Source organism: Cololabis saira, chromosome 8, assembly GCF_033807715.1.
Source record: "Cololabis saira isolate AMF1-May2022 chromosome 8, fColSai1.1, whole genome shotgun sequence".
Lineage (NCBI taxonomy): Eukaryota > Metazoa > Chordata > Actinopteri > Beloniformes > Belonidae > Cololabis > Cololabis saira.
Genome location: NC_084594.1, coordinates 13,546,288 through 13,690,466, shown reverse-complemented (window position 1 = coordinate 13,690,466; position 144,179 = coordinate 13,546,288). Strand labels below are relative to the sequence as shown.

The following is a 144,179-nucleotide window of genomic DNA, read 5'->3' as shown; positions in this document are numbered from 1 at the left end:
AACAAAGGTCACATTCTCGATTTAATCTGCTGCACAGACATAACTCCCGCCAACCTCACTATCATGGACTTCCCCATCTCGGACCACAAAGCCATACTTTATGACATCCATACCCAACTGCACAAAATCAAAGAACAACGGATCATCTCCTTCAGGAACATCAAACACATCATCCCCACAGATCTCTCTACCCTTATCAGCTCCTTCCCCAATCCCCCCTCATCCTCCTCCCCTGCTGACCTGGTAAACCACTACAACAACTGTCTCTCCTCCTCCCTCACTGCCCTGGCTCCACTGAAAACCCGCTCAGTTTCATTTACCCACTCCGCCCCCTGGTTCACCCCCGACCTCCACCAGCTCAAAACCACAGGCCGTCGACTGGAGCGACTCTACAAAAAGACCGGACTCACTGTGCACAACCAAATGTACTCCGACCACCTCCACCACTACAAAAATGCACTTAATACCGCCAAATCATCATACTACTCCAACCTCATTAACTCTGCCACAGGAAACAATAGAGTCCTTTTCTCAACTGTCAACCACTTACTTCAGCCTCCAAAAACCCTCCCTCCAGACATCTCCACTGACCAGTGCACCGCCTTCCTGGACTTCTTCACCTCCAAAATAAACATCATTCACCATCAACTGGCCTCAACACGCACTCCCACAAATGACCCACCCTGGATAACTACCACCAACCAACCTCTCTCCAGCTCTCTCACCAATTTCACTCCGGTATCAGAACACACCATCTCAGAACTCATTCGTAAAGCCAAAACCACCACCTGTCAGCTTGATCCCCTCCCCACCCTGCTTGTCAAAGCATGTCTGCCATCCATTTCCCCCATGATTACTGAAATAATTAACTCTTCCCTCACCACTGGAACTGTTCCCCCAATCCTCAAACTAGCTGCCATCACACCCACCCTAAAAAAACCCGGTGCAGACCCATCAGACCTCAATCATTACAGGCCCATCTCCAACCTTCCCTTCATCTCCAAAACTCTGGAAAGGGTGGTTGCAGCACAATTACAGTCCCACCTCAATTCAAATAACCTCCACGAACCCTTCCAATCCGGTTTCCGCCCCAATCACAGATCTGAAACAGCCCTGGTTAAAATCACCAACGACCTCCTCCGTGCAGCTGACTCCGGCCTACTGACCATCCTCATCCTCCTGGACCTCAGCGCAGCTTTCGACACCATTTCTCACCCAATACTCCTGGACCGCCTGGCTGGCATTGGAATCACTGGTGTTGCACTCTCCTGGCTTTCATCATACCTCACTGACCGTCAACAGTTTGTCCAACTACGGAACCATAAATCTGGGTGCACGGGTGTCACAATGGGTGTCCCCCAGGGGTCAGTATTGGGTCCACTTCTCTTCACCATCTACCTCCTACCCCTAGGTTCAATTCTCCGTCACCATAGGGTCCATTTTCACACTTACGCCGATGACACTCAGATATATATCTCCTCCAACCCCACCGCTGCCATTCCTCCCACTTCCCTCACCACCTGCCTACACGACATCAATACCTGGATGAGCAATAACTTTTTAAAACTCAACGGCAATAAAACTGAGGCTCTTCTCATCGGCTCCAAATCCACCCTCACCAAGTCACAACCTTCTCCCGCCCTTCCCATCATCATCGACGGCTTTCCGGTACCCTTTTCCCCCCACGTCAAGAGCCTCGGCGTCATTTTGGACAGCACACTTTCATTTGCACCTCACATTTACAACATCACCCGGACTATATTCTTTCACCTCCGCAACATCTCCAGACTCCGTCCAGCACTGTCCCAATCCAGCACAGAAATCCTGGTCCACTCATTCATCACATCCCGTATTGATTACTGCAACGCCCTCCTCACTGGCCTCCCAACCAAACTCACCGACAAACTGCAACTCATACAGAACTCGGCCGCCCGGATCATCACCCGCACCAAGTCATCTGATCACATCACCCCCGTCCTCATCCAACTCCACTGGCTCCCAGTCCAATACCGTATCATTTACAAAAACCTCCTCCTCACCCACAAAGCCCTTCACAACCTAGCCCCCACTTACCTCTGTGACCTCTTGCAAGATTACACCCCCTCCCGTACCCTCCGCTCAACCTCTGCTGGACTTCTTTTCACTCCCACCTCACACCTTAGCACCATGGGTGCCCGAGCTTTCAGCTGCTCGGCACCCAGACTCTGGAACTCCCTCCCCCCACACATAAAACAAATAGACTCCATCACCACATTCAAAACACAACTCAAAACCCACCTGTTCAAACTTGCCCATTCACTATAACCGGACATCACGCACTACTTCCCACCAGTTTGTTTGTCTACTGTTATACTATTTGTCTTGCTACTTGTATGGATGTTTATTGTATTTTTAATTGTATTTCCTGTGTTTTTATTCTGTAAGGTGACCTTGGGTGTCGTGAAAGGCGCCTCCAAATAAAATGAATTATTATTATTATGTTTTGATTTGAGCAATAGGCACTGGAAACTCCAACATGTGAGAGAAGGTACTCTGATCAGATGACACTAAAACAGGACTTGTTAACCATGACAATAAAAAACTAAAACTAAACAAATAAACACACAAACAAACCCCCATCCCTATGAATACCATCTCCACAATGAGGGATTCAAACCAACAACCTTCCAGGTGGGAGGCAGCAGAGCATACTGTACCACCGCGCTTCACAAGATTGATTTTCTCTCTGTCAATTTCTTTTACGTTGGCTCCAAACCTGTTTTGTGTTTTCTTAATTACCCCCTGTTCTGTTCCTGGCTTCCACAACTGGTTGTAATCAGTCATCACTCACTCTGTATATACATTTATTCCCGACTTTCTTTTGTTCACCATCAGATTGTCAATGTTCCTTGAGATGAGTTTTCCAGCCTTGATCCTTCATGCTATTTCTTGTAAGTGGATGACCTCAGACTGTTCCTGGTTTTTGCCATCTTTCTTTCATGTATCATTGATGTTGGCTCCTGGGTTTTGACGCCCTCTTTGTGTCTGGATCCTGCCTTTGCTGGGCCCTTATCTATTTGCCTTGCCCGAAGTTTTCCTGGTTCTGATCCCTGATTCAGTTAAGAAACCACATCTTCTTGTTTTGTCCAGCTCATTCCTAAGAAAGTTTAAAAAAGCCCTGCCTCAAGATAATTAGACTTTTTGTGTTGTGGCTGGACTATTTTGCCAGTTTTGAGAACTCTAATTAAGAAATTGTCCCTTTACCCCATTGGCAGATGTATTGCTGCTCAAAAGAAGATGATTTGACAATTTAGGATTATTACTAGAGGGAGTGTTTTTTCCATCCTAGGTTGTACTTTTGTACTATCATCTTAACTTTTAAAACAGCTTAAATGCAGAGGTGTCAAGTAACGAAGTACAAATACTTCGTTACCTTACTTAAGTAGAAGTTTTGGTTATCTATACTTCACTGGAATAATTATTTTTCAGACAACTTTTTACTTTTACTCCTTACATTTTCACGCAATTATCTGTACTTTTTACTCCTTACATTTTACAAACAGCCTCGTTACTCTATTTAATTTCGGCCTTTAAAAAAAAAACTATCCAGTTAAATTGCTTCATCTGGATAGAGTGAATTTGGTTGTGGTTGTTTCAGATGTTCTTGTCCAGTTTTGTTCTTACATCCGTTCCCTCAGATTCCTGCAACTAAACTTGGATGTACATTCCAATAAAGGTTAGGATAAATGATAACATGCCTCTGAAGTTTGACTTTTTGCACCATTACAATACTTATAGGCAACTAGTCATCATATCTCCTGCTCTCTGAAACACATGTTAATGCTCAATAGTATATAGTCAAAGGGGTTTCATCTGTCCTTTCTCTTCTTGTCATTTTAAACTCTCATGTCTTCTTTGAGCTTCTGTTTTCAATTTGTTTTGTTTTTAAAATCCTGGAGAGCAACTGAACTTTTCATTCTCCTGAAACTATTAACTGAACACAAATGACAGCAGTAAAATCAGGCCCCACAGAGGCTTAACATAAAGCTGAACAGAGGCAATCACAGTTTTACAGTGCTTCTTGTGGGAAAATGACTTCCGCCACGGTGAAATAATATTTACCACCCAATAAACTGTCACTGATGGATTATTAAGAGTAACTACACCTCACAACTTTTACAAGGGACTTGCAGCAGTTCAAAGTGCTCTAAATGGTCCCCTGATTTTGGAAAGCTATGCTAAAGGGATGTCAGACGACTAACAGTCTATTTTTCAACTCGGCTCCACAGCAAAAAATAAATAAAAATTGAACACAACAAGTTTGTGGTTACAAAGTACAGATCCTCTGGCGGGAGACCTTGAGGAGGTGGTTCAGGGAGAAATCGATAGTTAAATGAAATACAGTAGCAAAAACAGAGTTAGGAAACAGGCTGGGGGCTTCGTGCGCACACACACACTCACACACGGTGTGATAATGCAGCGAGGGGTTAACGATCAGATGTGTGATAACGTCTGTTGGGAGGTCAGTCACATCGGACCTGGACTGAAAGCCTGTTCACATGAGAATATCACACATGGTTCATACAAAAAAACAAGTTAAAGACGAAACTTAACCCTTTAAAGACTGACATATGAAATAATACAGAAAATGTAAATGTATTATAAACATATTAAAATTACCCACAAAAAACAACCCCAACTTCTCCTTGAACAGTTTCTAAATATTTCATTATGAGTACATGTAGTAAAAAGTATAGTATCGTATAAAAACAATGATCTATCTATCTAGGCAGTAAATGGTTGAAAATGCCAAATTTCTCTCCCTCTACAGGTCACCAGAACCTAGAACATTAACCAACAGTTAAGTCACAATGCCTAATTCAACTAAACTTTTTAATAACGCTTTGTCATCTTCTTCATGAAAGTATTTTCTCTCTTTTTTGACAAATTTTTGTTTTAGCCTGTTTTTCAACCCCTTGCCTGTTTTTAGATAGATAGATAGATAGATAGATAGATAGATAGAACTTTATTCATCCCCGAAGGGAAATTCAACTGTCCAGCAGCTCATCAAAACATAAAAATCAACCACACTTCCACTCAGACAATAAAAGCACATTAATATTAAAATAAACATGAAATATAAGGTTTAAAAATATCATGAAAAGTGCAAAATAAAATATAGTCTAGTTGTGGCAGAGGTGAGTGTCTGAGACTGAGACTGAAATTTGGTTCATTCTAAATATTTATCAGTTTGAAATGACTCTTTATTCCTTAGTTGGGTGTGCATCTAACACAAGATGCCTCTATCGATGTTTTTGGATCATGGGAACCATTTTGTAGCTCATCTAACTAATCGAGAAAGCAACTGGTTTTACTTTAAACCTTTATTGGTGTGGGGTCTTAAAAACTGTTTAAAACCAGAGAAGTGGGAGAGCCAGAGTCCATCAGAGAAAAGGGAACAGATGCTTTGCAGACTCCCAAAGACTTTTCCCAGTGCTGAGAAATGTTTCATGAATCCATTCAACATTTGCTCTAAAACAATATCAATACTGCCAATGTTATTGTTTAAGAATATGCAATCAAAGACATTCAGTTATAAATGAGCAAGAAAACAAGAAAATATTCCCTTTTTATAGTATTGTTTGGCGTCAATACTTCCTTTTTTATTACGTACACCATTTAGTTATCACAACTGTTTCCAAGTCTGTCTTTAAGATGCTCAGTGAATCTAATCTTAATACTTCTCCAAGATTGGGCTACATCGTGTATAAATCTGTTGCACTGGAGAAAAAGGCAAACAAATACATTTTGATGTAAACTGCTTCAATTGAATGATAACCTATGTAAAATTGAGTAGAAATCTAAGGTGAGACTAAGGCCCCGTTTACACATAGCCGGGTATTTACAAAAACTGATATTTCCCCCTCTACGTTTTGAAAAATTCCATCGTTTACACAAGATCGTTTTCAAAATCTCTCCGTTTACACGAATCCGCATAAATACGCTGTTAACGTCATGCCAGCCAATCAGAATCCTGGAAAAAACATCAACAAATGACACGTGTAACTTCCAGTTAAGGCTGATTTATGGTTCCGCGTTACACCAACACAGAGCCTACGGCGTAGGGTACGCGGCGACGCACACCGTACGGCGCACATCGCCGCGTACCCTACGCCGTACGCTCTGCGTCGATTTAACGCGGGACCATAATTCAGGCTTTACTTCCAAGACGGAACGAGAGTCTTTCGTTTGGAGTGACAGAGAAGTGGAGTTACTTTTAAGTGTGACTTTAGAATATAAAACAGGTAAAATACAAGAAAATATTGACGGTGGCCAAACTAATTGTAAACACAGGTCGCACACATGACGCTGGTGACGTTTCTGTTGCATAATGTGACGTTCTGAAGCCTAAATCTCCGTTTCCCTCTGTTTAGAAATGATCGTTTTTGGTGACTTTGAGCTCCGTTTTCGTGTAAACGAACGGCCAAAACGCATGAAAACGCCTCCGTTTTTGCTCCGTGTAAAAGGGGCCTAAGATTTAGGAAAACTAGACGCAAGTAGGTGAAAGATGATTTTTATTTGCACCCACAGCTAGTTTGAAGCCATCAACCAACCTAACATGCGTGTGAAGGATGTTTCTCCTTCAAAATCCTGTCTCTAGCGGCAGAACTGTGGGTGGAGATTAATTACTGGCTAGGAGAAGTGTGAGAGCCAGTCCATAACAGCCCCATGTTAAGTTTCTAATTCATAAAATACAGGTAAATGGTGAGGTCTTTAATAAGGAATAAATGAAACAGTTGGAAGCTGAAGAGTAGTATATGTCAAACAGACAGAACTGTTTCATAGTCATACTGTTACACCTTTAGAGTGAACTAAGCCTTTGTTGCGTGGCTCATTTGTTTCTTCGCAAACAATATTCTCCTCCACTTATGGTGTTTATCACAGCGGGGTGTCCTTGTGACGGGAATGTTGCCAGAAGAACAGGATTTCTATATAACATATTTAGGTGGTTTTTGAAGTCTATTGATCCCGCCAGCAGGTTGGAAAAACGATGCTGAAGGGAGACTGTTGGATGGTGTAATCGTCTGCATCTGTGGGCCTGTGCTACGAAAGAACGCCATAATCTGTTTTAAGTTCAAACATTAGTGCCTCCCAACGCAGGCAGGGCACGGTAAGTGTGCAGTGTCCGTGTGAAACCGCCTGCTTTTGTGATTTATATGGTACTAAAACAAATCCCAGTTTATAGACGTCCTTAAAGAGACTTCTTTAATCCACCAGTCCTTCTATGAACTTCCGCAGCACCAGAACCAGACGCAGACTTTGAAAAACCTTTGAGAGCTGGTTCCTGACCTTCATTACACCTCAAACCAGGGGCGAAAACCCCGGGGGGGACAGGAGGGACAAGTCCCCCCCATTAGTAAAGCTGTCCCCCCCTAGAATAATTTGAGACAGAATTAATAATTTTGGAACAATGCAGTAGTATTTAGTAGTGATGCACCAAAATGAAAATTTGTGGCCGAAACCGAAATCGAAAATAATAATAAACAGTAAAATCTCATTACACTTAAAACAAGTGTCATCACCAGAAAAATAACTTGTTATTTGACAATTTTCACCTGTTTCAAGTAAATTTTCACTTGAAATAAGTAGAAAAATCTGCCAGTGCGACAAGATTTATCTTATAAGCAAAACAATCCTGTTCCACTGGCAGATTTTTCTACTTATTTTAAGTGAAAATCTACTTGGAACAGGTGAAAATTGTTGTTTTTTTCCAGTGATGAGTCTTGTTTTAAGTGTAATGAGATTTTTTTTAACTAAAAATGAGACATTTTAACTAGAAATAAGACAAATATTCTTGTTAAGATTTGGGGTTTTTGCAGTGTGTTATGTCAGATGTGCTGTATTATTGCCACCTTCCGCCTAATACCATTGTTTTGTATTACTCTAAGAAAGGTCTTCTGCCTGTTTGTGAGATAGAGTTGAAAATGTCAAAATGCTGTATTAAAGGAAGGCTAAAACTTTTATTCCTTGTCCCCCCCTGGATTTATTCTCTAAAATTTTACTGTTTATTGTCCCCCCCAACTATGAAACGGGATTTTCGCCCCCGTCCTCAAACATTGAACGAGATGAACAGGACTTCACCGTATACTTGGAATAAATAACTTTCTAGACATTAAAATAAATGGCAGAACCAGACCCAGCTGAGCTGATGCACGTTGACTTGCTTTCAAGCAGATATGGCAGCTCCTTTATTAACATAATTACAACAGATCAGGCAAATATGCCCTTTCTAGCTGGGTTTACTGAGGGTAAAAGGTATTTCAAAATCAAGAGCTTGTGACACACACATGAACAGACATACTTTGCCCGTGCTTATCATGGGCAAAGCGTGCATTCGGGGGGTGGGAGCATCCCTTTTCACCCTGTTGGCACAGGCGAGGTCGATCGGTGCATGTTTTTTAGCCCATTCACTGATTTACCTACAACCACCACCCCTTTCACCCCTCACACACACACACACACACACGCACACACACACATGAACACACTTACCAAGGTTGCAAGAGTTCAGAGCAGGGTACACAAGGACCCCTCTGAACTCAACAAGTTGGCTTCTTTCCAACGAATATCTCACCTCACTTGCACAGCTCATAACAGCACAGAGCCTCCATGCCCTCCTTACCTCATACACACACAAGACACACATAAAGCACTCACACTTTTTTTTTTTTTTTTTTTTTACACCAAGTTAAAAAAAACAACAAAAAAAAAACACGGGTTAGTATAACTGCTGTACTTTCCAAAACAACCAATTTTGACCTGCCCAAGTGTACTAAACAGTGTTTTAAAACCCCCTTTTGATCAGGCTGCATGACCTCAGGGCTTTATTTCTCCACCACGCCGTCAACATACTATGTCGGCACGGCCTGTGCCCTGGCACCACAGCCAGACAGATGTTGTAACAACCAGCGTGAGTGATGAGTGGGTTGAAAAACCACATTAGACTTTGTAAACGTGTGTGAGGATGATAGAAAAACAGGCACGTGGAAAAAAAAGAAAGAAAGAAAGGGGAGGAAAAAGCCTGGGAATGGTGCTGGTTCGCATTCACAGGCACGCACAGAGGGAGCTGGCCACATGTTAAAGCATGTACTGTATGTGTGCCCTTGTGTGCAGCATGTGACACGGACGGCACCGCCATAGCCTTGCTGAACTTGATAAATAAAACCTTTGAACAGTTCCACCAGATCTGAGATGTAAAAACAACATGTCAGTCCACATTTATTGTCTCCAAACGATTTTTAAAGAGACATAACACTTAACAGACAATACATTGTACTCTACTCTGGTGGGTAAATTAGTGTGTGTGTGAGTGTGTGTGTGTATATATATATATATATATATATATATATATATATATATATATATATATATATATATATATATATATATATATATATATATATATATTAGGGATGGGTGGTATGGACAAAAAAATGTATCACGATAATTTCTGGCATTTATCCCAATAACAATAAAAAAAATACCAATACAAAAAGTGTCATCAACGGGAGTCTTTCTTTCTTTCTTTCTTTCTTTCTTTCTTTCTTTCTTTCTTTCTTTCTTTCTTTCGGCATTTATCCCAATAACGATAGTCGTTTTCTTTCTTTCTTTCTTTCTTTTTGGCATTTATCCCAATAACGATAGTCCTTTCTTTCTTTCTTTCTTTCTTTCTTTCTTTCTTTCTTTCTTTCTTTCTTTCTTTCTTTCTTTCTTTCTTTCTTTCTTTCTTTCTTTCTTTCTTTCTTTCTTTTTTTCTTTCTTTCTTTCTTTCTTTCTTTCTTTCTTTCTTTCTACCGTGAGATGGCAAATTCTTACCGTGGGGAATTTTATTGACGGTTTATCGTGAACGGTAAAATATCACCCATCCCTAATATATATATATATATATATATATATATATATATATATATATATATATATATATATATATATATATATATATATATATATATATATATATGTATATGTGTATATATATATATATAGATATATATATATATCTATATAATGATTAAATAAAGCAAACTATCATCAGACTGTTGATTCAAAATAATTAATGTAATGACACGAGTTGGATCCAAATATCTAAGACAAAGTCTTGTTTCTCTGAGTTAGCAACCAAGTTTGTTTAGATTTGTGGTATGGATCAAGTTAACTCCATATTAAACGTTGAAAACTTGAAAACTTTTCTTTAATTGGGTTCTCTTATAAACCTGAAAACTTTTCTTTACTTGGGTTCTCTTATAAACTGCCACTCAAATGAAACTTTTCAAAATGGCATTGCTCACCATTATCGCCTTCAGACTTAAATTCAGTTTATTCAGCAGTCTGCAACACAGCAGGTGAGAAAAAATGTGACCATTTAGACAGACCTTTTAAACATCATTAAAATAAATCACTATCCGCCTTTCAGACGGGGATACATAGAAGTTCGCCGTGTCTTCATACTCAGCTAGCCGCCTGCTCCTCTCACTTGTCTCTTGCTTTCCTTTTTCCACGTCCAAACTGCTTACAGGAGCTGCGGGACTTGTTGACCCATATTTCAATGATTTTTTCCCACAAATGGCTGCCACTAATCTACTGAGAAAATTCAGCCTCGGTCCAAGCAGCTAACAGTTTTTTCATTTTGTTGTCATTTCATTTTCTTCCCATCCCTTGCTAAATTTATGGCATTCTTGAATGGGTTGTGGCGCTATACTACATATATGTACATTGCACAATGACACTGCCATTGTTTACAATACCACATCATCCGCTCACAACACGGTAAGCTAGGGTTGCCACCTTTCAGAAATAGAAATAAGGGACGCCCTGATTTCAGCAGCGCAGGAGCCAAAAAAAACCCCCCAAAACTTCTAAACTGAATAAAAATGTGTTTATTTTATATGAAAAAACTAAATGCTTTGATTTAAAGTTTAAAGTGCTTTAATAGCATTGAACTTGCATGATTGTACAGACAGACAACCATACTAGCAACTGAAATATCCTCCTATGCTACGTATGTCCACATCAGCCCAGATGTAGAATATAGATACAGGTGAAGAATATGGTGTAAAAGTTAATTTATTTCAATAATTCAACTAGAATATGGTGTAAAAGTTAATTTATTTCAATAATTCAACTAGAATATGGTGTAAAGGTTAATTTATTTCAATAATTCAACTAGAATATGGTGTAAAAGTTCATTTATTTCAATAATTCAACTAGAATATGGTGTAAAAGTTAATTTATTTCAATAATTCAACTAGAATATGGTGTAAAGGTTCATTTATTTCAATAATTCAACTAGAATATGGTGTAAAAGTTAATGAAAATACGGTACAAATCGCGTCCCGTATTAGTTCAATACGGGACGCAACATTTTTTTCTCAAATAAAGGACAATTCCGTATTTTACGGGACGGGTGGCAACCCTACGGTAAGCTCTCCGCTTTGCTTCAGACTCAACTTTTGAATGATTCATTTTAATCATAGTAAGTGGGATACGAATCTGTATGCTACGCCCGCGTTACAGTTTTGCACATTTTTTGGGGCACTAAATTATGGATTATGGATTAAATTAAGTATGGAGATAAGCATTAAGGTGTAAGGAAATCCACTTTTAATTGTAATTAGTAGCTTGAGTATTCATTTTGTGAGCACACCGTCAGATCAAAGTTACACCAAGATGCAAGCACCTTCGTTACATGTCCATCCTTCCATTTATTCACTTGCTGTATCCCTCAGAATCTCTGTGCCGGGGTGGATCCTGACTGCTGTGGAGCCAAAGGCTACATAAACCCTGGAAATGATACCGTTCCATCACAGGACTTGTGGAGACAAAGACTGCTCTTGTTGGACGCTAAGACCCAGGGAAAAGCTCAAACACCACTCCAGCAAGGCAAGGCAAGGCAAGTTTATTTATATAGCACAATTCAACACAAGGGGATTCAAGGTGCTTTACATCGACATTAAAAGCAGCAAGACATAATTGTACAGTAAATAAAATTATGAGAAAAGGAGGTAAAATAATAAATAAAATGATAAGAAAAGAAGTAAAATAATAAAAAGCACAAACTGTTAAAATATAAGGGCAGTAGAATACAGCAGGTAAGTATTTAATTTAAGAGTACGCTTGAGTAAACAGTAATGTTTTTAGGCCTGATTTAAAGGATCTACAGTTGGAGCAGACCTCAGGTCTACAGGAAGTTTGTTCCACCGGTGAGGAGCAGAATAACTGAACGCTGCCTCACCTTGCTTGGTTCTGGTTCTTGGGACACACAACAAACCAGATCCAGATGAACCTCAGGGGTCTGGGAGCTTCATAGGAACTAACAGATCAAGCAGGTATTTTGGTCCAAGACCATTCAGGTCTTTGTAGACCAGCAGTAAGATTTTAAACTCTATCCTTTGACTCACTGGAAGCCAATGTAGCGATTTCATGACTGGTGTAATATGGTCCAGACTCCAGTTTCCTGGTGTTTGTAAGGACTCTGGCGGCAGCGTTCTGGATCAGCTGCAGCTGCCTGATTGATTTCTTGTTCAGGCCTGTAAAGAAGCCAACCTGATCTCATAAAAATCTGTGAAATGCCCACGACCTCTCACCACTATTTTCCGTGGCAGCAACACGGAAATGGTATAATTCCGTGTGAGCACCACGGATATTGTACCTATGCGAAGTCAATGGGATCCGTTGTCGTGATATATACACGGATTATTACATTATTATTATGTATATATTATTCTTTATTATAGTGGCTAAGTTATGAGTTTTTAACCTGAATTCCCTGTGTTTGACGGAATGGGAGAATGGTTAAAACAATGAATTTAAATATCGCCTGTCTCCACTTCCTGGTTCAAAAGCAATTAAAAAAGGATATTTTGTGGCTGGAAGACGCTCTGATTAAGTTCTGGTTAGGTTAATAAACCACTTATGATTGGTTAGAAGTAGGAAACGCTTGTGGTTTTTGCTAAAAATAATAAGCAAAATGTTTTTTTTTTGGTAGTAGGCAGCAGTAACTCAAACCCGGGGAATGCTAACTACGCTACCATGGCATTGCCCATCGTACACACAATTTGCAAAATAAAGAATACAGGACCCAAATGAGGAAGAGTTCTGCAAAAGATAACCGAAGTAAGAGCGGACCTAGATGATGGATTGCAATCAGTAACCCTCTTGTCAAACGAGGAAGCAGAGTTTAAGTGTATTTCACACTGGAAAGCAGAGAAATGTCTTATCGTCTGATGAATCCAAGTTTGAATCGTGTAGCAAATTCAGAAGAAAGAACAGAAGAAAGCAAAAGTTATTCAAAAGAAGAAATGTCATTCTTGACCATAAGGTGGATCAAAATGTAATCGTTTGCAGTTAAGTTTTATTTTTCTTGTAATAAAAAAAACAAAAAACAAAAGACAAACCCTATAACTATAGTTATCATGCTTGCTTAAAACTCGTGTTTAGTTCCAGTATATACATTTAAATAGCAAAAATGGAATATATTCCCACTGCAATTATGTTTTAAGAACGTTACCTATAAGAATGTATCATTGTGATGTAGCTACCTAGGAATGAAGTGACACCCCCCCCCCCCCCCCCCCCCAAAAAAGAGAAAAAACCCAACAAACTACAATTAAGATGATTGAAAACTTTTGAAAGAGAGAAAATAGTGGATAAAGTAATTTTTCAGCCACTAATAATACATGTGTCTTCAATACATCATCATTTAATTGCTGAACCTGTTTCATATTGTCATATTTACTTTTTTCTCAATACATTTTTTGGCACTTCTAGTCATTTTTTTTATGTGTATGCCAATTAAAAACATGCATAAAAACAGTTGGATGAGAAAGATTTGTACAACATGTAAAAAAACAGGGCAGAAGAGTGAAAAAGGTAAAAATAGTATATGTGGAATAACTTTTATCAGTATTTCCTTCTACACAGCCGGCCATCTTTCTGCAAAGCCACAAATTGATTGTTGTATTTTGAATTGTTGAGCTTTAGACAGGTGTAAGAAAACAGCATTTCAGCCTGCATGTCGTGCACCGTAGTATAGTTTAAAGGTGCATGCTTTAACGTTAGAAAAAAACATCTACAAGGAAAATAACCAGGATGAAAACTTGCTCTGTTTATGAAGGTTCACGTGTAAAAGTTGCCAGTAAAGTCAATTTATTGTAGATATCTCAGTGAAGTAACTGAAGCACTTTGTTTGGTGAGCATCAACCTTTAAAGGTGAAGGCTTGAAACTCTTTTCCTGGGTGGTCTGACACTTCCACTGAAGGTAAAAACGGGTCCGCAAGTATTGCTGCATTGTTATTTTTTTCTCTTCTGTCATTTTCCCTAATATTCACAATAAATCTGCAGGGGGAGTTATCAAAACATCGCCTTGCGTAACTCAATTCTGCAAAAGTAGGTTTTCCCACAACTTGCTTTCCCACATGCACATAAAGAAGAAAACAATCTTTTCTTCAAAGCGCCACTTCGGTTTGAGTTATGGCATTGTCTCAACATGCTTGTTTTGATGATTTAAAATCCCAATTTCCATGTCCTCGTACTTGTGTTTACTACATCACTGAGTCATGTAGTTCTTTTCCTGATGAAACCCGATGCTGTTACTGTACGCTCAGGAATGTTTTTCACCCAGTGAGTGCAGGGTGTGTTCTTTTGCCTGTACTCTGTGTACTCTATCTTTCTTTATGAATGAGAAAGTAACAAATGCCACATGCCATGCAAGAGGAGCTACAGCTTTTCCTGGAAACGTGTAATTGCTCTTTCCTGCTACCCAGTGGTCTGGTTAATATTGTAACAGATGTTAAACGAGTTCGGGACGATCCATCACATTGTGATCCAGTGAGGAGGTGTAAAGCTTTTATTCTTGCCCCGGTTTCCAGTCACTCATGAGGTACACTAAGCAAAGTGGTTATTTTAATTCTGGTCCGTGATGCTAAGCAGACTGTGGAGAAGAGTCACACATCAAATAGTCACATAAGGTCACCTGATATGGATTAAAATTGGGTATGAGTGCAAAAAAAAAAGATCTAAACTCTGCTTTTATCACTATCAGAAACAAACAGGGTTGCATCAGAAGTCAGTAAACAGTAAACTGCAAAATTCTCCCCTTAAGGCACATTAGACGCAGTGCTGGATCACTTTGATGCTTTGCCATAAATGAATGAAAACAGTTTAATTTTCCAGAAGGGAGAGTATGAAATAAAATAAAATAAACCCAAAGAAATTGCATATGTATTTAGTGTATTTAACATAATCAGACTTGTAGCGTTCATGACAATGCAAGGGCATTAACAGATACTGTCAATCAATCTGTATGTGTCCAAACTTTTAACTGCTAGAGTAAATAGTTTTCAAAATGAGGTGTCAAAACAATTATACAGTATATACATTACAAGAATACTAGACAAAATGCATCTTATTCACAGGAGGTATTTGATTATCAGAACACATATCAGGCTTCGAGTGTTTTGTGTCTGATCTCATGACTCATCGTCGCAGGCTTGGCCACCATTGAGTCCTAACGCATTGCATCATGTGTCAGTTGCATTTACCATGACGCTGTGATTGTGGCTGCGGTGAACTGATGACTTTTCCAGAGTGTGCACCTGGCTTCCACCCAAAGAGAGCTGGGATAGGCTCCAGCGGGTGATTGATGATAGATGGATGCAGAGGTGACTGGTTTGGCCGCAGAGAGGTGAAAATCAGCTGATTTGGATGAACTTCCAGCTTTATCCAGGACGTTACTAGCCAGCTGTTGGTCAACTGAAAGAGGGATTTGGGAAATGAGTCACAATAAAGCTTCTCATTTCCCACCACAGGCCTGTTAGTTTGTTATTAGCTGGATAAATTGTGGGTTTAAAGAGGGAGTGAGCTGGTCAGTTGTCTTAATTTTGTCCATTTGAGACAATTCCAGCTGCTCAACAATTTGGAGCCTCCTTTGTAACTGTGTTTTATAATGTCCATCTCTTATTTAGCCCTATAAAGATGGCAAACATAACTTCCAAAAACAATTACCATCTTTTTGTTGTCAGATCATGCATCAGGTCAAATGTCCATCTTTAATGAGTTTGGACCCAAAGACATTGAGTCAAGCCATGTCAAGATTTCCACAGCAGGATTTTGTAGTGTTGTCTTAAGGCCCTGACACACCAAGCCGACTGTCGGCTGTCGGGCCGTCGATGAAGGTCGGTGCGCTTCTGTCGGCCTAGTTTTCCCGGTGTGTCCCGCACGTCGCCACAGGTCGGCCGCCCGTCGGCAGCTTTTCAGCCGATTCGACATGTCGAATCGGCGTCGGCCGTCGGTCAAACAGCTCACTCTGTGATTGGCTGTTCAGATCTGCGTCGATTTAACGCGGAACCATAAATCAGCTCCCGAGCCGGCAGGCAGGCAGAAATCCCGAAATTTTCGGAGCAAATTTCTTAAAGGAGCTTGAGGCCGGATTGTGGCAGGATTTATGAAAAAAATCTGTATACATTTTAAGTTTTCTAGTAATAATGTCAGATGAAGCGTTCCAAACCCAAAAGAATGAGCCCTCTAGTGTATCTCTCCGTTGCCTTGAACAGGCTGTGTGCTGCAAAATGTGCTGCAATTCGGTCCCGAATTTCCCGCGCTGGGCTGCGGATGTGACGTCACATGACGCTGCATGCACGTTCTCCCCGTTCTCCCGTGCCGGCTTCACTGTTGGCTGCAGTGCCCCCAACGGCCGTCGTGGTGAAGGGTGGCGCTAGAGAGTCTCATTTCTTAAAAGGAGCCTCAAGCTCCTTTAACAGGCGTAGCTACAACTGTTAGATTTCATCTATTAAACCAACATTTATCTTCCTAAATGTTTTATTTCAGCCAGTGGTAATTCTCCACAGAGCTGCAGGTTTCTCCCCGGGACGACGCAGGTTGACCTGGCGATCACGCCTGTAGGTGAGCTGCTGCTGCACCCCCGGACCGGCGGCTCTTCTCCGTAAACATTGCAGCAAATTGAAACGCAGACTGCACAGAACGTACGTGCTAGTCGGCCGTCGGGTGTCGTCTTTGCGGTGTGTCCAGGTGCTTCTTTTTGAGCCCGACCCAGCCCGACACAGGCGACGCGAGGCGACACAGCAGTCGGCCGACAGCGGGCGACATCGGGTTGGTGTGTCCTCGGCTTTACAACCAATGATTTCCATCCTCATCACTAGATCTCATCACTAATATCTAAAATCTAGTCTGAATATTTCACTATTATGAACTACACATTTATGTACACTTTTAGTTTCTTTTAAATGTCAGTTTGTTGTTGAAAACTTTATGATAGTGTCATATTAAAAATGAGCATGCAATATAATATGTCTGTCAATATGTTTAAAAAATGTTTTATATATATATATACACACGTACAATAGGGCAAAATGTCTCAATGTATGTGTATTTTCATTTTACACCCCACATTTTGCATCCTGGCTTCGAACCATATGGGATTGTTAAAAAATAAAAAAAATCGGAGCACAGTCCTGTTCAGTTTTCCAAGAAACCAAAATGACAGTACATGAGAATATTGATGGGGATCGGCTGAATGCCAGGCACCTCTCAGTTTACCTCTTTAAAGCCAAAATCTCTGCCCTCTGGAGACTAATGTTCGCGGTAAACGTATAGAATGTCACCAGAATCAGCAGACATTAACCCAGATCCAGGGTTGTAAACTTTATCAAAGTCTTGTATATCTCTCCACATCTCATCATAACATGTTTTGCTTTCACATAATAGGAAACACATACTTGCTGCATACTTTCCTGGGAATCCCACAGTGGCTCTGGCCTCCCTCTGCTCTCAGGGAGCCTCAGTTATTTATGTAATCCGTTGCACAAAATGTACAAAGCATTCAGTGAAGATTCATGTCCGTGTTTACGTGACTGGAGCTCATCATTTCCGCTGACAGTTTGTTTGAGGTATGTTTTTGTTTGTTGTTTTTAACAAGTGACATGCTGTAAGGGGGTTGACTTTCTCTAAGCTTGTTTTGTCATTTCTAGACTAAAGTAGTGTAGATTGTTTGAAATTTGTGTTTTGTTCTTATTTTAAGACAATGAATGGTAAAACTTTTCTTTCCTTTTCTTTTTTTTCAGAGTTCTTATCAAGTACATTAATGTAAAGTTCACCTGGTGTTGTTGAATGCTTTATAAAAATACACTCTGACTTGACTTACCGTGAAGGTGGACAAATCTTTGTGTTTTAAGCTCAAACATGCTTAAATAAAGAAAATGCACCCTTAAATGTATTAAGTGTTGTCTTTGTTTTATAAAGTGGTGAATTATAACGAGTTATATAAGAAAATATTAAACTGGCATACGACCTGTGTGGTAAATAATGTGCAATGTGGGTGAGGGTTAGGTGATCGATCTAAAGCTCATTTTAAGACACTTCTGCATTGGTTTCAGATACAACTCTTTTTCCCAAAAATGTTTAATTGATGTAAATGAATAATTTGATTAATCTCAAACGAAGTAGTGGGACTCATGCCACATTCACACCACAGTTTTAGGTATCATTTGGTATCAACCCTCAGTCAGAGGCAAATCAGGGAAAGATCTGTACTCACCAGCCAGCCATCATGTGCAGTTATGCATATACAGTAGCCACAGTTATGTGCAGTTAAGGTAAGACTGATTATCCCCTGTTATAAAATCAAACTGAACTATTCCAGTGTTTATAGTTCATTTGGTTACAAAATAGGAAAGAAATATCCATTTGGTTTAATAAACATAATTTACTAATGTGTTCAAACAAAACAAGAAAAAAAAATCCTTTTGTCAATTAATAATACATAATGTTGCCTTTGTGGTAGATCCACGCCCGCCGATAGGGGGGGGACAAACGGGTCTGTTGTCCCGGGCCCAGGGTACCCCAACACAAAAATGGTTTGGCCGCTGATCAAAATTTGATGTTATCATTTAATTCAACCATTACAATGGTCAAAATGTCCGGTCAGCACAAGTCCGGTGCTCAGAAAAGAAGAGAAAAGAGAAGAATTTCTCTCATTTCTCAAAACTCATTACAGACAATAAAAACAATCCTCGATTTCTTTTCTCCACCTTCGATCTTTTAACAAATGTACATTTTAAGAATTCCTCACAACCACCAACAGACAATCTTTGTGAGGATTTTGCAGACCACTTTGGAAGTAAAATTGACAACATTAGGTCCAGTCTTTTACCACATCAAAATGTCATTTTTAACACATCTGGACAGTTGCTTTTATCCGAGGAAACACTGGAGAGTTTTGCCCTGGTTGATGCGAGGACCCTTGGTCGAGTTTTCTCCCAGGTAAACCCAACAACTTGCCTTTTAGATCCTATTCCCACATCACTTTTAAAGACATTTTATGAATTCTTTGAGGAACATATTTTAAATATAGTAAATTACTCTCTTCAGACGGGTGTCTTCCCTGCCGCCTTTAAAATGGCGGTGGTGAAGCCCCTTCTGAAGAAGAGTAATTTAGATCACAGCATTTTTAATAACTACAGACCTGTATCCAACTTACCCTTTTTAAGTAAGATTTTAGAAAAGCTGGTTTTTAACCAAGTAAATTATTTTTTAATAAGAAACAATATTTCAGAGAAATTTCAGTCTGGCTTTAGGATGAACCACAGCACCGAGACAGCCCTTTTAAAGATTTTAAATGACATCAGGTGCAATTTAGATAACTGCAAACTGACAGTCTTGGTTCTACTGGATCTTAGTGCCGCCTTCGATACAGTAGACCATCACATTTTATTAAACAGACTGAAGCACCTGGTGGGCCTCTCTGGTACTGTTTTTAACTGGTTCCGCTCCTATCTCACAGATCGATCTTTCTTTGTAAGTTTGGATACATGTTCCTCCAGAATGCATGAAATTAAGTGTGGGGTCCCCCAAGGGTCAATTTTAGGTCCGCTTCTTTTTAACCTTTACATGCTTCCCTTGGGGGACGTCATCAGGAGACACGGCATCAGCTTCCACAGCTACACTGACGACACACAGCTGTACATCGCCGTGTCTCCTGATGACACTGGGCCACTTGATGCCCTTTTTAACTGTATTTTAGATATTAAGTCATGGATGGCAGATAATTTCCTACAGCTCAACCAGGACAAAACAGAGGTTTTAGTTATTGGTCCTGAAGGCCAGAGAGAGAAACTTTTACCAAAACTACAAGATTTTAAACCTTCGAAATGTGTAAAGAACCTGGGTGTTATTTTTGACTCTGAGCTCACTTTTATTCCACACATAAAGAATATTACGAAGATAGGTTTTTACCATCTTAAGAATATAGCCAGAGTCCGCCCGTTTCTCTCTCAGGCCAGCACGGAGGTGCTGATGCATGCTTTTATCTCATGTCGTTTAGATTATTGTAATGCCCTGCTCTCTGGTCTTCCTAAAAAGAGTATTAAGAACCTACAACTATTACAGAATTCAGCCGCTCGCGTGCTGACGAGGACCAGAGGGCGGGAGCACATTACACCTGTTTTAAAATCGCTGCATTGGCTCCCCGTCCGCTTCAGGATTGATTTTAAGGTTCTTTTACTGGTTTTTAAATGTCTTAACGGTCTTGGGCCATCTTATTTATCTGATCTGCTTTTACCGTATCAACCCTCACGGACCCTGAGGTCCTCTGGCACCGGCCTTTTAACCATTCCCCGAACCGGGACAAAAACCCACAGTGAGGCTGCATTCAGCCATTATGGCCCTTATTTATGGAACAGCCTGCCAGAGAACCTCAGGACCGCAGAGAACGTTGATACTTTTAAAAGGAGGCTCAAGACACACCTTTTTAGCTTGGCTTTTATCTGATCTCATTTACCTAGTCTTTTCAGCTATTTATTGTATTTATTGTATTTACTTTTTTTTTTTATTATCTTTAAACCTTTAATCCATTTTAGTGACTTTGTATTTTATGTTATTTATTATTCATCTTAAGTTTTGTATAGATTTTTCTAAAATTTTACAGTTTAGTTTTTAGCTCCAGTGTTTCCTCAGGGGGGTCGTCCACACTGGGAGGTGTGCCTGCTCCGCCCATGGGGGTGTCGTCATGGGGGTCCCTCAGGCCTGGGTAGCTGGGGGTGGGACTCCACCTTCTGTGTGGGGTCTGTCCTGGTCTGTCCGGGTTGGGGGGGTCTCTGTGGCGACGCTCCTTGTGATCATGGCCGGTGGAGCCTCTCGGTGTGGACGGCCACCCATAGGTAGTGTTTTCCTCACCTGGATCGTTAGTGCTAAGCCATGTCACCAGTCCACTTATTGTGTGTGTGTGTGGGTGTGGGCGTGTGAGTGTATGCACATGTGTATGAGTGTGAGTGAGTGTGTGTGTACGCGTGGGGGGTGGGGGGTGGGGTCATATGGGATGTTTTAAATTGTACTTTTGATTGTTATTTTATCTCTGTATGTAAAGCACCATGAGTTGCATTTACACTGCATGAGTTGGTGCTATACAAATAAATAAAGTTTAAGTTTAAGAAGAGAAGAAGAAAATAAGGCCTCAGAGATTCTGTACACAAATATTTTAAAAAGGGTGGTAACGGTGAAGCTGGAATTAATAAAGTCATTGTAGAGCAAGGTAAGAAACAGCGCAGCCAACGTTTACCAACCTTGTAACTTAACCTAACTGGCTAGCTCTAATGTTAATGTCCATTAACTTGTATAAAAAAGATCAGAGGGAGAGGAGAGGAAGAGGGAGAAGGAGAGATCCGGGCGCAGGGGGGCCCATCTTAGATTATTTTGTCCGGGGCCCAGGCAAGACTGTTAGCTGGCCTGGGTAGATCCTATCTAAGGTGGCTTTTACACACTTTTCTCCCCTTCTTAAAGTGTGATTAATGCTTCTATGTAGTGACATAGTGTGTATACAGCCTACACACAAGGCCTAGGCAATAGTTGCCATTTATACTTATCGGTATTGCTTTGATTTTGCTCTGGAATTACACCACCAAATGGCAGATGGCATTGCGGCTCCTCTCTGCAAAGCTGCATCTTTCAGCGCTGAGCTCTTTTGCAAACGACGGGAGCAAACAGAGTACGTAGATCTTTTGAGAATCTGAGTTGATAATGTTAGACATTTACTTCTGCTGCCATGGCAATTGTCTGGAATGTTTGAAAATGATGAAGACAAGGTAGTAGTTGGAAATACATAGAAGGAAATACACAAGACAGTCGTCACCAAGTGGGACAATAACATCAGCATAGACTGAAAACACAGCTACATTTCTGAGGAGGTTTTGCATCTGACTACAACGTAGGTTATCCCACAGTCTCCATAGCTACGGTCCGAACAGCAATAATTTAACAAAGAAGAATTGATCCCTTATCACGTTTTTTCAGGTCATTAGCAAAGACTATCCACCTTGACTACGCTTTCCTCAGGGGAAAAGCAGTGGAAATAGGTATATACCATTTATAAAAAGTGTTTAACTTGATTCACCAAGATAATGGGATTTGGGCAGTAAATCAGTGTTAGTAGTGAAGTCCTGGAACATAAACTCAACAAGCTGATAATAGATGGGAGAAGTCTCTTGGAGCATGTAGTAGCATTGCTAGTATCAGTTATACACATACATTTTTAAGAAAGTGTATAATTTACATTTATGCATATGGATCATATGATTATCACTCAGCTGCTGTTTGTCTGGAAGGGAAAACTGCAATCCATCCATTTATTCTTTCCTTTTTTTCTCTTTCTCTTTCTTACCTTGATGGTGTTAAAATGTTTAGAGTTTAGAGTTTATTAATTTAGCACAAAAAGATGCATGAAGCACTGCGCAAGGAGGGAACGAAGTTCTATAGCGAACTTATACAAGGTTCCACCCCTGTCAAAAAAAAAAACAAAGGACAAGCAGAAAGCATGCATGAGCTAAACAACAACAAAAGACAAAGATCAATAGCAACAGGAATTCAAGTACTTGAAACAACTAATAGTAAAAAACACAGAGAAAGAACAAAAAATGTGACAAAAGCAGAACAATGAGAAAGAATATATAATTAAAGGTCGATAAAATTAAAGGTTGAGTAGAGAAAGTAAATTAGGTTCCTGTGGAAAGTAAAAATTCCTTTAGGTTTTTTTTGAAAATGCATTGGGAGGAGGTGGACCTCAGTGAAGAGTTTAAGTCAGACCAGAGCTTGGGGCCTCTATAAGTAATGTTGAAATGTGTTAAAATGTTCATGTTTACCCCCCTCCCCCAGGACTTATATCCTGTCACTTCTTTATTGAATGCCCATAAAATATAGCGCGACTGTAATAATCTTTTTTGTGTTACCAGCTTTACTGTTTCAATACATTCTCATCTTTGCTGTGACTTGTACTCAGTACTCGAGTTGTAAAAAAAAATCAGGGGGGATGGTGGATTTTATCATATGGGGACGGATAATTTGTGCTTATTACAAATAATATAATATATTACAAATAATAGCACTCACCAAAACACCTGCAGAAATACTGCAGGAATGACATAGCAGCAGTTGAATGCAGATTTTTCTACTTATTTCAAGTGAAAATTTACTTGAAACAGGTGAAAATTGTCAAATAAATTATTTTTCTGGTGATGACTCTAAATGTTGAAATAGCAGTAAAACCACATTCATTGATGAAATGACATAAGGGATGGAAAGGGGGGATGGCAGTTTTACAGGGGGGATGATTTTGACCGTTTTTATTTCAGGGGGGATGCCATCCCCCCCTCATCCCCCCTCAACTTGCTTGTACTTGATTTTTTTCCTCATGGCACTATTTAATTTACCTCATCAAACTATCATTCAGCTCATTCTCAAAAGATTCAAATATTTCATTCAGTATTGCATAATAATAATGAATTTCAATCTCATGCAGAAAGACTAATATAGTTTGACTAAATTCACAGTAGTACCAGAATAAATCATCTGTGGACTTCTACGTTCAGTTTCTTCCTAAACTAGAGCAAAATATAGCAGAAGGATTGTGTTCTTCAATCACTATGCAGCCTAATCATCTGATAAAATAGTTTCAGGCATGTATGTTCAAAATTACATGATTTTGATTGTGCAAAACCTGTCTTTGTTCTGCCTTGCACGGCATCCTTTGATTAGCCACCAGCAGGCAGGCTGACAGGACGGTGGTGCATGATGACCTCCACACAGACCATGTGTTTTTAATGATAAGATAACAGCAGCAGGGCGATGAGTTGGTGGGGCCGTTGGGGTATACTGTATCTGGAGGTCAAAACTTTGACAAATTTTCCTCAGGAGCTCAGGTCAAAGTGTACCGTACTGCGCCAACGACGCAATCAACAAGCTGATTTGGGCACGACGGTGATGGTTATTCATGTAACTACTTTAAATAAGATTATTCATATTGCCATTTATGATCACCTGGGTTTTATTATTTGCTATTGTAAATAGATAGATGGATAGATGGATGGATGGATGATGGATGGATGTACAGATTTTGTAGTGATTCAGTTTTAAATCATGATATCTGCATGATCGTCATGTTAAGGACTTTGTTCAAGGGTTGTATTGTACATCCACATGGCATCAACAGTTATAAACGTCACACAGTGTTTCATAGTAAATATTGACCCAGTCAAATACTACTGCACTTGTTGCTCTCCTCCACTGGCCTTGAAACGTTACGGGCAGGCATACCTGTTAACCTATTGGATAAGCAGAAAGTAGTTCAGAGCATACAGTAAGTCCGTCTTCTGGTGTCTCTCAGAGTTCACCGTTTCCTCAGTCAACACAGATGATTGAACAACAACTACGCAGGTTTCAGCACGTTTACGACCCACTCGCTCCTTTAAAATGATCCCCGGAAATAATATAGAATCAATGCATTTGGAGAATTTTGAGTCAGATGTTCATTTTAGGGGAGGGAAAAGTTATTATGCAAAGATTAAAAACAACTTTGATAATTTTTACTTTTTTCAATGTCAAGTTCATGAGGGAAAATATGGTGCTACTTTATCTTAAGGTAAAAAAAATATACAATCATAAAACTGAAAAAATCTCAGTTAGTTCCGGGATTCTCTGGTTTATAGAACAGTATGAATTGAGCAGAGGTGTCAAGTAACGAAGTACAAATACTTCGTTACCTTACTTAAGTAGAAATTTTGGTTATCTATACTTCACTGGAGTAATTATTTTTCAGACGACTTTTTACTTTTACTCCTTACATTTTCACGCAATTATCTGTACTTTTTACTCCTTACATTTTAAAATCAGCCTCGTTACTCTATTTCATTTTGGCCTTTAAATAAAAACTATCCAGTTAAATTGCTCCATCCGGATAGAGTGAATTTGGTTGTGGTTGTTTCAGATGTTCTTGTCCAGTTTTGTTCTTACATCCGTTCCCTCAGATTCCTGCAACTAAACTTGGATGTACATTCCAATAAAGGTTAGGATAAATGATAACATGCCTCTGAAGTTTGACGTTTTGCACCATTACAATACTTATAGGCAACTATGATCATATCTTGTGCTCTCTGAAACACATGTTAATGCTCAATAGTACACATATATGGTTCTTTAATATATTTGCATTATACTAAGATTCATTCATTTTCAATGGCTTTTGTCTTTAATGCCCCCCCCCCCCCCCCCCCTTACATTACTTTTACTTTTATACTTAGTAGTAGTTTTGAAACCAGTACTTTTATACTTTTACTTGAGTAAAAAACTTGAGTGTATACTTCAACTTCTACAGGAGTATTTTTAAACTCTAGTACAGGGGTGTCAGACTCCAGTCCTCGAGGGCCGGTGTCCCTGCAGGTTTTAGATGTTTCCCTGCTTCATTGCACCATGATACAAGTGACTGTGTCATCAACAGAAGTAACATGACTTTGATGACAAGCTGGTGACGATGATTAATTAGAATCAGGTGTGTTAAAGCAGTGAAACATCTAAAACATGCAGGACACCGGCCCTTCTGGGATTCAGTTTGACACCTGTGCTCTAGTATCTATACTTCTACCTGAGTAATGAATGTGAATACTTTTGACACCTCTGGAATTGAGATGTGTGGTCATATACAATATCGCTGTGTAATAACTTTATCATTTCTATACTCACTTCTCTTGAAATCACAGCCTTTTTTGTGGAGCCATGTTATCCTTATTGAGCTTCCCATGGAAGATGGTTCCTCAGTAAAAGGGAAATATACTCAGAAAGGGAAGAGGTTTCGGGGAATGTAGAGTGCCTCATCCTGGTGAGGGTCACTGTCTGGGGTCCCACCACTCCGTGCAGAAAGGACAACCTAAGTCAGCTGTTATGTGGGACGGGTAACGGTAGAGGTCATCCTTGGCATTCCAACGTTGGTTCCCATTTCTTGGGATTCCACCACCTCGCATCATTTGGGGAAGGAAACTGAGCCTCTGCGTGGGGTTAAGCTGTACTGATTAGATATAGTCAGGCTCACCTTAAACCACAGTACTGGTTCTGGGACTTTGTTTTATATATATATATATATATATATATATATATATATATATATATATATATATATATATATATATATATACATACTGTATATATATCTGAGAGCTGATCTAATATTCCATTCAAGGGCGTAGGTTTGCATAGGGACGGTAGGGACATAACACTACCAACTTTTCAGGAGGCTCAAATTGTCCCCACCAACTTTTAAGCAACCTTGTTTGCATTATATAATGAGTTCAGATATATACCGGTAGGTAATTTAGAATGTCTTCCCAAATGTTGTAAGGATAGAATTGACCCTACCATTATTAAGTTAATTAGTTTCATTATGTTCAGACTTATATTTACCCCTTTTCACTTGCTGAATTTGCCGGTCCATTTTTTTTCCCTCAAACGCACGTTTGATTGGCTGATGGTCTTAGACAAATATTGATTTTTTGCATTCTGGATAGTTAAGAGATTATTAATAAGTACAATTAATACATTTATTGTGTATGTTAATATAATTTAAGTTATGATCAAATATTGCAATTTAAATTGCTAATAAAATCCTGGAATATTCTGGACGTTTTCAAAATGTTTCTTTAGTAGTTTTTGAAAACAAAGGTTTGAATCGAACCGTGTATCAGGTGAACCAATACACATAAAAGTTAGTATAAGTCAATACAGATTTATTTTGCATTGATCATTTAGCCTATCAATTAATTAGGTTAATATTTGTGACAAATGTAGCCCTGACCCCCGTTCACCCAATCTGTTTGGTCTTATTAATGTCCCGTCCCCAGCAAAAAGTGAACATGCAGGTTATGCTGTTATATCGTCCCTACCAATGTTGAGACCAAACCTACGTCCTTGATTCCATTAAGTGCACCTCTAAATTTATCTCCTCTCATTTCTAAACCTTTGTTGTCTTCACTACATCCTCCATCCTCTAAAGATTTTCTTTACATCAAATGCAAAATGAGAATAGATTAAAAGATAATAATAAATCGTTTCTTACTTTCAAGATTTAATCATGAAATCTTTGTACTTAAAATGTATTTTTTTTCTCAGTATTTTTCTCCCCTAGTTTCCCGTGCATCATTTTGCTAGAACATTTTGTTCTCTTAGTTCACAGCTCTGTCAAGTGTACGCTGTCAGTGACCCCTACATATTTTGATCACAGGCAGCGGCTCGCCACAGCCACCTCGGCCTCAACCTCTCCTCATCAAAATTAATGATGCAGTACCAAAATAACACAAATAAGCTCCTTTCCTTTTCATTTTGGCGGCGGCCTGATTTTTTTTTTTTTTTTTACGGCCTGTTGCCCTGCGATATTTCCAAGCCTCATTTGTGACTTAACTTACCCTTCTATGTTTTCTCTTTTGTTCCTGTCGATGGGGAGGGAGGTGCTCGCCTCCATCCAGGGAATCCTGACCCAGATTCTGAGCTTGCCTTTCCTTGCACAGAGTTGACAACAGCAGCCTTCGTCTATAGGAGGAGGTCAGCAAGTTCATAGAGGTCTCCTTCCTTGCAGCTCCCTGACTTCCACAGGAACGACCTACTTTCTGGCCAAAACCAATAATTTACTCGTCTATTTTGATCAAAAATATAACAGCAACCAAAAGTCTGTCGGAGTCAAAAAAAAAATGTTTGAATGTCAAAAATGTGAAATTTGATAGCCAAGCAGATCACGTGGTGACTCTAGATGATGTACGAGTGTAAGGGAAAAGTTGTCACGACAAATGGTTGCTTAACTTAGAAAAGGACAATCTTCAGTTACATAATTCAAGGAAATCTGTGAGTTTTAAAGCTTCGCATTTAGTTGGTCTAATTTGAGGCAGAACACCCCACTGGAGGGGGGAGGAAGTGTGTGTGTGTGTGTGTCGGGGGGGGGGCTCCTCACATTAGGGTGAGCTTTGAGGAAGGGGCTGCCTCGCATTCTCGGTCAGTGGTGTTACGTGACCCTCATTCTGACGTGGCCGTACAAAATGTTTTCATCGACACAATACATCCCGGCTAATCTCCTCCTCCGTGGCCTCCGTATTATTTTTCAGAGCACACGGTGGTCTCGAATATGTGCTCGCACGTATGAATGTACATCATTGTGTGAATGCGTGACTGGGTTTTTCCTTGGCATGTGCCTGCACCCCCTGCAAACAACGTATCCTCCTCTTTGAACCCGATCACTGAACTCAGCGACCTTTCAGTCACTGTGGAATTGAGTGACTTTGAGTCATCAGGTTTGTCTGTCCTGTGCACTGGTGCCTGCTATCTCGGCTCATCACTTATCTTGCTGCCTGCTGATGTTCTGGATACAAAGCCCTGACTGATTTCGCTTAAGGAAATAGATACAATTGACTGACTGTAAACAGTGTGATATGTAAGAGACCGGCACTGATTGGTTAGCGGGTTTCAAATCAATAATGCAATACAGGATATTCAATCAATTTATGAGGCTGCCAGTATCAAAATGATGCAATATTGTTGGGGGTACACATGAGATACCAACTGACTGTTTTGGAGTCAGAAGACTTCATAAAGTCTTAGCATCATAAATCTGCATTTTAATTTGATCAACACTAAACAAAGGCCTTCTCTCAATACTAAGTATACAAAGTTTTGACTCTCACAGTATTTCATAGGTGTCAAGTTCGACAATTCAATAAAGTCACAGCTGAGCAAACAGGCCCAGACATATCTGAAAATGTCTTAGAAACATGTCAAATGGACTTTGTGCGAAGAATTATATTCTCACATGATACCGCCTTAAATTCACTTTCTGCACTTATGATGACCTATGACTTATGATTGCACTTATGATAAAACGTGTGGAGGAAGGACACTTTCACCAGCCTCAACTAGATGTGCATAGTAAATATATAAACAGTTAACGCAACTCTAAAACCGCAAATCAGAAAATAAAAAGGAATACCAAATAGGACAAAGAGTGGAAAGTGGAAATAGATAAATAACTAATAAGTTATACTGAATGAATCCAAGTTGTTTCACTTTTTTTCATGATTTAATATACATCCATGTATGTCAGACTTGCAACACATTTTAAAAGCTTTTACCACTTTGAAATTCAAAACAGTCCCGATACCAGCTGCCTTTTCTTCCGCAGCCGTGACTTTATAAATGGTAATCGGTAAAAAGCCCACACATATTTTATGCCTTTTTAATCTTTTTCAAAGTAAACAAAGCAGTTCATTATAGGCAATTGCATGCGGTAACATTTACAGTAAAGGGTGTCACCAATTTTCCCCCGCTAGCCTTTAAATACGGGCCCAAGCGAGACAGAAAAGTCCAGCTAAAGTGTGTCCTTACAGACACAAAACCAGCATTGTGGAAACAAGTGCAGCTCTTACACACAAGCACCAAGACCCGGAAAAGGGGGAAATTTGTTTTCACAAAAAACAAAAAAACGCCAGTTTGGTTAGGCTTAATATGTTTACTATTCACACACTGATACAGCTTTTATTATAGTTTAGCATGTTATACACTCAATGGTTCTTTATTAGCTACACTTTGTATATCTCTATATATTCATAAAGTTCAATGTACCATAGTTTTCTTTATTAATGCTGACATCACAGAAGTGTTAATTGTGAAGTGTAATGACTCTAGTGGCACAAACACAACTCTGTACAACCACAGAGCTAAGAAGTTGTTGTTTTCATCTTTGCTCCAAGGAACAAACAGAAGCATCCTTATCATTTCATAAAAATCTGGGGTCTTGACTCGTCATCTGTTTCCATTGCGATAACAAATAAATGACTCTAAAAACAGAGATGTTGTTGCCAACTCTGGACAAGGCTGATGTAAGATTGTTTTTCCCTTCCTACTGGAAAAACCTCTGTAATTTAGTGCTCAACAAAGGTTAGCCAAAGTACTCGCTTGTTCATGTCACTTACTGATTGATAAATTAAGGACTGGAAATCAGGAAAGTTGGGCTGACGTTTTACACACTTGCCCTCAAATTCCCTCAGATTACTTTAATTGTTTGATGCTATTAAATCCCTTCCAATCTTTCTTTGGAGAACATTTCAAGGATTTTATCACATATTTGTTGACAAACTTGAAATACTCATCTTTAGTCTTCAAAGACTCAGCCTTTGGTTTTTTAAAAAGGCATTATCCCAAAATGTTATTTTCATCTGAATTTTCCTGTGTTGATCACCGTCACTAAACCATAATCACTATAGATGACAAAAACTCTACCAGCAATGACTGACTGAGCAAATATCTGCGTGCCGTTCCAGGTCTGTCAACACATTCTTGGTCTGGCCACGATGGGGAGTAAACAATTCAACAAACATGTTCCCCTAAACCCTGATCTAGGGTCAGGTAGTTACCGAAATGTGAGCTATGAATTTAATTGGTACATGCGGTTCACTCATTATTGTCACGCATTTTATAAGGCATTCCATATACTTTGAAGTAGAATTGCTTAAAAACATGAACATCGGCCGTATAACCACTGATATGTGCAATTGCACATACTTCTCTCAAAATATCCAGAGGTGGGTAGTAACGAGTTACATTTACTTGAGTAAGTTTTGGGAAATGTTGTACTTTTAGAAGTAGTTTTGAATCACTATACTTTTTACTTTTACTTGAGTAGATTTGTGAAGAAGAGACTGTTACTCTTACTCCGCTACATTAGGCTACGTTGAGCTTGTTACTTTTCTTGTATCCCTTTTATCTGCATACGCGGGAATCCCATGACATCACTGAGTGATTCTTTGGGAAAAATGTTTGTTTTTGCATGTTTTGTCACATTTACACAGACTCAAACACACGCAGAGTTTCTATGAGTTCATGGGCTTGTTCTAGTTCTGCCTGATTAAAAAAGAAAAGTACAAAGGCTTGACATTTTGTGCTACTTGTGCTTAATTTATTTTTTTATTCTGTTATTATTTTCTTTATTTTATTATTTATTAAAGTACTTGAATTTACTTTAAGATTATTTTAATTTAAGCTATTTTTTATTCATTTTAATTAATTTTATTATTTTATTGATTTAATTTGCCTGAACATGATTATTTTGTACTTTTGTCTGTTTGAATGGTTGTGTTAAAAAAAATAAATCAGACATTACTCAACAGTTACTCAGTACTTGAGTAGTTTTTTCACCAAGTACTTTTTTACTTTTACTCAAGTAATTATTTGGATGACTACTTTTTACTTCTACTTGAGTCATATTACTCTGAAGTAACAGTACTTTTACTTGAGTACAGTTTTTGGCTACTCTACCCACCTTTGAAAATATTAAACCAATTGCCCGGATAACAAATTGCAATATTTGGTTTATATAAGCAAAAAATTATAGTAATGATGTACTGATACGATAGGTTATATCTTAATATATAATCAGTTGTTGTTGTTTTGTTTTTTTTAACACTCTGTACACATGCAATTAATAAATGAGAACATTTAAATAAGTCTAAAAGTTGATTGATTTAAATTGATCTATTGATTTATTTAATGTATTTTGTTAAATATCTATTTAAAAAAATAAGAAATCCCAAGAAATGTCTAAAATATATACATTTCAAATGTTTGTTGTTTTTGAAAAGGCAAAACTGCAATGAGGGGTAAGGTTTCACTTATTTAAGGTAGGAGTTGGCTCTGGCATTCAGCTGTGATAGCTCTAGCCGGGTTAAAGAGGTTAAGGGCGGTTGCAAGGTGTCATGGGAATGTCAGAAAGAAGATCTAGAGACTGTCTGACCACAAAAGTCTCTTTTGTTCCACCACTTCCAGTCAATTGTGTCAGTATGCAGCCAAATTATATTTTAACACCTATTCATTAAAAAGTGTCTAAACCTCTCAGTTCATCATTTCATTCAAATAATTTATGGATTTTGAACGCTGCTCTGTGGGAGACCCTAGAAAATATTTTGGATGCTATGACAGGTTTTTCTTACAAGAGTATTACAACATCTTTTGGTTCTAGTACATGTAAAGTCCGGCCCAACCAACTGGAAAATCTCAGGGCAGCAAATCAAAGCTGAAATTTGATGTTTCAAGTCAGTTTTTCTTACATTGCTATTAAACAAAACAGATGAAGGAAACGTTCCAAACCTTTTACTCTGATTCATATAAATCAGAAGTTTGCCCAGGGTGAAATTGATGTTATAAATGTCTAAAACAGTTGCACTTGCCTGGAGATGAAACAACAGGCAACTTGGTGGGGATGAGAGTGGCAGCTCAGAGCTGGTTCATCTCCAGACATAAAGACGGTTCCTCCTAAATGTAATTAAAGATTCTGGGAGCAGTTGGGTCTTTTGTCTCTTAACATGATTAATACCTTGATTGAAAGCAGCATTTTTTCAAGGGATGTTAAAACTGCTCACATTTATGAAAAAAAAGAAAGATAAGTGTTCCAATCTTAAAAACAAGAAGAAAAAATAGGGATCTGTCTGAATGTCCTTGCTATCACTGTCTCTTAAATTCATTTTTAAAGATGACCGCAAAACCTTTCACTCATCTTAAAGGAATAATTGTGTCAGTATCACAGACCCTTTCCTTCTCCAGCTGATTATTGAATCAAAACAACACATTTGCTGTGTTGAAATGTCCATTCTGCACAGGATGAGGGGAAAAAAGGACAAATGTGTCGACATGTTTGAGTTATGTTTTTGCAGCTACACAAAACCACATAGGAAAATTTAACTTGCGTGCTTCAGTGTGTGATTAAGTGTAGTTTATTCGAACAGAAATGTTTTTTCTTGAATCAAGAATCAGGATCACTTAAAATCGTGGGACTTTATGGTTTAATTTAATACAAAAAGACGCCTATAATGATGACGACCATCAATGACGCAAACACACATGGAACATAACAGATTGCAATTAAACCTTCAGTCTCTTATTGTACTCAGGGTCATAGCAGAGGGAGTTGCGTAGTTCTGTTTGCCTACAGAGGACATCAACAGAAAACATGTTTTCTCTATGAACTGCAAACTTCCCTTGTGCCAGTTATCTGTGACGCTGCCAGTGCTCAGTGAGTCAGTACACACCGGTACGCTGCGAGGCTGAAGTCCCCGGAGAAGGCCTCCTTTGTTTTTAGCAGGTGAAATAATGATGAGTAACGCAGAGAATTTTGCCTAATTCTATCAATTTTGTTTTCATATGAAATATAAAGTTATTTAATAATGTCACATTGTCTCCATTCCACTGATTACACTCAATTGTACTGCAATAAGGGTTAACATGAACCCTCGTGTGCACCTCATTTTTTATATATCACTCATTTTCCAAATGGTAAAATACCTAAAAAGGGGACATTTTCAAATCTTATTCATTTATGTATTTATCTTAACAGCCCAGTCGGATTATAGTACTTTTATTCAGCCTCAAACAAATATATTCAGTTTGCTGTAAATGATAAAGAAAAAAGCAATATCAACAGACATTCATGCAACAATCACTGGCACTAGCCACTTATTTCATATTGATCCTATTTTTGTTTGTCATTTTCAAATTAAACTATATTATACATTTTCTAAATGCCTTTTACTCATATTCAATAAAAATAAACCGATTAGGGCCATCAGCAGCCTCCCATATTCATGAGTTTGATACGTGAGTACTGATTTCTTCATGTTACTTTTTGTAATTTTGTGATTAACTTTTGAGAGTGAACATTTTGTGGAAGAAAAAAACAAAATGTATATAATGAAGAGAAAAATGATCGTAGCTTTTAAATGAAAATATAATTTGCTTCCATAATGATGCCAACTTCATTTTCCAAAGCAGAAGCATCAGTTGAATCATTGTAATAAGTGTAATAAATAAAATGTATTTTCCTCTCATGTTTTACATCTGTCAAACTGCTTCATGACAAAGAGTCAACAAAGTTTATGATCCACAAAAATGTTTGGAGGGACAATTTGTACAAATCTGTATATCTATTATGAAAATGCAACTTGGCTTTTAAATGCATTTAATGTTTGAAATAAATGTAGGAAGGTCTGTCTGTTGAAATTTTCAGGTATGCTTGCATTCAAGGATGCAACCGTTTGGCATTCTAACAAATAAAATATGTTATTGATGTGCATAATTAACAGAACTCTCACAAAAACCACAATTAAATAAATTACTTAAAAAATGCATTTGTGTTTATTATGAGACAAAAGTGATGATAAAAAATATGCCTATGCCTGTTCATTAAATGTGAAGTCGAAACATGATAGAGGAGCTGGATGCTGGTTTTCTTGGGGGTGAAAAAAGAGACCCCCTCATTTGAGTTTATCTCTTTTTTTTCCCCCATTTTTTCATTTTGTTATCTGGTGATTTATGTAAAAAACAGCGCGTACTTGTTGAGGAATTTAAAGGAAAAAGAATCTTATTTTAGCCTCAAAGTCAAAGCCAGCTGTTGCTGGTTGCACAAGTATGATCTGAATTTGTGGCTGAGTTTGCAAACCGTCACAGAAGTTACCAACAGAGGCCATAAGGTTTCATCGCCATCATGGCCGCATCAAAAAATGCATGAAAGTTAGGTTTCACCAAGATGTCAATGAGTAAACATTTTCAACTACTGTGGATTCATTAGATACAGTATTGACTGCTGATTGCACTCCTTTGTGTTGAGGACAATGCAGGTTGCTGTTAAGCTTCTTTCTTTTTCCTTTTTCCTTTTTTTTGTCTAATTGTGAAAGCGACTTGAGTGATCGTCAGAGGTCTGTGCAAGAATTTTAGTACGTGTCAACAAACCCATGCTGATTCCACTACTTTCCGTGTTGCCTTTTGTACCCCTTTGTGTTGCGGACAATGTAAGTTGCTGTTAGGTTTTTTTTCATTGTGAAAGGGACTTGAGTGATCGTCAGAGGTGTGTGCAAGAATTTTAGTACGTGTCAACAGACCACAGCTGATTCATACTGCTTTTCCATGTTGCCTGTTGGCTCTTTTAGAGTGATATTGATCTTCTCATCAAAGCGCATTTCCCAACGTTTTGAACAGCTTCTGTAATGATGAAGGAAGTCCAAATAGAGACTGTTGGTTCATGGTGCAAATACAAGATGCCGAAGCTGCTTAATATCTTGTAATGGAGAGTCGAGCAGCATACCTTGAATCTGAGTGGGAGGGAAGAGAACCCTATTTGCATTTGGAGGTGCCTGGATGATGTTTTTCTTTCCTTGTTTTATTGTTTGTTTGTTTTTTGGGGGGGAACTTTTGCTCAGTCGCCCAATATGCTGAAAAACATCAGAGTTCAAGGTTTTTCTGATGCCACCTGTGGCTGAGTAGAACTTGTAACAACGGCCCCCTGCACATGTTCCTTAAGTCATGGTGGCTCTAAGAGGGGGCGCTGTGTGTAATTGTGTGTGTTGGTGCACTTGTAGGTCCATCTATGTGAGTTATGATTTGAGTTTTTGACTATTTCAAAGTCAGGACAAAAGGCCACAAAGGATCTGTTTGAGGGATAAAACCAGTATTTGGAGTAAAATGTCACACCAGGGAATCCATAAGTTAAAAGGACCATTTTTGCAGCGACAGACTGAACTTTTCCATGGATGGATCCATGTTTACAAGGATTTTTAATTGCTTTCAATAATTTCCCGCCATCTGTATGTCTAATGAACACATTTACAATTACTTTGCTTTATTAATTCATACAGGTTAGTCTAACTAAGACAATGGGGTTCACGCAATAAAAAAAAATCATGATCAATGAGAGATAAAACAAGTATAAAATAAGTTCCTCAATATGACGTCATCAATATTGTAGTAAATTCAAGCAAAAATTAATTTAGAAAAGGGGAAAGTGCTTATAGATATGTGTTCCAGTTATTTTAGTACACTGATACAAATATTGTGCTTGATCTACTTAAAAAAAATAAGTCAACTTTTTGCATGAGATATTATGTAGATCAAGAAACACTAGTCTTTGTATAAACTACTTAATTTTTTGTATGTAAATAATACATTTTGCAAATACAGTCAACTTAATTGTGTTAAGTTTACTTTATTTATCAAAATTAAGTTGACTGTAAAAAGAAAACAAAAGAAAAAAAAAGATGAAAAAAAGAGAAAAAAAGGAAAAAAGAAAAAAATAATAAAAAGAAAAAAAGGAAAAAAGAGAAAAAAGGAAGAAAAAAAAATTAAGTTGACTTTACTTGCAAATTAATTTTGTACATACTAAAAATTAAGTAGTTACAAATACTAGTCTTGATCTACATAAAAATCTCATGCGAAAAAGTCGCCTTAATTTTTTTAAAGTAAGCAAGTATTTTTTTACTGTGGTGTTCTACTTAAACAAATAAAGCATGTTTCATCTAAACGTTGGTCAATCTGCCCAATAGATTAAAACTGTTAAAGGAAAAGTAAATACAACAAGATCATTGCTGCTTGAAAAAATGAAAAAATTGAAAAAATGTCTTGTTTTTTGAACAAATGCAGATTAAGTTCAAAACTACACGTATTCATATAAAGCAACAAACTTCATTTTTAATTCTTAATATCACAGATTTAAATATGTTATATTCACATTCGCTTAGATTTATTTTTTGTGATCATAAATGTGATTTATAATCATCCATGTCCCATATGCAGCACTCATCTGCCACAAAGAAAAACACCAACAAAGCAAACACACAATCTGCAGTCGGTCAAATATTTGCCCGGTGCAGAAGTGTGGCAGTTGTGTTTGACTTGCCAGAGTTTCGGTTCTTCCAATCGCGAGTCGCTGTGGAACACGGTTCAAGCGAACCGCGTCACCTCCTCTGCGGCCCTTGTGTTTATTTATACAGCGGGGGTGGAGGGTGTGTGGGGGGGTGACGGCAGTTCCACGATCTATCAGGGGTCATACGATCCTCTCAACGTGAATCCATAAATGAATGGTGGGCTCGACGGCCACACCATTCAGGACTGGCCCCTGATTGGTCCGGCGCGCGGCAGGAATAAACAGTTAGGGTATATATATATGTATATATACATAAGTGTCACTTCCAAGAAACAAGGACCCGCACTTAGTCTAATAGAGAAAAAAAAACGCTTTTTTGAACATTATTATTATAGAGTGCTGCTACAGCAGGGGAAAAGTTGAGGATGAGAGCGCAGATCCAGAAAGTTCCTCAGATCGTGGAGCTGCTGAGGAAGAAGTCTGTGGGGCTGCAGCATTTCAAGCCAACATCCTCAGTGTGCGTGTTGGAGGCGAAGGATGCTGTGGCGGCCGCGCCGTGCCCTCACGCCGCCTCCAGGGCCGGGCTGGACGACATCCCGGGACCCACCAACTGGCCCGTGGTCGGCAGTCTGCTGGAACTGCTGCGCAAAGGAGGCTTGACCAGACAACACGAGGCGCTGGTACGGTATTAAGCCTGAATTATGGTTCCGCGTTAAATCGACGCAGAGCCCTACGCCGTAGGGTTACGGCGTAGCCTACGGCGTAGGGTACGCGGCGACGCGCAACGTTAAGCCTGAATTATGGTTCCGCGTTAAATCGACGCAGAGCCTACAGGACTGTCTCAGAAAATTAGAATATTGTGATTTTTTGTACTGCAATTACAAAAACAAAAATGTCATACATTCTGGATTCATTACAAATCAACTGAAATATTGCAAGCCTTTTATTATTTTTATATTGCTGATCATGGCTTACAGCTTAAGAAAACTCAAATATCCTATCTCAAAAAATTATAATATTCTGGGAATCTTAATCTTAAACTGTAAACCATAATCAGATCAGATCAGAATACTTTATTGTCAGTGTACCTGGGTACAGTGAGATTTGAAGCAGCATCACCTCTCCAGTGCAAGACAAATCATCAGCAATCAGCAATAATCAGCAATATTAAAATAATAAAAGGCTTGCAATATTTCAGTTGATTTGTAATGACTCCAGAATGTATGACATTTTAGTTTTTTTTAATTGCATTACAGAAAATAAAGAACTTTATCACAATATTCTAATTTTCTGAGACCTGAGTCCTGTACTATACGTTGCGCGTCGCCGCGTACCCTACGCCGTAGGCTCTGCGTCGGTGTAACGCGGGACCATAAATTAATTATTATTTTTTTTAGATATTTCAAAAAACATCACGAAAAAAAATTGATAAATTAAAAAACTCTGTTCGTTTTAGGTTGATTATCACAAGAAATTTGGAAAGATTTTCCGGATGAGGCTGGGCTCCTTTGAGTCGGTGCACATCGGCGCACCTTGCTTGCTGGAAGCGCTCTACAGGAAAGAGGGCAATTACCCTCAGAGGCTGGAGATCAAACCCTGGAAAGCATACAGAGACCTGAGGGACGAGGCGTACGGACTCCTCATTCTGTGAGTAGCATATATGTTTATCGATAGAGATATTCACTTCAACTCTGGTGCGTAAGCGCAACCATATACGAGCGCTTACACTAAAACGCGCTGTTGATTTTCAGGGAGGGGAAAGACTGGCAGAGAGTAAGGAGCGCGTTTCAGCAGAAGCTCATGAAGCCGACAGAAGTGGTGAAACTTGACAGCAAAATAAATCAGGTGGGAAATAAATGTATAGCTACCAGAATCGGAAGGATTTAAATCGGTTTCGAAGTTTCTGAGGTTACTGACCGACACTGTCTTTTTGTGAAAACAGGTGATGGTGGACTTGATCGCCAGAATTGGAAAAATAAACCACGATGGGAAGATTGAGGACTTGTACTTTGAATTGAATAAGTGGTCTTTTGAAAGTAAGTTCAGCTATTATTAATTTCTGTTTGTGTTTAATGTTAGAAAATGGAGATATTGTTATGAATTCTATAACCTCTATCAACTGCTTGGTCATAATGTAAGATGGAAATGATAACATTTTAACAGAGTTTTAGCCCAAAACCGACTTTCTTTTTTGAATATAGGTATATATATATATATATATATATATATATATATATATATATATATATATATATATATATATATATATATATATATATATAAATGTCATGTCAATCTTCACAAATGAAGCTGAAGCTACTGTGGATACTTGGCATATTTTGCTGAATTAAATTATCTTCTGCTAACCAAACTATTTATAGACAAATTAATGTATCTGCATTATCCTATACTCTTTAATGAGACATTTTTTTCCTTTGTAACCTTTGTCATAACATCATTATTTTTCTCTCTCAGCTATCTGTCTGGTCCTGTATGACAAAAGATTCGGTCTTTTACAAGAGAAAGTCAACGAGGAAGCCATGAACTTCATCACAGCTGTGAAAACAGTGAGTACATTTCCTCCCACTCTGGCCAGCATGAAATGTAAAAGAGTACATGTGTGAGAGCGTGTGGCTGACTTTCTCATGGAGAGAGTAGAAACATCACAGTTCGTCAAGTTCACAGTCTCAGTTAGCTGAAGTGCAGCCAAGGATGGAGCAGTTTGACTGACACCGTATAATGTATTTATTGAGATTTACTGGGGGAAACCAATATCCTATCATTCACGGTCAAGAAGTGCTAAGCAAAGGCTCTCAAAGGTCTAGAACAAGCAGACTGAAAACTATTCAAAACAGACTTTTCAGTGTGCCTGACAGAGTTTAAATCTATTTTTTCTCCCTTTTTAAATCAATGTGTAGATGATGAGCACGTTTGGTATGATGATGGTTACACCAGTGGAGCTTCACAAGAGCTTCAACACCAAAACCTGGCAGGATCACACCGCAGCATGGGACCGCATTTTCAGCACAGGTATGACGCACAAGGCACTTAGTTACACCAGCTCAACCCCTGCCTGCATCAAGTGTTCTCATTTCACAAAGCTCCGGAACAGTCTGTCTCGGCTCCTCTGTGACGAGAGAAAACAGCTCACTTCCAGTCAGATGATAGATAGGAAAATAGTGAGCGGTTAGATGTGTCGCAGCCTCTGTGTTTTGTATACTTGGCACTGAGGGTAAATGATGGTTCAGAGTTGTAGTAAACTGAATGACCCAAGGTGGGGAAACATTTCAAATATTTGCAGCAGCAGCAGGGGTTGCACCCTCAAGCATGCATAAACATATGCTCCCCTGTCATTTGGTGACACAAATCACAAGACAGAAGCAATTCAAGTAAGGATTCGAGCCAAACTGAGCTTTTATTTAATGTTTTATTTTTTTTTTACCACTCATGTGTCCTTTTTTTTTAAGATCATGTGATTTAAAAGCTCCTCCCAGAATAGTCAGGGGATCAGACGAGTGCATTGCCACACTAGGGAGGCATCAGGAGTGTCTAACAGTTTTTCAAACAAGATCATATGAATAGCATGCCATGTAAAGACAAATCACAAGACTTACATATTTAAGATGAGAAATTTGACGTCCCATATCATTAATTATTGAAAGAGAGGGGTTTGCAAAGGCTGCAGCTATGCAACATAAAAAAAACAAGTATGACGTGAAATAAACCTTAAACCTGAAATAAATGCTATGGACTTGTTCATGCTTTTATCTTTTACAATGATGTAAAGCCAAGGAGGGCAGCATATCTGCTAACAAGAACCAAGCAAGCATTTGTCACATTTAAGCAGACTCAATGCATCAATTAATTCCCTAATTTTTTCACTTCAAGTTGCCAGCCTTAAAAGATATCTGACAGATAATGGTTCTTGTTGGAGATTTCAAAGCAGCAATGTCATCTACAGTAACAGCGCTCCAATCATTTTTATAATGTAAAAATCTACTCCTGCTGAACTATTATCGTTTAATCTTTACAATAGTGCCACATCAAAGTTGAACTGTGGTTATTAGTCACCGATTTATTGAAAAGAAGTGTTTACTACGTGCAAACAGAGCTGTGTGACTCAGAATGCTCACATGTTGACTGCTTTGCATTCCCTCAGCCAAAGTCTACATTGACAAGAAGATGAAGAAGAATGCTGTCAGCGCACCTGACGATCTGATCGGTGACATCTTGCAACAAAGCTGCCTGACGAAAAAGGAGCTATACGCAGCCATCACCGAGCTGCAGATCGGAGGAGTTGAGACGGTGAGCGACGGTTTCTAATGATGCGTATTTTCCCTTTTTACCATTTTAGACAAGCCAGCTCTGCAAACAACCAGCACCCAATCATTCCTGTTGTCTCATCGGAAATCAATCAATGACGACCTGAAAAACATATTTCTCACTATTTATTTAGTGGGAAATGGTTTTCAGTTTCCCAACCTTAAGGAAGGTTCATTCTGTTAATGAGCTTAACTGGTTAATATATATGAAGCATCTCAAGAAAGTGTCAAGTTTTGACAAAATTCAGTAGAAATGCTGCATTAATGTGTATGTGAACGTCCCATCATATGATAAGGCCCCATTCTGTCCCATAGACTCAGATTTGCCGATACTTGAATTTTTTCCTTTCTAACTTCATACTTCAATGAGTCTGATGTGATGAGAGTCTAAATACTAATACAGAAAAGAGTGGAACTCTACTTTTACCGGTATATTAGTTTATATCAGTTAATGTTCATGTTTCACCCCCTTCCATTCAAATAAAAATAGGAAGTGATTATGGTATCGATGTTACAGGGGAGCCTTTGAGGAACCCCAAACATTCCTTAGTTCCTTTTAGGACCCCCCCCCTCCCTTCTCTGAGGAATGCACTTTGACTAGCTGCCTCATTAAGTGACGTCTCCTCTCTGCTTCCCTTCTTGTTTTGTTCCCTCACTGTGTTTACAGACCGCCAACAGCATGCTGTGGTTTATTTTTAACCTGTCACGTAACCCCGGCGCTCAGAAGAAGCTGCTGCAGGAAATCAGAGCGGTCGTTCCTCCGGGCCAGGACCCTTGTGGAGAGCACATTAAGAGCATGCCCTACCTCAAGGCCTGCCTCAAGGAGTCTATGAGGTACAGTACTTTACCCTTTTAAATTGCTTTTGAGATGCAGGCTGAGGCTATGCATGCAGCCCGTGATCAATATGAAAGGAGTCACAGCTTTATCTGCCACACAGTTTTATCTAATCAGTCATCACAGTCAAATCAGGCCTCCCTGGCAGGATTGAGACTCCCACCAGTGTCAGGGAGATTAAGAGGGAACACTCACACACATGACTGCCTCAAAAACAAGTTTCATGCGATGGTTGCATGACTGCTGACAGTAGACCCAGCTTAAACTCATACATGCAGTCACCTTCAGATTGTTTCGGTACCCTGTAGGCTCCACTTTCTCTCGTCTTCTTGTGCAAGTTCTGAGAACTGTTGAGCATCTCACTTCAATTATCATTATGCATGTCTGGCTCTTGATAATCAGCTTTGAAATATGTGAAATGCTCGGCTGATGCTTTATTGTTTTTGTCTTGTGCAGGTTGTCTCCATCAGTCCCGTTCACCAGCAGGACCCTGGACAAAGACACTGTGTTGGGAGATTATGCCATTCCCAAAGGAGTAAGTGGCTTATTTCTCAGTACACCTGACATTTAGAGATTACATTCTTGCGGAAATGTACGTTTTACTGGCTCCTGAAACGTGCCTTGAAAAATCCTGCTCACATACTGTACACAATCTGAATAAAACATGAGCCACTCAGCAGCAAAGTCTTCACTGGGCTTCACGGCAATAAACTGTTATATGTTTCCTTTATCTTTTACAGTCGTGAAAATAATTTTTGTAATATTGTTATAAAATATTTTTTGTAATATTGTTATAGTAAAATGAATCTTTTCTCCACTTGCAGACAGTGTTAATGATTAACAGCCATGCTCTGGGCTCCAATGAAGAGTACTTTGACAATGGGAAGCATTTCAAACCCGAGCGCTGGCTGCGGGAGAACAGCACCATCAATCCCTTCGCCCACGTTCCCTTCGGTATCGGGAAGCGGATGTGCATCGGGCGGCGGCTGGCGGAGCTGCAACTGCAGCTGGCCATGTGCTGGGTACGGCTGCTTATAAAGCATCGCATGACTTCAAAACAAGACTCCAGACTTTGCAGCATCTGATGTTTTCTTTTTTCTTGTAGCTGGTTCGAGACTACGAGATCGTGGCAACAGACGATGAGCCGCTTGACGTGATTCACTCAGGACTTCTGGTTCCCAGCAGAGAACTGCCGGTGGCTTTCATCAAGAGATGAGGTAAAAAGAACATTTTTAACTCCCCTCGTACTTGCAGAAAAACAGTGATGCTAGGTTCAGCATTTGTAGTAAAAGAGTCTACAATACGGCACTTGGTTTAGCTTTGGATAAACTGGAAATTGGAAAGGATTACAAGTCTGGCTTGTATGAGGTTTGACTCCAGAAATAGACTGAATATCAAAGAAAGATGAAGCCACCAGCTCCAAAAGTGGTTCCAAAGACAAAGTGTAATATTTTCTTACGTGATATTCTCATAGTGTATGCAGACAAATTGTAGTATACAGAATAAGTATGGGAACAATTGCACAATCTGCTGGATGTGAAAAGTACCTGGATGGTTTGGTACCAAGATGCATAATGATACTAGGTCTTGGAGAATGATATCTGTTTTTTCATCTCTAATTCTTGCAAGAGTATTGCAAAAATATTAATTTTTCTTTATTTTAGAAGAACATCAAAACTTGATTTTACCTCTGTTCATTATGTATTTTCTCTCTTCATCTCTCAGGGTTCCTCACGTTCAAGTCTTCGAGTTGTGGTGAAAGATGATACCTCTGTGGCTTCGTCCCTGATGGGCCAGTGACTCCCTGCATTGCTGCTCTGTACATAAAGATAATAACATGAATAATAACTGTGCCATAAATACCTCAAACTTATTTAAAACTAACGTGTATTACTGTCAAAGATGGACCAAAACACCAGTTGTTATGTACAAATGAAATGTTGTACCGAGGCAGCTGTCTTTAAAACGTTGATCTCAGACGTGTAGAATGTAGACACTGAACTATTACTTTACATTATACTATTCTTTCTTTATTATCCTGTATATGTATATGTGTATATATATGTATATATGCGTGTGTGTGTGTCATGCATACTTTGTGTGCGCATTTTCCAATGTGTATATAATGTGCAATTACTTTGTATTGTATTGATGTACATTGTTTGTTATTTTATTAACCTAAATAAATGCAATAATACATGTATCTAAACCAGAAAGAAACCTGTGTTTGTATTCAGAGGAATGACTGTCTCACTTCAAGTGCTCACCCCGTCATCAGGATGTTGTACTGACTGTCAGTTGATTATGACGATTTTCTCTTCATTAATGAGCACAAACTAGCTGATGAGAAAGTGATTAAAAGATCTTACAGATGACATAATTAAAATAAGACAAACATGAACACATGTCTTGAGGTCTATCCGCAGCATCTCTAAGGGGTTTAAGGTCCCTTGAAGCCCTTTCGTGGTGGATTTCTTTTGATACTTTGGGTCATTTTCATGGTGGATCGGTGGGTCGGATCGTCACTTTTAAGGCCCTGACACACCAACCCGACTTCTCCCGCTCTCGGCCGACTGCTGTGTCGGCTCGCGTCGCCTGTGTCGGGCTCTTTGAACACACTGCAAAGACGACACCCGGCGGCCAGACGGCACAACCACCTGCAGCTCTGTGGAGAATTCAAATAAATGGCTGGCTGAAATAAATAACTTAGGAAGATAAATGTTGGTTTAATAGATGAAATCTAACAGTTGTAGCTACGCCTGTTAAGAAATTTGCTCCGAAAATTTCGGGATTTCTACCTGCCGGCTCTGAAGCTGGTTTATGGTTCCGCGTTAAATCGACGCAGAGCCTACGGCGTAGGGTACGGCGTAGGGTGCGCGTCGCCATGTAACCTACGCCGTAATCTTTGCGTTGGTGTAACGCAGAACCATAAATCAGCCTTTATTCTGGCATGGTTTGAAAAAGACAAGCGAGTGATTATGTACATTCACTGAGTGAATATTATGAAAGTAAAATATTTATTTCTCGCTAGAAATGTAATCAAAACGCATTTTTATGCAGAAACTAACTCAAAATATTGATTTTATTCATAAGAAATGTCCGCCATGTTTTTTTTTTATTCAGTCCGCAAATGACAACGAAAAGCATTCTGGGAAATTCTGGGAACAGCCAATCACAGAGTGAGCTGGTGATCGACGGCCCGACGCCGATTCGACATCGAATCGAATCGGCTGAAAAGCTCCTGACGGGCGGCCGACCTGTGGCGACGTGCGGGACACACCGGGGAAACTAGCCCGACAGACGAGCACCGACGCTCACCGGTGGCCGATTTTCGGCTTGGTGTGTCAGGGCCTTTAGGACGACCAGCCACAGTACTACACTGTTGTCATAAACACTTTGGTTATACCTTACCAGCCTTATGTAGATCAACTATTTCTACACCGTATGTCCTCAAAGATCTCCTTCACATCGGCTTAAACTAATGTCTTTTATCAAAGTAGCTCTAAACGACACCATCAAACCCATTTCATTAACTGGACTCCGCAGGTGGGCTACTAATCCCAGATAGCTGTTACAATGTAATTAGTTGATGGGTTCACTTACTTTTTCATCTGCACTTTAAATGGTGGTTGTAATTGGTGAAGACCAGATCACATTTTATGGCAAATTAATCCAGATGAACCAGTTAATTCCAGATGTTTATACACTTGTCTCTATAGCAGCACAACTGTTATATAAACTGCAGTTTAGCCTCTAGCAGCACCCACATATCATTTACTGCTTATCCACATGCAGTTGATTCAAGTTCACAGGAGTGTTTTTTTCAGGTACTTGTACACTTCAATTTCTCAATCACATTGTTCTTTTCAGCTTTTTAATTTTTTTTTTACATTCAGGTTTTACACTGCACGTCAAACAGATTATATGAAACAGGAGAAGAGACGAGAAGCCTGTGGGTTTTGAGCCCACCACCCCAGGTTCACACGACCAGTGCGCGAACCACTAAGCTACGTGAAAACTGACACTTACAGGTACATGTAAACTCTTACGAGTCAGAAATGTTGATATGAATCTTCTTAATATGAATCGCACCTATCTAATCTTTCATTTCATAGCTAGTGTCACGGTACACAAATAATCCAACAATCTCAAGTTGTGTCTCCTGAAGTAAACAGAGGGCTTTGTGTTGAGAACATGGAAACAGGAGCTTGAACGTCTAGTTGGTATAAAGTGAAAAAAAAACTTAAGAGCGATCCGGAAAGAAGAGGCTTATCCTCACAAATAACTTAAAGAAGATAGGAAAACGACCCTGAATCAAACTGACCCCCGTCACATTTGAGAGCGGCTCAAACAAGGATACACAAAGCATTAACTATGAAAAAACGTAGAAAAGTAGCTTTGACTTAAGCAGTAACTGCACCAACATACTATATCTTGTACATTTTGACTTTGTTGTACTTATAAAGAAGCTGTTTTGATGTGTTGAAATCTCTCAACTTAATTAGTATAACTGCTCCTTTGACCAACGTGTGACTTACAGTAAACAATCAAGTGTGTCCTTAGATGACTGCGGCATGTTAAACAGAAAAGAATAAAAGCCTTTGCACAACTAGCAAAGGTACTTAAAATGCCTCAGGGTTCAAGAGACTGAATGAAAATGGTTAAATGTTTTTAACCTTTTCTATTTGACGTATTATTTATTCTGTTTAATCAAAAGTTCAGATGCTTTCTAAGTGTTGGTGGTGCAAGAGGATATGGGTCAGTGACGAATAAGGATTTTCAACAGGTCAATTTTAAAATAATAAAATAAGAATATCTATTTGCAGTAGTTCAAACATTAAGAATGTTGTGTACACATAAATTCATATTCAATTTTTAAATTAAGTGATTTCAGAGTTTTTTGCCAAGATGAATTGGCACTAGCCTTAAAAAAAGTAATGTGGTGCAACCATGATTCATATTAAAATTAATTTCCTTAACATCTTGACATCTTTTTTTTTACAAGTTTTCAGTATTAAACAAAAGTTTTTGTTTTTTTAATGGTTGTGCCACATGATATTTCATAAAATGGACATCATTAGTCAAACTTTGTTTGTATATTATGATGGAAATATAAATACAAATGTGTTGCAATCTTATACAGGACTACAAAATACTTCAGAAATCATGCCGGATAGGGCAGAAGATTGATTTAAATACATTCAGAGTGATTTCAAAAAAAGTTTTCAAAACAAGAGTCATGGTCGGACGGTCGCACCACATGACATTTTGATGCTTAAAACAAAAACAAAATCCCTAATAACTAGTATTTTTTGTAAAATTCAAGTGGGTCCATATGTGGGACAGGTAGTTCATATTTTTTAATCAATTTAAACCGTTTTGAATTGGAAAAAAAAATCTGTTTTTCAGAAAATATAGGCGTCACTTCATTGACCCATATACTCGAATGGACTTAGATACGGCCGTTTTTACAAATCATGTTATATTTAATCACACTGTTCACTGCTGCAGCACCCACAGGCAGCATGTGTGTTTGGGGCCTTTCTGGGATGTAAAGAGGCAGAAAAATGGGGCTCCATGTAGGATTTCCTTTGGGGTTCCATTCAGGTCCCAGGTGAAATGCTCACAATGATTGTTTTCAGGTTCATGAGTGATGAATGGGCTGGGGTGTAAAAGATGTTTTTATATGGATCCTACTTGGGGAAACCACAAGTGACTCCCAGGGGGAAGTTTGAATGGGAACAACTTGGAACTGTATGGAAATATGGTCCCATATTTCAGCCCGCTAATATCTCACATGAGTCCTACGTACAAGTGTTTGTGGGTCTCTTTTCAACCTGACTCCTTAAGATTCCCTTCTGAAAAGTTTAGTCTGCACTGATTTATCTGCAACATCTTAAAAAGTCGATACAATGAAAGAGATGATCATTTTTTTTGTGACAAACAAGCTACAAACCAGGGGACTGTACACATCTTGTCTCATGGTGGGATGGGGACTTTTCAAGTCCAGAAGGAAAACAGAGGACCACAAACTGCTTCAGATGACTTTAAGAACAGTGTCTTCTTTGAGAGAGAAAAGGATCTTTTGGTCCAAAATTTAGACTATGTTACTTTGACATTTTAATTAGTTCAAACATTCTAAAACACTGTCAAATGTACCTTCACTGTGTGCAGAAAATATTTCGTCATTTCAGTTTAGCTGGATCTATCCAAAGAAGGGATACAAGGGTTATAAAAAAACTGATGGATTATGAAGTTCTTTTCTGAGAGACACCTCTCAACAAAACCCAACAACAAAGCTGAAGCTGGTGACACGGAAATGTGTGGGATGCAGAAACAAATTTACTGGGAAAAATTGTGCTTTTCTAAAGAGTCCAAACTGAATTCTTCAAGGCTCTGATAAGGACCGGACTGTTTACAAGGCTGATGCTGTATAATATGATGTGAAATGCTACAGATTTTATTTAGTTAATTTAGGTGAACTGCCGCTTTAAATGCTCAGGGGCAGAAACGGCGTCCGTCTGTACAATACTGCCCCTCCGTGGTCAGAGTGTGTAGACACATGACCATAGATTACGTAGACGCCCCATGGAGCTGCTTAGGTACGTCAACGTCGCCGCCATATTGGATGTGGCAAGACTGCGCTGTAAACTAAAACAAGTAAATTGACTTATTTTAATAAAGTGCCTTTCTACAAAGACATTTACGTTTTACGTCTCATTTATTCATTCACACACGCACTGATATACTTGGGAAACAGTTAGGCACCAAATATAATATATAAAATTTGCTCAGATGGCAAAAATAAGAACTTTTTTGATCCCACATAGGAGTAATTCCTGTTATATCAGCTATAAAGAACAAGGTAGTGCCGAAAAACAATATATATCCCCCCTCACAAAAATAAGAAAAATAGAGAAACATATTTTGTCAACAACAAAACATATTTTAAAATTTTCAAGTAACAAAATAACATAAAAAAGAAAGTCCAGAGTGCTCAGAAGGTTCAGCTAAATCATGTGACGAAGGTGCTCTTTGGTGGGAAAAAGGATGTCAAAAAATAAGAAAAATCCAAGGCACTCTTCTTCAAATATAAAAAGCCTTTATTTGAAATGGCTATTTCATGTAGAAGATTTTAAAAAGTCATCTTCTACATGAAATACCTATTTCAATTAAAGGCCTTTTATATTTGAAGAAGAGTGCCTTGGATTTTTCTTATTTTTTAACAAAATAACATATTTGAACCATTTTTCAGACAATACAATAACATTTGAACCATTTTTCAGACAATAAAATAATATTGGAACCATTTTTCAGACCACAAATAACATTCTTATTTTTGTGAGGGGGGATATATTGTTTTTCGGCACTTGTTCTCTATAGCTGATATAACATGAATTACTCCTATGTGGGATCAATAAAGTTCTTATTTTTGCCATCTGAGCAAATGTAATATATTATATTTGGTGCCTAACTGTTTCCTAAGTATATTAGTGCGTGTGTGAATAAATAAATGAGACGTAAAACGTAAATTTCTTTGTAGAAAGGCGCTTTATGAAAATAGGTCCATCTACTTGTATTAGTTTACAGCGCAGTCTTGCCACATCCAATATGGCGGCGACGTTGACGTATCGCATCAGCGGGAGAAACCACTCGATGGGGCGTCTACGTAAATATGTCTATGGTGTAGACACTTACATGACTACCCAACAGGTTGTTTTGTTCCTTGTGTGGCGTCATGTGGACTATTTGAATATAATACACCGACAACAACAAAAAAACACAGTGATGTTTTGTATTTTTCCTCTAATACCTTCTTGATTATAGTAAAATACAAAGGGATAGTGTCAAAAGTATTTTAAGTTTAAGTTTATTTTCAATAATTATCTATAATATTACAAATGTTGTTTATGCCAACACAACCTGCAGCACATGTACTAGTAAACAGGCCTGCACTTGTCAAATGAGCACAAACACCATATGGCGTCATTTAATATCAAGTAGTAGGTTTGGTTTCCTTGTTTCTGCAAGTGGAGCACACACACACACACACACACACACACACACACACACACACACACACACACACACACACACACACACACACACACACACACACACACGGACATAAACACGGCTCCGCGCTGCTGCTGCTCTTCACCATCAGCGCTCACAGGAAGAAGCGCTCCTTTCTTCGCGCTGCGCCTTTTCATGCCATGTTTGAGGAGCTGCGACTATTTTTATTTTTATTTTTTGTCTCTTCCAAAACTGTAATTCAATTTCATTTATTTTTCCGGTTTATTCCTTCAACATAACAAAGAAAGCCAGATACACCTGTCGGAGGGGGAAGCACGTCGACAGTTGGAGATGACTTCTGGAGGGTTGAGACTTGACACCGAGGGACTGGGGCAAGACATAAGCCAGGATGAGTTCGATTTTACTGAACTGTTTCTTACCAATGAATCTGTAGATGATTTTCCTGTCGGCTGTGTTGAAGGTGCGTATTAAAAAAGTACCGGTTACTTTTCTGTTCATGTTTACGTTTTCTTCTCTTTCCTAAAACGTTTTTTTCCCCCTCATGATGAGATTAGGACTGCTAAAGATGTTTTTTGCTATATCTGATGCACTATAATAACATTTTCATTGTTATTAAGACTAGAAAGTCAGTTTTATTACATGTTTAAGGTGATTTTTGTAGAGATTTGTGCTTTACTGTGCAGTATATTCTGGGAGTGTCAACTTTAAGTAATAACAATTTAAAGTCAGTATGAGTATGATTGCATAATATAACAACACTGTTGATGTGACAAATCCATTATTCCTTCAGTTAAATTTGTTGAAATTTCATGAACTAGTAGACCATAGTATTCTGCAAATTATGTTTAAAGCTCATAAAAAACTTTACCAATCAACATTCAGAAAAGATTTGAAAAAAGAAAAAGCAAGTATAACTTAAAAGGAACAGAGATTTTTAAAAAACCAAGATGCAGGACAAAATTGATGGAACGTTGTGTTTCTGTGAAAGGAATCAATTTATGGAACAATCTGAACAAAGAAAACAAAGAATCCAAATCAAACATTACATTCAAAAGAACAATTAAAGCCTGTATGTTAAGGAAATATAATGGAAAATGTTGAGTTTGATTGACATACCCGTAGGCGGTGGTAATTTTATTTAATGTTATTTTAATTTAATTTTAGTTGTTTTTATTCACTTAGTTTTTTTTTATTTTATTTTTTTTATTATTATTATTAATTTATGTTATTTGTGAAAGGGGCAGATCAGATAAGATTCTTCTTCTTTCTGCTCCCTTTTCATTCATAAGTTAGGAACATTTGTATTTGTGTTTGTATTAAATTGTTTTGTTTTTTTGAATGAAATAAAGAATAAAATGAAATGAAAATTAAATGTCTTGTGTTAGTTAGATAGCCATAACAGTAAATAAGAAAGTCTTCATATATTCAGGATATATGAGCTCACATGTATCCTTTCCACTACCAGATGATGCAGGGGTTCTCCATCAGAACGACAGCCAGCCTCCTCTGGTGGTGGTGGGTCATCACGCTGCATACGCCTCCTCCTCTGACCTGGCAGCGCCCGGCCAGGATGCCTCCTCTCACAATCCCGCCACAGATAACCTGCCAGAGGCTGTGTTTAACTCCTTGGGGCTCACGTCAAGAGCAAGCGGCATACCTGCTCCTAGCCCAAGGATTGAGATCACTCCGTCAGGCGACTCTTTGAGCTCTCAAATCTTGGAGTCAAGCCCCAGCTCAAAGGTCCTAGGAGCCTATAGAAGTTGTGTAAGTCCTGCCAGTAGTAACTCCTCCACAGGCTGGGCAGCAGATGAGCTTTCTCCCCATAATTCCCCATGTGTATCACCTCCTAACGCAAGCAGCTATGGCATCTCCGCCTTGGACCTCTGCCCGGTCCTGCAGAGCATCCACACCTCTTCTGCCCATTCCTCTCCGGGAGCCTCTCCTCGAAACAGCGTCACGGACGAGACCTTTCTCCAGCCGCATCACCAACGCAGCACCTCGCCGCTTCCCCACCAGCGTTCGCGCTCCACCTCACCCCAAGGAAAGCGGTCTTTCGAGGCACACGCCTGTCACGGGGGCACTCCCGTCAAACAGCGCTCCAGAAGCCCTAGCCCCATCCCGGTGCTGCACGAGCAGCAGAGGCCCTTCTACGTCCACCAGTACCAGGTCCAAGCCGAGCTCCAGCCCCAAGCTCAGACCACAACGGCCGGCCTGGAGGAGATGCTGAGCAGCCTCAGCTCCAGTCTGCCGAGACCAGTGCCCCACGCAGTGGTGAGAGGGCACGCCCAGGCCCAGAGACAGGATTGTGCATATGGAGAGGGGTACGACTGGAACAATGAACAGTCGACTATTAGCAGGCCTGGGGCTGAGGTCAAACCTGAGACCTACTACATGCTCCCAGCGGCGTGGCCTCCCACTCAACCAGTCCATCATTCTGGACGGTCCACATTCAGGTGCTTTGTTTGTCTTTCCTTCTTTCTATTTTCCTTTTAAAAAGACTGTGGTTCAAAGGTTGCACACAAGGGCGTAGGTTTGCATAGGGACGGTAGGGACATAACACTACCAACTTTTCAGGGGGCTCAAATAGGGATGGGCGGTATGGACAAAAACATTTATCACGATCATTTCTGGCATTTATCCCAATAACGATAAAAAAATACCAATACAAAATGTGTCATCAACGGGAATATTTCTTTCTTTCTTCTTTCAGGCTCATTTCTTTCTTCTTTCTTTCTTTCAGGCTCATATCTTTTTTTCTTTCTTTCTTTCTTTCTTTCTTTCTTTCTTTCTTTCTTTCTTTCTTTCTTTCTTTCTTTCTTTCTTTCTTTCTTTCTTTCTTTCTTTCTTTCTTTCTTTCAGGCTCATTTCTTTCTTTCTTTCAGGCTCATTTCTTTCTTTCTTTCAGGCTCATTTCTTTCTTTCTTTCTTTCTTTCTTTCTTTCTTTCTTTCTTTCTTTCTTTCTTTCTTTCTTTCTTTCTTTCTTTCTTTCTTTCTTTCTTTCTTTCTTTCTTTCTTTCTTTCTTTCTTTCTGATTTCCTCAATGTATCGTTTTTACCGTGAGATGACAAATTCTTACTGTGGGGAATTTTTTTGACGGTTTATCGTGAACGGTAAAATATCACCCATTCCTAGGCTCAAATTGTCCCCACCAACTTTTAAGCAACCTTGTTTGCATTATATAATGAGTTCAGATATATAGGTAAATTAGATTGTCTTCCCAAATGTTGTAAGGATAGAATTGACCCTACCATTATTAAGTGAATTATTTTCATTATGTTCATACTTATATTTACCCCTTTTCACTTGCTGAATTTGCCGGCCCATTTTTTTTTTCCTCAAACGCACGTTTGATTGACTGATGGTCTTAGACAAATGTTTATTTTTTGCATTCTGGATAGTTAAGAGATTATAAATAAGTACAATTAATACATCTATTGTGTATGTTAATATCATTTAAGTTACGTTCAAATATTGCAATTTAAATTGCTAATAAAATCCTGGAATATTCTGGAAGTTTTCAAAATGTTTCTTTAGTAGTTTTTGAAAACAAAGGTTTGAATCGAACCGTGTATCAGGTGAACCAATACACATGAAAGTTAGTATAAGTCAATACAGATTTATTTTGCATTGATCATTTAGCCTATCAATTAATTGGGTTCATATTCGTGACAAATGTAGCCCTGACCCCCGTTCACCCAATCTGTTTGGTCTTATTAATGTCCCGTCCCCAGCAAAAAGTGAACATGCAGGTAATGCTGTTATATCGTCCCTACCAATGTTGAGACCAAACCTACGCCCTTGGTTGCACAGTCACAATTCGTTATCTACCTGTCTGTCTGTCTGTCTTATTCTCGTTCTGCTTCCACTTTTTCCCCCCAGTGGTTTGTCTGTGACACCCCTTCCCTCTTTGGAGTGGGCGTTGCCCCTCCAGTCCGGCCAGTATGAGCTGCTGATCCAGCAACAGCCCAGATCCCACCACAGAGCTCACTATGAGACCGAGGGCAGCCGAGGAGCCGTCAAAACACCCAATGGAGGGCACCCAGAGGTTCAGGTGTGTGGATTTGTGTGTAAAAGAACAAGGCAAGGATGCAAGACTCCCATTCGTGAGGAGGTGGGGCGGGCGGGGGGGTAGATTGTAAATGTGGGATGATATTTCCTGGTCCATGTGTTCCTGTAAAGCCAACAGCCATGCAAATGAAGATCTCCACACTGTCACCACTATGCAACTATTTGATCATAATTAAGCCATGGTTTTTACAACCTAAATGAATATAAAACTGGTACACATTGGAAAAACTAGAATAATACACAAATACCGTCTGGCTGCTCTGCAGAGATAATGATCCCTCACAGTAGCTTTTCCTGGCCCTGTTACAAAAACGAACTACACATGCAAAGTGGTGTCCTTGCCGTGGCGGGGAGATAACCGCCTGTGAACTCTTCACTACAGAGAAAAGAGATTTATTGTGGAATGTAAATTTGTTCGCGAGCCATGCCCTTTGAAGATCTTAAAGTTTATTGCGATTCACTAAGAAAGATGCACGTAAACAGCTTGCGCTGCCTCCACCAGCTTCACGGGTACCAGGGCACAGCTCCGCTGGCGCTGCAGGTCTTCATCGGGACGGCAGACGAGAGGCTCCTGAAACCCCACGCCTTCTACCAGGTCCACCGCATCACCGGGAAGACCGTCACCACGCCCAGCATGGAGAGGATGGCCCACGGGACTAAAGTGTTAGAGATCCCCTTGGACCCAAAGAACCAAATGAGAGTGGTGTAAGTAAAATAAAAGTTCAAGTTTCTAACTAGATCCCTGATGTAAGTCAGCAGAAATTGTGGTGTCAGAGTTGCAGGAAGGCAGCTGTGTTCTCTTGATTCTCCACTGCTCTAAAAATTTCTGTTCTTTCTAAACTCGGCCTTGGAAGCCATTGCTGCTCATGTGTGCCACAAGGTTTTTCATCTTTTTTCACTCCCAACAAGTCGCTGTCGTTGCTGACGGAAGCGTGAAATGCATCACTTCCTGTGTGCCACAGAGTTTTTCCAAGAAACACCTATCAGACTCTTTGTGTTTGCAGCAGCAGAGACATTTGATGAGTCACTCAGAAGCAGAAGCAAAGATGATGATTTATGCAGAAAAATTATTTTCTAAATAAAATTAGGTCAAGGACTCTTTTATTTTTTATTCTATGAAAGTAAAAATCCCAGTGAATCAAAACTTAAATCCAAAAACAACAAGAGTTAGAACTGGATTCTGTATGAACACTGTGGCTTTTCTTTTTCTTTTTTTTTGTGTGTGTCACAGATTTAGTATTTTTCAAAAAGCAGCAAGCATTAAACCAACTTCTGAAGGGAGAGCGTCAGTTCACATAGAATATCTACACTAGTCAAATGTGCAATCGTCTCATTCATACTATGATGCAAAAAAATAAATTACATCAATCATAAGATTTAAGTATATGATAAAAAAGTAGACAAATTCAACCTCAGATGAACAACAGCTTATTATATGATACGCTGTAATTTTCTTCAACAAAAACTAAGCAAAAATGCTTGATTTACACATTTACGTAATCATTTAATGACTTATCAGTCTTATCAGTCCACTCTTGTGAATATTCACTGAGGTTTATGTACATTCAATGTGAATTTTGACTGGGCTGTTATAGTAAAATATATCCACTATTTTTCTTTTTCTGTCATAATGTTGTAGATTTGTTGGAGTGCTTGATATCTTTTTATTTTATATGACTCAGTCAGACAGACTTGGACAGGATGGCTTCACGTCTGGCTGTACAATTCTCTGGGATACAGAGAAGTTCAACTTATTAATTGCATTTTGTCCATGTCCTGTGGCCCAGATCATCAACCTCTTCCCCCGTGCTGGACAGTTGGTTGGAGGTGTATTTGTCAAGATGAGCTGTATTTGGTTTCTGCTCATCATAGCGCTGGGCTTTATAGTTAAACATCTTCACCTAGCCTTCCCAGCGTTATATCAAGCAGAAGCAGTTGTTTATCTAGGGTAGTTTCTAACATCTAATACCTTTTAAATAAGTTTAAATCAACTGTTGAATGTATTTTTATATTTAAGTAGCAGCAGATGGTGTCGTTCTACGTTCTAACTGAGTTTTATTATGGAATAATTTATGATAATATGTTTACAGTGTCTGTTTAATGGGATTGTTAACATCTACTGTTAACGTGGTATTACGCCTGAAATAGACCACATGTTAGTCAACTCATGTAAGTCATCTCAAACATTTACAGCAATCTCTTCCCTTATTAATACTTGTGATTTTTTCAGTGAACTTTTCATAATAAGATTCATATAGATGCCCTAATGTTTTCCAAATACCTTGTTTTTATAGAGCTTGAAGATACAAGCTCATTGTTGACTATTTCAAACCAACCTTACTCCCTGCACTTTGATAAAACACTATTTGTTATCCCAAACCATCTTGGCATTTCTGCAGTAAATGTGCAGGAATGTGCCTTCGTTCCTTTCACTCAGTTATCTCCAATAAATGGGAGTCGGACATCTCCTGATATCTTGCACCAGAATCATAACATGTCTTTTCTTGTCTCCTCTTCTGCCTCCCCTTTCATAATCCTTTTTCAAGGCTCTCGAGGACTCTTGCAGACATTCCGAGAAATTCTTTGTTGCGATTTTATATTTATCCATTAACCGTTTAAAAAAGAAGAGGTTGTTCTTGAAAAACAACTTTAATAAAGGTCTTTCCTGCCTTACTCCATGATTTACAATAAAATCTATATTTTTCCTACATTCTGTAAAGGACAAGCCAATTAAATGTATTGTACTGAACTATAAGTTCCCCTTACAAATGGGTTCCTCCATTGAATTTCTACAGATTAGTAAGAAAGTTTCATTGTGGTCTGCACACCTGCTGATGATCAAGCCCCCAAGGGCTGATGGTTAGCAATATCTGGATGTCTGGAATTTACTCTCTTAAATCATTTAAAATTAGTAAGGGGGTACTTAGTATTACCCTCCTGATTTTTTTGTTTGTTTGTTTTTTTACTTCATTTTAATTAAATGAATGATGATAAAAGTCAATTTAAAGGGTATTGTCCATTTAAGGTTGTATTTGCCTAATATTTGAGACCCACCGTGATCATATGATTAAACAAAGACTAAAAGAAGGGTCCTAACTTTTTGCACAGGACTGTAGCAACAGTTCTGTCTAACACTGGCATCATTGCAGAAATAGTTTTTTCTAACTGATAAATCTTCTTTGTAATTTCACAGGATCGACTGTGTCGGGATCTTGAAGCTTAGAAATGCAGACATTGAGCTGAGGAACGGCGAGACGGACATTGGACGAAAGAACACGCGCGTGCGTTTGGTGTTTCGTGTCCACATTCCTCAACCTGGAGGCCAACTGGTGTCTCTTCAAGTGACCTCTAATCCCATCGAATGCTGTAAGACTTTAGTGTCTGGTTTAGTTTAGACAATCTTATATGACCTTTTTACTGGATTATTAAAATCCAGCACTGCAATGCTGTCAAAAACCTGCCCAGTTAAAGTTTTGTGTAATCTTGAAAGAAGACAGCTAAGCAAACAAACCCATTACCGTGATATTATGCTCATATGTTCCTGAGTGTTGGCTTTTGCACTGCTAGAGAATGAAAAGGAGTAGTTTACCACCCTAGAAATGTTCCCATATTTAAATGCAGCTGTGTCTTTGTGCTTCTACAGCTCAGCGCTCGGCTCAGGAGCTCCCTGCAGTGGAGAGGCAGGACCTGGACCAATGTTCTGTGCTTGGTGGTCAACAAATGGTCCTAACTGGGCAGAATTTCAACTCTGATTCCAAGGTGATATTTTCAGAAAAGACACAAGGTGAGATTTTCTTTTAAGTTGGCAAAAACCTTTATTTGTCCGTTGTTTTTAAACCCTGCTGAACTCTCAAGGCTTTAAAGATTAACCAAAACATCTGATACCATTGACCTTTGCAGAATAATTTGGCCCTTTAGTTTTCGTATAACTTTTTTATTTTTTCCTGTCATGCCAATCCTAAATGATATTGATGTATCTCATGTAGGTACCTTGAAAGGAAGACTTATCTCAAGAAGTGTTACCAAGTGACAATGTCTGGGTCTTCAAAAGTCAACATGGAAGTTCTTCAAACAGGAGGTCCTTGAGTGGCCTTTTGAAGCTTTGATAGATGTGTAGTTCAAATTCATCATTTTAATTACACATCCAAATGCTAGTTGGGGGTTCAGTTTTTTCGTGTAAAGTTTTAGCTACTGAGCTTCCTTTTGGTCTTCGTTGTCCTAAACACGGTGACCAAATCAGAGCAGATCAGTTATCCTGAAGTACAACGCTACCAAGTGGACTGATAGGAGTCGTTGCCGTCCATGTCAGTTCCATCTCTGAAGTGGAACGCTTCAGGCTATGTCATATAGGAATGGGCGATATTTTACCGTTCAAGATAAACCGTCAAAAAAATGCCCCACGGTAAGAATTTGTCATCTCGCGGTAAAAACAATAAATTCCCGTTGATGAAGTTTTTGTGTAAAGCCGGATTTATGGTTCTGCGTTAAATACACGCACAACGTACGGGAAGGAAGGAAGTAAGGAAGGAAAGATATGAGCCAGAAAGAAAGAAAGAAAGAAAGAAAGAAAGAAAGAAAGAAAGAAAGAAAGAAAGAAAGAAAGAAAGAAAGAAAGAAAGAAAGAAAGAAAGAAAGAAAGAATTGAATTAGGTTTTTATTGATTCAATTTAATTGGTGTAGTTTAGTAGCATTTAGTATTCTTGTAGAGCAGTGATTTGGGGGCTCCAAAGACTAAATGTGGTGATAGATTTATAGTTAAAAAGATGGAGTTGAATTGGTATTTTTTTTATCGTCATTTTTATCGTTATCGGGATACCGGTAAATGCCAGAAATTATTGTGATACATTTTTTAGTCCATACTGCCCATCCCTAATGTCATACCTGTGGCATCGGGATCCCACCATCCAGGGCACAGCACTGATTCAACATAGATCCTTCGACCTAAACTCCTGATAAAGCTGGCTCCAAAATCCAACCTGTCTCACGTGTATAAAGCCTCACAGTAAAGTCCCAGCTTTGTAGGCAAAACATTTGCAACATGCAATTTTCTTTTTGGTACAAAAGGATGACCGCTTGGTTGGGACATTTGTAATAACTCGCTGACTTTAAACCCAACGTTATCTAGAATCAATTTAAAAAGCTCCTCAGTGGCTGAAATGTAAAACCTCTTATCTGAAAAAGCACTCTCCTGAAAAAATAGTTTTCACGAGCAATGATATTTTTTATAGATACCCAATAAAAGTGACACTGTTTTTGGACATGATTACTATATCATGTGTCAACAAGACCGACTTGGTATTAACTAGTTGCAAAGTGGAGAGCAGAAGATTTCCCTTCCATTTTTCTTGATGATTTTGTAGATAAGAGCTTTTGCGTTTTCGTCCATCATGCTTAGAGCTGTAGCGACGACCCAGGGGAGTCCATATATCCATGTCCCGTGCCTTGTACTTCACTTCTGGGCCCAGAATCCCAAGATGGTGACAAAATGAATGAACATCTGACTCATGTTAGGAAGGTATATACTGTAAGCATATTGTCATGTGTGTCTTGTCATTACAAAAGACTGGGACTGCCATGCTGTTTTTATTTTCGTCATTCAGAGCTGTTGACATGGTTAAAATAGACTAATAAATACATGCTATATAATAATAAATACAGGCTGTAAAGCTGCTCCAGGATGCCCACCTACACATATAGTAGCCTATCTTTATTTTTAGATGTCTGTATTTGCATATCACCTGGGAAACATCAACCTTCAGTGACGCACATCTTCCCTCCAACACCTACTTCACCTTAGACATGACAAACCATGAGATTGAACTCTCATGCTTGTGCTGGAAGTGACAACTTTTTATTTATTTCTAAACGGAAATTTCTCACCTTTCTGCTCTTTCTGCCCCGCTAAATGTTCGGGTTGCTAGCTGGAGAGCAGCATGGGTACAGATTGGTAGCACGTACTGTAGAGCTTGCCTGTTGCTTGGCTTGGAGTTATGTGCTACAGGATGTGGTTAGACAGGCTGATAAAGATTCAGACCCAGAAGAGATGCTTTGTTTGTTTTTTTTTTCATTGCGTGGGTTTGAAGTAGCAGGTAAAAAGTGAGGTGGGAATGCAACACTGAAACAGAAAACGGGTTAAACAAACAACTAAAGTAGAGAAACCACCGTTTTCCACTCTCTGTAAAGCAGCCTGCTCACGTACACATATTTCCTTCAGATTTTGTGGTAGCAATTGCTTACATTTTTGAGAACGTGAAATAAGAAAGCCTCCAATTCCCTTACAGCTAGCATTGATTGTCCCGCTGTAGCTCGAAATACATGTATTGTGGCTTTTTTCTCACAAGTTGACACATTTTCTTGAGGCCTTAGTGAGATGTTTGTGTCATCTTTGCTCAAAACGACACAGGAACACATCGCGACACCTCCCTTTTCCACATCATACTCCTTTGTTCAAAGCAGCCGGTTGCAGAGGGGTGGAGCCGACTTCACTCCGCCCCCTTCCTTCCGCTGTATGTGCCTCTTTCAAGATGCGTCGTAAAGCTGTGAAGAATCGTGCACATTGAAATACTCTCTACTTTGTTGCATGAGAGCACGCTGTAGGGTTGCCACCTTTCAGAAATAGAAATAAGGGACGCCCTGATTTCAGCAGCGCAGGAGCCAAAAAAAAAGCCCCAAAACCTCTAAACTGAATAAAAATGTGTTTATTTTATATGAAAAAACTAAATGCTTTGATTTAAAGTTTAAAGTGCTTTAATAGCATTGAACTTGCATGACTGTACAGACAGACAACCATACTAGCAACTGAAATAGCCTCCTATGCTATGTATGTCCACATCGGCCCAGATGTATAATATAGCCTACAGGTGAAGAATATGGTGTAAAAGTTAATTTATTTCAATAATTCAACTAGAATATGGTGTAAAAGTTAATTTATTTCAATAATTCAACTAGAATATGGTGTAAAAGTTAACTTATTTCAATAATTCAACTAGAATATGGTGTAAAAGGTAATTTATTTCAATAATTCAACTAGAATACGGTGTAAAAGTTAATTTATTTCAATAATTCAACTAGAATATGGTGTAAAAGTTAATTTATTTCAATAATTCAACTAGAATATGGTGTAAAAGTTAATTTATTTCAATAATTCAACTAGAATATGGTGTAAAAGTTAATGAAAATACGGTACAAATCGTGTCCCGTATTAGTTCAATACGGGACGCAACATTTTTTTCTCAAATAAAGGACAATTCCGTATTTTACGGGACGGGTGGCAACCCTAGCACGCTGTAGCTATCCAAACACCAAACCAAGCTCACACCGGGACACTCCAAACTTTATTCTCAAATAATTACACACCACTTGTCTGCAGTTAGTCCTGGTCCTCTCTTTTCAAAACACTCTTGTTGTAAGACATGTATTGGCTGTTAAAATATTTCTCTACAAGAAGAAATGCTTACGTTATGTGTAAAAACTCAAATTGGGATTACTGCATCACGTGCTGGCTCAGTAAACCCTGGGCTTCCACTCTCGGTCCACTCTTATTTATTTTCTATTAAAGGCTAAAAGTTTAAACTATTGTGTAAAAGATGTTTTTTTTTTTAGTTCCCCTTTTACGCAATATTCAGTCAAGTCAGTATTTGTTTACCCTTTCAGTCTCCTAGTGATTACACTGTAGACGATGTTCTGGCAGAGAATTAGCTCATTTCTTTTTCAAGTGAAATTTCTGAGAAAATGAACATTTGCTGATAATGGTGAAGCAAATAAAAAAAAGTGTTTGAAGCTCTCACTTCCGAGGTACAACTGGTGCACCGTGATGTTAATCTGCAGACGCAGATAAAGATGCGGAGGCCGAATTCATTCTACTTTGAGCCGGCTGTTAAGTTAAGGATCCCCGCAAAGCTGAATCACTTGCTGTATGAGACATTTTCAGAGCCAGGCGACGCCAGACAAAAGCGGTTGTACCAAAACCGCTCTGGAGCCGTTAGATGACTAAATATATGTTTTTAATCATATAAAGTTGTCTTTTTCTTTATAATCTGCCCCATTTGAAGTTGGAATAAGAAAAAAGAAAGTAAAGAGAAATGAAACACAACATGCTTAGAGTTGGATTGATTTTTTTTATCTAACGTTTGGTGATGTAGCTGATCTGTTTTCCAAATTTGTCGAACGTCTTTAAAGTGCCGGTGTGTTGAAAACTGCCCTCTCTGCTTTCAGACGGTCAGCAGATCTGGGAAGCAGAGGCCTCCGTGGACAGAGACAAAACCCAAGCCGTGAGTTGTTTGAGACTCATTTGTTTGGACGCATGCAAATGCTTTATGCTTAAGGAGATTAAGCCTTTTCAGTTAAAGAGAAACTTACTTGTCAAGCATTTTTGAGTAAATAGTGCACATGTGCTGTAAGTTGCTCAAAATGGAAAGCAAAACTTTTACCTCATTTTACCCCAGCTACTGTAGTAACTTTGTCTTTCTGAGTTTGACCTGTCGGCTGATTTTTTTTTCTTCTTTTTCTCTCTTTCTGTCACCAGAACATGCTTTTTGTTGAGGTCCCTCCGTATCGAGACCGGACCATTTGCCAACCGGCTAAGGTGAACTTCTACGTGATGAACGGGAAGAAGAAACTCAGCCAGCCCCAGCACTTCATCTACACTCCTGTCATAGGTGTGTCCATCTGTTAACCATCTCCGCTCTCGTGTTACTGGGGGAACAGGTTTATCTTGAATGTTTGAGAAAGGGGAAGTTTTTAAAAAGGTCAACATTTACAACTGTGACGTCGGCAGTCAAAGCCGGGTCCGTGAGGAAATGCTGCTCTCATGGACCAGATTGCAAATGTGACAATAGAAATTTAACCTTGTAGGAGTTCTTTTGTTATCTCATTTATATAATTGAGCAAGAATTAAAACTGGAAACTGATTATGAGATTGCTTTAAAAGAAACCTATCCACATCTTAAGCAATCAATTATTTTTCGGAGCAAACAAAGTTGTGTGGAGGGTGAGTAACCTACAGGACTGTCTCAGAAAATTAGAATATTGTGATTTTCTGTAATGCAATTACAAAAACAAAGATGTCATACATTCTGGATTCATTACAAATCAACTGACATATTGCAAGCCTTTTATTATTTTAATATTGCTGATCATGGCTTACAGTTTAAGAAAACTCAAATATCCTTTCTCAAAAAATTAGAATATTCTGTGAATCTTAATCTTAAACTGTAAGACATAATCAGCAATATTAAAATAATAAAAGGCTTGCAATATTTCAGTTGATTTGTAATGAATCCAGAATGTATGACATTTTTGTTTTTTTTAATTGCATTACAGAAAATAAAGAACTTTATCACAATATTCTAATTTTCTGGGACAGTCCTATATGTTTACTTCTCAAGGGTACCGGTACATGATTATTATTCCACCATCCGCTGGTGCCTGGGCAAAGCTGAGATCACATTCTGGTTTATTTCAACAAGTACCGCTCGAGGAATTGAATTTTTTTGCAATTCATTTGCCATCAATAAATTTGTAAAGTTGTAATACAGTCAAAACCCAAAGTGGATTGTAGTTTGATGCAGCCTCACTGAGGTCTTAACACAGCTGCTTTGTCACATTTATCTATTCTCATCTTTATTCATACTGTAAGCCTAGTATTTTCTGTCTTTTTAAAGTATTAAAAAACATTGTTTTAAATTTCAGCTATTAAAGCAGAGCCGCTAGATGACTATCAGTTGAATTCCTACGGCTATGTTGACGACCACTCCCTGTCTGGCATGTCCATGAAGTCCTTCTACCATCACCTGGAGCAGGACATCAACCCACAAGCCTTGAATATCTCTTCAACAATGTACCACCTAACAACCGTAGACCCCCGCGCCCAAATATTAACCCCCGACCCTCTGGACGAGCCCGTCTATTACCAGTCCAGGGCTGGGGCTCTGATCAACAGTCCAGTGATGTACCACTCTCCAAACCAACATTACAGCAACTGCAGCCCCACCCTCCTCTCACATCTGGCCGCGACTCCCAGCCCGTGTGCAGCCGCCAGAACCCCCGTTGCCAGACAGGGGGACTGTCCTCAACCTGCCGACGCATTTGAGGCTTGCCTGGTGACGTCACGACATCAGGGTTTTGCTCAGACGTCGGTGCCTCTGGGGAAGTCTCCACCGTCCAGATACGTGAAAGGGAAGGCCGGGAGTGGCGTGGAGGCAGCTAGCCAGCCGCTGACCCAGGTTAGATCTGCAAGAGGAAACCATGACGAGAGGGCTCCGGAGAGAATCATGGTCAAACAAGAGAACATCAACTACGCTTATTTGGAGGATGGTAAGTAGGAATGGGTGATATTTTACCGTTCACGATATACCGTCAAAAAAATTCCCCACAGTAAGAATTTGTCATCTCGCAGTAAAAACGATAAATTCCCGTTGATGACGTTTTTGTGTAAAGCCGGATTTAAGGAAGGAAGGAAGGAAGGAAGGAAGGAAGGAAGGAAGGAAGGAAGGAAGAAAGAAAGAAAGAAAGAAAGAAAGAAAGAAAGAAAGAAAGAAAGAAAGAAAGAAAGAAAGAAAGAAAGAAAGAAAGAAAGAAAGAAAGAAAGAAGAAAGAAAGAAAGAAAGAAAGAAAGAAAGAAAGAAAGAAAGAAAGAAAGAAAGAAAGAAAGAAAGAAAGAAAGATATGAGCCAGAAAGAAGGAAAGAAAGAAAGAAAGAAAGAAAGAAAGAAAGATAGATATGAGCCAGAAAGAAGGAAAGAAAGAAAGAAAGATAGATATGAGCCAGAAAGAAGGAAAGAAAGAAAGAAAGATAGATATGAGCCAGAAAGAAAGAAAGAAAGAAAGAAATGAGCCAGAAAGAAAGAAAGAAAGAAAGAAAGAAAGAAAGAAAGAAAGAAAGAAAGAAAGAAAGAAAGAAAGAAAGAAAGAAAGAAAGAAAGATAGATATGAGCCAGAAAGAAAGAAAGAAAGAAAGAAATGAGCCAGAAAGAAAGAAAGAAAGAAAGAAAGAAAGAAAGAAAGAAAGAAAGAAAGAAAGAAAGAAAGAAAGAAAGAAAGAAAGAAAGAAAGAAAGAAAGAAAGAAAGAAAGAAAGAAAGAAAGATATGAGCCAGAAAGAAAGAAAGAAAGAAAGAAGGATAAATTCCTGTTGATGACGTTTTTGTGTAACAAACATGGCGGATCTGAGAGCGAGATAGATTTATAGTTAAAAAGATGGAGTTGAATTGGTATTTTTTCTATTGTCATTTTTATCGTTATTGGGATAAATGCCAGAAATTATTGTGATACATTTTTTAGTCCATACCGCCCATCTCTAATGGTAAGTATTAGATACGAGTAAATCTCCTAATAAACACATGTCAGACAAGGCCTAATATATCGAGAAAACCTTTTTTAAAAAGAAGTACACTCTTTAAAAGAAATGCACCCAAACAGTAACTCTAAGGTGAAACCGTGAAAGCTGGGGGATGGGTGATTGTGGTCCAGTGTGCAATGCACACAAGCGCACTGCAACTGTATGCTTGCAAATCCTGCCTTGTGGCTTTCTGACGAGCCTTTCCATCCACTTTCTTACGTTTCATTCTGACTCTCACTGCCTTGCTCACGCAGGCCCACACAACGCTTTCTGAAGCTTCGTCTGCGCACTTCGTCCCATTAAAAATGAATCTAATTACAGCTCATGCAACTTTTCTGATGAGAAGGAAGCAACAGGGTGACAAAAAGAGAGAATGGACGATTGATTCACCACTGTCGTTGCAGAAGCAAATTTGTGTTTACATCCCAGTGATGGAGAGCAGAAACAGGAAGTAAACTGTTCAGGCAAAATATATGCAAATACACTTGTAGCATCAAAAAAAAGGACCAATGTTCTTTGTTCTGATTTCCGATACAGCTTCAGTGGAGGTTTAGGGAGTTTCTGATAATCATTAGAAACATCTGTCTATCCATTTTCTGCATCTGCTTCCTCCTCTTTAGGGTCACAGGGGGCTGGAGAATATCCTAGCTGTGACAGGATGAGTAGCAAAGTGCAGTACTGAGGTGGGCTAGGTTCAAGTCCCGGGATTGCAACTGAGGTGAATCGCCTTGGGCCCCTGAGCAGGGCATTTAACAGCAAAAACCCTAAAAAACTGCTCCCTGGCCACTGCTTCTAGTCTAACTAGTGAGGGGTTAAAAGCAGATGATTAATTTTTCCCTGTGGGATGAATAAAGAATAATAAAATAGTTTTTTTTTTTTAAATCATAGACATTTAAACCCAAATATATTATTGTAGTTGTGTAATTTTGTCTCCAGTGTATAAGTAGCTTTTCATTCTTTCCGTCAAAAGTTGCAATAAAATAAATCCTTCAGCAGTTTAGAAAAAGTAACGGCAAACTGAACAAATGATATCTGGGATATTAAAAAAAAGAAAGAAAGAGAAAGTTCTGTTGTTCATCCGGAGACTGCTAGTCAACACTGTGAAACTTATGTCATGTGTGTGTGTAATTAGGTCATCTGAGAGGGGGGACCCGGTAACTGAGGTCTTAGAGGTGCCAGCCACAAATGTCATATCTGAATAGTTCTGGTTCATCCCTGGTGGGGGATTCTCGGCTTCGTTCCCCCCTCTGTCCCCTTGTTTCCTGCACTTTCTTTGTTATCAACATTTAAACTGAACTGAACTAAACTGAAATGTACACAATAAGCCCAAAGGCAACAAGTAAATATCAGAGCAAATAAAGAGGCATTCAGATAATTAATTTCATAACCGAGCGTTGTTCATTTTGAGACATTGTATAAGAATAAAAACACAACTTAAAAAGAAATGTAAAAATAAAAATACTTTGGCGACCCCTGCTGGTAGGATGAAAATACATCAACACCTTCCGTTAAAATCAAAAGAAATTGTCCTTCTATTTCAATCAATTTCAAGCTTATTCATGTTTCCTCAGCATTATTAAATGAACTGCGATAGTAAATCGTACCTAACATTTCAGAATAAAACCTAAATTCTTCAAACTGTTGCAATAAATCCCTTGTTGGGTGTGGTTGTGAACACTTAAAGATGCTCATCCCTTTTGTCAATATTTTTCAGTGAATGACATCATAAGACGAGACCTGAAAGGCCACAATGGAGAGTGACCTTACAACGCTGCAGCAACTCTGACCAACAAATTCAAGCTGGAAGAAGTAAAAATGATCTGCAGATGTCGTAACATTATAAGCGTGCATTTGCCAGACTTGGATGCTGCCTTAGTTGGAAGGTATTTAAGACCAAAAGGAAAAGCTGGTCCATTCTAAGCTTTTAATTACTTTGTTTAAAGATCATGTTTTGTTGCAGGAAGAGTTGTGGTTCAGTTGGCAAAACTGACCTCAACTCCAACATTTATATCAGAAATGGGTTAATGGCTTTGAATACGGTCAAATATTTTACCCTTCACAAGGATATTTGAGTTACACCTTACACCGTGTATTGATTGTGTCTTTATTTTAAACATTTTGGCTTCATTTTGTTCATATAAATGTACAATTTTTATCTGTAAGCATGTAGAAAATATTTTATAAGAAATAAATTCTGTTTTTATAATTATCTGTCTGCGTGTGAAATGTACTCAAATATTAAGAGTGAGGTTGAAATAAGTCTAAAGAAATGTCTTTAAATCTTTTAATTTTATTAATCTATTTTGAAATTTTGTTCATAGTTTAAATACTGTTATCAAAGTCGATATAAAACTGTTTTGACTACAAGAGGTAGTACTGACAGCCTATCCCAGCTGTCATTGGGCAAAAAGTTGGGTACAATTCTGGACGACGCTGCCAGTCAATGAACGGCCTGCAGAGACAAACGACAGGAACAACAACAAACACTCAGAATCTTAGACTTGAATATGTTGAATTTTTTTGTGTTTTTTTGTTTTTTACGGAAGATTAATTTTGATGGGGGGGGGGGGCTAAGAAAATATTCAATTGCAATAAAAAAGTAAATAAATAAATAATCAAAAAACCTCCATTGAGGTTAATGAGGATCTAATTTTTTTTTAAATTTTATCAGAAAAAGAATGTGGGGCTCATTTTTGCAACATTTTGACTCAATTTATACCTAAAAACACCTGGTTTATACATTTATTTAGGTAGTCTGTCATTTGTTCTCATATATCTTTATATTCATGATGGTTTATATTTAAGAGCCATCTTAGCCAATGTAATGCTTTTGTGCTGTTTATTTGAATAGTTTTATTGTATATATTAAGTATATACCTTGAAAACATACCCTGGAAATGTTGCAGTATTCTTAAAAAAGGTGAAATATTCAAACATGACTACGAAACAGTGAACCGGTTTTATTCCAGATATTCATAAGGTCTCCAGAAAAAGAGCCAGTTGACAGAAAATAAAAGTTCAAATTGATACTCTTCATAAAGCCCCCAGGAAAATCATCTTTAAATGCAATCATTTCCGAGATAATGCATTTAATTTGCTTTTATATGAGTTGTTTAGTTTTTTTTTATTGAGGAAACACATTGTAAACATGCATAACATGTTTATGTTTTAAGTGATTTACAATAGTTCATAAAAGAGCCCAATTTCTTATCAAAATGTTCCATGTTCCAAGTCTTGATTTTGAGATTTATCTTTTTTTCCAATTTATAAATGACCTAACATCCCTTAACCATAGAGAGACTTAAGGTACTTTGGAGAATTTCCAAAGATGGAACATCTGACCAGAAGAGATGAAAGGCTGGTACTAATTTTTGTTACTAATGTTCCCTTTATCAGGACTAATTTTAATGGGACAATTATTTTGTTTTATATCGCCTCTTAAAGAATAAATAAATAAATACATACACAATTAATAGAAATAATAATAAAGAATTATGTCTGATTTTTTTTCCATGTGAAATATGAACATGAGACAGAATGACTGTTAAATAAATGCAAATTAAAATGTATTTGCATTTTCCTCAATAAATTAAATCGAATAGAAGTACAGAAAAAAAATGTAAAAACATTTAAGTCTTTTAAAGTCTTTAAGTCTTTTTTTCTCATTGAATTTAGGAGTCTTGCTCATGTTCTCACGAGAAAATAAACCTTTTCTTGCTGTGGTGGTTTGGTGCATCAGTCATTGACTCAGTGAATGTATTTCCTGCAGGGTAAAAAAAAAGATGAATTCGTAATAAAAACGTTGTCTTGTCACTAAAATAAAATACAATAAAATAATTGGGTGCAAGATCCCCCATGAACGGTAGGGGGCGACATATTCATACCAATGTTCTGCAGGAAGAAGAGCACTGGTTTATGACGTCATTTCCGGTAGCTTTTTACCTTTTATTTAGCCTTTTGTGGATTATCTTAGCCTTGTTTCATTGTATACACTGTTTTACCCCTTTTTGTAAAACTGATCGAGACATTCGTATCATCACAGAGACGGATGAAGAGCTTCTGCGTCTGCTGGTGAGCGTTTCCTCCATGCATCCAATACTTTTGATCTACTGTAACTTTTCTGCAGACGCTTTGTTAATAACTCTCGGATAATTAGAGTATTTCTGCAATTATAAAGCAGCACATTTTTTCTTTGCATGTTTATGTGAGGGAGTAGTATACCATTTGTTTTCTCCTAAACAGCCATTATTTCAGCGTCACACAGTGTTGATGATCAGGTTTATGTTTTTTTTTTTATTATTTAACATTTGCAAACAGTACAATGATAACAAAACTTCACATTATGCAATTTCACGTTGAATTATAACATATAAAGAGTATAACTCAAATAAAAAACACAACAAAAAGCACAATACATTAAAACCAGCCAGGGGGGATGAAATTATAACAGAAAGCCAAAACATTTACATACATTTATGGTTTTGATTTCTTTTGAATTAGTAGAAAACTTAATAGAGTCCAGATACTGTTTTAATTCACAATGGAAAGTAAAAAAGAGGGGTTTTTGCCTAAGAATTTGGATTTGTGGATGTGGATTTTTGCGAGGATAATCAACAAATTAATAATAAATGTTTCTTTTGGCTTTGTTCTAATTGTTACATCGTCAAAAACACCAAACAACACATCCTTCCAAAATAAATTAAAATCAATATCAATTTTTTCAGACACAAAATTACACGTATCACTCCAAAATGTTTGAAAAATGGGGCACAGCCAGAATAAGTGAGTCATCGTATCAGAATTTGCAGAACAAAAAGTACAGTTTGAATCGATATTTCTTTTGAATCAGGTTTATGTTGTTTGCAGAGAAACGCCAGTGAAGATCATCATGTCTGCAGAGCTGGACTTGTCCCCCCCGGAGGTCCCGGAGCCCACCTTGCTGGAGAGTTTACTGCGCTATGGGCTGTTTCTGGGCGCCATCTTCCAGCTCATCTGCATTCTTGCTGTCATCTTCCCCACGTCCAAGAGCCACGAACAGGTAGGGGGACCCACCTGGGGAGGCTCTGTCTGAGATACAAACAGCAGCATGCACACAAAACCTTTTACTTGATGTTTTCATATTGCTTGCATGAAAAGAATAGAATAGAATAGAATAAAATAGAAATATTGTCATTATACTGGTACAATGGAAAATTAGGCAGCAGCTCCGTCAAAGTGCACACATGCAAAGACTATGTAAACAAGTACTGTAAACAACAAAACGAAAAACAGGAAACATAAATATATATATACACACACACTATAAAAAAGAGTGAATGGGAGGATAAAAATGTACATGAATGGGTGGAGGAATATTGCACTTGAAAGGATGGAAGAGTGTTGCACATAGATAGTAGAATATTGGAACATTATGGATGGAAAATAGAAAATATTGCACAGTATGAGGTAGTTTATTGGTTGACAAAGTTCACAGCTTTGGGGAAGAAGCTGTCCCTGAGTCTTTTTGTTTGGGTTCGTAAGGACCTGAAGCGCCTCCCAGAGGGCAACAGGTCGAAAAAGTGGAAACCGGGGTGGGTGTTGTCCTTTAAAATGTTCCTTGCCCTGTTGAGAAGATTAGGCAAGGCAAAGAAAGGCAAATTTATGTATATAGCACAATTCAACACAAGGTAATTCAAAGTGCTTTACATTGACATTAAAAGCGGCAAGACATAATTAGACAGTAAATAACAAATAAGATTGAAAAAATTAAGAATAAGATGATAAGAAAAGAAGTAAAATGTACTAAAATGTACTAAATGTACTAAAAAGCACAAGCTGTTAAAAGTAAGGACAGTAGAGTACAGCAGGTACGTTTTAATTTAAGAGTACGCTTGAGTAAACAGTAATGTTTTTAGGCCTGATTTAAAGGAGCTGACAGTTGGAGCAGACCTCAGGTCTACAGGAAGTTTGTTCCACCGGTGAGGAGCAGAATAACTGAACTGCCTCACCTTGCTTGGTTCTGGTTCTTGGGAACCACAACAAACCAGATCCAGATGAACCTCAGGGGTCTGGGAGCTTCATAGGAACTAACAGATCAACCATGTATTCTGGTCCAAGACCATTCAGTGCTTTGTAGACCAGCAGGAAGATTTTAAACTCTATCCTTTGACTCACTGGAAGCCAGTGTAGCTGTTTCATGACCGCTGTAATGTGGTCCAGTTTCCTGGTGTTTATAAGGACTCTGGCGGCAGCGGGATTACATGGATTCCATTATTATATGAGAGGAAAAACGCTGGATGAACATGAAGTAATGAGAAGCTGAGATGAAGGATGGATCCCAGGTAGACGCCTTCACCTCCTCAGCTGGCTCCTTTTGGTCCTCAGTGCACAGTTAGTTAGTTAGTTAGTTAGTTAGTTAGTTAGTTAGTTAGTTAGTTAGTTAGTTAGTTAGTTAGTTCATCTTTATTTCAGTCAATCACAAGCATAAAATTCAACAAGCAAGATAACAAACATCCACAGGTTTTTTTCCCTGGTCAACATTGTGATTATTTTGGCCGAAAAGGTATGGGCTTGAAGCATAAAGCTTATCTTGCCCACCTTTTAACATAATGAAATATGCAAAAAGAACAAATGAAGTATCATGAGGTTACACAAATCAAATCAAACTTTATTTGTAAAGCACCTTCCATGCAAAAAATGCAGCACAAAGTGCTTTCCATAAAACACAAAATAATAATAGTCATCATCATCATCATCATCATCATCATCATCATAATAATAGCTGTAATAACTGTAATAATAGTAATACTGGTAGTAGTAATAATAATGATAATAATAATAATAATAATAATAGCTTTGAAAACAGAAAGTGAAAAGATGCTAAAGAAACCGACAAAACCAATTTAGGTTGTCATTTCATCTCATGCATGTGTATTGTGTCTATACATCAAATCCTACATACTATTATACATGCATATGTTCATACCGGCACATACATACACACACGTGTACATTCTTCTTTGTTTGCTAATTCTGGTTCTATATATCGGTTGTCCATTGTATATGTGTATGTATTATAATTTCTATTGTATTTCTATTGTATTTCCTGTATTTGTATTTCTATTGTATTTTTGTTTTTGTTTTATTCTGTAAGGTGACCTTGGGTGACTTGAAAGGCGCCGCTAAATAAAATGAATTATTATTATTATTATTGTAGGAGCCATTATTTGTCTGCTTATTTCAGTCTTTTTGTTTATTTACAAGTTGTCACTTAGGTTGTCACTTAGGTTAGATGGTGGTTTGGGTCCACGTCACTACCGGTGCAATTGGTATTTAGGTGCAGGTGTTCTGGGCGGCCAATTAATGCATGGGTGACGGGGAGACCGCACGGTTTTTTACCGCTCTTTAAAGACAGCTTTACTACCAGCCATCACCATCACAATTAATTCAGATCACTCCATAAACAGTTCTGCCATACTATAAACATGCTTGGAAATATACAGTAAGGATAATAAATGGGAACCTCACCCGACAGTGGACGTTGCTGTGTACTTTTCATTCATTCACTCATCCATCAGCTGAGCGCGTCAAAAAGGAAGTCCCGTCCCGCACCCAGCCGAGTGGCTAATTGTTTGACAGGATAGTCGCTATACAAGTAAAAAACCCTGATCTCACTTGGATTATTGGAGCATTTGGAAATGCGGATTGCAGAGCTGCTAACCTCATCTGTTATCCCTGGCCGGTAAATGTTCATCAACCTCATCTGGCGGAAGGTAGGAAAAGTTTCCTGTCATAACGCGCCTGGAGGTCCCCAGTTTGCATGTAAGCAAGTATACGTGTAATTGATTCATGGACTGGAAACGGCGAAGCGCTGTACGCGGCAGTGGGCTGCTATGAACATGAGGTCCTGCATTAACGGCCAGATCTGATGACTTTCAATGCAAAGTGGTGGAGGATTGACGCATTGTTGAACGGGAGTGTGTTGTCTGGACAGACTGGAGGTGCAAACGCTCTGCGCAGCTGGCAAAGGGCGCAATATTGATCCGTGAAACTTCTCAAAATACACATCTGTTGAAATGAGTGATTTGCGCATTAATATTGATGAAAGTGAGACTAAGGAAATTGAATGTGATGTGGAAAAAAGAATAAGAAAGCATACTGTCAAAGGGCTCATGATGGAGATTGAAAGGCTTCAAAAAGAAAGGAATGTGAAGTTTAAAGAAGCAAGCAAATTAAAAGCACAAATCACTGCTCTCTTGACTTCCAGTGAAAATGTTTCTGTTATTAAACAAAATCTAAAAAGTTTTGAAACACTGTGTCAAAAGGCTTCTGATCTCCACAACACATTGCTTACTGAGTTTTCTCTCCCAGAGGAGGAGCAGAGAAAACAGGAAACATGGTTTCACACAAAGAGGTCCTGCAATGAGGTTTTTGTGGAAGAAATATCAACATGGTTGAAGGAAAATGGAGTTGATTGTGATGAAAATGCAACTGATGATGAAAATGCTGCTGCTGCTAATTGTGGTGAAAATGAAAATGCTGGTGGTGATAAAAATGCAAAATTTAAATGCTGTGATGACATCAATCCGGGTGACAGTGTGTCTAATGTGTCAAGTAAAAGGTCGAGCAGAAAAGACCACTCTCTCAGATCATATGCTTCCAGTGTTTCATCTGCACGTTTAAGGGCAAAGGCAGAGAAAGCGGCTTTAGAAGAGAAAGCTGCTGCTCTGCAAAGGAAACATGATTTGGAGGAACAAGAGGAAAAACTCAGACAAGAAACAATCAAATTAAAGAAAAGGAAGGAGCAACTGGAGCTTGATGCACAAATAGCCATTGCTGCTGCAAGACTTTCTGTGCTGGAAGGCAGTGATGTTGGCAGATGTTCGGATGGCATGAATTCTTACGTGAGCAGAGCACTTAACGTACCAAGCCATGAATTCAACCCAAAGGCCAGTGAGTTTGTGCCGAAAAGAAACACCACAGCTTTGCATCTAAGCCCGACTCTGCCACCCATTACTCCAATAGGTGACGTGCGACCTAAAGTTTACATTAAAACACGCCTAAAGGAGGAAGAGGAGAAATCACTAAAAAGGGATATCACTCTAAGGCCACAGTTGCAACCAAACACAGGAATGTCTCATGCCCTACATCATCAGTCTGAACAGAGCAGATCATCAGTGCGGAATACAGTGGACCAGGATGCTATTTGTGGAATTATGCAGAGGCAGAATGAAATCACCAACATGCTCGTACAACAACAACTGTCAGCTACTTTACCACAAAGAGACATTATCATATTTGATGGTGACCCATTGCAGTTTGTCTCCTTTATGAGAACGTTTGAGCATTGCATTGAAGAGAGAACTAGCAGTTACCAAGACTGTTTGTATTTCCTGGAACAGTACACCAGGGGGCAGCCCCGGGAGCTGGTGCGAAGCTGCCTTCACATGACACCGCAACAAGGGTATCAAACAGCAAAATGTCTTTTAAAGGAACATTTCGGCAATGAGCACAGAATAGCGACGGCATACATGAACAAAGCATTTGGATGGCCTGTAATTAAAACAGAGGACATTCAGGCACTGCAGGAGTTTGCGCTGTTCCTAAGAGGTTGCTGCAACGCTATGACAGAGTTACAATATATGGAGGAGTTGAACGTTCCATCTCACTTGAGGCATGTCTTAATGAAGTGGCCATACAAGCTGCGGGAAAAGTGGAGGTCCACAGCTTGTGACATACAGGAGCGACGAGGCTACAGAGCTACATTCCTTGACATGGTGTGCTTTCTGGAGAAGCAAGTCAAAGTCTTGTCTCATCCACTGTTTGGTGATATTTCAGATGTTCGACCAAACACCTCGAAGTCTGTAAATGCAAGCAAACTGCTACCCAGGAGCAACATCAAAGGAAGCAGTTTTGCAACCACCATTTCAGCAACCGACCATGCTGTAACCAAACCCCCAGTGCACAAGATTCCCAGACAGTCAATAGCATCAAAGGAGTCATCCTCAGAATCTTGTCTCTACTGTCAGGAGTCACACCCATTGCTCAATTGTTCAAGGCTGAACAAGCTTTCTCAAAGGGAGAAGATTGAGTTCCTGAGAGGAAAAGGAATGTGCTTTGGATGCTTGAAGGCTGGCCACATGAGTAAGGAGTGCAGGAGCCGTCTGACCTGCAGTGAGTGCAGTCTAAAACACCCTACTATATTGCACATCCACAGCAAAGACAAGAACAAGGAATCAGAAACACCTGTCAGCAGTGCCCTTGTCTCCCTAAAGGCATGTGGTTGTACTGGGGCCGGAGATGACAACTGTACTCTTTCCATCGTGCCAGTACAGATAAAATCTAAAAAGGGAGATAAGGTGCTGCGGACATATGCCTTCTTGGATCCTGGAAGTACATCTACCTTTTGTACTAAAACTTTCGTGAAGAAGCTGAACCTACAAGGCAAAACAACCAACATCCTACTGCGCACTATGGGCCAAGAAAAGGTTGTGGAAAGTCAAGTGATCTCAGGACTGGAAGTATCCAAGTTGGATGGAAATCAATTTGTGGAGCTCCCAGAGACCTACACGCAGGAAACAATCCCTGTGTCAAGGTGCAACATTCCCACTCAGCAAGACATTAAAAAATGGAAATATCTGCGAGATATCAGGATCCCAGACTTGGATGCTGAGGTGGAAGTCTTAATTGGGACTAATGCGCCAAAGCTTATGGAGCCCTGGGAGATCATCAACAGCGAAGGTGATGGACCATATGCCGTGAGGACCCTATTGGGGTGGGTCATCAACGGTCCTGCAAGGAGCAATAATGGTTGTTGTCAGAGAAGCTGCTCAACCATTTGTGCCAACAGGATATCCGTCGCCAGGCTCGAGGAGCTGTTGATCTCTCAATACAACCAGGACTTCAATGAGAAGATGTTGGAGAAGCATGAGATGTCAAGGGAAGATCTGAGGTTTATGGAGACCTTAGAAAAGTCCACTTGCATGCAGGATGGTCATTACTGTATGGACTTACCCTTTAAGGTGGATGACATCACCATGCCCAACAACAGGTGCATAGTTGAACAGCGCATTCAAAGTCTCAAGAGGAAGTTTGAACGGAATAAGACCTACCAGGAGGAGTACACAGCATTTCTTACTGGCATGATTGAGAATGAATATGCGGAAGTGGTGCCTCAGGACCAGTTGGATGGTAAAGATGGCAGTGTGTGGTATCTCCCTCATCACGGGGTGTACCACCCAAAAAAGAAAACTCTGAGGGTTGTTTTTGACTGTGGGGCAAGATTCAAAGGAACTTCATTAAACTGTCAGCTGTTGCAAGGTCCCGACCTCACTAACTCTCTCTTTGGTGTCTTAACAAGATTCAGAGAAGAACATGTTGCTCTGATGACGGATATCCAAGCTATGTTCCATCAAGTAAGAGTGTCAGAAAAGCATGTGGATTTTCTTCGTTTTCTGTGGTGGCCAAACGGAGACACCTCAATGCGTCCAGTAGAACATAGAATGAGAGTGCACATCTTTGGGGCAGTTTCCTCCCCGAGTTGCGCCAACTATGCTTTGAAGAGGACTGCAGAGGACAATAAGGCTGACTTCCCAGAGAAGGTGACAGATACCATCTGCAATAATTTCTACGTGGATGATTGTCTGAAGTCTTTGCCCACAGAGGAAGAAGCAATGCAGCTCGTTGAGGATCTCACTAGCATGTGCTCAAAAGGGGGATTTCAGCTGTTAAAGTGGACAAGCAACAGTCGGGCTGTATTGTCATCCATTTCTGAGTCAAAGCGCTCAAAACCAACCAGGCAGCTACATCTGGAGCACGACACTCTGCCTGTGGAGATGGCACTCGGATTGAGTTGGTGTGCGGAAAGTGACAGTTTCACATTCAAACCTGCAGTTGAAATACGGCCACACACCAGACGTGGAATCCTTTCAATCATTAGTTCCATCTACGACCCATTAGGATTTCTATCACCTTTTACCTTGTTACCAAAGCTATTGTTGCAAGAAATGTGCAGAAAAAACATGTCCTGGGATGACCCTATACCCCAGATATTCTCGCAACGATGGACAGGATGGCTGCTGGACCTGGGAAGGGTGGCAGAGTTTAAGATGGATCGTTGCATCAAGCCGAGCGATTTTAGAGGACCCCTACATGCACAGTTGCATCATTTTGCAGATGCCAGTGACCATGGTTATGGCACAGTGTCCTACCTTAGGCTGGAGAGCCAGGAAAAAGTGCATCTTGCATTTATGTTGGGCAAGGCTAGAGTTGCACCATTAAAACAGACGACAATTCCTCGCCTTGAACTTACCGCTGCTGTGCTGGCTGTCAAAGTAGACAGGATGCTGAGGAAAGAGCTATCACTACAGTTGGAGGACTCATGTTTCTGGACTGACAGTCAGACGGTGCTGAAATACATAAGTAATGAAACCAAACGATTTCATACCTTTGTAGCAAACAGAGTGGCTTCTATAAGAGAAGCTACAAAGGTTGTTCAGTGGCGGCATATCAGCTCTAGGGATAATCCTGCTGACGAAGCCTCCAGAGGTCTGACTGCAAATAGCTTTCTAGCATGCACAAGGTGGATTGAGGGCCCTGATTTTCTGCGACACCCAGAAGTTGATTGGCCAAGACCCTTTGATCCACAGCCCATTTCCTCACAAGATCCAGAGGTCAAAAGGAATGTTATTGTGAATGTCATCAATACACACTCTGAGGATGCAACTGCTAAGCTCATGAGTTTCTTTTCAGAGTGGACAAAGCTCAAGACCACTGTTGCTTGGTTCCTTCGGCTCAAAACGATACTCCTGGAGCTAAGGAGAAAGAGGAAGGAAGTGGTTGCTTCTTTTACTGCTACAGGCTCACTTGTGCAACCTGAAAGGGTGGAAGAGGAGATGAAAAAGGTCAGAGATACAGTTGGCAATCAGTTTCTGTCTGTAAGTGACCTCACCAGAGCAGAATCTGCCATTATCCACTTCAGTCAGCACGCAGCCTTCAAGGATGAAATCTCTGCATTGAAGGGTGGAGCATCTGGTGTGAAGAGAACGAGTGACATTTACAGGTTGGATCCTGTGTGGAAGGATGGGTTGTTGAGAGTGGGTGGAAGACTCAGTCGGGCAGCTTTACCTGAGGAACTCAAACACCCTGTAATACTGTCTAAGAGTCAACATGTATCCAATCTAATTCTACGATCCATACATCAGCAGCTTGGACATGCCGGAAGAAACCATATGCTCTCAACTTTGCGGCGTAGATACTGGATCACAAATGCTAACTCTGCCTGTCGAAGGATAATATCGGACTGTGTGATCTGTCGACGGCATCGAGGACATCCCAGTGAACAGAAAATGGCCGACATGCCAAAGGAAAGAATCAGGCCAGATTTGCCTCCTTTCACACATGTAGGAGTGGATTATTTCGGCCCCATAGATGTCAAGAGAGGACGTGCTGTGGTCAAACGGTATGGCGTCATCTTTACCTGTATGGCTAGCAGGGCTGTACATTTGGAAATTGCCTATTCTCTGAATACAGATTCCTGCATTAATTCCATAAGGAGGTTCACGTGCCGCAGAGGTCAAGTCACTAGTTTGAGGTCGGATAACGGCACAAACTTTGTTGGAGCTGAGCGAGAGTTGCGAGAGGCCTTGGCTGCCTTAGATCACAGCAAGATTCACAGTACTCTTTTGCAAAAAGGTATTGATTGGAGCTTTAACACCCCCGCTGCTTCTCACCATGGTGGTGTGTGGGAGCGGCTCATCAGAATGGTCCGAAACATCTTGTGTTCTGTTCTACACCAACAATCTTTGGACGATGAAAGCCTCCATACCATCCTGTGTGAGGTAGAGGCCATTCTGAATGACCGCCCCATTACTAAAGTATCTGATGAGGCCAATGACTTGGAAGCACTCACGCCAAATCACATCCTCCTGCTCAAAGGAAAGCCTATTCTTGCACCTGGACTCTTTCAAGAGGATGATGTTTACATCAAGAGACGGTGGAGGCAGGTTCAGTACCTGTCGGACCTGTTCTGGAAGAGGTGGACAAGAGAGTACTTGCCGCTACTGCAAGAACGGCAAAGGTGGACAAAGCCTCGAAGAAGTTTTGTGATAGGTGACGTTGTCATTGTCATGGATCATACTGCACCTCGTGGATCATGGATTATGGGAAGAGTAACAAAGACATATCCGGACAAGGGAGGACTTGTACGTTCCGTACAGCTGAAGACAAAGACAGGGCATTTGGAGCGGCCCATATCCAAGCTTTTTCTGCTACAGGAGGCAGTATAAAGTTTTTGCATGGTCATGACCCAACGTTGAGTCTAATGTCTGTAACGCCAGACTCAGAAGAAGGAAGAAAGAAGAGAGAGGAAGATTGGACAATTTATGGCTCCCTTTTTTTTCTTGAATTTAATTGTTCACCCAGTCACAATTAGGGGCCGGTGTGTAGGAGCCATTATTTGTCTGCTTATTTCAGTCTTTTTGTTTATTTACAAGTTGTCACTTAGGTTGTCACTTAGGTTAGATGGTGGTTTGGGTCCACGTCACTACCGGTGCAATTGGTATTTAGGTGCAGGTGTTCTGGGCGGCCAATTAATGCATGGGTGACGGGGAGACCGCACGGTTTTTTACCGCTCTTTAAAGACAGCTTTACTACCAGCCATCACCATCACAATTAATTCAGATCACTCCATAAACAGTTCTGCCATACTATAAACATGCTTGGAAATATACAGTAAGGATAATAAATGGGAACCTCACCCGACAGTGGACGTTGCTGTGTACTTTTCATTCATTCACTCATCCATCAGCTGAGCGCGTCAAAAAGGAAGTCCCGTCCCGCACCCAGCCGAGTGGCTAATTGTTTGACAGGATAGTCGCTATAATTATTATTATTATATATGTGTCCATTACCTTTGCTTTGAATAATAGCTCATATGCTTTTATTGACTTTGCTAATTTAAGGTCATTGTCTAATGAGTTCCACAGTTTTACTCCTAAAATGGATATACATCTGCCCTTTGTATTTGTTCTTACTACTACTACTACTACTACTACTACTACTACTACTACTACTACTACAACTACAGTGACTCTTCTGAGCTCCCGCTGTACATCGGTTTCCCTTGTGTCCAAGGCTGAACTCTACTTTACTTTGATTTTTCTACTTGCATGGATTCCCTTTAAACTACTTTTCAATTATTCTTTAAGAAACGCATTATTCCGTCTTGGATCATAGACCTCTGGGTAAAGCTTAGACATTTTGTTGACACTTCCAGGAGAAGCCATCCTTGTATGGCTCAAGAAAAAATACTGATCCCTAATTCTATAATAATACCATAAAACCAAGTTCCCTTATATGCCTGCTAATCTTTACAAAAGTTCAATTTAGTGTTGTTTTATAAGACACATCTTAAATTTCACATAATAAAACATATTTAACCACAAAAAATAACTGATTTCCATGTTCAGCTATTATTTCCAATAGTAATCTGCATCGTGACTACACTTGATATAAAAAGATGAATCTGGGGACATATTGAGTTAAAGAGATGTAGTTTCTAGAAAACGTACAGTGGACTGCTGAATATTTTATTTATGAAAGTCTATGAAGTCAGAACCATGAAGGACTGCTTTCATAATACAACCATGATTATTTATAGATTCAATCCGTCTTAATTATTCTATTTGCTGGTGTTCTTAGTCACATGATCTGCACAATATGTTTCAGTTTCTTTAACATACTGCTGTGGGTCTTACCTCCTAACAGGCAAAATAAGAAAATAACTTTTAGGATAGACTGCACATACATAAACACTGTTGATGGGAAGAAGCATGTTCTTTTCATCAATCTGGCTATTTTATTCCTCTGTCCTTGTGCCTGAGATACTTCAACACAGCGAGTGAGCCATCAGGAAAGCTATAAACTGAACAGTTGTTTTACCAAAATGTATTTTAAGTGCAAAAACAATCTTAGTCCCTTTACAAATTGTACAAACAAAACCTTTTTAATTGAAAGTTCTGTGTGTTTATGTCATTTAAAAGCATTGTTGGCTGATAGTGCTACATTTATTCATGGTTTCATTCATGTTTTTTCATAGCATAAGTCAGAGCCTCTCCTGTTGGGTGCTGATGTTTCTTGTTTTTATTCCACAGGAGGAGTTGGAGTTCAGCGACGGTAAAACTGCTGAACACATGAAAAAACCTAAAGGACCAGCAGCTCAGATTCGACAGAAAACAAAGAAAGAGAGCAAGAAGAAGAGATAAACTGATGTGTGTGTTTTACCCGACTGTAAAAGTGGCTCTCCTTTTTCATTATCAGTGAATATTATAATATATAGTAGTCATATTACAACACTACATTTTAAACCCTTCAAAATGACCTACAGATGTTGTCCTGGTTACAGTCTTGGTGTTAGCTTACCGTCATGTGACTAAATATGTTTGTTTTGCACACGGTTTCCTAAATAAATGATTATCACTGAATCAATGACATTCAGATTATGGGGGTATAATAAAATTACTTAGTCATGCACTTTATCTATCATTAGTCATTTCCAAGGTTTCAGTGCAGTTAAATGAGTCAATATGATACATCAGGACATCAGTCATTTCAGGTGGGGTACGACATTTATGGATGAGATCACCTTTGAAACTAAACAGGAAAGCAGGAGCGCTGGCTCCTCCTCCAGGGCTTCAGGAGAACATGCCACATCATGAAGATCCAAGCTTCTCACCGGGCCACCCTACTTAATGTGCTGTGTTGTGGTTTTGGGGCCAGGATACCTCTACTCCTTTTTGTAGTTCATCGAGCCAGGGCTGTCTATGAAGAAACTTTTTTTTTTTTTTTTAGCAGATGGTGAGATGAGTGATGTGTGCAACACATTACGGAGAATCTCTTAACCTGCCTTTGACCCTCAAAGGAAAATTACATTGTTCTATCAAATGATATAAAACTTCATTGTTTGGTCTCCTGCTCGGTCACTCTCTCATTTTCTCTCCTTCATTGAGTCTGTTCATCGCTTTTGCCATGATGTTAACTTTATCTCTGAGATAATTTCATCGTTGTTGATGTGTGACACTGACATGAAAGGATACGTAGTTGTTACAAGGGACCACCAGGACAGAAGTCTTAAGATATGTTGGCTCGTTTTTACTGATGGCAGGAAGCTGAGACGGGGAATCAGATAACTCCTCAAAAAAGTAAGCAAGTATTTCTTAAAGTGAAGCAGAAACATAGAATGTCTTTTTTGCTTGAACAAATTATTGGAAACGTATAGCCAATAGTTTGATGTAAAGATGTTCAGTCATAGTAACATGTTAAGCCATCTGTTTTTAAGTAACTACAATTCCTCCTTTTCATCTTGCTGCTTGCTTCTTTCTGTCTGCACATATAAACATTAGACACAGAAAAGGTCATATAATGCTGAAACAGCAATCATTCTTAACAACTACAATTTGTCTTCATCACCATGACAAGCTCTTCCATTACGTTTAGGTGATCTGATAGTCTCCATGACAACTAAAGACTTTATGAAAGCAGTTTTGTGTTTTGTCAGCTTTGCATATTTGTTTGCACTTAAGCATTTTACTTGTATGTCTTCAAGAAATTGTTCCAGGAAGTGATAATTTAAAGTGTGAACAGTTAACTGTGTCATCAGAATATTTTGAAAACACTTTAATCCTGTTAGAAAACTTCCTCAGGTGACTACTTACAGAAAGATGATTGTTTAACTTCAATTAAATTGTAACTTACAGTAACATTGTTAACCCAAGTTATGTTCAAAACTCTTGAATTTTGGTTAAAGAATTCTGGAATTTTGTTGAATAGAAATTTTAGTTTTCTTTGACTTTCCAGAAATCAGAGGTTTGAACAATAGATGATTCAACTCGATTTGGATGGGAAAGTTTGTCCAAAGTGGAAAAAAATATGGTCACAATTCCAAAAACCCTTATAGCTGTTATGTAGTTTATTGTTTGGTTTTAGTGACTTTTTTCTCAAATTAGTTCTGGTTTGATGTTAATTGACTAGTAAACGTTATGAAATAATCAAGACAGATCTGACGATGTATACCGCGGTTGAATTGGTTTGATATTGGATATTGGATATTCGACATTCAACACCCATAAAACTTGTGATACATACCACTGATTTTGGTCAAACCACTTGTGATGTGTTCATGGTCATCTAGACTATATATCACAAAACAGTAATTATTAAAAAATCATATAAAAAATCATATATATGGGCTGATTTAATGTGGTTTAATGAATTCAACACCCATAAAACTTGTGATACATAACACTGATTGTTTTATGGGTGTTGAATTCATTAAACCTCATTAAATCAGCCCATAATATGATTTTATAATAATTACTCTCTTGTGATATATAGTCTAGATGACCATGAACACATCACAAGCAATATGACCAAAATCAGTGGTATGTATCACAAGTTTTATGGGTGTTGAATTCATTAAACCATAATAAATCAGCCCGTATATATGATTTTTAAATCAGCCAATATATATGATTTTTTAATAATTCCTGTTTTGTGATATATAGTCTAGATGACCATGAACACATCACAAGTGGATTGACCAAAATCAGTGGTATGTATCACAAGTTTTATGGGTGTTGAATGTCGAATATCCAATATCCAATATCAAACCAATTCAACCGGGGTACGATGTATTAGTTAATATGCGCCAGTTCAGGGTCGAAAATCCCGTTTCATAGTTGGGGGGGGACAATAAACAGAAACATTTTAGAGAATAAATCCAGGGGGGGACAAGGAATAAAAGTTTTAGCCTTCCTTTAATACAGCATTTTGACATTTTCAACTCTATCTCGCAAACAGGCAGAAGACCTTTCTTAGAGTAATACAAAACAATGGTATTAGGCGGAAGGTGGCAATAATACAGCACATCTGACATAATACACTGCAAAAACCCAAAATCTTAACAAGAATATTTGTCTTATTTCTAGTTAAAATGTCTCATTTTTAGTTAAAAAAAATCTCATTACACTTAAAACAAGACTCATCACTGGAAAAAAACAACAATTTTCACCTGTTTCAAGTAGATTTTCACTTAAAATAAGTAGAAAAATCTGCCAGTGGAACAAGATTGTTTTGCTTATAAGATAAATCTTGTCGCACTGGCAGATTTTTCTACTTATTTCAATTGAAAATTTACTTGAAACAGGTGAAAATTGTCAAATAACAAGTTATTTTTCTGGTTATGACTCTTGTTTTAAGTGTAATGAGATTTTACTTATTTCGGTTTCGGCCACAAATTTTCATTTTGGTGCATCACTACTAAATACTACTGCATTGTTCCAAAATTATTAATTCTGTCTTAAATTATTCTAGGGGGGGACAGCTTTACTAATGGGGGGGACTTGTCCCCCCTGTCCCCCCCGGGATTTTCGCCCCTGCGCCAGTTGTTAGTTGAGTGCATTGCTTAGCAACTATAGTTGGCAATAGAGCAAAAAGGGAAGAAAGTATTGAACTTCTGTTTTACAAAACGTCAAAAAGAAACAATTATCAAATAAATAAATAAATAAATAAATAAAGGTTTGGTCGTGACACTTTCAGACTTGTGGAGACAGTAGTGGTCGTGTCTGCTTAATGCCTGGGGGATTTTTCTACGCAACCGAGCTGCGCAATATGACGAGAATGGTCCCGACGCCAGTGTGGGTCCGCAAAATGCGTAAAAATCCTGCCTCTCTGTATTTTCCTTCTCGTGTTTCGCCAGTGATGCGCTGTCCCCCGGTTTTCCCCTGACGAGGCATGTCTCCTCCACGCCACACCGCTGCCGTCTCGACGCGGCGCAGCTGAGCTGGAAGGTTGTGCGTGTTCGGCCGGCCCACCGTAGCCGGCGGCGGCTTGTGCTCTCACATTCCTCCCATGAAAGCCGCTCCTAGTCATGATTCAACCCTTCTGAGATCCATTCCATGGGATTTTCGTGTCTAACCGAGGTTTCCAGTTGTATTTTCCTTTTTTCCTCTAATGAGGACAAATACACGGATCTGACACGTTTCGTCGCTGCGCGTCTCTGATTTTTGGGGTGAATCTCAAGACGCGTCAAAGGTGAGTTAACTATTTTTTTTCCCAGCCATGCGATGGAATTACATTTATGCTGTTTTTTTTTTTTTAATTATCTTAAATCCATAGTATTTGGATCAATCCTGCCTCTATCCACACTCTACGACACGGCGTATGCAGCTTTCACAGATTTGCGTCTCATTGTTGCGTATAGGCCATTGACTCTGTGCACATTCAGTCTCTGCCGGGCACCCAGCAAAAATGCAAATTTGTGGAAATCTGGTATTTCATGCATCATCACGACGCCCAGTGCTTCGTGAAAACGCAGTGAGTCGACCGTGAATGTAAAATAAAGGCAACAATCCTTCGAAATTCAAAATGGAGCTGTAAAAGCACCTGTTTTGATTCATCAGGCCGCATATGCGCTGTTTTTGTGAGCCAAGTCAGCCCCGCAAGCATTGTTCCCTTTATTATTATCATCATTTTTTTCCCTCATCCCTGTTCCCATTCACAAATCTACGATTACGCACCTGGCGTGGACGTTGGCAAACAATGATTGGGTGTAGCTCCTATTTATTTTTTTCATTTTTTTTTCTCCCCCCCCCCGAGCAAATACATTTCAGTTTGACAGCTGCTACTCCTGTAGGCACAGCACCCCACCCCGTGATTCTTTGAAAGGATCTTTGCTGACAACTGGTGTTTAATCCCGTGGAAATAGAATTTTAATTATGTGACTAATCTGTTTACAGTTGGTTTTTGGGCTGTTTAGTTCCAGCTAATTTCCATAAGGTAATGGATTCAGGTTGTTCATGAATGAAGACACTTAAGTTGAGGGGGGGGTGATATATATAAATAGCTCCTCACAACTAACAATGTCATAGTACTTAGTTGGATTGCTCAATGTATTCTTTAAATAATTTGCAAATGCCTTTTACAGAGCCATGAAAAGGTGGATCAAAATGTGATTTTTGGCTTTGTAAGGCAACAACTATGATGCCTTTTCATCATTTCCTAATAGCTATGGTGTTTTCCTCGACCATGTGGTCAGAAAAAAATATAAAATGCCTAATGAAAGTTTGCAAAATCCACGGTTGCAGCTTTATATGTTCTTTATTATTATTATATTTCTTTATTTGGTATGGACATCACAATAACATAGGACAACCCAAATGCACTGTTTGAGTGTTTTAGCATACATGCTAATTTGCAACACTTGTCCACAGGAGGCTTTTAAAAAAATAATATAAATACAATACAATAAGATATACAATAAAATTAGAGGATGACATAAGATATAAAGCAAAGACAACATTCAAGAGCAGAACCAGACCTGACCTATTCATGTAGGCACTGTTGTTTAGACTTGAGCCATAGTTTGAGTCCTCTGTTGAAAATATTGCCACACGTTTCTAATTTTAAATTAGTCGGTAAAGAATTCCAGAGTTTTGCACCCTTCACAGAAAAAAACGACTCACCTTGTCCAGGTAATGACTCAAAAAGTTGTTTATCAGAATCTTTAGTCTATGTATTGACTCACTGATCACCTCATTGCACCAGTCATCAAAAATGCCTCATAAGAGACAGTACATGCAAAGAATATAACTCATTAGAAGGAACATGCATATTACAATTTTCGTATTATAGTTGGTAAATTGCAAATATAGCTTGTTTGGGTTTTTCTCATGTGATGACTCGGTGTCACATCTGCAAGTAAAATAACTCAAAACCTGCATAGTAGTATTATTATATAAGGGTTTATTTTAAGTGACTCACTTGTGGCACCTCTGGCATGAGACATCCTTTTAAATTCAGTAAAAATAATCAGTAAGGAGCAGCTGTTCGTCGTGGCCTGGATCGCTGCCTGTCAGAGCCATCAGTCGCAGACGGACGGAAGCGGTTTTTATCAGTCGACTCCTTCATTCCTTCTCTTTTCCTCCACAACTTCATCTTCCTCTTGTCTTTCCTGTGTGTATGTGTTTGGGAGGATGCGATGAGATGCGACAGGAGAGCTAGACATAGTCTCACACTCTCCAAGCTATGCCAAGAAAAGGATGATGAGATCTAGAAGGTAAAAGATGATGGAGGAAGATGAGATTGTGTCAGTCGCAGGGCTAAAATGGGACGTGATTTTGATAGTTATCTCCCTGCTTTGTCTTTCTTTGGCCTTCTTTTAAAGAATCTGCCTTTTCTCTCCTCTCCTTCTCCCTCTGACCCAGGCCAAGGATGAGCATGTCGTACTTGTTTGTGGACTGTATTGTTTCACGTCATTGTGCAGTTCAGTGCAAGATAAGACGGTGACGCTAATGTGCACATTTCCTCTCATTTGATCTTGAGGAACCATCATTTTCCCCTCAGCCCCCCCTTCTTTCTTGCCTCCCCTCCCAAGGGTGAACTGTAATTTCCCTATTCAGCTGAAAAATAGTCTGGAAGTCTCTTACTCTCTGCAGTACAGTAACTGTTGGCCTGTGTTGTTGTGACACAGTAACATTTAGAGAAGCTGCTGCGCTCAGTTTCATGTTGAAAATTAACTAAACTTGCAAAACGTCATTGTTAAACTAAATCAGTGACATCAAATGCAAGTAAGCCATGAAGGTCCTGTTTGTAACATTTGGCTCTGTTGCAATAAAATTATCATAATATTGTGACAAAATGCATATGAGTAGGGACAATTGTGTTTAAATGATGTTAAAATAAGCAGTTCATATCCAATCATGAGTGCAGTCTGTTGTCTAAAAGCACAAACAGCTGATTGGTCATTTCATCACTGAATTTATATTTGTCAGACACATCCCCATCCCCTTTTAATGCTTCTCATATTTCCGTTAGTCACTCTAGTTTATCTCACAGGATTAAAAGAGCAGCTTCAGATTGGGTACGTCGGTTGGTTGAAATCTGCGATTTATTTATTTATTTTGATTTAATCCTTCAAATGCAGCACTTGGAAACAGAATGGTTTGTTGCTTTTGTTAACATTTTATCTCCAGCATAGAATCTCTGTAACCTGCTGTTTGTTTTTATTTATATCACATGAAAACGAGCTACTTTAATGATTTGGTAGCCTACTGGAACTCTTTATTTAAACAACGTACACCCTTGAGCGTAATTTCAAATATTTAGAAGATACATCAACATTTTCTCAGTTTTGCGTCCTGCAGTTCAGTCCATTGCTTACTGCTTCACTCTGTCACTCAGTCACCTCCAGTTAATTGTGTCTTTCAGCGGTCTGTGTTTGATGAAGTGGTTATCGTGCAGTCATTTTAGTACCAAATTCCCTCATTGTTTCCCTAAACAATGGATCTTTGTCCAGCTCTGGTTGACAGACAGAAAAATTGGGCCTAATATCTCAGAGGCTGTTTTCATCTGGGCTTCTGACTTAAATGGATTTCACTGAAATTATCTATTTTAAAAGCTTATTATATGACATTTTTAGATGTCTTTGTCACCAAATTGTGCTGTTCAGGATTTAAGGTCATGTACCAGGAACCTGTTTTCAGCATGCTCTGTACTCCAGCAATATTCAAGGCCGCTTATTGAGTAGCTGTGAAGACGTTTCACCTGAATGGTGGTAGGAAGGAAACTGGTTAGAAATCAAGTTGGGTTTTTTTCTTGCAAATTAAGTGAGAAGATTTTGAGATACCTAATGAATGGAAACCTTAACCTGCTCTGGGATTCTAAACATCTGCAGAAAATGGAGCAATCATTTTGAAAGCTGTAGACGTTGACCTCCAGACTTAAGTGACTAGAATCCCATTATGACTCCTAATGAACGTTGCAAAGAAATGGAAAATATTATCATAACAATAAAATCAGTTAGTGTACAAAGAGACATAACAATGTTCTAAGTCAAGTTTGAACAAAGTGTAAAGTCTGTTTGACTCATATAGAGATGACGTGAGAATACTGGCCTTATGTGATTCAGTACTTGTTAAGTGTTAAGACTTGCTTTGCTTTCTAAAGCTGCATCCCTTCGAGGCATCGAGGTACTCTTCCTCCACTTTCTCATCCTCTTTCCACCCCTCACATTATTTTTCTTTCCTTGACACTCAGTATTCAGTTCATGTACATAGATGGGTCATGGACTTGATAACACTCAGTCAGCGGTTAGAAAGTGAGAAAGATGTGGGGTGGAAATAAATGTACAGTCAATATTGAAGTGCCTTTCAGCTCCTCTGTGGTTTAGGGAGCAGGATTTGAATACATTCTGTGTTTTCCATGATTCATATCTAGTTCTTAAAGTTTCTTATGAAAAAAGTCCAGATTTAATCAGTGCTTGAAAGCCTTTGCATTTTATTGTATCGCTCTTGTTGACTTTTTGAACAATGTCTCATATTATTGTACCATTTATTTTAGGTAAATAATAGCTCACCCTCTTACATTTACTGGGGAAAAAAATCCACTCAGACATTTAACAATTATAAGGCATGTTAAAGTTTTATTCTGTAGAGATGTGAGGTGCAAGGTGCAAAGCAACAGGGGTTTCTGCTGGAAAGAGATTCAGCTTTGCATCCAGAAAGGAGAGCTTTTTTTACCGTATATACGCACACCCTCCTCCTCCTTCATCTCCCTCCTCACTTCCTTCCTCCCATCCAGGCCTCCTGCTGATCAGGTGCCTGTTCTTTTCGCCGTCGCTGGCAGTTGAAGTATGTTGCAGTTCATTTCTCCCACGATCCTCTGTACTCGTGCTGTATGGAAAAACTCACAGGGACCGAATTCTCTCCTCGTCTCCCATTTCTCAATGTTTTTCCATCTTTATGCAACTCACATTTTTGCACAATATCTCACAATATTAATTTTTTATTGTAAACCTGTTTATCCTTTTAATTGTTTGATTATAGTTTTGTCTCAGTTGCTAAATGATCATCATTCCTCAACTCTCTATTCTTGATTGCAGTGATGGATTGACTCACATGTTCACACCGATTAATATTCTTGCACTCCAACTCCATAATAGGGAAAGACTTGAGGCTCCATTACATGATGGAGCCGGCCGTGTCGTTTACATATATAGGCTGTGAAGCTTTCCAGAACTCTCTGGTGTGTGTAGTACTCTGGAGAGAACACGTGGAAGTTTTGGCCCCCTGACTTGTATAACGTGAATGTAAGGATCATTACCTTTGATCACCAGTGTGAGATTGTAATGATTGTTTATGTCATTTATCAAAGGCCAACTCAATATTGCATTGCACTTGTGGATTATTATTATTTATGTATATATATATACATTAGGGCTGGTCGATATATCAAGATTTTAATATATATCGATATATTTTCAAACGCTATATGGTACGAGACAATATCGTTTATCGATTTAAAAAAAAAGATTTTTTTTTTTTACGATTTTGATATAGCTTATTTTGGGACAAATTGACTCAAATTGACTTTATTTGAGATTCGCACAAATGTTTTGTTATTTGCACAACTGTCAACCTCAGTGGAAAAGTCTGCCTGTTACTGTCTACATTGTAATAATTGCACAGTGTATTTGAATTTAATTGTTATGCAGGAAAGGTATATTTGTTTTATTTTATTCAAGAAGCATTTTTATTCTATATATGCAGGCAGTTTATTTTTATTTCATTTGTTTTATACATTTTGATATTGTGCAGAACTCTGTTAATAAAGGTACCTGTGTGACATTTGGCACGAGGCTTTGTATTAAAACAAGAGGGTTTACCTCAGAAAAAAATGAAGCTAACAGAGATGCTATGCTATAATGCTTTGGGGGAAACTCCAATTATGGCACAGAAAAAATATCGATATATATCGAGTGTCGCCATTTAGCTAGAAATATCGAGATATGACTTTTGGTCCATATCGCCCAGCCCTAATATACATCTATTTTTCATTTTTCAACCAACTTATTCGCGTACATGTGATGATCTGGTTTCACTTCTACAAGGGTGATGAAACAAATATATTTTTTATTTGGTTACTCAAGATTTTACTCTTGTAAATGATACAAAATATATTGTAAGAAGTTATAAAATGAGTCTGGTCAAATGGATGTTCACAAGACTTCAATAATAAGAATGTCTTCTAAATATATCAGACATTGCCAAAGGCTTTCACAAAGACGACTGTTTTGAAGACGGCACGAGTCCTAGTGTGCCCGAGTTCAGTGGTAAGAGAATTCTAATGGGAAAGGATTATCTCCCTTTGTTAGACACTGGTACCTGGGAATCGCCAGCAGAAGGCCATCTGCAGAGCTCAGGAGTCGGGACGGTATATGCCAGGTCAATACGTCTGAGAAGTATTTTGGGGCATGGCCATTTTAGACTTTGAAGCGGAGCAGTTAAGATTTTAAAATCAATAGAAAATCTAAAAGGGAGGCGAACACACAGGTACTGTATATGAGCATTTTAGTCCTGAAATGAGTCTAGCTGTGGTGGTTTGGAGCAGCAGGAGACGGTGGCAGGAACCCTGACTGAGACCTGAGGATAGTCCAGTACAAAAGTCAAGGCTTTCAGCTATTTGGAAGTTGCCTTAAACTTGGAGGAAAACAAAACAATTCTGAACAAGATGTTTGACCAGAGCCAGAAGGCTGAATCAAATATTACTTGTTGTTTTAGCATCCATGTTATATTATTTTATAGATTGGAACCAGTAGATCACAGTAGATTTAGGAGGAATCAGATGGGATGATCTTTGATCTATAATCCTTAAATTTAAGGACACGTTGACCATCCAGGATATCATGCTAATACGAAAAGCTGTGAGATTACTGAGGCTGCTGGGACCTGTTATCTGTCAACATGACCAGTTGAGTGTCTTTCAGATTAGGGCTGGATGATTTGGAGAAAGTAACATTTTGAAATTCAAGCTTCTATTGGATATTCACTAAACTAATAAAAAAATAGATAAATCAGTGGATTAGTATTTTTTTCGTTTGCAACTCCAGCACTAGTTCTGTGCAGAGGTGTCAAGTAACGAAGTACAAATACTTCGTTACCTTACTTAAGTAGAGATTTTGGTTATCTATACTTCACTGGAGTAATTATTTTTCAGACGACGTTTTACTTTTACTCCTTACATTTTCACGCAATTATCTGTACTTTTTACTCCTTACATTTTAAAAACAGCCTCGTTACTCTATTTCATTTCGGCCTTTAAACAAAAATTATCCAGTTAAATTGCTCCATCCGGATAGAGTGAATTTGGTTGTGGTTGTTTCAGATGTTCTTGTCCAGTTTTGTTCTTACATCCGTTCCCTCAGATTCCTGCAACTAAACATGGATGTACATTCCAATAAAGGTTAGGATAAATGATAAAATGCCTCTGAAGTTTGACTTTTTGCACCATTACAATACTTATAGGCAGAGGTGGACAGAGTACTCGACCCCAGTACTTGAGTAAGAGTACAAATACTACTGGTCAAAATTTACTCCGTTACAAGTAAAAGTAGCTCAGTCAAAATATTACTCGAGTAAGAGTAGAAAAGTACTTGCTTTTAAAGGTACTTAAGTATCCAAAAGTAAATGCTTTTAAATTTACTTTAAGTAAAAGTAAGAGTAAGAGTAAATTTCTTATTTTCCACATCAGTAAATGACTATATTTTTTCTAAATTAATTTAAGGATCTTTTAACTCTTGTTTCTGAGAATTAACTCTTTGAAACCAGCTGCACTGATGTGCTGCTTTTAGAAGAATAAGAGGACAGCAGATGATGCAGAGTTTATTAACAATCATGAACTGAAACCAAATGAACCTGCACCATCCTATTGTCTTTTTGATTTTGTCTTTCTTCTCCTGACGCAGGCGTAGCCGTTGTTGCAGCTCTGTCTTGACTTGTTGCGGCTCTGTCTTGACAAACGCAGGCTACTTTGGCGGTATCGTTTTGAGGAGGCTTGACGTATTTCTGCTTTACGTACATCCCAGTGGAGAGCGTGCACTGTGATAGGTCTCCTCCTTTGACAAAAACAGCTTGTGTCCAATAGGATTTTAGGGAAGGAGAAAAAAGAGCAGACCTGAAAGTAACGAGTACTTTTCAGCCTTCCTAGAAATTTACTCGAGTAAAAGTAGAAATATTTGTCTTGGAAATGTATTCAAGTAAGAGTAATAAGTACCAAAGAAATCTAATACTCAAGTAAAGTACAAATCCTCTGGATATGTACTTAAGTACAGTACTCAAGTAAATTTACTCTGTTACTGTCCACCACTGCTTATAGGCAACTAGTCATCATATCTCCTGCTCTCTGAAACACATGTTAATGCTCAATAGTACACATATATGGTTCTTTAACATGTTTGCATTATACTAAGATGCATTCATTTTCAATGGCTTTTGTCCTTAAAGGCTTTTTTCCCCCTTACATTACTTTTATACTTTAAGTAGTTTTGAAACCAGTACTTTTATACTTTTACTTGAGTAAAAAACTTGAGTTGATACTTCAACTTCTACAGGAGTATTTTTAAACTCTAGTATCTATACTTCTACCTGAGTAATGAATGTGAATACTTTTGACACCTCTGCTTCTGTGCCACCTCTGCATTTTCATTGAACAGCTTCCTAAGGTGCTGTAAAGTACCCTAGGAAACTGTTCAATGAGCAGATGTTGAACAGATGTTGGCACATTTTCATTGTGTTGCCTCATTAAGTGGCGAAAAAGTCCACAATAATCAGTTTTTATACGGTAATTAATTGTGACCATTGCCATTAGCTAATTGCATTAGTGGCAATTTCGGTTCAAGAAACTGATTAATCTTTTAGCTCCAATCCAACTGGTGATGTATGTTATGTTCTTTCGTAATGTGGCCAAGAGATATGTAAACAGAAAACAGAAGGGGGGGGGGGCCCACGATCGGCCCTTGGGGCACACCAACCGAGCAGTCGAGGAGGCAGTTATTCAAGCTGACAGGAGCGGTTCTGTTAGTCATGTTCTAAATTAAAACGCAGAACTCTAAATGATGCAGTGGAAATTCCTGGTAGATTTTGTGGAAACAATTTATCAGAGTGCAGTAAGGGAGTGTAAGAATCCAATGATGCGTATACTTTCTATTCCAGTATACTGCAGTGGAAAACATTGTCTTACTTGATAGCTTCAGTTGTGAATTACTTTGCGAAATAAAATGTCGAAATACAAAATATATGGAGCATGAGAAAATTGACTGACGGGTCTGCAAATGAATTACCCCAGGCGTAAGTTGTAGTCTTACTTTTTTAGTTCGCCCTGCATTGATTTTCACAGTGAAATTATTCTTGATTACATTTGCATTATCAATCCACTCTCGTCCTTCTTTTCTGGGTCAAAGGGGATGGAGCTTGTTCCAGCTGCAGTAGCATGAGGAGAGAAATGAGGTACACCCTGGACAATAACGTGGGCACCACAGAGAGACAGACGCACTATTTTAATTTGATGGTTAAAGATACATTTCGTTTTTTTTTAAAAACAATGCACACATCTTAAGTTCATTTCTTGGTAAGATTTTGTTGGCACAACCTTTGTTAGTGCCTATTTGCTTGTATCAACTGTCTAAACACCTGCATTGCATCCATGACTCTGTGATGAATTCAAATTACTTAAGATTTCAATCTTTACCCCTTGCCATAATCATTTAGTTTGACACGTTAACCCCCAAATGCACCAGATGACATTCCTGGCTGAGTTTGAATCCAAATTTGCAGAAATTGCTCAAATTTGTTCATATTCCCGAACTCGCAGAGGCTTATTCACCCACACATCTCCACAGAGGGGACCCTGCCATGTCTTTGAGAATTCCCATACCTGTGTAATTATGTTATGTTCACACATCGCACTAAACACCCACTAAGCCTCAGCTGTCCATGCTCAACACAACAGCCACCTACACGTTCTTTTTAAAGATGTAGCCAGTTCCTTCCTCTCCGTCTGCTAATAACCCTCCTCTGTCCTGTCTGTCAGGCCCACAAGTGTGTGTGTGCATGTGTTGGAAACTCAAGGGTATATACATTTACTGGAAAAAGGATGTGAGATACAACTGCGCTTTGGTGTCAGTGTGCAGTTTGAGCCTTGATTCCCAAAGGCCAACAAACAGCTGCTAATGCACATGAACAGAGACACACACACCTACGCACATGCGAGCACTCTGTCTGGAACTGAGAGCGCTTCTTTTTTACAAAGGAACAAGGCTGTTTCATCTGTGTGTGACTGTTTCAGCTGGCCTGAAATAGCTGGTTTCACAGTGACTCACCGCTCGGAGCCTGGAGGAGAGGAACAAACTCGCTGTGTGAACGAGGCCCTCAAACTTTGTGGATGCACTTGACCGTGTGAACTTGTATGTCTATGTGCTGTTGATGGAAGCTCGGTTTGGACTTTGCATTTACCAGGATGTAATAAAAGTATGTGATACGTTTGTGGTTATGTCACTTCACCAGCTTTAACATGCCACACCAGTACAGTTCATAGCCCCTTTTTTTCTGAAATTCTTGTCATCTTTGTGGATGTTAATTTATTCAAACTCGCTCCAACTGGATAGATAACCTTGAATTTGTGTTTGCATGCTAAACAATTCGAATGGAACCTGGATCATAGACGGTATATGGTGGATTAGGAGAATTACATTATACGTATGTTGCACTCGTCGTACAAGATAAACTTCTGTGATTTGTCTGGGAAGGGTGGGTGAATGGGAAAGCAAGATCTGTTTCAAAACCTCTTTTTAAATTATGTTTGTTTGAATGAATATTTGTTCATAATTCTTTCATCTTCTGAGCTTAGCCACATTTAAATGAGCTCGTTAGAGAAATGAGAATTTTTACGTTTGATTACTTTTAATTAAAAGAAGAAAAAAAACCTTATTTAACAATCTTGTGAAATGATGACAACAATGATCATAATATTTGATATAAAATGGATCAGTTCACTATGAAGAATCCTGATGGATGAAGGTATTTTTGGATATACAGGACTGTCTCAGAAAATTTGAATATTGTGATTAAAGTCCTTTATTTTCTGTAATGCAAAAATGTCATACATTCTGGAATTATTACAAATCAACTGAAATATTGCAAGCCTTTTTATTATTTTAATATTGCTGATCATGGCTTACAGCTTAAGAAAACTCAAATATCCTATCTCAAAAAATTAGAATATTCTGGGAATCTTAATCTTAAACTGTGAGCCAGAATCAGCAATATTAAAATAATAAAAGGCTTGCAATATTTCAGTTGATTTGTAATGAATCCAGAACGTATGACATTTTTGTTTTTTAATTGCATTACAGAAAATAAAGAACTTTATGACAATATTCTAATTTGCTGAGACAGTCCTGTATCTGATGGTGGATTGAAGCAATGCACCTTTGCACCTTAAGTACTGCATTCTAACTCATCGTTGGCTCTTGTCCCAGGTCTGCACATGGGGGCGGGCAAAAGCAAGCCCAAAGAGCCGGGCCAGCGCTCCATGAGCCTGGACGGCACCATCGGCACTGGCTCGGACAGCGGGCACTTCCACCACCTGGGCCCGGCCCAGCAGACCCAGACCCCAAACCGGAGCCCTGCCGTGGGCATGGGCAGGCGGGGGCACCAGGGGCAGCACCAGCCGGTCCCAACAAATACCCCCGACCTCACTCCCTTCGGAGGGGTGGATCACACGGGTTCTGTCACCTCACCTCACAGAGGGCCTCTGTCAGGTAAGATTTGTTTTAGTCGTCCCTTTCTACAAGGCACGACAAAGCACTTTACGGAGGACATGAAAGGCATTGAGGCTAAATATTAAACAGAACCTACGGTAACCTGACGTGACCTGTGCTTTTGTCTTTCAGTCCTGCTCAGGTTGCATCAACACATGGCGTGGACAAGATTAGTTATTGAGAATAAAAGCAGATGTACAGGACTGTCTCAGAAAATTAGAATATTGTGATAAAGTTCTTTATTTTCTGTAATGCAATTTATAAAAAAAAAAAAAAAAAAAAAAATGTCATACATTCTGGATTCATTACAAATCAACTGAAATATTGCAAGCCTTTTATTATTTTAATATTGCTGATTATGGCTTACAGTTTAAGATTAAGATTCCCAGAATATTCTAATTTTTTGAGATAGGATATTTGAGTTTTCTTAAGCTGTAAGCCATGATCAGCAATATTAAAATAATAAAAGGTTTGCAATATTTCAGTTGATTTGTAATGAATGTATGACATTTTTGTAATTGCATTACAGAAAATCACAATATTGTAATTTTCTGAGACAGTCCTGTATAGCCTCCTCTTTCCTTCAAGGACTGAGAAAGTTGACTGCTTTGAGCTTTTTAGAAAAGGTTTAGAAGTTATATTTTGAATGAATAGGAAGTAGAATAACACACAAATTAGAGAATTAAGAAAAAAAATACCACAGTAAAAGTAACTAAATGACTCAAAATTGATCTCGAGCTGAAACTTTTCCAACCCTGATATAAAGGAAACAGCTTTTAGGAGCCGGTCTGTCCAGTAAACAAAAGCATCACTCCTGTATAATATAATAAAAGGACATTCAGATGTTTTCTGCTGCTTCCAGTCAATTGACCTTTTGGCTTTATGTATAAAGAATAAAAGTAGTAATGTGAATAAAGCTGAAAACCGGCTTTAGTAAGATCCAGTGACTTTTTGTCCTCCTTTCACTACAAATAATCACTTGTCATTGAGTGTGTATCCCAGACTGTATAGATCAGCCAGATGGTTGGGATGTATTTGGGCCGACACGTTTGGTCAGAGGCTGTGTAAACATTTATTCATAAACAATGATGGCACGAGCCGAATGTGTGAGAGGAGGATGTAATTGTGATCTGCAGATCAGCAGGGCTCCGCCTGCGCATCAGGAGCATGTTACCTCCTGCTATGCGTCTAATGAGCTGATCAATGACCGGCTCTGATTTGAATCACAGGTTCAGTAAGTATGCAAAGGAACTAATCAGGATTGTTTTCTTGCAGGCGGTGTGACTACATTTGTGGCGTTGTACGACTACGAGTCGAGGACGGCGTCTGATCTGACCTTTAGGAAAAACGACCGGCTGCAAATAGTCAACAACACGTAAGAACCAGCAGTCAAGTCATATGTTTTCCACGAATGCAACCCATTTCCAAATATCTACAGATGAACAGATGTCTTGCCACACGCGTGAGCACACTGATCTACATCTGAATGAACGGAGACAGACTCGGCGAGAGTCAGAGTTGGTAGCCGTGGCGCGATCATTCCCATCTGTTTACTAAAGCGGAGGAGAAACGGCGCTTTGCAAACGCATTCTGCTCCTTTTGGGCAGCTGCCATCATCATAATCTCTAAGACGCAGAGTTAGAGAGTGAATCACTCTGAGAAATTTCCTCACATTTTTTTTTTTTTTTTTTTTCTCCACACAGAAGATTCTTAAAAAAAAAAAGTATTCTTGTTGGACTTTAACACATGTTGAAGTATGCAATTTGATTTTCTTGGTGGAAGGAACAGGGTACACATTCAGGTTGAGACATGCGTTTCCTTTTTTATTCAAACTTTGCTTCTCCCATGTGAAAGCAAGCGAAGAAAAATTCTCATCCGGGTGTTTAAAACCAAAACAATGTTCTTCCTTGTGTATTCTTTCCATAACTTCCTGTCTTAAGTCTGGTCTGCTGTTCTTTTGCTGTAGTCTGGCACTACATAGTGGGTATTAAAAAAAAGAAATAACTTACTCAGTGTGCAGTAAAACAGTGCAATCTTAACTACTTGACTGAAAAATAAAAAGTAAAGAAGTTACACCTTTCAATTTTTGCTTGGATTTCTTTTTTTCTTTAAGATCTTGAATAAAAGATTTGGCTCTTTATGGAGGAAAATGAGAAATATTTCAACAGTACTCAGTTGTATGAGGTATTGTTTCTTTGTTTTTGTTTAAATACATGGGTTTTAAACCACAAAGTCCACTAAAGTGGAACTTGAAATATTCCCACTATGTTGTCTCAGAACATCTGCAGCTGCTCTGCTCTGTCTGTGTTTTGCTTCTTGCCTTGCTGTGTCTTCTTGCCGTGTTTTGATGTGTCTGCTGTGTCTGTTATCTCTCCCTCTCTCCTCCTTTCTCATGCTTCATGGTCTCTCCTAGGAAAAAGTACAGCTTCAGGTCAGTAATATTTAATACCATTCAAAGAAAAAGCAACTTCATGCAACCTTTTGTTCGGTCCGTTTGCAGATGCATGGATTTGTCTGACCAAGCTCATGGTGCAATCAATTACTTTATATTACACGTACCACAACAACTACTGCAGCAGTTAAAGTGAGGTTAATTCAGGCAGAATAAAAGGTTGCCTTTGTCTGTGTCTTAATATGTTTTTCACATCTTTCTGGGAACGTGGGTGTATGGGTTAAAGGTGAATAAATTAAAACATGGTGGTTTCTGTTCTGTTTTGTGAATAATAATACAGGTTGAGTCAAAGTGATTTGAATCTCAATTTATTTTGACACACTGTAGTATTTCAGGACTAAATCTTACATATTTTTCCTATTCAAGCCAAAATCTACGAGGAAGAAATAAAAAAATCGAGACCTGTATAAATGGATTGCACACTTACAAACATCTTCTGCTTGGGAAAAGCACAACCTTCAAAATGTTATTATGCAGATAACATTCGTAGCCCTGCCTTCAATGTCTTGCAATAAGTTGCTTTGACCTCCAGAAATACTAAGACACGGCTAGTAACAAACAGATAAGGGTGATTAAAATTGAACACTGTGCCAGAGGTGAGACAGAGTGACAGTTTAACTATCGCTGTTGCATAATAATAATAAAATAATAATACCCAAACACACTCGTCTCGTGATCGTTGCATGCTTTGACATGACAGTCAGACACTGACGTGTACTGTATGTGGTGAGAGCCATTACTCGTCATTCTTCTGCTTTTACTTGTGCTGATTCTACCAATATTCTCTGAAGTCCTCACATGCAGGGCGAGGTAAATGTAACACATTTAAGCTGAAATGTGACGACTTTTGATCCTAAGGGCTTGAAGTTCAGCAGTACACAAAATACATGTCTAGAGTCTGAGAAAGAGGAGGAGTCAAGCTCATATTTTCTCAGTAGGCCTGTACATGTGAAACGGAAAGGTGGGAGGCAAAAATAATTTGAACTATTTGCTACAATGAATGAATTAATTAATTAATTGTTTATTTATGTGTCATACACCTTTTAAGTGCCCAGCCTATAAGGGCTTACAAGACACAGATACCCTACGCCAGCAAACAAACATCAACTGCGTACAAACAAAAACACAAACACAAAATTATAATATCCACTTATACATTACAGATCAGATCCTTTCTCAATTTTCATATAATTTGTCCTTTCTCTGTTTCCAGGCTCTCTATAAAATTAGCTATAGAGAAAACCTCCTCTTTAAAAAACATTCCAATTTAACTGAGTTCTTTTTAACCAAAACAACTCAGGTTTATAATCTTGCATTCTCTGAAATAAAAACTTCCTGGCTTCATCATACAATGGACAATAAAACAAAAAATGAAGCTCATCCTCAACAACATTCAGGTCACAAACACTACGTAATCTTTCCTCTTCAGGAACAGAGTTATACCTACCTGTTTCTGTTGCTACAACTTTAAATTACTCACACACCTGTGCTTGTCGTGAACAGGTGTTTACACACTCTCTGAACCAAAGTGGCAGCCCAAAAACATCCCAAGCAAAGCAAAAATTAAAATAAACATAAGAAAACTTTGGGAAGATGGCGGGGTTTCTGCAAATAAATACAAAATAAACCAAAATCATTTCTAGTGAGTCACAACATTTGAATTAGATTAGCTTTGCCTATTTGGATTTTTTTTAATTTTTAGAGCAGGGTAGATGATATTCTGCTTCACCTGTCTTAAAGTTTTATACTCAATTAAATCATGAAAGCAAGAGTTATCATGTTTTACTTGGTGTTTTCTGTGTTTTTCTTCTGATTGACGGTCTGGCGCTCTTGTTTTGTCTCCTGCCTTTTACAGAGAAGGGGACTGGTGGCTCGCTCGTTCACTGACAACAGGAGAGAGCGGGTATATCCCCAGCAACTATGTGGCTCCGTCGGACTCCATCCAAGCAGAAGAGTACATTATATTTGTTTTTGTTTCACTCCTGTAGACAAAATAAGTGTAGTGAGGTCTCCAGTGCTGATCTGGGATAGTTGTGCTCTAATGATGAGTGAATGCACCATGGCACTCGCCTTGTTTACAGTTAAAGTGTTGCACATACAGAAATGGTATCTATATGCATCGGGGCCCATTTGCACAGTCGTGCTCGTCTGTTTCGGCAGCTCAGCGGGAGCTTCTCTCTGATCTTTTTCTTTATGGCCCACTCTGGCAGGTGGTATTTTGGGAAGATTACCCGGCGTGACTCAGAAAGGCTCCTCCTGAGCCTGCAGAACAGACGGGGGACCTTCCTGGTGAGGGAGAGTGAGACCACGAAAGGTGAGAGAGCAGATGTTCGCATCACTCCAGAGGTTCTGTGCTTGTTCATAATAATGAATGTAACCACTTCAACTGCTTCCAGTACACGCCAGTGAGCTGTAACAGTTGAATCACTGATGGGTTAAGTGACTGCTGTTCTTGTACATTATGGCGTACATGTTTTATTAACTTTTACACTTGTCATCTACCTAAACATTTTCCAGACGTCACCCCTTTCCCATAATATAGCAGCAGCACCCCCTCCCCCCCGTAGTAGTGGCCTCCCTCAGAAGAACAGACGTTGTTCCTGCCAAAACATTGTGTTAAGAGCTCAGAGAACAGGACAGGGAGTCAGAAGTGTCACCTCACCTCCAAACTCCCCGAAAACGAGTCTGGTGCCATCTGTTGGAAGAAAGCCCGTTCTACAAAAGCCCCACCCTACAATCCTCAGGACACAAAGGATTTATTTCAAGACCCTCCCGAACCCCCTTAGATGTTTTCTGTCTGTGCCCCCGCTGGTCAGAGCATCTTTTGGCAGCATTAGTACGGGACCTACTCGGTATTAGACAGTTTTCCTCATGGAATGTTTTCAAAAGTGTTGAAAATCCAAATTATTACTTAATAATGAAATTACATATTTGATTGTGAGATTTAATGAGGCAAAAACTGTGTGGTTTAGAGCTGCAGTCCTGTATGTAGAAAATTGTATTAGATAGTTTAATTTACAAGTTTAGTACAAACAGTTTGATTCCAGCTTATTAAATGTGATGATGTGCTGATTGTTCACTTGGTAGTATGTAATGAGTAGCTTTTGAGACATTAGTTAGACAAAAACAAGACATCATCTTGGACTCTTTTAAATCACTTTTTAATTTTAATTTTTTTTTTAAGATTTTTTTTTTTAGTTTAGTTTATTTCGGTCATGACATCACAAAAAAAAAGAATACAAATTACAACAAGAAAACGAATACACTGTTCAAAGAAAACATTACAAAAAATTTCCAATATACAAATACCATCTAGACCGAAAAAGGTGTAGGCTGAGGCAAAGCTTAATTATTTGCCTACCCTCAAAAGATTAATTAAAATAATAAAATGAAAGCAAGAAGTAAGAGAAAAGACTGACAGTAAAACAAATTGCCTCCATGGGGATAAAAAAAAATGTAAAAGTAAAGGTGCAGTCTACATGTTACCTTCATCCTTAGAAAATCAAATCACTAATTAAATAAATACTCAACATAGCAAGCATCACCACTCATTAATTTGATATAAAGAAATCATCCTTCTTTTCAATGTTTTTTTAAATAAGGTTAAGGTTTTACATAATTTCAAATCCCTATCTAATTTATTCCATACATCCACCGCTGCCACTGTAGCATCTCAGTTTGGTGTTGGTTCTGATTGTTGATTTCCTGTATCTGCTCTCCCCTCTGAGGTTGTAATGGCTTTGTCTTAATTTGAACATATTTTGAATACAGTCTGGCAGCATGTTATTGTTGATTTTGAACATAATCTGTGCAGTTTTGAAGTCCACCAGTTCATTGAATTTAAGCTCATTTGTCTCTATAAATAATTGGTTGTTTGGCTGCTTGTATCCAACTTTGTTTATGAGTCGCATTGCTTTTTTTTTTAGTAAAAATCTTGGTTTCGTGATTGTCTTAAATGTGTGTCCCCATACTTCTATACAGTATGTTATATATGGTTTTATTAAAGATTGATTTCATAGACTACATAATAATTTGATGAGAGAGAAAAATGGTGACGGGTTAATGATGAGGACAAGGCTTCCAGTGTTTCATTTTCTTGATGCCACGTTATGAAAAATATACACCGATGCAGGAAAATTCTACCTACAAATGTGTGAAAAAGAGAAGTGATGAAACGCTCTGTGTCCCTGGGTTTCATGCTGTGCAGCAGAAGCGATTTCACTTTGAAATGAGCTGATCTTTAGGGACTCGATTTGAAAGAGGCAGATTCTCCTAATTAAGCCATTAGTTAGCTTTCACGGCCTCTGGCGTTATGTTCGCCGAGCGTGTGGAGAACTTCTGCATCTTTCCCTTGCCGTCAGATCCAGTCCTCGTGACGTAGGTAGAGTCTTCGGGGGGTTGCTTTAGACAAACGGGGGGTGGCAGAGTGGGTTGGACTTGTGAATGGATAGGGGTGAATCACTCTGCCAGAACTAGGTCAGCCTTGAAGGATGCTGGATTTCCCCGTGGCTATAATTCTCCGCTCCTTTTAGCATACAAGCGCCCGCTGAGAAGAGATGTTTAAAAGCATAAGAGGAGGGTAGAGCTGTAAAGGGGTAACCCGCAGAATGATGGTTGGGGAGAAAGTGAGTGATATGTGTCATCTCTGGGAGACATGAATTCTTTATAAGATGTTAATTGAATATCGTATCTGAAATCTCTAATCCAGATATGAGTAGAAACATCCCACTTTAGAAAGTTTAAATTTATTTATTTATTTAAAAGTTTAGATAACGGGGACAATGCACATTAATAACACATTTAAACAAATGTAAAATGTGCCGGAATTAGCCTAAAAGGCTATTTTGCATCTGCTGTCCCTGGACTGGTGTAAAAATAGTCAACCTAAAAGAAAGAATTATTAGATACAATCAATAAAACATTTCCTAATAAAAAGGCTATATCAGAATAAAGATTAAAAGGTAAAAACCAAGCTAAAATACACACACACACACACACACAGGTTAACATAAGCTCAACAACAGACAATTGCTACAAATGAAAACAGAAACAACATGAAGCAGCAACAGTAACATCAGCATTAATAACACAAGACACAATAACACACTAACAAGCCAAAAACAAACAAGACAAAAGCACTAAACACAGAATAAAAAGCCATGCAAAAAAAGCAACATTATAACTATTATAACATTATAAACCCATTTGACAAGAGTCAAATGGGTTTGACTCTTTTCTTTTCAAAGGTTAACACAATTTCTTGGGATATAGTTAAAATGCTTTTGGCATGTTTTGGTTAAAATACCACCAAGATACAGTACAAAAAGCTTTTCAGCTATGTTTTTTTCTCAACCCACTCACAGCAGCCAGTTATGCCTCCTTAAAACTGCTCTTGCAGCTACTCACTACAAAGGTACAGCAAATGCAAGATCATGTACATTTAGGTGGAGATATGCAAGGATCCAGGGTTGTGATGTCACAACACCTTGCAAATATGACCCCCTGATTGAGTCATACATCAGTCACATCTGTGGTCTCAAAAAACCAGAACATGATATTGACTCATCATAATGTCCCTTTATAAGCTTGTTAGACATGTCTGCGTGACTCATTTTACTTGCGTAATCAGAAAACGGCTGTGAGATATAAGTTGCATCCACACGGCTCACGAAAGCCATTCACAGAAAAAACCCAATGAAAGAATTAGATTGAAGTAAGTTAGGAAAAGAACGTGGAAGTCGGAGGTTAAGCTGCTGCTGCTGCAGCGTGCATTGAGAACGTAGGTGTAAGCTACATGTGGTGACTGTACTTGTGCAAATGTGCTTTGACTTGACCTAGATTTTCTTTCTGACAAGTGAAGGGCAGTAAACATCAGTCGGTAAACCTCTAGATCCAAAGCAATGGATTTTTCTCTCATATGTAACAGCATCCCCGTCGTGCTTACATTCGTTAAAATGGTGCAGTCCTTTGAATCGCCTTCGAAGCCACAATTTTAGAAGTTCAATTTCTGTCTGTAAGAATTTTCTTTTTCTTTCTTTGGCCAGTAATGATTGGCTCTTGATTAGGGCTGGGCGATATATCGAGGTTTTAATAATATATAATTTAATAATTTAAAATATATCGATATATTTTCAAATGCGATATGGTACGAGACAATATCGTTTATATCGAAACATTATTTTTTTTTATGATTTTGATATGGCTTATTTTGTGACAAATTGACTTGAATGTTTTATTTGAGATTTGCACAAATACTTTGTTATTTGCACAAGTGTCAACCTCAGTGGAAAAGTCTGCCTGTTACTGTCTACATTGTATTCATTGCACAGTGTATTTTAATTTAATTGTTATACAGGAAAGGGATATTTATTTTATTCAAGACGCATTTTTATTCTATATATGCAGGCAATTTATTTTTATTTCATTTGTTTTATACATTTTGATATTGTGCAGACCTCTGTTAATAAATGTACCTGTGTGACATTTGGCACGAGGCTTTGTATTAAAAGTTTTTTTAAGGGTTTGCCTCAGAAAAAAATGAAGCTAACAGAGATGCTATGCTATAATGCTTTGGGGGAAACCCTAATTATGGCACAGAAAAAATATCGATATATATCGAGTATCGCCATTCAGCTAGAAAATATCGAGATATGACTTTTGGTCCATATCGCCCAGCCCTACTCTTGATAAACTGTGGCTTTGCAATCATGCAGTATCATTTTTTTCTTTCTTTTTCCTCTTATTTGTAAAAGTGTGCGTAAACTAGCATTTTTTTTTTAAATGTTAAACCTGCTTTTAAACAGCTTTAAAGTTAATTAAAACATCCTTTCTTCAGTCATGTGCCAAGTCTTTGTTAGGTTACATTTGTAAAATGTAGTTTTTTGAAAGCTGTCTCATTAAATAAGTCAATCAGATGCTGTAAAAATCCACCCTCAGTGAAAGTGGGCCGTGGGCAGGACGGTAGATGGTTGGGGGTCCAGAGCACAGCTGCTAGGAAACCCCACAGAGCAGCTGCCACGGAGGCCCAGAGTCCCAGGGTTTTATTTGGCCTAACCGTCTCTCTGTTCTCTCGTTTGCTCACAGGGGCCTATTGTCTGTCAGTGCTCGACTACGATAACACCAAAGGCCTGAACGTTAAACATTACAAGATCAGGAAACTGGACAGCGGAGGTTTCTACATCACTTCCCGCACCCAGTTCACCAGCCTTCAGCAGCTAGTCTTCCACTACCGCAGTGAGCGCTCCGACAAAACCGGGGGGGGGGGGGGGGGGTTACACTTTTACTACACTAGCCCTTAAGCTCTCCCTAACCTGGCCTTTTCACTTTCCTCCACCAGTGCACTCTGACGGGCTCTGCCATGCTCTGACAGAAGTGTGTCCAGTGGCCAAGCCTCAGACTCAGGGGCTGGCCAGGGACGCGTGGGAGATTCCTCGAGAGTCGCTCCGCCTGGACCTTAAACTGGGACAGGGCTGTTTTGGAGAAGTCTGGATGGGTAAGAAGACTCATGCACCGTATTGCATGTGTATGGAGCCAAATCAAGGCCAAAAGTTTTGCTAATTTGAAACTAAAATGTGAACCTGAAAATTCTTTACAGTTTCAATTTTTTTTATTTCAGTCTCAAATCTTTTTTTTTCAGTTTCAGACTTTTGGCCCCAATCTGGCGTAGGGGGCGTGGCATCATAAGTGACAGCAGAACAGAGAAGGCGGGGGACGTTCCTCAGTCATGTTGCCTTCAGGAAACGTAGGTTGCAGAAGTTATCAGTAGAAGTTTGATTCAACACTGTATATACACCATATTCACGTGATTGGCAGTGGAAAAAAACGATTTTGTGACACATTTCTGTTTGAAAAGCTGTTTTAGACCGTACTTGGCACCAATTGCAGTACAGTATAAAAGCAATAAACTATGCCAGGCTGTACAGTTCAACAGCCACACTTTAAAGTTTGACATTTCCCACTTCCACATACTACCGTGAATGCATCGCAGTATCGTTTGCGATGGCGTCCGCTCCAAGCTTTTTAAACAGAAATGTGTCACTAATATTAGTTTTTTCCACTGCCAAGTGTTGAATCAGTGTTGAATCATACTTCTACTGATAACTTCTGCAACCTACGTTTCCTGAAGGCAACATGACTGAGGAAATTCCCCCGCCTTCTCTGATATGCTGTCACTCATGATTCCACGCCCCTCTCAGTTGAAAAAAAAGATCTGAAACTGAAAAAAAGATTTGAAACTGAAATAAAAAGTTCTGAAACTGGAAAAAAAAGATCTGATACTGAATTTAACTGTAAAAAAGAATTTTCAGGTTCAAATTTTATTTTCAAATTAGCAAAACCTTTGGCTTTGATTTGGCTCCATACATATGCAGCTAAGGAGCATCATGAAATCCACAAGAAAGCCACATCCTAACCTAAACCCTTGTAAACGCAACAACTAATTTTCCTCCTTTTACGACAGGCACATGGAATGGTACAACGCGGGTAGCGATTAAGACCCTAAAGCCTGGCACCATGTCTCCAGAGGCCTTTCTGCAGGAAGCACAGGTCATGAAGAAGCTGAGGCACGAGAAGCTGGTCCAGTTGTATGCTGTCGTGTCCGAGGAGCCCATCTACATCGTGACAGAGTACATGAGCCAAGGTAATACGGGACAAAACCTGGTAGAGAAAGTGCTCGGACAGATTTAAAAAGGAGTCTATTTACTTTTTAAGCCACAATAACAAATGTTTCTGCAGTTTTAAATGACAGCAGTGTCGTTCCTCTGCGTTCCCAGGTAGCTTACTGGACTTCCTTAAAGGGGACGCAGGGAAGATGCTCCGCCTGCCGCAGCTGGTAGACATGGCTGCTCAGGTAAAGCACTAAACATTAAGGTTTACTGTGTTGGGTTTTTTTTTTTTTGTTTTTTTTTTTTTCCCTCTATGCCAGGGGTGTCAAACTCATTTTGCTTGGCGGGCAGGATTTGACCAATTTTTTCCTCGCGGGCTGCACGCTCAAAATAACGAAAACAGTGCGGAAAATTTTTTCTCGAATTCTTTTTTTTTTTACTATTTTTATCTAATCCAATATCAGTTTAGTTAATTTTAAAGGAAATATGCACTTTGTTTACACTCTAAATATGTAAAATATATTTCTTCAGGATCTTTTCTTGAAATTTCTCGTTTTTTTTCAAATTATGTAAGATACTTTTAATATCATTTTACAAAGATAAACAGAAACAAGTTCGTTTTTTTATAGGAAATGTATTTAAAAGCAAGATCTTTCTTATTACTGTACATCCAAGAGTGTTTCTTTGTGATTTAGAGATTTTTCCAGTACAATAAGTGTATTTATTTTTAAAAATTGGTGCGGATATTTACGCCAGTGTCGAAAAAGTCAGCACTTCTTTTTTAACGGTTTTACTTTGTCACTATCCTCATATTCAAAACTGAAATTCTCCAAATAAATATCTTCTATCATCTTTTTTAGCAGTGATATTTTTCCTGCGAAAATATATAATAGTAGTCAGTTAATAAAAATAACCGACCATCTACAAAGAAATAAAATCGGCAAATGCATTCTAGAAAACTAAAAAAATGTTGAAAACTGCTCTCTTTGTGGAATAACGATGGATTTGTAGAAGAAATATATTATCGGATATGCTGCGATCCATGGCAATTATTTATGCCTTCCTTTTTAGTAAATTAACATTTCGGTTTTTTGCGTTGGAAACTTCTCGCGGGCTGCATGAAAATCTCTCTCGGGCCGCACATTTGACACCCCTGCTCTATGCATTGAAATGACGTGAAAACAGGAAAAAAAAACAACCAACCTGTCATGTCTCTTACCAGATTGCAGCAGGCATGGCCTATGTGGAGAGGATGAACTACGTTCACAGAGACCTGCGTGCCGCCAACATCCTGGTAGGAGACAGCCTGGTGTGTAAGGTGGCCGACTTCGGTCTGGCGAGACTGATTGAAGATAACGAGTACACTGCACGACAGGGTAGGTTTCTGACTTACGCAACTTTTTGAGAGAGGAACAGAATTTGTTTTGTTACAGATGGAAGAAAAACTAATGAATCAAAAGAGATGATAAGGATAGTGCAAGAAATGTTTTCTTTTTATTTTCAAAAATTTCCTTCTTAGGAGCCAAGTTCCCAATCAAGTGGACGGCCCCGGAGGCAGCGTTGTACGGTCGTTTCACCATCAAGTCAGACGTCTGGTCTTTCGGTGTGCTGCTCACAGAGCTGGCGACCAAAGGCAGAGTTCCTTATCCAGGTAAATGTGTCCTTCGACTACAGAGATGTTCACATTCAAATAAGGAGTCGCGTGAGATGATGAAAGAAAGAGTTGCAATGAATTTCTTTGCTATTGCAAAATTCAAAAATAAAATCAAAGTTATGATTTCACTTCTGAAAAATGAGATTTAAATTTCATATCATGTTGTTTATTGGGTATAGCGTCTTTGTTTTTAATCAGCCAATCAATGATTTATGAGGAAGGTTAGTTGTATTTTGAAATGCTCAAGTATTTTGTTTGAAAAAATTCAAACTGATAAATATTTATCACAGATGTAGCAGTGCAAATAAACTAAATCGTTCAATTTGCAAAAAGGAAGTGGGATCTTCTTTTAAATGTGACTTCCTGTTCCCGTTGGCAGGTATGGTTAACCGTGAGGTGCTGGACCAGGTGGAGCGCGGTTACAGGATGCCTTGCCCGGCAGAATGCCCCAGTTCTTTACATGAGCTCATGCTCTCGTGCTGGAGGAAGGATCCAGAAGAGAGGCCAACGTTTGAGTACCTGCAGGGCTTCCTAGAGGACTACTTCACCTCCACAGAACCCCAGTATCAGCCGGGAGAGAACCTATAGAACCACACTGAAGCCAACACGGAGGAAGAGGAGGAGGAGGAAGAGCAGGAGGGGAAGGAGGAGAAGGAGGAGAAGGAGGGACCTCAGCACTGAACAATCTGCACTAACTGACCCCAGAGGAGCCTCCGTTGGAGGATCTGAGCCTGTGAAACTCTTTTGTGAGGAAGTTTTTTAGTGGAAGCAAAACTGAGATAGAAACCTGCAGAAGTCCCGTTCGCTTTCAATTTAGGAACTACGGCAAAACCACCTGGACAGCATCGATCCTTGCAAAGCTCACAGAAGAGGTTCAGAGCTGTAAAAGAACTCTTGCAGACGATACTCTGGCTCAGACTGAACTTAGTAACTACTAAACCTGTGGATAAATGTTTTTACGAGGTGCGCCTAATGTGGGAGGAACCAAATCAGGATCTATAGGCAGAGCGAAGGGTAAAAGAATAAACTTGCCGGAATAAACATTTCAGTTGGACATGAGCTGTTTAGTGAAGTCTACCCTTTCCTTCCTCTGTCTCCCACATCTTCATCTGGTACCTTTCCCGCCCACAGAGGAGCTCTGCCGCTGTGGCTCAGGTGCCAAAGGATAATCCGTCTCCCTCAACGTCCTTTATCTCAGCTCTGCCTCGCTTCCTTCTCTCTTTTCTTTTTTTTCCTTCCGTCTGACTTTTCAGTATTTTTTCTCCAGTTTTTCTCAAGTGCTGCTTCTTCAAAGTGTCTCCAGATAATTCAGCTGTGGAACTCTACTTTGCATCTTTATCTCAATGTTTACTTGGACAATAAATGTCCTGTGGTTCAAGGTTTTTGTTCAGTGACAGGCAAACCTTTCTGATTTCACTTTATCTCTATTTTTATTGAGACCAGATTGTTCAAATCCTTCATCATGGTTGTGCCAGGGTAAATGTACTCAAAAAGGCAGGTTCTGCAATGCTGAAAATTAGCTAATATTAACTAACATTTGAGGCCTTTCTCTCTTATTTAATCATGCTGGAGCCAACGTCCATTAAAAAATACTATTTTGATGCAGGTAGTGTCTGAATGCTTGTTTGATTTGAAAGGAATCTTGCATTTGAACATGATCCGCACGGTTTCGGTAGCACTAAAGAGCAGTTTTAATACATTTCAGTTCACGTTCCTCGAGCATAAACGGGGTGATTTTCATCAAACTTTTATGCGACCTACTAAGAAGCCGATTAAGGCTGCCAAGGAAGTCAAACTCAAGATGGTGAAAAAAGGAAAAAAGAAAAAAGCCTTTTGTGTTTCGTGCCAAAAAACAAACAAACAAAAAAAGCAAAACTCATTTCTCTACTGCTGTCCGTGTATATACTGTTTTACTATCATGAGGCTTTTAATTGTCCAAGGAGCAAGTGTTTTTAATCATTAATTTAAAACTCCCCAGTAAACTACATGTTGGTGAGTGAACAGGACAGAAAACATAACCGTCTGCTTAAGTACATAGCTGGTTTTTCTTAACTTATTACCCTTATAAAATATGCAACCAGGCAGCCCTAATGAAACTGTAAACCTCTGATCAGGTAACCCTAATAAAACTGTGTTTGACTTTAATATGAGTGCATTTTGAAGCCAGTTAGCATGCTTTTGTGCCGTTCTTCTCTTTAACATTGGCTGGGTTTGTATTTATGCTGTACTGTACATCAATGTGTTTTTTTTTTTTTTTTAGGTCCATATTCAGTTTTATTTATATATAAAATAGCATACAATTTTATTAAATTAATAGCATACAATATTATTACATTAAAAGATGCTACTGAACACTCAGCAGTCGTCTATTTCCTGTACTTCAGCAGCTCTTCTTTGAGTTTGTTTTTATTTTATTTTATAACTCTAGGTCCATGTGGGATCATATACAAACTTCTGAACATTTACTGCCCTCAGATCATGAGGTTTTTCTTTTATTTATTTATTTTTTTCTTTCCCTCCTCATGACTTACTGTCACGCTGTACATACTGTTGCTCTTTACCATGTCTGTCACTTTCAAACGGCAGTTATTTACGCCGGGTGTCTCGCATTTCACAGGGGTTTTTGGTTTGTAAGGTAGTTAATATACAGGAGCTGATTTTAGAAGTGTTAGATTGTCTAAACCAGTTACGTTATTATGAGCCATGCAGCAATAAGACGCAGCAGTCCTTGCCCGCCAACATAAATGATCACAGACAATGACAGCTTTTTAATACCAAGAACCCTGAAACCACGATGAGGAAGGAGTTCGGGCTGTGACGATGAAGTATTGGATGAATAAGAAGGTCAAAGATGTAAATAGGATCCCAAACAAATGACTGTGACTATCATGTGATTTTTGTTTTTGTACAGGTTTTTTTTTTTTTCTTTCATTCTGTCTCAATGAGCAGGATTGTAACACGAAGCCTGCTCCTGCAATGTCCAATCCATGATGAGATGCTACTGTAGACAGGGCTGAAGGACACTTTTTTTTACCTTTATGAAATCCACGTTCAGTTTAAAACCTCATTCTCTGCAAAAACAGCAACAAAAAAAAGAAATAAAGAAAAAAACAAAACAATAACAGATTGGGCTTGAAAAAAATGCATGTCTTTCCGAGAACATCATTAGTATCAGTGCTTTCCTCTTTTTAGGCAGGAATAACCCTGCTCGCGTGAACACTCAGAGCCACCTGTGAATTACCAGGATGTTGTGGAAGTCGGAAGACTCGTGACACGTATGAGTAACGCTGAGGTCACACTGGGTCTTACGCCATATAAAAGAAGTGTCTCATTCTTATGTGTTGTTTTTTTTTATGAATCTATGCAGTTTCAGTCTTGCATTCCTGCAACTTTATGGCCATTTTGTTCAAAATTTATGATTATAATCAAAAGGTATGAACATTTTGTAAGGACTCCTTTTTTTTTTTTGTTCTGTTTTGGTGTAACAGGATTGAAACTGGTATCGTGCCACTTTATGTTGATCTTTAAATGTGCAATAAATTATATTTGAAATGTGTTTTGATAAGAGTGCGTGCTGGTGTGTGTGCTGTTTTTAGGATCCAAAAATACGACGTGCATCACAAGCCATCACGAGCCAAAAGTTTAGAGAAGTGGGTTCGTCATGTGACCATCATCAGATCGTGTAGTCATCGTTTCTAGGGTTTATGGGCATCTGAAGAGAAGATCAAGGATCATTTATTAATGACATTTAATGCACCATAAGGCTGTGAAATGTCTCTAAAAGATGACTGAAGTGAAACCATTTACCAACTGAAACTTAAGATCCTGGATTAAAACGTATAAAAAGTTGAACATGTGGTGGTTGGAAAAACGTTTCTCTTTTTTCCAAATTGTGCTGATATATGCCCCCTATGGTCTTCCTTTTCTCGGTTCTTTCCGTATACCAGAAGCTTCCTCATTTCAAAGTTACCGCTGGGGAGTTTTGAGTTTATAATATGTCGCTGCAGATCACTCGGTGTGTTCGATGTTCACTGGTTTTAGTCACAGAAATCAAGGTATGAACAGTTGTGAAATGGTCTGGATTGTGTGTGTTTGATAGGTGAAACCTGAGGCCTCGTCCTTTAGTTACTGTTTTCTCTTTTCTCATTGGACATAAATGGTTCATTTTTGTCTTATTACAAAGCCTCTATCTTCTCTGTCTGAAATGTGTAAATGTGAAAAGCCTGAAAAGAGTGTCCCCCATCCTTGAGATGAAGGTTGACTCCTGTGTGAGAGTTGTAATGGTGGTCGCACATGACTTCTGCAGTTTATAAGCTCAAAACTCCTCAACGATCAGTTTGACCAGAGGGAGCCGTCTGGATGGAAGCTGAGATGTCTTCAAAAACCACCAACAGGAAGTCCAGTTGCCTTAATGTAATACAAGCTATTCAGGACACTTGAAGTGGGATTTTTAAAATGTTTTCCCATCCATTGCTGAATTTACAGCTTTGCAAAAGTTAATCAACTGATCATTATTTATGCTTATTTATTATGCATGTTACTTCCATTTAGGGAGGATTACAGTGTTATTTCATTCATAAAGTATTTTCACTTTAAACAGATGATCCTGCCATAACATAAGTCAAATAAGTTCACATTTTTCTGGTCTCGGTCTGTTGTTCGGTCTTCATGAAATAGTTAAAAAGAAAGTTTAAAAATATATATATATATATATATATATATATATATATATATATATATATATATATATATATATATATATATATAATTATTATTATTATTATTATTATTATTATTATTATTATTATTATTATTATTATTTTGTTGTTAATACCATGCAAAACAAACTACCATAAATGAAATCACTGATGGCCTTAAAAATTCTGACAAGTTCTCACTGAGCTCCACCTATTGGACATTCCTCAAAAGAGCTTGGGTTTACAATTTGCACCAAAATCCATTAATATTTCAGGATAATTTGTCTAATTTGAAGCTAAACACTTTGTTCCTGAAGATGTCTCTTGCAAATATAGCTAAAAGTAGCTCCATAGTTAAAGAGGATACTTGAGAAATCTCACATCAACCAATGAAACAGCTTTGAGGTGAATTTAGCGTTCATGAAGCATTGTTAAACAGAGTGATAATTCCTCTTTTTGCACATCACTGAGATCACGTCCCGGAAGGTGACCATGTGCCATCCTTTTCAAGAGATTCCTTTTATTTTTACAGTTCCTTGAAAAAATCTAAGTTCGTATCACATGAACTTAGATGCTTTGCTGCTTTGGGATGGAACAAACTAAACATATAAGGACAAAGGTTTAATCAGAGACCCTTTAAAGCAAGAAACTGGTGGCGTACTACAAAAATAAGGTCAAATTAAGACATTGTTAAACCTTTAATGTTCACTGTTAAAGTTAAATGAATAAACTGTTGGACCTGACATCATGTCTGTTTATTCATTAGTTTTTGACGAAATCTGAATGTGTCTTATGTTTTTGATGAATTAGTTTTTCTCTGCCTTGCTAATTGTCAAGGTACTGAATCACTTAGAACACCATTGTGATAAGAATGAAAACAACATCATTTAATGATTGATTTATTGCTTTTACATTTACTCCACTGCAAAGGTGGGTAGAGTAGCCAAAAACTGTACTCAAGTAAAAGTACTGTTACTTCAGAATAATATGACTCAAGTAGAAGTAAAAAGTAGTCATCCAAATAATGACTTGAGTAAAAGTAAAAAAGTACTTGGTGAAAAAACTACTCAAGTACTGAGTAACTGTTGAGTAACGTCTGATTTTTTTTTTTAACACAACCATTCAAACAGACAAAAGTAGAAAATAATCATCTTCAGGCAAATTAAATCAATAAAATAATTAAATAAATTAAAATTAATAAATAATAGCTTACATTAAAATAATCTTAAAGTAAATTCAAGTAATTTAATAAATAATAAAATAAAGAAAATAATAACAGAATAAAAAAATAAATTAAGCACACGTAGCACAAATTTCAAGCCTTTGTACTTTTCTTTTTTAACCAGGCAGAACTAGAACAAGCCCATGAACTCATAGAAACTCTGTGTGTGTTTGAGTCTGTGTAAATGTGACAAAACATGCAAAAACAAACATTTTTCCCAAAGAATCACCCAGTGATGTCATGAGATTGATGACACTGATGACACAGGGCCAATTGATGCCCTTTTTAACTGTATTTTAGACATCAAGTCATGGATGGCAGCAAACTTCCTACAGCTCAACCAGGGCAAAACAGAGATTTTACTCATCGGTCCTGAAGGCCAGAGAGAGAAACTTTTACCAAAGTTACAGGATTTTAAACCCTCAAAATCAGTTAAAAATCTGGGCGTGATTTTTGACTCTGAGCTCACTTTTATTCCACATATTAAAAACATAACAAAGATCGGTTTTTACCATCTTAAGAACATAGCCAGAGTCCGCCCGTTTCTCTCTCAGGCCAGCACGGAGGTGCTAATGCATGCTTTTATCTCATGTCGTTTAGATTATTGTAACGCCCTGCTCTCTGGTCTTCCCAAAAAGAACATGTACAATCTACAATTACTACAGAACTCAGCCGCACGCGTGCTGACGAGGACCAGAGGGCGGGAGCACATTACACCTGTTTTAAAATCGCTGCATTGGCTCCCTGTGCGCTTCAGGGTTGATTTTAAGGTTCTTTTACTAGTTTTTAAGTGTCTTAATGGTCTTGGGCCTTCTTATTTGTCTGCACTACTTTTACCCTATCAACCCTCACGGACCCTGAGGTCCTCCGGTGCTGGCCTTTTAACCATACCAAAAGTTAGAACTAGGACACACGGGGAGGCGGCATTCAGTTTTTATGGTCCCCGATTGTGGAACAGCCTCCCGGAGAACCTCAGGGCCGCAGAGACTGTTGATGTTTTTAAAAAGAGGCTCAAGACTCATCTCTTTAATCAGGCTTTTAACTGACTCATTTAACTCTTTTACATTTTTTATGCTCACCCTTATTTTTATTGGATCTTACTACTCTGTTTTATAGTTAGTTTATCCTTTTTTATTATCATAATTTATTCTCATTGTTTTATCTTAATGTTTTATCTAAATATTTTAGTCGTTATTTATGGTCTATTTTATACATTTTACTGTCTTAGTCCTTTAGTTTTTAATGTCTTGCTTTTTAGACATACTTTTAGGATTTTACGTTATGTTATACTTTTTAAACTCTATTAGTGTATTTTATCCTGTTTTCTTGTAGCTTTTATCTCCAGTGTTTCCTCATGGGGAGCCTCCATGCTGGGAGTGACTCTGGCCTGCAGGGGGTCGTCCTGGGGATGGTTCTGGCCTGGATGGTGGTGGAGTTCTGCACCACGGCTTCACCGCTGTGGTGTGGACTTCTCTATCCGTCCGGGCCGGGATGGTCTCTGTGGGCCCCCCCCCCCTTCTAGCTGCGGGCTATGAGACCTCCTGGCGTGGACGGCTCCCTGTTACCGTTTCGTCACCTGGATCCTCTGTGCCTAGCCATGTCTGCACCATGTGTCTGCGTGTGTCTATCTGTGTGTGTGCGGGGAGGGGGAGGGGGGGGGGGCACTAATACATTTTATGTTTATGTTTTATGAAAAGCACTTTGTGTTACATTTTTTTTGTATGAAAGGTGCTTTAAAAATAAAGTTTGATTTGATTTGATTTGATTTGATTTGATTGACGCGTATGTGGATAAAAGGGATAAAAGAAAAGTAACTACTCCTAAAAGTACAAAATTTCCCAAAACTTACTCAAGTAAATGTAACGGAGTAAATGTAACTCGTTACTACCCACCTCTGCTCCACAGATGCCTGGTCAACAGAAAGTCATTCTGCCCACATTCGAAGCAGTTCTGTCCACAAGGGGGCAGTATTCATCAGGAGTAGTATATCAGGAGAGGCTCATTCAGCAGCAGAGCACCCACCTGGTATTTGGTAATAACCTACACTAAATAACACTAACCGTTGCTCTGTGTCCACGTTTCCCTGGATTAGAGCCAATGTATCCTCACAGAATCAGATTAAAAGCTGCAATTTAAAATGCATTACACATGGGAAGACATGGGTTATCTTTGTTTCTCTTTGTCTCTCTTTTCTTGCTTCATCCCTGAAACAGACAGCGGATGATAATTGACCACAGATGATGTCTTCCCGTATTGGCTCAAATCAGTGGCCATATTGAGTCGATCGCCAAGCTTACACTTTCCCACTAATGAGTTGCAACTCGTTCCTGTTTCCTGCTCTGTTTTGATTGGGTGCAAACATGTATCAGGTGAGAAAGAAAGTGGTTGATTTCAAGCACAACACGTTCTCTTTTGGTCCAGAGGGTGTTGATCATGTACCTGTGCCAAACAGAGATTAAAAGGTGTCCAAAAAGATCCGCTGGGGAAAGTTACTCATCTGTGTGTGTCTGTTTTGCTTTTGTGCACCCATGCGTGTCTGGTCCCATGAATGCATAGGCATGCAGAAGCACATACAGTACCTCTGTGGGTTTGTGTGTGTGTGTGTGTGTGTGTGTGTGTGTGTGTGTGTGTGTGTGTGTGTGTGTGTGTGTGTGTGTGTGTGCGTGTGTGTGAAAGCTGTTGCTTTTCCCATCTGCTGGGCTGCAGTAAGAGCCATTTATCTCAGTTATCCAGACAGTGTCAGAGCTCCATCTGTGAAAACTGTAAACACACTGACTCACACTCTCTAAGTGACTGCTGCTGATACCATGCAAGAGAGTACTGCACACACACACACACACACACACACACACACACACACACACACACACACACACACACACACACACACACACACACACACACACACACACACACACACACACACACACTGGGCTATGGTTACTGTTTGTTTTCAGCTCATCTGAGTGACAGGAGCATGGCAACCTCTGAGAGGAGTTGGATAATAGTCATGTTTTGGCATGTTTCTTTTTTTTCTGTCTGTTCCCCCACTAATGGTCCGAGTCTCCACTCACACTCAGTGCAGATGAAGATATCAGAGCTGGATGAGCCTCTGCAGTTTTACCTCAGTGTCTGCTTTATTATTTCAAGTGTTTTCACTGTCAGTCATCGAACACGGAAAGGAAACGGCTTTCAGCACTCTCTTAAAGTTTAGACTGGGAATCAGCTACGTTCACTGCACTCTGATAAATCATGAAACAGAATCCCACAACCTCAAGCTGGAGGCAGAAGCTGCTCACAATTTGAGATCTTCTTAACATTTGAAAATAAAAAAAGAATTTTTTTTTTGTCTCAATCTTTGTTTGGGGAAACCGTTCGGTCTGAACGGTGCTCTCACTCGTGATGTAAAAAAAAGATAATACAGATGTTGAAAAGCTTTTGAAAGACACAACCAAACTGTGGACAGAAATAAATGAGGCATGGAGGTGTAAATAACGAAGCCGTTGCTCACCCGCAGCACTGCTACAGCTTCAGTGTGTTCTGTAATTAACATCAGAGGTGTCTTCAATATTGCAAACAGTCGGACTACCTAATTAAAGGGTGAAAAATAGTCCCTCTGGTATTTGGTATCGTGGTGTGAGCTGAGGAGATCAGAAAGACAAATACAAGCATGTTAAAGGTAACGGCTATAAAACCATCTCCAAGCAGCTCCATGTTCCTGCTACCACAGCTACAAATGTCATTTAGAAGTTTGGGATCTTGCCAACGTCCCTGGACACAAGAGGGAAATTGATGTCACATTTAACAAGAGAGCTTAGAACAACTTCTAAAGAGATTCAAGGTGAACTCCAAGGTCAAGGCTCATCAGGGTCAATTCACACCATCCATCACTGTCCTAGCCAAAGTGGAGGACGGAGGAGGAAGCCGCTGTTGAAAGCAAATCATGAGGAAAAAAAACAGACTGGAGTTTGTCACAATGTGTGTTGATATCAGAGGTGTCAAAAGTATTCACATTCATTACTCAGGTAGAAGTATAGATACTAGAGTTTAAAAATACTCCTGTAGAAGTTGAAGTATCAACTCAAGTAAAAGTATCAAAGTACTGGTTTCAAAACTACTTAAAGTATAAAAGTAAAAGTAATGTAAGGGGAAAAAAAGACATTAAGGACTAAAGCCATTGAAAATGAATGCATCTTAGTATAATGCAAATATATTAAAGAACCATATATGTGTACTATTGAGCATTAACATGTGTTTCAGAGAGCAGGAGATATGAAGACTAGTTACCTATAAGTATTGTAATGGTGCAATAAGTCAAACTTCAGAGGCATGTTATCATTTATCCTAACCTTTATTGGAATGTACATCCAAGTTTAGTTGCAGGAATCTGAGGGAACGGATGTAAGAACAAAACTGGACAAGAACATCTGAAACAACTACAACCAAATTCACTCTATCCGGATGGCGAAATTTAACTGGATAGTCTTTTTTTTTTAAAGGCCGAAATGAAATAGAGTAACAAGGCTGTTTTTAAAATGTAAGGAGTAAAAAGTACAGATAATTGCGTGAAAATGTAAGGAGTAAAAGTAAAAAGTCGTCTGAAAAATAATTACTCCAGTGAAGTATAGATAACCAAAATTTCTACTTAAGTAAGGTAACAAAGTATTTGTACTTTGTTACTTGACACCTCTGGTTGATATGGCACTAAACCTTCAAATGAAACAAAACCGGAGCTCTTTAGGAAGTAACATTAGTTCAAGCTCTTCACAGACACAGAAATGGAGCATCCATAGAAAAGTAGACTGTAGCTAACATGGAGGAAGCTCTCTAGGTTACAGTATGTTCTGGAGCTGCTTTGCTGCATCTGGTACAAGGTGTCTTGAATCTGTCCAGGAAACAATGAAATCTCAAGACCTAGCAGATGTTCTGGAGTCAAATGTGCCATCCAGTGTCAGAAAGCTTGGTCTCATGGGTCCTCCAAGAGGATAATGAACCAAAACACACAACTAAAAACACCCAAGAATGACTAAAAAGAAAACACTGGACTATTCTGAAGTGGTGGACATCTGTGCAAATATACTTGAGACAACTGTAGCAGTTTGTTCACAAGTACTTGGCCAAAATACCGGTCTGCAGTTGCAGAAGTCTCATTGAGCGTTACAGGAATCACATGATTGGAGCGATTGCCTCAAAAGGATGTGCAAAAAAATATTAAGTTAAAAGTCTAACAGTAGGTGTTTTAAATGCTTGTGGAAGAAAATGTATGCAAAAAAATAAAATACTTCAGTATTTGTGACATTTCTATTTATTTATGTATCCTATCTGAGGCAACCTGCGGATGAAGCTGTTTGCATTTCATTTGCAAAAATAAGATCGGTGTGGTATCAAACTGAGACTTTGGCTTATTTCTCCTGTTTGTTTTGTTTTGTTTTTCTCCAGAGACACACTAAATCTTAGTTTATTCTCCCTCTAAGTTTTAAAACAGAGCTCATCTGACTGTAATAATAAAATGAAATGCATTACTTGCCAGCCGCTGCAGTAACATTCTTACCAGTTTTAAAGCACTATTGTCATTTTGCTGAGAACGAAGGCACTTTCTGGTGCACTGCAGTTCCTTTATAAATGCACGGGTAAAGATTGATCACTTCTTTTAGGTAGCATGGTGGCTTTATGGTTAACGTTGATCCCTCCAAGAAAGAACATTTCTAGGTTCAACCGTCAGCAGAGGCCTTTCTGGGCGGAGTTGGCAACTTGTCTCTATGTTGGCTTACATTCTTTTACAAAGGAAAAATAAAGAAGCCGATAAAAAAGGCTGAAATGAGCTCATCAAGATATCTGACTCAGGCATACATTTTTTGTGTTTCCCGTTTCTCATAGATTTCTCAGAGTGAATTTAAGGAGAACATCTTAAGAAGTGGAGGCTAAATACAGGACTGAATGAGAATCAAGGTTTTATCTCCTACAGGAGCAGACGTTTGGAGCAGTACAGTTGTCCGCTTGATCCTCACTAGCACTGAATTGCCTCTATACGGAAGAGTATTAGGGCCATGCAGGAAGAAAAATATTTGAGAGGGGAAGATTTTTTTTTTATTGTGCACTTCGAGAAAAAAGTCGAAATGTCGAGATTAATGTTGAAATACAATTTCAAGAATAAAGTCGAAATTTCGTGAATAAAGCCGACATTTTGAGAATAAAGTTGAAATACATTTCGACTTTATTCTCGAAATTGTACTTCAACATTAATCTCGACATTTCGACTTTTTTCTCGACATTTCAACTTTTTTAAGATAAGATAAGATAAGATATCCTTTATTTTCTCCCTCAGTGGGGACACTTATTTTTGTTGGCAGCAGTACACTTAGCACACACATGCAGTGGAGGGGTAAAAAGACTAAAAAGTCAGAAATAAAAAATATATTAAAAATACGATATAATTTCTGTACGACATAATTTTCTCGAAATTTCGACTTTTTACTCGAAGTGCATAATGAAAAAAAATCTTCCTCCTCTAAATTATTATTTTTATTTTTCTCCTGCGTGGCCCTAATACTCTTCCGTACCTCTATGTATATTTCATTTTCTTTTTTTTTTTTTAATTTGTTGCAAGCCTGAAATGCAAAAGTTTCAAAAGCCTGAGTCACTGTCTGTTTGTTTTTTTTATTTGGGGTTATTAAACTCAATATACCACTTTGGTCTGGTGATGTGTCAGACAGAAGAAAATGAATTATTGGAGTCAACCGATCGGACTGTAAATATGTATTTATGATTAATTTGAAAGTAGGATTTTTTTCTGCTATACTCTCCTTTTTCATCTGATCCTTACAAACCTAATTCTTCCTGTTCCTCCTCATCTGCACTGTAGATATTGTCAGTTTGACGCTCTAAGACCTGGCCCACATATCTCCACCAGAAGTTCAAACAGCAGCAAGATTACTCAGCTACATGTACGAACAATCCCCGGAGTTTCCTTTATGCTCTTAATGACTCCCCTCAGACTGTAGGAAATACACTGTACAGCGTATGAACTGTAGCGAGAGATCTTGTTTGATATCAGAGGATGAACAGGTGTGCAGACAGCCACAAACTTTAATCAGCCTTCCTTTGTTGTGAAGTGCCGCGCCGTGTTGACAGAGCTGTTTATAGTCCGACCTGCATTACTGCCATGCTGCCTGCCAATTTGTTATGGGTTGTGGAGATCTCTGCAGCTGTTACCGGTGGCAGTCGCCTCGGCAGGAAAATTTTCACCTCAGACTCCGTTCAGTCATGCTAGCAAGCCGGGGTTTGGGAATGGTTTTGATTCGCTTGAAAACCTGTCCACACATCTTCAAGAGACTTTAAAATATGTCCCGCATTTTCCAGCGTTTTGACGCAAGAGCAAGCAGAGGATTTAATCTTGCTTTAGTATGAGTTAAAAGGAGATTTATGTATATCTATCTGCTCTTTCATTGCCTTTCAGTGGTTTGTTATTGGAGGATTGGGGCCCTGGATGAAGAAGAAAAAGTCTTTTTGTTCAAAGTAATCTGTTTGCAGGATTGCCAGACAAATGCTTTTATTGGGCCCTATCTTTTCCAGCATAGCTGTGGTATTTTGGCACACAGTAGGTGGATATTATGTGTATTGTGCTTTAGTGGATATCACTAGTGATGTGCTCAATGCAGAATCCCATCATCACCCACCCCAACGTGCCTTTCTTTCTTTTGTTCTATCTCTGGATGGCAATTATGAGAATATCTCATCAGCTATTGAACCATCTTGACTTTGGAGTCCTATAATTTGTCATCGAGTGACATTAACTCAGACATCCTGAGGAAGATCCAGTGTTTGTTTCCAGAGGAGGAAACCTTGATCTAGGTGCTTTTCTTCTACCTAAGTCATCGCCAATCTGCTACCGACTAGCATTTACATTAAGGATCTGTAATCAGAGTAAAACCTTCATTATCATTCATCATTGATAAACTCAAGGTGCACTTAAAGGTCATGAAATCCCGTGACTTCATACGTGACTTGACTCATGTTCTCAAAAGACTTGAGACTCCACTTGGCCTTGTGATTTGACACTAATGAACACTCTTTAACATTTTGCTTTTTCCTCCGTGAATTCTTTTCTGTCAGAAGGTCCTTCCCTTCAGTTTCATTGGACGTAAGCTTGCAGTGTCTTTAAAGTTCAGCCAAAAGCAACTACACGCAAGACAAACAACAGAATTGCCAACTATATTACATGTGGTTGCAGAGTTTGTGGTTTCAAATTTCCCCGGCACCTCAAAATTAATCAAAATTTGCCAGTCACTTAAAAGTTCAAAAAGCAATCAATAAGGGTTTTTTTATACTCTGAAACACAGAAATTTGTTCTCACTCCAAAGACTGTGAGAAAAACACGATATTATTCTTTGTTCCTGGTTTGGGAGTTCTTGCAGCATGTTCTCAGCGCATCATCATCTGAACAGAACTTTGTTCCTCGTGTGGTGTCTGACTGTACGGAAGAGTATTAGGGCCAGGCAGGAGAAAAAATATTTGAGAGGGGAAGATTTTTTTTATTGTGCACTTTGAGAAAAAAGTCGAAATGTCGAGAATAATGTTGAAATACAATTTCAAGAATAAAGTCAAAATCTCGCCTTTTTTCTTAACATTTCAACTTTATTCTCGAAATTGTACTTCAACATTATTCTCGACATTTCGACTTTTTTCTCCTCGACATTTCGACTTTTTTCTCGACATTTCGACTTTTTTTCTCGAAGTGCACAATAAAAAAAAATCTAACCCTACATGGCTCTAATACTCTTCCGTACTGACAGCTAGTATGTGATTGGTGAGAAATTATTGAAAAAGTCCAAATTTTACCTCCCAGATTATAAAAAGTCCCTGATTTTGTGAAAAATTAAAACGCTGCTCTTGTTCTTGCCAATTTGAGAAAACAAATAAATGTTTCTGCTGCAGTGGCGCATATACAGGCCTTGATTACCACAGACTGTTAGCCAACTTTAAAACAAACTGAGTTGACTGGTGTTGGTTTAGAATTTTAGAAAGTTAAATGGTTATTTTCTTGACAGAGTTGTTCACAATTCACATAGGATGCTGTTGTTATCGTAACCACAGAAACAGTTGGATAACCCATTCTTCTACAATCTGATACCTGCTCGCTCTAGCTGAGAAAAAGACGAGGTATTATTAATGTCAGCTACAGGCAGGTTAATATTGTTGATAAAAGATGTTACCACTACTGCTGATTTACTGTATATATATACTGTATATAATTACATTATATGTTGTCATAAATGATGACAGTGTCCCACCAGGTGACATGTGTTTCAAGGATTAAGGTGAGGTTCTTTATTTGTCGTTGGGCCAGCGTCCCGACACAACGAAATACGATTCCAGTATAGCGCATCCAAAGAGAAGAGGGAAACTCAGGGGTCCCACAGGCCTCCTAAGTCAGCGCTACAGCCATGGAGCGGCGCGTCCACCTAGATTGCATGCTGGGGGGAGGCCAGCGTACGCGGTGGAAGGATGATTAAGGGCGGCTGTGTTTATAGTTGTGTAATTGCTCAGTGCAGCCATAAGAGACTCGAGACTCGACTTGGAACCTCCAAAAATTACTTGTCAGCATTAGGAAGTCAATCACACAACGGAGTAAAAGTTAAGTGTGTGCTACATCCAAGTGTTTCGGTTCCTCCATCTGACAGTGACACTTCATGTGATGATTGCTGAATCGTGGTTTTGGTTTGGATGAAGAGAGTGAAAAAGTAAATTTCCGTAACTTAAATGGAATAGATTTGGGATGTACCAACATTACAAAAAGAATCTAGTAAATTTTCAAACCCATTGTGACACCAGATAAACCATTTAGCTGTTACCATCTAGGTATCATATCATCATCATAAGACACTTTAAGACAGGGGTGTCAAACTCATTTTGCTTGGCGGGCCGGATTTTTTTCTCGCGGGCCGCACGCTCAAAATAACAAAAACGGTGCGGAAAACGTTTTCTCTAATTCTTTTTTTTTTTTACTATTGTTATCTAATCCAATATCAGTTTAGTTAATTTTAAAGGAAATATGCACTTTGTTTACACTCTAATTATGTAAAATATATTTCTTCAGGATCTTTTCTTGAAATTTCTGTTTTTTTTTCAAATTATGTAAGATACTTTTAATATCATTTTACAAAGATAAACAGAAACAAGTATGTTTTTTTTATATTTCGCTTTTTATAGGAAATTTAATTAAAAGCAAAATCTTTCTTATTACATCCGAGAGTGTTTCTTTGTGATTTAAAGATTTTTCCAGTACAATTAAGTGTATTTATTTTTAATGGATTTGTAGAAGAAATATATTATCGGATATGCTGCGATTCATGGCAATTATTTATGCCTTCCTTTTTAGTAAATTAACATTTTGGTTTTTTGCGTTGGAAACTTCTTGCGGGCCGCATGAAAACCTGTCTCGGGCCGCATGCAGCCCACGGGCCACATATTTGACACCCCTGCTTTAAGACATTATCATACTGGACCTCCGATGACTTGCTGACCTCACTCAGAAATCATCAAACTAACACACAGGATAATTTAAACCCATCGACACAACGTGGGGACAGTCATTAATTAAAAGTATTAGAGACTGTAACAACATTGATATAAGCAGCATGTCACGTTAACAATTTGAAATAAGTGTACCTTCACAAAGACATACTCTGGAGCCCAGCAGGTTCAACCCATTTCATCACAAAGTAAAAAGAACGTTGCTTCAGCATGAGTAAAGCATCCTTAGTGCAGATTATTACATTTTCTTATTTATTTTCCTCTTTTCCTGTCTTTAGTTTCTTTCCTTTTTCAGTTCACTCACCCCCCAGCTCATAAATTCTCCCTCCCTTTCTCGGCCCTCTTCCTCTTGCTAACACTTTGGGACATCAATCTTGCCCACTCACTCCTTTTTTCCCCCGTAACTTATCACTACGGACAGATGCGCTCCTCCCTCTACCTGTCCCCTCTATCTTTCTTTATCCCTCCCTTCTTTCCTTAACCTGATGTTAAGGTTCTGCTCCTACATTTATGTGTCGGGCCTCGGCGAGACCACGATCCGACTCTCGCCTGTTCCCGCCGCTCTCATCCATCATCCTGTATTGGTCCATTCATCAAGAAGCAGGATGTAATTGGTTCATTCGTCACCCGGCCAAAAGTTCTGCAGCTGCAGACAACAACCGGCGCGGGCCGGTGAATGTGCAGGTTCAAAGTTGGGTTACTAATGTTGTATGGCACCTGAAACTGCATTAACAACTCAATAAAACTTTCCACAAATCAAGACTGCTTTGAAGGTGACTATTATAAATAGGTCAGTCGTGGCTGTGCTTATATACTCCTATTGGGCACACTTCTGGTTGATTAGCGTGTTCTTCCTACAATTCACAATTTGGCATGCCAAATATATTTCTAACTGGCTATGATGCCTCTGCAAAAACCACAACAGAGAACTTCTCAAGCATCAGCAGCAATCAAGACTTGTGAGATTTGCTTTAAGCCAAAAGATGTATTTGTACATTGATGAAATAAACGGTTGCTGGAAGCTTAATACTCCAGTTTAATACTCCAGGTGAATACAGAAGAACAGCAACCTTTCCCTTAGTTACAATCCATGGGGCAAAAACGTAGATTTTATATTTATTTCGATACACAAATTTAAAAAATAAGTGTATTTTTGCATGTGAAAATATTCATTTATGTCAAATAACAGCATTTACTTGGGTGGTATTTGATGAAATCTCAAAGAACATATTCAAGGTATCCGATATTTGCAGAAACTGTGGGACGTTTAACAGCCAGATGATTTAAATATTACAGAAAAAAAGAGACAACATTTTGCATTATCATGAACTGTTTTATTTTACTTGACTATGTTACAATACAATGAGAATTATTTAAATGTATTGTATTAAGATGGTTGAACTTTTAAGATCAACTTAAAATAAACAATTTCAATCAAAAGATAATAAAGGTCTTATGAATAAAATAAATGAGTTCAGGTGGCGAGGACCAAAGATAGCCCTTTGTGATAGAAAAATAAACATTTCAAGGATAAATCAATGAGAAAAACATGAAGGTTTGGACTGGATTTATTGGTGGAACAGAAATCTTGTCACGAGATGACGCAACCCCCTTTCAGCAGAACAGTGCAGACACAGGGAGTAATGTAAATTAGTGCACTTTTTTGACGTTTTCATGGTCATTCTATCCTAATAAGTACTTTTGTGAAAGTGTTTAACTGGAACTGGTTAAAACAAGAGGTTGTTTTTCTTACGTTAAAAGATCATATTGAAACTTTTTATATAGCTTTCATAGTTTTTGTTTCTCCAGGAGGCCAACTCTGAGGTGTTTTGAAAAGCCATTTTAGTTGATCCAATCTTAACATATTATCCTCATAAATATGCAACTCCTCCTGCCAGAAAGATCAATATTGTTGCTGAGTTAGTGACAGAACCACAACTCAGACTGGCCACTTTTAAGCACCTGTTACCATCAAAACAAAAACTTTAAGGGGGTCTGCCAGAGCTGATCCCAACTCTCTGAGGGTGAAAGGCAGGACGATGATGGACACCAGGATCACAGGGCCCTGGAGTCTGTGATTTCAAGCACATTTTTAACACATTGGAGGTGGATTTATAAGGCTAAAACAAAAACCAACAACCTCAAACTCAGCAAGCAGCCGTGAACCCTCAGAAATGTTGAAAAGGATTTTCCAAAGTCAAAAAAGGGGTTGCAGAGCTCCAACTGGAAGTCATGGTCCGTGAAACGGCCTCAGTACCAGAAGAACATGCGACCAGATGTGGTCACAAAAAAAAAAGACACATCTATATGCAGTTATTTATACGGAAGAGTATTAGGGCCAGGCAGGAGAAAAATAAAAATAATATTTTAGAGGAGGAAGATTCTTTTTTCATTATGCACTTCGAGAAAAAAGTCGAAATGTCGAGAAAAAAGTCGAAATGTCGAGAAAAAAGTCGAAAAGTCGAGATTAATGTTGAAGTAGAATTTCGAAATGTCGAGAAAAAAGTCAAAATGTTGAGAAAAAAGTCGAAATGTTGAGAGAAAAGTCGAAATGTCGAGATTAATGTTGAAGTAGAATTTCGAGAAAAAAGTCAAAATGCTGAGAAAAAAGTCAACATTTCGTGAATAAAGTCGAAATGTTGAGAAAAAAGTTGAAATGTTGAGAGAAAAGTCGAAATGTCGATAAAAAAGCCGAAATGTTGAGAGAAAAGTCGAAATGTCGAAAAAAAAGTTGAAATTTTGAGAAAAAAGTCGAAATGTCGAGAAAAAAGTCAAGATTAATGTTGAAGTACAATTTCGAGAAAAAAGTCAAAAGGTTGAAAAAAGTTGAAATGTTGAGAAAAAAGGCGAAATTTCGACTTTATTCACGAAATTTCGACTTTTTTCTCGAAGTGCACAGTAAAAAAAATCTTCCACTCTCAATTTTTTTTTTCTCTTGCCTGGCCCTAATACTCTTCCGTATATTTAAAAAGACTCTGAAAATGAAAACTAATGTTTAATTTAGCAGAACAAAAGTTGGAGTCAGGAGGAAGTGACGTTCGCCTGTCCTTCTCCACCTTTACTGTCGCTGCAACAGCAGGTATAAAAAGCTCTTGAGGAGCGCTTTGGTAGAGAACCTGGAACCTAATTTTTAGATAAATAAATGAGTTTGTATCACTCTTTACCTCCCACCCTAAACCTTCTTTAACCTTCCTTCCCTCCCTTGCTCCTCCATTCCTCCTCAAACCTTCATTCCTATCAACCGTCTTTTCTTGCCCTAACCCCTCTTCCTCTCTAAGCCCTCTTCTTATCCAGTCTTTCCCTTCGCTCTGATCCCCCTTTCCTCTTTGTTATCAGCCCTTGCTCTTCATACTTGTTTCACCTTATTCCCCAAGCCTCCTTTATTATCCAACCCCTTCCTTTTTTCCTTATCCTGCCTTCCAACCCCAACCATAGCTTCTCTTGTCCTTACCACCTTTTCCACCTCTTTCTGCCCTTCGTTCTGCAAAATAAAGTATTTCAAAATGTTAATGTGCATGCTTTCTTCTTGGGTGTGACAGATAAACATTAAACCATCAAATAATATCATCCCAGAAGGATCATCAGGAAAGTGGCCCCACTATTTCCCTTCAGACGATGAATGATTTTTGAGCAACGCAGGAAAAAAAAAAAGTGAGTGAAAAACAACACTTTGGGTTCCTGCAGTGTCATTAACTTTAATCAATCATTTCAATGCCTGCACACTGATGCATGATTTAAAGAGTTGCTGATCCTGAAAGTGTTTTTTTTTTTCAGGGGAGGTTTCCATTTTTGCTGTGTGCCATCTTAATTTATTCTTCACCAGTAACACAAATACTGTGATCAAGTGTTCCCTTTAATATGAAAATAAAAGTATTCAAATTCACTTAGTGGTTGCAAACACTCATGTTATTAAGAGTAAGCAATTTCAACCAAAACTTTTATTATTATATATTATCTTATATTATTTCCATTTTGTTTATTTTATTTTGAAATATCCTTACCATCACAGCTTCTTTGTTTAAGGTTTTCCAAAAATAAGATACAAATGTTTAGATTTGGATTCTTGTTATCCCTGTTTTTAAAGGACGATGGAGAAAGGGGTGATAATGACTTTAGATAAATAACTGAAGAAAGTCAGTCTGTGGTTAATAACGTCTGTGTACAAAAGCTGCAGTAATAATAAAGATGATAATAATAATATATTGCATCACACACAAACCTGCACAGCTGCTGGTTCTGTGGAAACAAAGATAAACTATTTACCTCCAATATTCACACATAAATACACACACACACACACACACACACACACACACACACACACACACACACACACACACACACACACACACACACACACACACACACACACACACACACACACACAATATGAACAAACAAAAGTCTGAGCCAGGCACTACTGCATTCCTCTGGTTACGCTTAAATGTTTGCACATGCTCAGAGCAAACACAAACACACACGTACAGGTTCTGATACTAACATTTATGACCTCCATAAAACACACTTTTATGCACATTTTCTCACACAAATACACACATCTGACCTTTTGAACAATGAGGGAAGAACTCCCAACCCAAATACGCTTCATTTACCGCGCCCACATACACAAACTCAGACCGTTGCACCAATATCTCTGCTGTAGATGAGTGAAAGCCTGAATGCTTTCAGGCCTCTGCTGACCCTCTTCTCTTTCTAACCGGCTAATCTTTTTGCTCCACAGAGACCAAGCAGGGAAAATGACATTTTACTATGCTTATACGTGAAAGTATAATTTAGGAATTGTTCTTTTGGGGTTTTCGATCATTAACAGCAGCTGAAAAGTTGCTAACCTCCCAATGATCTCCCTTCAGTGACCTTTTTTTTTATTTCCCTTTAGCTGTTGCTTAATGGTCCTCACTGAAGTCTGCCAAAATGATTGGAACTATTTGTTTTTAAGAAACGTTTTTACAGCCAAATAGAACATAACAAATGTTTGGATGTATTAGTTTAGTTTTTTCTATCTTTTCCCACATTTGAGGGTGTGTTTATGTGATCACCCGAAGAGTCTCTGAGCTGAACAATTAACTCTGTGTTCTGGTTTCCAGGACATCTCTTAGCGTCTCCTAGATATGGACAGTGTGTCCTTTGGCGCTGTGATGCGGCAGTAGCAGCAATATTTTATGTCAAGGGCAAAAACAAGCTATAAGATGGCTTCACGTAGGAAAAAAAAAAAAAAAAAGGCCACATTCCTGAAGTAATTTGCAATAAGGCTCAAATTCCTTAGTAGATTTACTTATTATTAATAAAAATGATATGGTGAATTAACGTAAAAAAAATCGTTATGAAAGTTTATGACCCCGGAAGTCACAACTATACATGACAATAACTTTTGAGCACACAAGTTAGAAGCAAGAGCGGCAAGAATTTTATTTTATCACATTCTGATTAAAAAATAAAATTAGATTTATTGAGAGTTTTTCCATTATGAATTAGTCGTGTGGATCTGCAGGACTATGAGTCATATGAATTAATACTATCTTTTATTATCTTGTGCATTCAAGTGGTTATCTGTGTGCACAAGATTAAGTGTCATCAATCAGGACTTTTAACGGTCTGTAACAGGTTTAGATTCCTAAGGAATGAAACAATAAGTGCTAAACCTGACACTTATTGTTTTGTGAATGTATTATATGCTTTTGAGTGACTTTTTTAACCTTCTGTGATCTTTTTTTGCTGTTGTTGGAAAGTCAGTTTTTAATAAGGCGGGTCTCAGAGAAATATGTTGCTGCGTTGGACTTCTACAAACCACCACCAGATACATACGTGCGGTTTTTATTCAGCTAAAGGAGCTTGGTTCCTTTGCCACCGCACGACTTGGTGATGATTTGAGAGCTACATGTGCTGGTAATTTTATCTTATAAATCTAAACAGGTGACTTTGGTATGCACGAGAAATCAAAGGGAAGTTTAGAAAGTAAATTAAGGAACAGTGAAGCAGTAGAAATGATCACAGAGTGAAAGAGTAACCTCATACACGCAGCCAGTTTGGCCCGCCACCGTAGTACCTTTATTCTGCCCCGCTGTGCTGTGCTGTACGTGCCGCATGTGAGAAGGGGAACTGTTTTAACGCTGCTGGACTGACTTGTACGAAACTGGCATTTCAGAAAGCCATAACAGGGACATGAGGATGAGTGTAAACTCCTTACAGGGGGGGAAATCTGTCCTTCACAGGGATCGTGAGTGACAGAATACCTCATCAATTGACAGGCCATCTAAAGACACAGCTGAAAAATAAATGAATAAAATACCCCAGGGTTGTCAATCAAAGAGGTGGACAGAGGTGTCAAGTAACAAAGTACAAATACTTTGTTACCTTACTTAAGTAGAAATTTTGGTTATCTATACTTCACTGGAGTAATTATATTTCAGACGACTTTTTACTTTTACTCCTTACATTTTCACGCAATTATCTGTACTTTTTACTCCTTACATTTTAAAAACAGCCTCGTTACTCTATTTCATTTCTGCCTTTAAAAAAAAACTATCCAGTTAAATTGCTCCATCCGGATAGAGTGAATTTGGTTGTGGTTGTTTCAGATGTTCTTGTCCAGTTTTGTTCTTACATCCTTTCCCTCAGATTCCTGCAACTAAACTTGGATGTACATTCCAATAAAGGTTAGGATAAATGATAACATGCCTCTGAAGTTTGACTTTTTGCACCATTACAATACTTATAGGCAACTAGTCATCATATCTCCTGCTCTCTGAAACACATGTTAATGCTCAATAGTACACATATATGGTTCTTTCATATATTTGCATTATACTAAGATGCATTCATTTTCAATGGCTTTTTTCCCCCTTACATTACTTTTACTTTTATACTTTAAGTAGTTTTGAAACCAGTACTTTTATACTTTTACTTGAGTAAAAAACTTGAGTTGATACTTCAACTTCTACAGGAGTATTTTTAAACTCTAGTATCTATACTTCTACCTGAGTAATGAATGTGATACTTTTGACACCTCTGGAGGTGGATACCAGCTGGACTGGCCGTAATAGGAACTTTGTGACTCCACTTGGAGCCTTAACTGCTGGATAGGAGGAATATCGCACCTTTGGGGGCACACTGTGAATGCACAGCTGGAGAGTGCAGGTGGAACCAAGAGAGGATTAATAATAATCCGGATATAGCTCTGACAGACTTATAAAAACCTTTTTTTTACGAGACAGTTTATACGTGATTTTTATTTTCGGGATCATTTCTGAGTTATTTTAACTATGGTTTTTAGTGTCTCTAATGAAAGCACATTAAATCAGCCTGGTTTCATGAGAATCCAGGTTAGATGCTATTACTCTGCCATTCTTCTCATTCCATTTAAGCAACGCTGAAATTCCCTGCGGCTTTGGCACAGCGGTGCTAAAAAATAAATGCCAACATCAGCACAATAGCAGGTGAGCAAAAACAAAGAGTAAAATACTGTTATTTGCACTGATATGCAAAAGAATTTGAGTCTGTGGTCATTCTCGTACATTTGGAAGTATTTAAGCTGCAAATTGCAAATTATTACTCTTACCTGATGGTCATGTTTCATGCAAAGTTCAAGAAAATGGTCTCTTCATCCTGGGGGGGAGCACACATTTATAACAACCGTATTTTACTGCAATCTATATCTTAGTTGCCACGATATTTCAGTTTCTGCAAGCGGTGAAACAACTTCCTGACAAAAAAAAAAAACTCCACTTGAGTGTCCACAGCATCAAATAAATTGTGTGTCGTTACCGAACACCCATGGACCCTGTGGTGAACAGTTTTACAGTCTTCATGAAAACTCCAGGCACAACTGACTTAAACATATATTTTACTCTGGAGTTATTCGTCCGTACTAACACTGAAAATATACAGCCCCTCTAGAAATAAGCCTATTATTCTATAAATCTAGTCAAAATTGTCTTGCAACCAGAGGTGGGTAGAGTAGCCAAAAACTGTACTCAAGTAAAAGTACTGTTACTACAGAATAATATGACTCAAGTAGAAGTAAAAAGTAGCCATCCAAATAATTACTTGAGTAAAAGTACTGAGTAACTGTTGAGTAACGTCTGATTTATTTTTTTTAACACAACCATTCAAACAGACAAAAGTACAAAATAATCATCTTCAGGCAAATTAAATCAATAAAATAATAAAAAAAAATTGAAATTAATAAAAAATAAAAAATAACTTAAATTAAAATAATCTTAAAGTAATTTCAAGTACTTTAATAAATAAAAAAAATAAATTAAGCACAAGTAGCACAAAATTTCAACCTTTGTACTTTTCTTTTTTAACCAGGCAGAACTAGAACAAGCCCATGAACTCATATAAACTCTGTGTGTGTTTGAGTCTGTGTAAATGTGACAAAACATGAAAAAAACAAACATTTTTCCCAAAGAATCACCCAGTGATGTCATGAGATTGACGCGTACGTGGATAAAAGGGATCAAAGAAAAGTAACAGCTCAACGTAGCCTAATGTAGCGGAGTAAGAGTAACAGTTTCTTCTTCACAAATCTACTCAAGTAAAAGTAAAAAGTATAGTGATTCAAAACTACTCCTAAAAGTACAAAATTTCCCCAAACTTACTCAAGTAAATGTAACGGAGTAAATGTAACTCGTTACTACCCACCTCTGCTTGCAACAATATATATATATGCCAATGGTTTAAAAAAAACTCCTGGCTAAAATTCTTAAAACCAGCAAAATAGTGTTCTAATTTTCTTCAAGCAAGTTTTGTTTTTGTTTTTTTCACTTTTATAGAAATAGATTTTTGCAGTGTTAGAAGAATGAGAACTCACTTCTTGTTGATCCAGACTAACTTTAGAGCAAAAGATCCAGTTAGCATAAAATAAACCCACATGTTGCTTTTTCCGGTTTTTGGTGACTTGACCTTTGGACATGTTTCTTTGGAGAATTAGAGGTGGAATATTCCTAACATTGGTGATTTATTAGTGTCAGTACGGGCTGCTGACATGTGGAGAGTATACAGAGCTCGTGTGTGCTCACCCTTGCACGGTTACATCAAAATGAATGAATGTGATAGCGTGTCAGCTCCCATACAGTGGTCCATATATCAGCCGGTGACCACACAGCCTCCAGTGGAGCGGCCGGGCACAGCAGAGAGCCCGCTGCCAACGCTAACAAGGGCCTCTTTGGTGCCATGTACTCTCCTGCAGGCCGACACCTGTCGCCTTGTTTGCGGAGGGCACGCAACTGCAAAAGACACGTGGCGCTCATAAACATTCCTTCCTCCTGCTCATGAATCACTCTGCCTCCTCCGCTGACTGACGGTCCTCGGAGAGAGGGAGGGAGAAGGATGGGAGAGTGATTGAACGTAGCAGGCAGTGTGACAGCAGGGCTATACGTGCAGGCACATTGTGTGCTCCTCTGGATGTATTTTCACTGTTTTGATGTCAGGGATGCAGGCAGGCAAAAATCAGGGGGGATGGTGGATTTTATCATATGGGGACAGATAATTTGTGCTGATTACAAATAACATATTGCAAATAATATAATATATTACAAATACCCCCAATTCTGCAGCCTTCTGTAAGCTTTAAATATCCACTGGGCTTACATCAAATACATCAAAACACAACAATAATAAACAGTTTTCTGAACTTATCAAAATGACTCTGTCCTTCACAGGATAAATAAAATGGATCACTGCAAAAACTCAAAATCTTAACAAGAATATTTGTCTTATTTCTATATAAATGTCTCATTTTAGTAAAAAAAATCTCATTACACTTAAAACAAGACTCATCACTGGAAAAAACAACAATTTTCACCTGTTTCAAGTAGATTTTTACTTAAAATAAGTAGAAAAATCTGCATGTGGAACAAGATTTTTTTGCGTGTAATTAGAAGATAAATCTTGTCCCATTGGCAGATTTTTTCTACTTATTTCAAGTGAAAATTTACTTGAAACAGGTGAAAATTGTCAAAGAAGTTATTTTTCTGGTGTTATTTTTCTGGTGATGATTCTAAATGTTGAAATAGCAGTAAAACCACATTCATTGATGAAATGACATAAGGGATGGAAAGGGGGGATGGCAGTTTTACAGGGGGGATGATTTGGACCGTTTTTATTTCAGGGGGGATGCCATCCCCCCTCATCCCCCCTCAACTCGAGTACTGGATGCAGGAATGTAAAGAACAAAATGGTTAAGAATGCAAAAACACGCAGGCAATATGTGTCAAGCCCGTGCTCTGCGTCTACGGTTGGTAAAAGATAAACTGAAGTCGGCTCTGATGTTGCCGTAGAAGATAATGAAGGCAAATAGTAGGTTCTGCGTTTGATTTATGAGGTCACTGGCACCACTTCTAAGTACATGGACAATGTTCCAAATCGCCCCGTGTCTATCATCCTCCCAAAACTGGAACAACATATGTGGCTTGTTTCTGAACATCCCAAAGAACACCGGGAGGCGTTCCCTCCTTCTGGTTATTTTGGAGATAATTTATGGGATGATGTATCTTTTCTAGTCCATGAAAGAGATCCTTTGAAAGTAGCAGAACCACCAGTAACATTGTCACAACAAGGAACTGCTATATATATTATATATAAAGCATGTCTTTAGTGAGAAGGTTAAAGTGCTCTCTCTCAAGTTTCATTTCATTTCATTTATTCCATTCATGGTATATATTCTTAATAATGTTGTACAAAATTGCATGAAGTACACATTATCACCATGAAAGAAAAGGAGCATGAAGAAGAAAACTTATGATACCTGCCCCTCTCTGTTAATACAATTACGTTGACTTACTGAACACCAATCTATCTATCACATATTTATAACAAGAAAACAAACAAAAATACCGCTCTTCTATCTATTTTTTCTCTTTCTCTTTCTTCTTTTCTGTAGGCACTTATCTTTTCTTTTCTTAAGCTGATACAAACTTGTGCAACTTTTCAGTGCCTTACTTTGTCCATGCCATAATTTTAAACCTGTAACAGAAATACACACTTGTTTTATGTTTAGCCTTGCAAAAGTATGTTTGAAATCAAGTTTAAGTCTGTTGTCCTCATCCTCCAATCTGAACAAATTTTGTAACTGTTCTGGTAACGATCTATTTTTTGCTTTAAACATTATTTTTAAAGTTTGAAGTTCAACTATATCCGCCATTTTCAACAAACCTGCCGAAATAAATAATCTGTTTGATGGTTCTCTGATGCCTACCCTGTGAATGAATGTGAGTTGAAGCATTTTATATGTTTTTTAACAGGACTGGGGGGGGGGGGGGGGGGGGGGTATTTTATATTTTGATTTTCATTAAAAAGACTCCACTAACTTTGCGTTAAGAATTTGACTCTTGAAACTCATCTTTTTACATGGAGGCTGAAGTCTCAGGTTCTTGTGATTCCCAGGAGTGACCATTTCTGTTTTGTTCCTACACCGTGATCAGGATATAGGCAGCAAAAGTATTCAGAGAGTCTGTGTCTGAAGGGAAAGGTCCTGGTATGTTGGTGTGTCGGGAGTGGGGTCAACCAGTAAACCAGAATGATTCAGGTGAGAACTTTAACCTTCTCACTAAACAGATACATATGCGTTATATATAGATATTTGTAGTAGTTCATTGATAGAGCTGATATAGCAGTTGATTGCTTCTGCTACCTTCAAAGTATTTCCTTCATTGACTAGAAAAGATACCTCATCCCATAAATTATCTCCAGCACTGATACGTGTTTCCTGATAAAACCCAAGCTTGAGCTGCTACTGTCCCCTCGCGCTGGCTGTATCCCGTCCACTCACACCCTCCAACTGGGGGCCCGACATGCCCCGGGACACAATGTTAAATTCCACATGGCTGAGCTACCTGGCAGGGCTATTATTGGAGCGCATGCCTGACAGGACTGAGGGGAGCGGGGGGGCTGGGACGAGACAAAGAGCAACTGTGGGGCTGATTAGTGAAAGTGCTGCAGACAGGCAGGAGGGCAAGAAGCTCCGTGTCAGACTGGAGACTGTCAGTTCCACTCAGAGAAAGAGCAAATGATGGCATGAGAAATGCAAAAAATAGGGGGGTTGCATGAGAAACAAATGCAAGAGCCCAAGAATATATAAAACAGCATGGTGACTTCAAAACACATCGGCAAGTGAGATATTTTAGAGTTCCACAGGTGATCGAAACCCAGAGGTGCAGGTGATCAGTGTGGAGAAGCTGCTGATTAGTACACGCAGGGTTGTAAAATAATAATAGTCATAATGTGCATTAATCTCTACTGGTCCAAGAAGTCAGAGGAGGATGACATGGACGTTTCACAAGATGTGTTTGTGAAGCTCCTTTACGTACTTAGTTTGTGGTTTGCCGGATATACAGGACTGTCTCAGAAAATTAGAATATTGTGATAAAGTTCTTTATTTTCTGTAATGCAATTAAAAAAACAAAAATGTCATACATTCTGGATTCATTACAAATCAACTGAAATATTGCAAGCCTTTTATTATTTTAATATTGCTGATTATGGCTTGCAGTTTAAGATTAAGATTCCCAGAATATTCTAATTTTTTGAGATAGGATATTTGAGTTTTCTTAAGCTGTAAGCCATGATCAGCAATATTAAAATAATAAAAGGCTTGCAATATTTCAGTTGATTTGTAATAAATCCAGAATGTATGACATTTTTGCATTACAGAAAATAAAGGACTTTATCACAATATTCTAATTTTCTGAGACAGTCCTGTATTGTGAGAGATTGGTGGTAATTTTATGTAGTAGGTTTGTTGTTTGGGCAGGTGGTGCACAGATAATTTGGTAGTCTGGATATTGTCGGACGAACCGACGGGTCTCATGGTGAACCAGGTGATAATCGTGACTTAAATGTTGTGGATTTTGGTGGATTTTTATTTTTCATCTGAAAATGTTTTGAAAGTGAAAACAACCGAGGCTTTTACGTTTGTAACCTGTCTGAAATATGTTTTATGCTTCATCCTCAGCTGCTTGCACATTCTTTATTTGCTCCCATGGTTGCACATTCATGACAGTGAATACTGGAAACAATATCTATATTACACTGTTTCTCATTCATGTGATGTTACACATGGTCATTAAATATTTTAATCACCCTATGCAAATTGGCCAACTCTCTTTCCTTCGCTGCAGCAGCCGTGCTGTATTCTTGCCTGAATATGTGCTGATATTCATTATCTTCCTATTCCAGTCCTAGGGACCTGGAATAGGAAGATCTCTTCTGCTCACTATGCTGTTGCCATGGTGAATCTCAGTACACAAAGATAATTCATGATGGTTTTTTTCTAGTTGCAGTAACCCGGAGTCCACATACTCAGAGTTGACCGAACCAACTCTGAACACCTGTTCTGAAAGTTTCTCAACTTACACGTTGCAGACTTTATTGAACCTGCTTTCAGAAACAGGTTCCAGTTGTGAAAATATTTTCTTTCATTGTCATTTTGCTTTGAGGCAGACTCATCTCCCTGCAAGTCATAAATGATAAACTTGTATCGCGGTAGCGATAGCTTAGCTCAGACTGCGATCAGATCTTAAGATTTAGGTCGATTGCTGTTATTGTTTTGGTTGGCTCCGTGCCGGTTTCGTGCTTTGTTTGTGGTTTTTTGTTGCAGATTTCCAGTGCTTGACGTGTGTTCCTGCTTCCTGGATTGGCAGTGGATGTCGTCACCCCCCCCCCCCCCCCCCCCCCAAAAAAAAAAAAGAAAAATCACTGGGTTTGTATGTGTATATTTATTTATGTGTACGCATATGTATGCGTATATATATGTATATATATTAAATATAGTAATAATGCACATATATATACTTTTGGTTTCTACCGTCATGGTATCAATCATTAATATGTGTGCAGACAAGGGAAAAAAAAAAAAAAAAAAAAATGATAAACTTGTATCTCGTAGGCATTATAGTGGGTATCTTCCCCTATACCACAATTTTGTAAAGCATGCAACTGAAAACAATAATGAAGTTTTAAACTGAAGGAAGTCAATCATGAAACTCATCCAGTCTCTAAATCAAGATAACAACTAATTTTTGTGATAAAACAATACATTGCACTACCTGTTTTCTATATGCAGGTACCTCCATGTCCATACATACCAATAAAAAGAAAGAGTTTTGTCTCTGAGATCAGTAGATTAAGTGCTATGATCATTTCAAAATTCATAGATTCATAAAAGACAGTTAAGAATCAAGTTTGAGGATGGTTTAGGGTGTGAATGTTTCCAAAAAACTAGAATAAATAAATGTTGGGCAGCAGGAAATAGACTTCAAATACAGAGGCAACTTCAGTAATTATCTGCTAAAATCTCAATGGCGTAACAAGATTCCGATAAGCATCGTTTCAATTTTCCACGCAACCAAGACAGTGGTTGAAGGACTTCTTCTGCTAGAAATAACAGTCATTAACAATTAAGCTGACCACGATCATTCGATATTCCATGAAGAGGAGCTTTTTCACAAATGCTCCATTAACACACTAAGAAAAATGTTTTCTCTGGATAGACGGTTAATTTTGTGTTCAGAAAAAACAAAAATCTGAGATGCTATTAAGGAAGGCTGGAAGATAATCTGTTGCCAGAAAACCATGAGATCATCTCTAAATCAGCAAAGCTGTGATCCATAATAACCACACATTACAGCCAGGCGCTGTTGTGTTTGGAGAAATGTGTCAGTCCCGTGCTCCCCGTTCCGCCGGCCCAGGCTCTTCTCGTTTGAGAAGCTTGCATATATTTTTAACCTCCTCTTCACATTCAGCCCACAAAAGCCTCCGGTTCTTCCCCCCCTTCAGGTCAAGGATCTATGGAAGACATAGATAAACGTTGTGTGGGAGAGAAAGTGGGATGGTTTCGTCAGAGTGGTCGACTGACGAGGAAAGAGAGGAGGAAAGGGGAGCAGATGTAGATGAAAGTAAAGGAGGAGAAGGGAGAGGAGACTGCAGCGGCCAAATACAACAGATGCTCAGCTTTGGACGTTTGGTTTCAGCTGCGGTGCGAACATTGAGACATCGAAGTGATTTACATCCAGCTTTTTCTCCCCTCCTCCATTTATGTTGCTTCTCTTCTCTCCTTTCTTGATTTAATTCCACCCCATCTCGTGTCTTCCACTCTTCAGTTTCTGATTTTCCTCCCTGCCCCCCCTCACCGCTTGCTTTCTTCATCTCTCTTTGCCTTCTTCTGGTCTTTCTTCCTTTGCTTTTACACCTCCCTTCATCTACTCCCTTGTTTTCATTTCATCTTCCTTTTTATCTCCTCTCCCTTTTTCTCAGTTCCCATTTTTAACCTATTTCTCTTCCTATAGTCACTCTCCCTTCTTCATCTTTGAGTTCATATTCTTTGTAGTCTCTTCCACTCTCCTTCTTCTTTCATGTATGAGACAAATATATTTACTGCTGCACAATGTGAATATTAATATTACATTTCTGTAGATGCCGCAAACAGGGGCGAAAATCCCGGGGGGGACAGGGGGGACAAGTCTCCCCCATTAGTAAAGCTGTCCCCCCCTAGAATAATTTGAGACAGAATTAATAATTTTGGAACAATGCAGTAGTATTTAGTAGTGATGCACCAAAATGAAAATTTGTGGCCGAAACCGAAATCGAAAATAATAATAAACAGTAAAATCTCATTACACTTAAAACAAGAGTCATCACCAGAAAAATAACTTGTTATTTGACAATTTCCACCTGTTTCAAGTAAATTTTCACTTGAAATAAGTAGAAAAATCTGCCAGTGCGACAAGATTTATCTTATAAGCAAAACAATCTTGTTCCACTGGCAGATTTTTCTACTTATTTTAAGTGAAAATCTACTTGAAACAGGTGAAAATTGTTGTTTTTTTCCAGCTTTTTCTCCCCTCCTCCATTTATGTTGCTTCTTTTCTCTCCTTTCTTGATTTAATTCCACCCCATCTCATGTCTTCAACTCTTCAGTTTCTGATTTTCCTCTCTGCCCCCCCTCACCGCTTTCTTTCTTCATCTCTCTTTGCTTTCTTCTGGTCTTTCTTCCTTTGCTTTTACACCTCCCTTCATCTACTCTCTTGTTTTCATTTCATCTTCCTTTTTATCTCCTCTCCCTTTTTCTCAGTCCCCATTTTTAACCTATTTCTCTTCCTATAGTCACTCACTTCTTCATCTTTGAGTTCATATTCTTTGTAGTCTCTTCCACTCTCCTTCTTCTTTCATGTATGAGACAAATATATTTACTGCTGCACAATGTGAATATTAATATTATATTTCTGTAGATGCCGCAAAGACAATAGTTTGTTCTTCTCAAGAAGAAAAAAATGATTAGTTGCATCATAAGTTGTGAGTTTGATGTTAGTTTATGTTAGGGTTGCCACCTTTCAGAAATAGAAATAAGGGACGCCCTGATTTCAGCAGCGCAGGAGCCAAAAAAAAAGCCCCAAAACTTCTAAACTGAATAAAAATGTGTTTATTTTATATGAAAAAACTAAATGCTTTGATTAAAAGTTTAAAGTGCTTTAATAGCATTGAACTTGCATGACTGTATAGACAGCCAACCATACTAGCAACTGAAATATCCTCCTATGCTACGTATGTCCACATCAACCCAGATGTATAATATAGATACAGGTGAAGAATATGGTGTAAAAGTTAATTTATTTCAATAATTCAACTAGAATATGGTGTAAAAGTTAATTTATTTCAATAATTCAACTAGAATATGGTGTAAAAGTTAATTTATTTCAATAATTCAACTAGAATATGGTGTAAAAGTTAATTTATTTCAATAATTCAACTAGAATATGGTGTAAAAGTTAATTTATTTCAATAATTCAACTAGAATATGGTGTAAAAGTTCATTTATTTCAATAATTCAACTAGAATATGGTGTAAAAGTTCATTTGTTTCAATAATTCAACTAGAATATGGTGTAAAAGTTAATTTATTTCAATAATTCAACTAGAATATGGTGTAAAAGTTAATTTATTTCAATAATTCAACTAGAATATGGTGTAAAAGTTAATTTATTTCAATAATTCAACTAGAATATGGTGTAAAAGTTAATTTATTTCAATAATTCAACTAGAATATGGTGTAAAAGTTAATTTATTTCAATAATTCAACTAGAATATGGTGTAAAAGTTAATTTATTTCAATAATTCAACTAGAATATGGTGTAAAAGTTCATTTATTTCAATAATTCAACTAGAATATGGTGTAAAAGTTCATTTGTTTCAATAATTCAACTAGAATATGGTGTAAAAGTTAATTTATTTCAATAATTCAACTAGAATATGGTGTAAAAGTTAATTTATTTCAATAATTCAACTAGAATATGGTGTAAAAGTTAATTTATTTCAATAATTCAACTAGAATATGGGGTAAAGGTTCATTTATTTCAATAATTCAACTAGAATATGGTGTAAAAGTTAATTTATTTCAATAATTCAACTAGAATATGGTGTAAAAGTTAATTTATTTCAATAATTCAACTAGACTATGGTGTAAAAGTTCATTTGTTTCAATAATTCAACTAGAATATGGTGTAAAAGTTAATTTATTTCAATAATTCAACTAGAATATGGTGTAAAAGTTAATTTATTTCAATAATTCAACTAGAATATGGTGTAAAGGTTCATTTATTTCAATAATTCAACTAGAATATGGTGTAAAAGTTAATGAAAATACGGTACAAATCGTGTCCCGTATTAGTTCAATACGGGACGCAACATTTTTTTCTCAAATAAAGGACAATTCCGTATTTTACGGGACGGGTGGCAACCCTAGTCCCGAT

The 144,179-nt window shown here is 38.6% G+C and overlaps 4 protein-coding genes across 5 annotated transcripts; all 4 read left to right on the top strand.

Moving 5' to 3' along the window:
• The first annotated feature begins 37,278 nt into the window (after positions 1-37,278).
• LOC133449287 (1,25-dihydroxyvitamin D(3) 24-hydroxylase, mitochondrial) lies at positions 37,279-44,409 on the top strand. The gene is made up of 12 exons (XM_061728422.1): positions 37,279-37,707; positions 38,484-38,674; positions 38,779-38,872; positions 38,970-39,063; positions 39,503-39,594; positions 39,946-40,057; positions 41,187-41,332; positions 42,017-42,183; positions 42,641-42,719; positions 43,009-43,206; positions 43,290-43,401; positions 43,910-44,409. The coding sequence occupies exons 1-11, from the start codon at positions 37,453-37,455 to the stop codon at positions 43,398-43,400; spliced, it is 1,539 nt and encodes a 512-aa protein (XP_061584406.1). The 5' UTR covers positions 37,279-37,452; the 3' UTR covers position 43,401; positions 43,910-44,409.
• A 5,948-nt stretch (positions 44,410-50,357) lies between these two features.
• Positions 50,358-67,836, top strand: LOC133448366 (nuclear factor of activated T-cells, cytoplasmic 2). The gene is made up of 10 exons (XM_061726812.1): positions 50,358-50,681; positions 51,687-52,674; positions 54,102-54,273; positions 54,793-54,995; positions 57,484-57,656; positions 57,934-58,074; positions 62,505-62,560; positions 62,815-62,947; positions 63,981-64,604; positions 67,342-67,836. The coding sequence occupies exons 1-10, from the start codon at positions 50,552-50,554 to the stop codon at positions 67,386-67,388; spliced, it is 2,667 nt and encodes an 888-aa protein (XP_061582796.1). The 5' UTR covers positions 50,358-50,551; the 3' UTR covers positions 67,389-67,836.
• A 1,704-nt stretch (positions 67,837-69,540) lies between these two features.
• manbal (mannosidase beta like) lies at positions 69,541-82,580 on the top strand. The gene is made up of 3 exons (XM_061728421.1): positions 69,541-69,698; positions 70,496-70,665; positions 81,758-82,580. Exons 2-3 carry the CDS (start codon positions 70,516-70,518, stop codon positions 81,866-81,868), a joined length of 261 nt encoding a protein of 86 aa, XP_061584405.1. The 5' UTR covers positions 69,541-69,698; positions 70,496-70,515; the 3' UTR covers positions 81,869-82,580.
• Positions 82,581-85,269: 2,689 nt separating this feature from the next.
• On the top strand, positions 85,270-113,513 carry LOC133448364 (proto-oncogene tyrosine-protein kinase Src-like). 2 transcript variants are annotated; one of them, XM_061726807.1, is made up of 13 exons: positions 85,270-85,694; positions 96,973-97,254; positions 98,530-98,629; positions 99,668-99,685; positions 101,562-101,660; positions 101,917-102,020; positions 106,790-106,939; positions 107,043-107,198; positions 108,165-108,344; positions 108,478-108,554; positions 109,532-109,685; positions 109,829-109,960; positions 110,343-113,513. In XM_061726807.1, the coding sequence occupies exons 2-13, from the start codon at positions 96,981-96,983 to the stop codon at positions 110,549-110,551; spliced, it is 1,653 nt and encodes a 550-aa protein (XP_061582791.1). In that variant the 5' UTR covers positions 85,270-85,694; positions 96,973-96,980; the 3' UTR covers positions 110,552-113,513. The 2 variants fall into 2 exon arrangements, with proteins under 2 accessions (XP_061582791.1, XP_061582792.1); XM_061726808.1 differs by lacking the exon at positions 99,668-99,685.
• Positions 113,514-144,179: the final 30,666 nt, after the last annotated feature.

What these genes read in the sequence shown, in the direction of transcription:
- LOC133448366 (XM_061726812.1), top strand. Translation starts at nt 50,552, where the DNA reads ATGACTTCTGGAGGGTTGAGACTTGACACCGAGGGACTGGGGCAAGAC. An exon ending in AAGAACCAAATGAGAGTGGT is followed by an intron (nt 54,996 to 57,483) that starts GTAAGTAAAATA and finishes GTAATTTCACAG; the next exon opens with GATCGACTGTGTCGGGATCT. An exon ending in CTACGCTTATTTGGAGGATG is followed by an intron (nt 64,605 to 67,341) that starts GTAAGTAGGAAT and finishes AATATTTTTCAG; the next exon opens with TGAATGACATCATAAGACGA.
- LOC133448364 (XM_061726807.1), top strand. Translation starts at nt 96,981, where the DNA reads ATGGGGGCGGGCAAAAGCAAGCCCAAAGAGCCGGGCCAGCGCTCCATG. An exon ending in GGAGAGTGAGACCACGAAAG is followed by an intron (nt 102,021 to 106,789) that starts GTGAGAGAGCAG and finishes GTTTGCTCACAG; the next exon opens with GGGCCTATTGTCTGTCAGTG. An exon ending in GCTAGTCTTCCACTACCGCA is followed by an intron (nt 106,940 to 107,042) that starts GTGAGCGCTCCG and finishes TTCCTCCACCAG; the next exon opens with TGCACTCTGACGGGCTCTGC.
- manbal (XM_061728421.1), top strand. Translation starts at nt 70,516, where the DNA reads ATGTCTGCAGAGCTGGACTTGTCCCCCCCGGAGGTCCCGGAGCCCACC. An exon ending in CGTCCAAGAGCCACGAACAG is followed by an intron (nt 70,666 to 81,757) that starts GTAGGGGGACCC and finishes TTTATTCCACAG; the next exon opens with GAGGAGTTGGAGTTCAGCGA.
- LOC133449287 (XM_061728422.1), top strand. Translation starts at nt 37,453, where the DNA reads ATGAGAGCGCAGATCCAGAAAGTTCCTCAGATCGTGGAGCTGCTGAGG. An exon ending in GCGTACGGACTCCTCATTCT is followed by an intron (nt 38,675 to 38,778) that starts GTGAGTAGCATA and finishes GTTGATTTTCAG; the next exon opens with GGAGGGGAAAGACTGGCAGA. An exon ending in AGATCGGAGGAGTTGAGACG is followed by an intron (nt 41,333 to 42,016) that starts GTGAGCGACGGT and finishes CTGTGTTTACAG; the next exon opens with ACCGCCAACAGCATGCTGTG.